The sequence below is a fragment of the Apteryx mantelli genome, chromosome 30 (genome assembly GCF_036417845.1).
Source record: "Apteryx mantelli isolate bAptMan1 chromosome 30, bAptMan1.hap1, whole genome shotgun sequence".
Taxonomy (NCBI): Eukaryota; Metazoa; Chordata; class Aves; order Apterygiformes; family Apterygidae; genus Apteryx; species Apteryx mantelli.
The window spans coordinates 3,851,221-3,995,399 of NC_090007.1; the positions used below are offsets into that span (position 1 = coordinate 3,851,221).

The following is a 144,179-nucleotide window of genomic DNA, read 5'->3' on the forward strand; positions in this document are numbered from 1 at the left end:
TTTTTATAAATACAGAGAAACTGATGGCTGTAACAACTTGTTCCAGTTAGGATTTTCCCTCTTTTTCCAGGTCAATATTACAGACACGCTGAGTGATTTGTTAGCTTCTCATTAATCAGAGTTATTTGAACTTTGGTGGAATTGTTTTCAGTGTCTGGCAGACGCTGAAGACACAGTGCCATGAGGAACAGCATGGACTACATAGCTATGCACTGTCAGAGGATGCATAAATACTTGACCACATCAGGGCTGAAAAACTTAAGAATATGTTGGTGGATACTTGAGAAGGATCAATGGAAGGTCACTTCCAATGGAAGGAAGTCTATCACTCCTTTTCTTTTTCAGAATTTGGATTATTTTGGAGGTGACGCTGAAGGAGGGATCTGGAGACTGACAAACCATAAATAGAAGAGCTGTACTTAGAAAAACATTTACTTGAATACAGGTCCCAGAAGGAAAGCAAGCCACAAAACCATACCTTATGCTGTCCTTCAAGAATGAAGGATTTCAGATCCTTGTACTTTCAATTATCACTATTTTTCTGTTCAAGTAATTTTATTCCGTGTCCTATTGAAGAACAGAACTGGGCCCATGATTACTGGAGGTCACTATGGTTCAAGATGGTGAGCAAAAAATTCTCCCTTTTTTATGCATTATTTCAGATGTTAAATATGCAATCTTTTTCCCTTCTAAAACAAGAAAACAAACAAACAAGTCACAGGTCATTTTACTTTTGGATGAATTGTTTTCAGCAAGAGCTATGGAACTTAAGTGAGCTGTAAGTATGAAACTCAGCTGTCTTTTACTTGCCTGTCTTTTAGTTATAATTGTGGTGCAGCTGGCGATCAAGGCTGCCCTTGTGTGTACGCCCAGTGCACTTAAGTCATTGATTCCCTGGGTGGTCCAGTAACTGCCCACTAGTTGTCTGCCCAGATGAGATAACAGGCTGGTGTGAGACACCGAACAGGCTTGAAACTAGGCGATTGACTGAACTCTTAATCTTCACAAGAAAGTATTTGAGTAATTGGTGCAGGAACTCTCCAGGTGGGAATTTCAGACTGCCCTGAAGCCTCCCTTCAGGCAGCACCTGCTGTGCATAGATAAATGCCTGTGCTTAAACGTGGTGATCAGCATCCCGGGTGGAGAATCTGGCCCTTCCTTCCAGAGACAGCCCTAAGCGGTTCTTGCTGCAAAACTGAGCAAACTGTGCATAGATAAGAGGCTTGTAAATAGTCAGCAGAAATGGTCATGCAGAATGGGCTTTAGTGCATACTTAGGATAATTACGAGATGTTTTTAAATGTAAATAAGATAATCAATAGCGATAGCTCATGCATGTGCTGGAGTGGTGGTAGAACCACGGGCCAGCTGTATTGTAAGAATTCAGAACAGCAGTTCAGGGTCTCACCTGCAATTTAAATATATAAAGATGTTCAATATGCTAATTCTATTTCTATTCTTCTACAGAGATGTATGTCTGAATCTAGACCAACTACTGCTTCAGCTAATGCAGAAAAGCCTTAGGATGAGCTTTGTGGTCAGACTGAATCTTTACTATGACATTTACTTTCCTTTATCTAACACAAAACCGGTCTTTCTGGTTTTGAGCCCTCTTTCTCTTCATTCCCCAGTAACAGCCTGAACAGAAAGGCTTGTCTTGCTGCAACTTTTTTTTTTTTTTTTTAAGCCAGGTAAGACAAGAAATTTCTCAATTTTTGTCTTCTCAGATCTATTTCATACACAAAGGGCAATTGCAGGACATACTGAAAAGCACAGACACAAGAATATGGAGGGGAAAGGTACCTGCTTTCATTCATTCCATTCTCAGCTGCATCCACGACTTGCCTTCTAATTCAGTAGAGATTTATTCTTTTTTAAAGAAGGGCCTGTTGGTAACCACCTTCCTTCCCAAGCAGCAGCAGTACAATACGTGTCGGATCCATCATAAGCGATGGTATTAGCACCATAACCACATCGAGGGTAGAATCAGAAGAGGGATCAGAGATTACTTGCGTGAACTGCCAGGGATATGAAAAAATGTGTCCAGTGTCCAGTCTTGCATATGACTAGAAACTGGAAGCTACCAGCTTAGAGAATTTTGAGTAGAATCCACCTCCAGATGTAAGCATGACAGTAGCTATTTTTTTAAATCTGAAAAGACACTTTATAACATCATACAGCAAAGAATGAACTAGACAAATGGATTTCAAATGTAACAGATTCAAAATAGTAAAATTCAGTTCAAAAATTAAGTATCTTTATTTTACAGTTTTAGAAAATGTTTACATTTATAAATGGAAGGGGGCTAAAGAAAAGTAAAGTGCAAGGTTCTTTAAAAGCAAAACAGAAGAAAAAAACCACTAATTTCAGTTGGACCAGCACACAGTCAAGTCATTTTCAAGTTTGTTATGCCTGAAACAGGCTTAATTACTCCACAGAAAACAAAAAATTCACTCTGCAAAACCACCGGGGTAGTTCTCATCTGTTGTCCTAACATTCCTTTTCCCCACTTATTATTTCGACATTGGGTTTGTCCTGTGTTAGTTACATCATGGAAGGAAGAAACAAAGCTACGTTTGATCCCTGGAAATGCTATGTACTACAACGCATTTACATATATACGAATATATATTCTGATATGATGTGCAATTAGATACAAGGCTGTAATTCAGCCAGAAGGAGCGGCTGATTTCAAAATCACGAAGAGATATATAGACACATGGTAGAAAACACCCCCACCCAGACTGAACTGAAGATCTGAGGCAAGTATTACAGTTAAGACCTACAGTTTTGGAACTATATAACTATTAACCAGAAATGGCTTTTACTAACTGGAAAAGACACTTTTTTACCTTGGTCTTTGCAACGGCTCCATGCTATTGTCAGCATAGAAAGATATTAAGTAACAAAGTGTTTAGTTCTTTATTAGAATTTGCAAACAAACACAACAAATCTTACTTGTATCATAGATACAAGTCACAAAATTAGACTGATTTATCTATCCTTGTAGATACCATGCACCAATTTTGGAATTCATCTAGCAAATACTGCACCTTCTACAGTCCGCACTTGAGCGGGGAGAGAATTACTTTATTCACATAAAGCTGTCTAAAATTCAGCAATTAATTCAGTGAATTAGAACTGTGAAACTAAGATGCACAGCATACGCGATTAGCTGACTAGCTGACAAGGTATATGAGATATGCAAGATAAAATTGTGAAGGAGATTCATTTTATCAGCATACTTAACACCTACAGCAAAATGCAATTATTGATGACTACATCTTTGAGAGAACTGAATTCCTTGGTTCTTTAGGTCTCATCTGCACTTCATTTCCACAGTTTCAGTACATGTGGCAATAGCACTTACTGTGCAGAAAAAATACTTGAACAGAGTTTTTTTAATGCCACAGTCTTCCTATGCTGGCCAACGCTCTTACCTCTTTTTTTTTTTTTTAAACTAAGGGGCCAAACTGCATAGAAGGATTTAAAATAGAGAAGAAAAAAGTACCGCTGCTTTTGGATTATAACAAAACTTCTCAACACAGTATAAAACAAGAGTTTAAAGGTTTTATTTCTCATGAATACATATGCAGAGTTAGATGTATGCATTCCTGAGCACTAAAATTAACCTTTAGAGTTTGCAGTCTTCATAACACTAGCCTATATACTATTATTTGAACATTACTACAAAGTCCTTCCACAAAGACATCAGACATTTAAAACAATTCTACTTATAATGGATTAGGCTACCTCCCAAGAATAAGTCATCTCCCTAAAAGCAGCTACTACCAACATCCAAGACACAAGCGTTAAACAAATATGTATCTTTCTCTCATCTCAAAAATCCTCTTGATATTGCTCTAAATTTTAGCCTACAACCTCCCATCTGATCCACATACAAAGCAGCATTAGTTTACTTTTAGTAAAGTAGCACTAGCAATGTTCAAACAGCACTTGCGCATTGCTAAGATGTTACTAGGTCCCCAGTTCCTCCAGCACTGGGCTGGATGAAGAATCTGAAGGAACACGGTTAAAAATAATGAGCTAATCACCTGTATTTTTCTTTAAAAGTGTTCTTGCTTTCATACATGGCCAGACTGAAAGCAACGGAGCTCACACTTACTCCGTATGACTTCTAGGATCAAAAAGATTCATCCGAAGTGTTAAAATGCCGCCACCCCATGTAAAGAATGCAACGGGATCCAGCCGCCCTCTTCAGCGTCGGTGGACTTGGTAGGCAGCTCTGGGAGCGCACTGTGAAACAGATAGCACTAAAATGCATTATGAAGAAGAGACTTTTGCTCTCCCAAAGCTTGTGCTGGGTCTATGAAAGTCTGAGAATTAAAAGCCTGCCAGAGAGGACAAGTGACAAGGCATGAACTGAAGACTAACAGGAAATAGGTGTTTGCACCAGCACATGCAGACAACCATTAACTGGCAGTTTGGGAGAAGGGAAGGGGGCAGGGAGGGGGGAACTATCTCCCCACACAGGTTTGCTCACTAGTTAGAGTTAGTGGCCATATCTGTGGTTTTTTTTGTTTTTTTTTTTTAAAAAAAGCCTTCCATATCAGCTACAGAGAAGAGAGTGTGACCCAAAACAGAATGATCTGAACCATTATGTTTCTTTCTTCAAACTAAGCCTGAACCACTGTTTTGAAATTTTTGTTGAACATTAACTGGACCAACTTCAGTCGGAGCAGAACCAAAAAACAAACAAACCAACAAACCTACAGGTTTCTTGCTGCAGAAAACACCTGCCAAGGACTGCGTTCCTATCACACATCATCTTCTTAGCGTACAAGCTATTTAAAGCTTGATTTCACAATGGAGAAGTGGCCACTTTATAGCATTTTCTTGACCACAGCTACACCTTTAAGGTGAAAAGAGATATTTTTTAACCTTTACAAATTTCTGATTAAGGAAAGCATTACTGTACGGAGACCTTCTCAGCTATGACTCTTGTGTATTAGCAGCAGTGCTGACGAGCTAGTCTTCCAGAAGCACCACTGAACTGACTACACCGACGTGGCACGGCTGTTCATGACAAACAACCGCTCTTACAGTACTGAAGTCTTTCAGCAGTATTTGACTATTATTTGCTATTTATCTGGCAGTGCAGGGCACTACCAGCTCCAGTCATTAATTATTTAAGAAGCTATGATTACCTCATTTACCTTATCTCTTCATATTTTCATCTAATCAATATTTACATTAAACACCCAAACAAGGTCACAACACAGAGCATGAGTGTGTCAGCAGCAAACAGATATCAATCAAAATTTTTCTACCCTACAAATTATCTCAAAGCTTTCCAAGAGCCTGAAATTAAAAACTGGATGAAGTTTTGCTGCCTGGAGCTAAACTTGGGCAAGATGGGAAATGCTAATATGCAGAAAGATATCACGAGAAGTGTGATAAACCGTAATGCTGTATTCAGCTGGGAAACGTAGCTCCAAAGCATCCCAGCAGCACATGCACTTGGTATTCTTGGGTCCTGGTGGATCAAGAGCTGCGCTATTCCCAAGAGCTGCTGGGAAAACAGAATTGAAAGGGACCTCCTGAGTTACTGCATTACACCAAGCCAAGTCTTCTACTAATTCCTGAAATCATATACAACTCAGTACAAAGTGTACTAGTTCCTGATTCAAGGAAATCAAATTTAAGGGCATTATTTATCATCAAACCCTTCCCTAGACCAATCCACAGCTACATAATTTTTTATAGTGCTCAGAGTGGTAGATCAGTGCTGACTACACCTATGATCATTCCTGCATGCTCTACGGAATATGGTGCTCTCAAGAATTTCACTATGGATATAAATGATTACTATATCATAAACATGAGACCTATTGTTCAGCACTACTAGTATATGGATGGCAGAAACTCACCCTCCCTCCCCTTCATCTGAACATTTGCTTGAAATACTGGAGAAGGAAAATGCAAAGATGAAACATCATCCCAGAATAATGCAAGTTATGAATGCATAAGCTATAGAGGATCAGTGAAGAGACAATTCTCTTGTTCCAGTGCCAAAGGAAGCCTCTGGTAGTTCACAAGGCCATCCAGTTCTGAAAACCGTGCAGGGTGCTAGAAACATCCAATGCAATCAAAGACAAAAAAATTCTTACCACAGTAGAAAGAGCACCAGGTCTAAGTAACATGTGCTTTGATGTGGTTTCTTTCTAGAGGATTTACCATTATCTTTACATTAGCAGAAAAAAGTCTTTGTAATGCAAGATCTGAATTGTTAACCACACTGTTTTGTCCACTGAAAATAGCCCTGCCCCATACAATCTGCATGTCCAGGCACTTTCTGGCATGGTGCTATCTGGCCTGTGCTAGAGTTATTCCGGGAACTATTTTAACAGTTAAACACTATGGATGATCATGGGCCAGTGCCTGAGCCTGTGCTCTTGCCCTGACTTAGTAAACTGGAATAGATAGAACCTCAGATATACCTACAGCCTAAAGTTTTCTCTTTGGACTAGTGGTTTTAGACCTTTCTGGAGCAAGCTCTTCTGCTGTCATTCTTTTTCTACTTGTTCCACCATGTCAGTGTCTCCTCACTCGTCCTCTGAGCCACCTTCACTTTTTTTTTTTTCTTATCCTCTCCCCCTCCATGCTTCTTAGCAGCATTGGCATAGAGCCTAAACAAAAAAAGCCAACAAAGAACTTGCCACCATGACTCTCTGCTTCATTTCATGTTGGCCAGCTGGGAAACTATGCTCTAGATTAAATACCTAAAAGCTTAATCTTTTCTTTCAGCTGATGTTTTCTAGACCGCTGATCGTACTTTCTGTTCTCTGCTAGACTCTAAGAATGTCCCCATTTTTCTGGATGTGTAGCCCTTACACAGATTTTATTTTAAAACATCTGGGATTATATTTGTCATGGAAAAAGGCACTACCTTCGCAGGCTTTGGACTGGATCTGCAGGCATGTCTATATTTGAAACTCTTGTGCCAATGTGATTTGTAAGGTATTAGTACGTCAACAAGCAATAGCTGCATATTACTGCTTAGCCAGCTTATTTACATAGGAATATACTAAAAATAACATTGCAAATGATGCAAGCATAAACAAAATGTTCTACTTTGTTCACTAATAAACAATAAAGCTGTCATTAAAGAGAAATATTATTGGGCTTTACATCCTAAACATTCAGTGTAGTGCAAGAAAAATACATCCACTACTCAACCACAAGGCAAAAGAGAAGACAGACCAACTGAGGGCTACTGTAAGAAGAGAACTTCTGAAGGAAAGTCTTGAATGATCATCTGAGATCAAAGCATCAGCTAAAAAAGAATCCAAGAAATTAGGTATGGTTAATATAAAAGCTGAAAAAAAAAATTAAACCAACAGCAATCTAAAGGAAGATTTCTGTTAGATATATGGACAATTCTTCTGGAAAGGATACTGTGCTGCAGATTTTCTGTATCTTTTGGAATCTAAGTTTAGATGTAACGAAGTATTCTCACAAGTTAATTCTTACATATGTGGATGTGCTCTTTTTTACTGTCATTAATAAAAGCAGGATATTCCCCCCCCCCAAGCATTTCATTCAAAATGCTCTTCATTTGTGACTAGTGAAAAAAGAATCCCACAAAGCAGAAGAGGGTTTAGAGTACTTCTCTCTTACTTGTCACCATTAGTCAAAGTCTTCCAGTTTACGTTCTACCGTCAGCTGTATTTGTGCAACCCTTCAGGAGAACAGTCAGAACCAACAATCTGAGCTCACACACTGACTGCAACTTTGCAATTCCAAAACCAGGAAAGAATCTGACCATCACTATTGTGATAATCCAAAGAAAGCATACATATATATTTTTTTCTTTTGGACTACAACAAGTGCTTTACTTGAACACATACAAGTTTTTAGAAGTAGATTCTTTATTCTTGAATCTTTAGATTGTCAGCTAAAGACTTAGTATATGAAAGATGTAAACAAGAAGCGCATCAACGATCAGTTAAAAGACTTCTTTTAAAGTAAGTTTGGTGTGGAACATACGTTTGCAATCATCAAATAAAATTATAATCAACTGTATCTTCATCTTTTCCTACACAACATTAGGTTTTACATTAAGCTGATCAGGGAGCTTTCTGAAAAAACAAAAAAGCACAGCCTTGTTTTCTGATGGAAGTGATTGAACTGAACAGGATCAGGGTCCAAACAGTCGCAGCCAAACGGGTGCACTAGGGTCACCTGATTTGTACAGTACTGGAATAGTCAAAGTATATAACTCAGTTCACATACTTCAACTGGAGGTATTGCATTAGCGTACTAAGTAGCCATTGCTTTTTCCACATTGATCTTTGTAATTGGTGAAAAAAATCCACACTTAAAAACAGACGGAAAACTCTCAGAAACATAAGGTAAAAGCTTATGCTCCAAGCAGACTGATCTAAAACACATCATGAACAAAGTGACTGTTAAATGCCTGCAAGTTAATCAGCGTTTTGAATTCTTCCACTTTAATTGAGTTATAAACAACTTGAGAAATAACCTGTTTCCTAATATACATTACATCAGATGAGAACAAGTGTTAAAATGCATATTTCAAGAAGATGATAGAACTTAGTACTTCATAATCATCAAAAAGAAACTACTGGCTTTTAAGTATATAAAAAACCTATTCCCAATAGCACTATGACTGAAAGACAGTCAAGACAAAAAAAACCCATAAAACTTTGAGTCAGTCTCCAAATGTTTTCCTGCTATTTGTCAAGTTCACTATTTAAACATAGGTTTATCTTCTTATTTTAAATAAATGTTTAGTATACATACTTATACAGTGGCTTAAATTAAGGCATAATCCAGCTGGCTGAAGTTTTGAATAAAATGTCTCTGTTGCTTTGCATTAGTAATAATTGGTTCATGTTACCCCTGGTAGAAGTAATGCAGTCCATTAAAGAGCAGACTGAAAAACAGATCTCTACTTGCATTCACCATGATCATTTGATTCATTTATCAATTAAATGCACCACAGGCCTTTGGACTCAGGAAGCCTTTCAAGAAACTCACCATTATATCAACTTATCAGAGAGGGCTCAAAGCTTTAAGCAGAAGCTGGTAAAATTCTGAATCCATAGTGCGTTTTTTACAGAAAGCCTTTAACATTCTAGAGAAAGAATACTGTCCACCCAACATGAAACAGGAGAGAAAGTGAAAAGAAGTTATCATCCAAAAAAAATACAGCACAAACTTTTGGAAGGCCTAGCAAAAGACAGTGACATAAGTTTAACATACAGACATTAAAGGAGAACCTTTCAGAATTCAACTCAACATGCCAACTAGAGCTTAATTTAAAATCACTGCTTCAGATCATGCCATTAAAATGATACATTTGTAAATATCACATTTTGGGCCCTCAGAATATGCAGAAAGAGTATTTCTTGCACAGCATTTGGAATCATATTCTAGGATCCTAGAACATTTCTATGACCCCCTCATTTCAGATTTAGTGTGAAAAGCTTTTTTTTTTAAAAAGGGAATGCAATGTAAGCACGGAATACTGACATCTTTTACAAAGCCAAGTGTTCTAACTTCTTAAACGGAATAAGTGATATGCAAATCTCATTATCCCTCTATGTGTAGCAAAGCTGATGCATAAAAAACTCAATCAAGCCATACAAAAAAAAAAAGGTACATTTTCTGGTATGTAAAGTACGACAGCTGCACCTGAAATAGTTTAAAAAGTATATAGATTTAGTCCTTCATAATGTCATGTAGCAAAAGGTACAAAATAACAGGCTAGATCACAGCCTCTTTCCAGAACCTGACAGGCCTCACTGTGGCTACTTTTGGGACAAAGACAAAACATGACTTGAGGCAGCTTATTAGTTACTGAGTGGCAAGTAACTCTAAATCACAACCGACTATAGCACCATACATGCTCCCTGGAGAATGATGACACCAAACTATTTTCTTCAGAATTAGAAATCACACCTATATTCCTTAAAAAAAGAATAAATAGAAGCTCAAAAAAAAAAAAAAAAAAGAAAAACAAAAACAAAAACAACAAAGCAACCCCCAAAACCAAAACCCACAAGTGTTTTTCATTTTACTTAAATGTTTTCCCAGGGAAAATACTGCCTATTAAGCTGAGTATAGTGCTACCACTTGCTTTCTTATCTGTTCTGATTTTTTTTTTTTTAAAACATCAAACATTCATAATAAACTTATTCTACTATGCTGTGTTTTGCAATAAACACTATTTTTTTTTTTTCCAGAGACAGCCCCTAGAGTTCATAGGAGTGCTTACAGCGCTTCCTGTAGGTCCATTCATCCTGCCTTTTAAACTAGACTAGTAGCCAACCCAGGTACCTGGAAGTAAAAACAAAGACAAAAAAACATTAAGAGATGCATTTAATGCACCATGGTAATATAAGTCCTCTCAGAGGCTGGTAATGTAACCAGCTCTCTGCATTGCCTGAATGTCAGTTAATACTAAAGCATTCCCTTGCATCAATGGCTTTGACAAGTAGGGAAAAGTAAAACGCGACAATAGGGAAAGTGCTAAAAATGTATCATGTTTCTCTCAACTTAGCATTGTAGCAGACTCCTTCAATGCTCTTCCCTCCATGTTCACCTACACTATGCTAAAGCAGCACAAGAGCTACACAAGCACAGAGTACTGTTTAAATAAAAACTCTTAATACTACCCCAGTATAATGGAACTGGAACAGTAGAAGGCATCCACTAATAAAATGATCACCAAAATTCATATATCAGAACCCTTGTAGAGCACCATATTTCAGAAAGATGTTTGAAGTGCAGAGCTGTACCGAAGCTTGAGGCAGAACATTCTTGGTTGGATTTGATGATCAGACTCCCAGTGAGGTTTCTCAATGAATGTGAACACTACTAAACCAGTCTAAATACACACTGGTTTTATGTGGATATGTCTGTGAGGGGAGAAGGGGGTTCCTATCGCATCATTTATTCCAGCTGGTTTTGCTCTGGGTTTAGGCTTTTGCTTTCAAGGTCGTCCTTGTTCTGACTCGCTGGTTCCTCACTCCGTGAGACAGAAGTTTCTGACTGTTCTGTCTTTGCGTTGGTATCGGCCAGCTCCTCCGCCGCCAAGGTGGGGTCACGCAGCTCCTCCACGTGGAGGGTAGGATTAGTCATTTGCTCTGTGTCTTGTTGAGGGGCTGGAACATTGGTATCTTTGGGAAGCTCATGGCAGCTGACAGGAGCTATCACCAAGGGAGGCTGAGGTAGGTCTTTCTGTAAATGAAAAATCACCGTTAGAATGATGTGAAGCAGGAACTATTACTGCTACCAAGAGTAGTATAAACAATAACTGCTAAAAGCATGAACTCAGGTTAACAGCAAACTTATTCGACTATGCGTCCAGTTACAGGTGCGATCAGAACTGTCATACAAGATGAAGATAAAAGGCCGGTCATCTCGGCTATCAGTAGAGTCCAGTAGGGGACACAGATGCACACAGTTGCCTTATCTGTGCTTTTTATAGTATAAGAGGATTCCTCTTCTAGGAAGTGATTAATTTATTAAATGATTTAATCACTTTTTAAAACCATGTAAACTTATTCACAACATTTTTTATCACATTTCAGGTGACCTCAAATATATTTTCAACAATTAGTCTTCACAACTTCCCCCGGAGAACTGAGTTTATTGAAAATAATTGAGTAATGAAATAATGTTCACTTGCAGGGGGAACCTCCAGTTTCTCCATTCAAGTAATCACTCAAAATAAAATTAATATGCTTCATAATAAAAATCATTAATGAAATTAATTTGTAACAGATGAAACACCAAACTGATAATTTAGTATCTTGTACTATGCTATGAAAAAAATATGAAGAAAAAGATTAAGAGCTACTTACTGCAATAATAAAAACAATCATAATATTTTCAAAGATCAAACCACTAAAATTACAGCAGAATTAAGATGGATACACAAGAACTAATTTACTTTTCACTAGTCAGTTTAAGTGGCCATAAACATTAAAGAAAAATTAAAATGTTACTGAGGCCAACAAAAAAAACCAAAAAGGAAACATTCAGTCAAGCAAAACAAAATTCTTTGTTGCTGTTGGATAATACTACAATATTTTACTCAACTTTAATTCTAGTTAGGTTTTATAATATTAGTATTTCTTGAAGACACTCATATCAAACTGGTATTCACCGCAAAGCCGCTGCCCGTCCAGAACATTGCAAGCTCCTTTCTCCAAAGAGCCACAGCAAAGCTCGTGATAAGCGTACAGGGCACCAAGTAGAGGAGGGCTGGCTGGCCCATCTGCATCAGTGCCAAGGCGACAAAGGTTACAAGAAGGCCTATGCCATAGGCTGGAAGGAAACAAAACCAGCAAGAAGAGTTACTCAGTTACAGCTGAGCTAAGAACAGTTAAATAATCAGCCAGACAAGCATTTTAACAGCAACGTTTTTCAAGTTAACACGTAAAACACCCCTTTCAGAACTTTTTCAAGCTTCTTCAAACACAAACATTATACATACCATATAAATTTGGAATAGTAATTTGCTTAGCAGTCATACTACAGCCTACTGATAACATGTTGTGAAAGTAATGTGATCTGCCTAGTATAGGCTGTGTGATTAATTCATCACCTCGAGCAATTTTAGAGAGGCAAGTTAAAAGAAACACTTTCTCCTATTGTACTTATGAATTCAACAGATACAGACAAAATTTTGACCACTATAACACCACGTGTTTCGTGCCTGGCTTGGCTTCGGCTGTGCTTCTCATTATGCCGCAACATCACCCAAACCAAAGCCAGCTGCATGTTATAACTTAATATTTCTTTTACTTTAATTATTGCATATGTTTTGCAGAAATAGTACATAGAACAGGAACATTTTATTTAAGTTCTTATATTGTGATTATTTTCAATTGTATTTTCAAAACAATGAATCTAAATCTGATTTCTGAACAAAAATCAGTGGGACCGGAATACTTGCTCATTAATAACTTTAGACAATTCTTCAAATTTTTTTCTCAGGGTACACTGTTATTAGCAAAAATTCCTTATATCTAATTGCAATATTCTTTGTTGCATCTTGGGTCCACTGCCTCTCACCCTATCCCTGCGCAGCTCCAAGGAAAATCTGACTATCTTCTCTACACCCTCCCTCCCATTAGGTGGCTGTGGACAGCAACAGAATCTCTCCTTTCCCTTCTCTTCTCCAGGCTGAAGGGACACAGTTCTTCCAGCCTCTCTTTGCATGTCACACGCAAGACACACCAACAAGTTAAAAACTTTTTAAATCATTAGAACTATTTTACAAAGAAACATCTGAGAAAAGCCTCAGAAATTTCATCTCAATAGTCAAGATGGTATTAATTCTGAAAAAATTACAGCCATCATGATGTGTTTTGTTACATCATAGGTCAATCATAGCTTTTAGAACACACAGAAGTTAAAAACAGATACCCTTGAACCTGAATTTTCACATGTAATACACTCAAGGATTTGTGAATCAGGAAATCAGAATGAGTAGCTAAGCATATATAAAGATACTGTAGATGACGTAGGGTTTCTGGTGATACATAAACCATGAAAACAAGGCTCATTTATATATTGGACAAAACAGCTCAGGGAATCAATGTGTCAGATAACTTGGTGATGGAAGGTCTAGCCTTCAATGTACAACATAGCTTAGAGAAGTAAATAGAGCTATTTCGCTGTCTGATAATGAAAGGAGGAGAAGAATTATAAACCAAACTGTGTATTATGAGATCTAGGGTATGCTTTTAAAGGGACAATTCCTCTAGGCGCTGTGTTCAAGAGTCAGTGTCATACATACCTATTGTGCAGGCTACAAAGTAGACTCTGGAGGACTGCACCTGAATATCAAATCTATGGCAATAGGCCACCAGTAAGCCTACGAAAGTAAGGAACAATTACAACAGTTTTTCAACCCATCCATAGATGAAGATAAACAAAAAAATTAATTTATCTAGGAACCTTTAAGTTTTTTCCAGCACTTTTTTTGTGCGCTCTGGTGTTTAACTACTATGGCAGTATTATTCATGGGACTGCACAACCTACATAACAGTTATATGATAACACAATCCCAGTATAATACAAGCAATCTAAGAGTAATATTAGTATCCGTAAATAAGGAGATCCAAGATAACAAAAGACAATCCAATCCCCAAGAGTTAGAAAAATGATGTTCAAACTAAGGAGGACAGGTTCACCGCTTATACCTCCTAGTAAAGGCAGTAGTAATTTATGGCTTATGACTCTGCCTACTATAGATCAGCTAATACATTTTTATACAGAGCAGCTCAAAATATTACTGATTTATGTTTTATCAATCCATAATTGAACTGATAGGCTCTTCAACGCAATATGAAATCAGTAAGCAAATGAGTCTTAGGAATTTCTCCTAATTAAACACCCGTGTTTATTTTACTCATTTTTGTGAAAATTAGAAAGAAAGAATTATTCTGGGGAACCAAAGCAACAAGGTGACAATTTTACCACAGCAGATTATATGGCTAATAAAAAATAAGGCATTCACAATAAATGAGGGCTACCAGATGAATTGTCCACATGCACAGTGTTGTGTATGTTCAGTTACTACAGCCTGGATAATTTTGTTACTCTCAGATATCTAAGTTCCTTGATATTCCACACGTGCTTATGTAGCATTTGGTTCACTCTCAGGTTTGAACCTTGGAAGAAAGTGATCCTGGGGAAACAGAGGGGTGGAGAGCAAGTGGGAGGTCACAGTATGAATGGGCAGCACATCCTAAAGAACTCTAATGACTGGTAAAAACTTTTATTTTTGGATAAAAATCACAGAATGGCTGAGGTTGAAGAGACCTCTGGGGACCATCTAGTCCAATCCCCCCTGCTCAAGCAGGGTCATCTACAGTCAGTTGCTCAGGACCCTATCCAGATGGCTTTTGAATATCTCCTTATCAGGGCCTATTTTGCATTTGACGATTTATGAATGGGGATGACCACAAGTGGATAACTGGATTATCAGACAGAAAAATCTCAAGTCCCATTTTAAGAATCTAATCCTCTAAACATAAGGACTAAAGCCTTCTTCAGACAGAGGCAGTCTTGGTGCTGGACATATGGAAAAGTAAGGAGAGAAAGGCACAACTGAATGAAGGGCTGTTAAAGATCCATGGATTCTTCAGTCCTGTGATACAACACAACTCCATTTTTAAGTTTTAGTTTTCACACCCTGCAGGCACAGGTTTGAATGAGAAACACTTGTAACATGCATTCAAGTGCCCCTCTGCCAAAACAACAAAAGCTCCTTACACAAAGCTCAGAAGTGTGGCCACTGCAGGTGGCACAGGTCATCAGATGCAACTTTCTGCAAGTCTACTGAGAAATCTCAAGTGAGAGACAGAAAAACTCAGTAAAATGTAAAGAGAGTTCAAATTCCCCAAAATAGAACAACAAAGACGAAAAAGGATTTCTGGAAGAAATTTGAAAGTCAAAGCTGTTTTCAACTGCAATGGTGCTGGGCATATTTCTACATAGTGGCCGATGTAGAATTTGAGAGAAGGTGTGGTAAACAACACTGGACACTCTGTGAATAACAAAATTATAAAATTTTAAGTCATTGTGTGTGTATATATATGTACACACACACGACACAGATCATGTGCAAGGGGACAAGTCATTTGAAAAATATAAGGTCTATCAGCACATAGTATTAAAATATGTAAATATATGTATATAAAACAATTGCTAAATCAACTCTTCAGATTTTCTCTACATTTCTTGATATCTCTGCATTTGAAACTTAACCACATTAATGTGAATTTAAACACAAACAGTGCAGAGAAAAGAATGAACACAGAAGGTTTACTTATAAATATATCAGGTTTATTCAAGCCAAATCAAGTCTCCCAATTGAAGTGGGAGTAGAAGGGGGGAACAGACTAATACCACATGTGCAACAGGAAAAATTCTAAACATACTAACTAAGAAATACCTGGAACTAAAATGTCTCCAAATCCTAGAAGAGAAAAAGGCCTATCACAAAGAGCCAATGGTGAGGAGTTCAGTCTTGGAACCTTCAGGACCATTGGGAGCTTGGAAATGAAAGAGACATACTTTATGGATGTTTTCTCTATATATTACCAACACCTGCTAGAACTTGTTGCATTGGAACTGCAGACTACAAACAGAAGAAACATCTTTTTCACATCACAGTTTCTTATATCTGAAAGCTTTCATTAATATTACCGACAACTAGCAAAATAGATGTAAGCAATGAACGAATGTTTAAAAAAAAAAAAGGCTAAGACAACCCTCAGTATAGCAAACAGATCTCAAAATACTCTAAATTAATTTCAGAGTCCTCACACATGATGGGCTGCAGACATCACTCTGCTTTAACTCTAGAAAATAAACTATTCTGGCAAGCTGACAAGCACATAAGAAATGACCATTTATATTTGGTTCTCCTGGTTGCATTTAAAGTCTCAAAAAGGTGAAGGCTGGTACTTAAGTCAGTCATTTTCCATATTTTTCCCCAAGTGTTTTATAACAGCTGATGTTCCTATGTACTATATAATTTGAAATTCTGAGGAAAGGTGGGGCAAGGCTCAGTACAAGCATTTTTTTTTTTTTAAATACAGTACATTAAAGAAACTTCAGTTTTCTTTTTTGCTTATGCTGTAACCAAAATAGTTGTATCTAGTTATGCTCTACCTACTCTTCTTCGCAATTTCTTTTGTGTATAAAACTGGAACACACAAAAAACTAAAGGAGTACGAAACAACAGTGTAAGGAAACAGTATGGATGATTTACTCTTAGTTCCTTCTGCAAACAACTATTTTCTTTACTGTTAATTCCCATGTGACAGTAGTATAGCCATTGTTCAAAAAAAGAGACCTGGACTTAAATTAAGAAAACCAGGCTTCTCACCAATTCATTTCTTATTTGTTTTACACTTTGTATCTCAGTAACTCCTACACCTTACCTACCTCCCCCTTCCCTTGCCCTGCGCCGAGTCAGACACGTCATGTTCTGCAGCCATTGTCAAGCAGAATACAGAACTGCTAATTCTGGTGTCTGTTTTCTTTCCAATGCCTCCAATTTGGGTTTCTCTCTTCTGCTTAGCCTCAGCTTTTCATAAAGCAATTATCAAAACAAGGGAGGGGCAAGAGACAGACTGATCACATAATTTTAATCTCTTTAGGTAAAAATGGATACCCATCATTAGCAATTAGTTATATTCACAAATGTGTTCATATATTTTTGTGAAACTAAGCTAATGAGCTTCCATGCACTGAAATCCTTATAAATCAAGATAAAGGAAAACCAAAGGTGTTACGATGAGCCACTAAAAGTTTGCGTTGCCCCCCTGCTTTTGCTGTGGATTTCCAAAGAGCTCAGGAGCACTTTTTATTTCCACACAAAATTCTTTTTCAGACTGACATCTCCATTTCGGCTCTTTGAACTTTCGAGTAGCTGAAAACTTAATAGCTGGGAGTTTGTCTCATGTTTTCAGGCTACGTACAGTACCTTTTCATGAGTGGCAGAATCAGACGGGCCTGCAGCCACCTCCACCATTATACTCTCCCCCGTCTAAAGAAAAGAGGGGAAATTGTAAACCAGCACTTCAGCCAGCAGGTCTAGGTTCATTTAGGAACACACAGAGAAACAGGCGGCTCTGGAAGCACTTTACTTACCTTTGTTAGAAAAGGTGTGATAAATACAAAAAACACATCATACACAAAAAGGACCAGGAGGAGCAAGGTACAACCCTGAAGAGAGACAAAATCCTTGGTGGGTATTCACATACTATGCATCAGCAAACAGCAAAGAAGAATTAGCAGCTTGAGAGTATTCAAATCAAAAGTTGGCAAGGACTATACAAGTCACCCATATGTTTTCCTTAATTCCTATAGATCTTAGATGGATGAATCTGGCCTTGTATACAGCATATAAAAGGAAAAAAATCCTCAGGCAGAAAATTACGTGTTAGTTCAAAACTTCTTGTTCTGTAAAAACTGAAAATGGTGCCATTTCAATCTGCTAGCAGTTGTTGAAGAATTCTGCTTCTTCCTCTATTGGACACTAGATATAGTTTGAAACAGTATCTGCATTAGTTTTGGCCAACCTGTTCAGGAAAGCAAATGTATAGTTGAAGACAACTTGGGACAGTTTTAAGAGATGCCTGAGGAACAATGAAGCCACTGGTATTGATTTTTATCTTGAATTATTGAATAAGTTCTGGAAGACTTGAAAAAAGCCAGAATGTTCTGTCAACACTGTGCCAAATTTAAAAAAGTGTGGGGGAGGAGTCTGTGTCTACTCAAATTTAAGTTTGCAGCAGAATGGATATTGAGATGGATTTAAAAAAATGACAACTGACAGATCTCCAAGCAAACAGCAAATCTACATGAAGCAATCGTGTTTAATAACATCTACATGATACAGTTCTTCATGATGTTTTTAATCAAAGACCTAAAATTCATCACTGAATAAAATACAAGGTCATTGATACAAAGTGCTGTATATTATATGCAAACCAACTAGAAGCAAACAGAAGGTTTTAATACAACTGAAGCATCTAAGGTACCACCTGAGAATAAAAACAGTAGCTGTACTAACAGGATGGGGTATTCGATCCTAGAAAAAAAAAAAAGGATGCTGATGAATCAGATAGTTTAAAGAAACGAGCAAGACTAAAGGACTGGAAACACATAGCTGACAATGTTAAGTGATTTGACTACAGTCTATAAATCCTTACTTGGGCAACAGAAATTAGACTGTCATCATACAAGCAAAACTAGGAGCTTTAAGCTCGGCAAATTTAGATCAGAAATACAGGAAATAATTTTAGTGACGAGGTGAAAATCAGTCATTAGAAAAAAAATCTTATTAAGGATTGCAGAAAGTTTTAATCAATATTAAAAAATTTTAAAAGCTGTTTTGCTCAGAGGGGCTTTTTTCAGGAAAGCCTTTTGTCACATTAAACAGAAGCATATACCAGATTAAGTCTTCTTCCTCATTAAGCTCCATAATCAGTGAACTGGACAGCTAAAGGATCACCAAAGCCAGGAGAGTATTATGCTGTTGCTGAAGATACCAGGTCATTTTGTCCTCATTCCTCTACTCCCTGCCTGCATAAGCAGACTGTCTCAAATCTTTGGATTTACAGCACATCAGAAATAATTTCAGTTGAGGTGACTTATTAGTAGCCAACTCTCTACAGAGCTGTATGTTACCTAGCACCATGCAAAACAATTATGCGCCACTTAAGCATGTTGGTCTACATTATATTTGTTTCTTCACTTTTCCAAGCCAAACATGAATGGAAGCACACTTCCAAACTAGTATACGCCATTATAAGCGACTCCACTGTTCACCCATACACAGGCAAACCCTCTCTTTTTACATCTATGTAACTTCCATACCTTAAACGTAGGCAGGCGAATTGTTTTCAACATGTAAAGACAGAAAGCAATTCCTAAAGCATCTTGTAGAATCCAGGCCCACCTAAAGAGAGAAAATAGTTTTCCTTTTTTTTTTTTCCCCCCCTCTTTCATCCTCAGCTAAATTTTGAGACTGAATGGAGAGATGGAAGGCCCCTCTCTCAACTCATGCCCAAAGGAAAAAGTGGCTGATTGACATTAAAAAAGATCCATGTTTAGAGTGTTTCACCTATGAAAAATCTGAGCTGAAAACTACTGTAACTATAAAGTGTTGGTTTATTGTCATTTAAATTAAGTCTTTATGAACTTAAATACTTTAAGTAGTAACAGTCATATGCAAGTTATTACTTGCATCTTTGTAAAAAAAAGAAACTCTAAATTACTATATTATCACTAGTTTAACCAAATTGAGCTGAAATGAGACTTAAAAAAAAAAAAAATCAATCTGCCACAATTCATAAAACAGATTCAAACCTGCATCAGTTCTTAATAGATAGTAACAATATAAACTGTGTTTGTGAAATGATAAAGAACATTTAAACCGTAAAAAAAAATGAATGAAATGTCTGGCAATCATCTAACAATAAATAAATATTTCAGGTGAATAAACTGGATGAGAACCATCCAGTGTAAAATATTGCCACTGAACAATAAGCAGTAGCAGAAAAGGTCTAGCGTATACTTGCAAATTATTGCATGCTTTGCCCTGGAAGCAGGAAAGCGATCTGCACAAAATGAACAATAATTTTTTTTTTTTTTTTAAGCAGCTTAAAGGAATTGTTCCAAACAACCTCTTGGCACTTATGGGCCAGTCCTATAATTCACTGCTCCACAAATTAGAAAATAAAATCCCTTCCAACAAGGACACCACTGCTTCCACCACCCAAATTTAAAAAACAGTAACTGGTGAATCCTTGAGGATAGCACTTTATTCAAAATCTTTGCCTCTAGAGATTTTAAAGTCAAACTCTACCCTAGGAAAGAAGCTACAAAAGATTTTCTGAGATTTTCTTCAACATTTTTAATGTTTCCGGTAAAGAAATTAGGCTTCATAGCCTAATGACACAAAAAAGAGCCCTGCAACCTTTCTTTTGACGGATAAAAAGAAATTCTATGGTCCCCAGAGACAAGAATGAATTGGGAGACAGGATAAGGTGTGAAAATATCTAACAATAATAAGAATGTGTTACAGAATTTTAGCAATACCAGACGCAGAGAATGATTTGCTCATATCAGACAGCTGAGAGGAACTAGAGATGGGACAGTACTAATACCTCTTAATCTCCCAGAACAAATGCACATGCAGACCACCACATGAAGACAAATAAGACAAATTGAGTCCAAACTTCCATAACACTTCTGAAAGGCTGCCTTAACCCACAGTGTTCACAATATGGAGTGGTACTCACAAAAATTCAGGCTTAATAACAGATAATTTTCTGGAACTTAAGCCAACGAGACAGATGAAGAACTACTTCTGGAAGGCACAACTATGTATGTGTCTAAATTTCTAGTCTATTTCCTGCCCCTCCTAAATTCTGGGCAAGTTTAGGTTACCGAGGATGTCATTAATTTATACTACAGGGCAGAGGTATCATACAGCATATTATGATCTTCTAGCACAGAAACAAAAATATACACTTACTGATCTTCGTTTCTGAAGATCCCCCAGACTATGCTGACAGAGATACAAAATACTGCCAAGAGCAACATCCGGACCTGTGGACGCTTGTGAAAATAAGGCAAGTTGTTGTCTGGGATTCTGAAAATGAAACACACCAACCAAACATAAGTAAAGGCACAGTCATCTGTAGATCTTTCATTTTGAAGTGTGAAGCCAGTGAATCTATCACCTACCCAACATCTTAAAGACTTGACAGAGGATGATTTTGCTTAATAAAATGTGGAAATTGCCACGTACCTGCATTTTCCCAATGGGAATCTTCTTACAAAGGGAGACAGGCAACTGTAAAGACCAATTGAGGCAGCCAGGCAGAATATACCTATGATAACATAGACTGAGAAAGAAAAAGAAGTAAGTGCAAGTAGTAAAACATTAGAGATGCTTCTTTTCAAGTCCCAGTTGAACAAAGAACAGAATCAAAGCCTGACATGGGAAATAATGCTTAAAGTCTCATTGTTAAAAGGAGCTCTTAAAATCACTCAGTAACAAAATGGATTAACACAGGTGGGGTACATCTTTCATTTATTTTTAATAACAGGCACAAAAATATGTTCCTCAAAAAAATGAGGATGGGAATTTCAGTGTCTTAAGCTCTCATGTTTTTTTCCCCTCAAATCAATTAGACAAAAGAGTAATGAGTAGAAAACGCTACTTCCCATATTTTAATACCTTAAATTAATTTGTAATACAAACAAGAGTAGAGGTCTGAATAAAACCTTGGGCAAAAATAGAAGTCTAAGACATTAAGTCTACATCTACTTAATAGGTTTTGATGTTTGAAAGAAGCTCTGTGTTCACCTATTCCAACCTCACTAAAACTAGGTATAGAGATCTGGCCAACAGTTTTTTTGTATGGTTTTAAATCATATTGGCACGAAGAATCACAGCAGAAGACAGCCATTCATTATCATTTTCATAGTAGAAAGGCTTTTTAAGTGATGACAGCCTAGTGGTATTGAAGACTTTTCAATAGAAATAACTTCAAGGGTACCTAAGTGGTCATAGAAGAAGTAAAGGAGGACCAGCATCGAGCAGCACATCACTACAAATACACAGATCATTATTGGAGTCACATCAACAGTTTCATCATCATGTTTCTCTGCCCCATCATCACGTTTGTGCTTCATGTATCGCCTAAAAGAGTAACATGGATATAATCAGACCACTCCTGCAACAACACATATAAGGACTCTGAATCTTTAGTGACAACTACATGCAGCTGGAAAATATGACGTGACAGTAGTGGATTGCCACTGCATAGATTCCCACTCTAGTCAGTGAAACTCCACATGTCTACCCAGGTATATGAACTGCAGATTCAACATGATAAATTAATGTAGCAACTATTTTATGCATCAAGAGCACTATTGTTCATTTACTAACAACTCTGAACAGAATGCTGCAAATCACTGCAGAAATAAGTTGCGCCTGTTTTCAGGAGCAATCCTAAGGTCAAACTGTGTATACAGTAAATGTCAGAAATAGGTATGGCACAGATCTCCTTTTCCCCCTTACTTGGGAAAGGAAAGCACAAAATTTCAAGAAAAGACTCCTAATAAACATAGTATGACAACAGTAAAAGATATTCTGCCACCTGTGATATCAACATTTAAAGTGTTTTCTTTGTTTCTTGCTCTTAGCCACCTAATCATCTATATTATGCCATACCAGTAAAAACAGTTTCTATGATTTTTAGAAAGGACTTTAAAGGGGAGTCTTTGCAGAAGCCCAAATCGGAAGCTTATTCCTGTCCAACTTTCCTTTTGAGCTTTTTAAAAATGTCTGATTTGTTGAAAAGGTAAAACACTAGAATAAGCCACATGGAAAATACACTGTAATAATTTTATGCAGTGACAAAGCCAACAGAAGGCCTCTCAAACATGTCACATCAGCATTCTCCCATTCTGGTTATACAGGCCTCCTCATTAGCAGAGCTATCAAGTTTCCCTAGATAACTGCCATGTATTTTTTTCTCCCTGTGAAAAATACAGTAAGAAAATCGATATACTGCAATCTAATTACTCACTTTTTCACATCTCTGCTTCCTGCCCAGTAGCCTCCAATTGCAACAGTCCCCACAGCCATGACAAATATAATCACCATGTTGTAGTCTAACACAGGCTCATTTGGTGCATACAATGCTCCCTTCACCGACCTGCCGAAACTCTGCAGAGACAAGTACAAGTTATGAAGAGCTCTGTGATCAGACTTAAGTAAAACCAAAGTGTTCTTCAGATCTTTCAATTTAGTTTTCGATACTACTTTTCTTAGTATAAATATCACTAAAAACAAAAAATGCAGCTAGACATTGAAGGCAGTGCAAAGAACAGCCTTGCTCTAGTATTCCAAATCTGAATGCAATTAAATGAGACTTGTTCCTCTGATCTAGAAGCACCACAGACATTTACAGTTCTGCTCCTGCACATATGCAGAACTGTCCAGGCACAACTACGTGCTTCTCTGCTGCCTCAAGTCAGGAGAAGATCCAGAGATATGATGATACCAAACCCAGTGAGCAGGCTTAAAGTTTATCTAAGTGTCTACACGCCTGTTTTATTTTGGATCAGTAATGCGCTCGTGAAGTTTATCTCCCGATCACAAATTGCGTTTTGGTTCATGCAGTTCCAGAGTGCACGGGCTGAATTCCTTCCCGGAACCAGAAGGATGCATTCCAGCTGCCAATAGGCATTCCAAGTACATGACCAGATTAGGGCTATTCCAAAACACCACTCCCTGAAACAGGTATAGCATGGACATGTTCACTACAGTGAACTTAGACATAGGAGGAGTAGGAGTTCCTAGGAATGAAGTTCTGGCCAATTTATTTTTAAAACTAGACTCACTAGCATAGGTTATTGATGTCTAAAGGGTAGGCATTATTGAACTTTTAAGATCCAATTCCTCATTAGAATCCGGTCCTTAGCCTCACTGAGAGCGTTCTGGTTATAAAGTTCCAATGATCGCAACAGTCATGGCAGCGATAGCTTCTTCTCTCAGAACTCAAATGGGTTTTTCAAAACTGTTTGGTGATGAATCCCTTACTTTTAACGGAAGTATTTTAAGGGGAGTATTCTAAGCAGTTTTGAAAACATGATCTGTAATGCAACACCCTTATTCTTGCTCTGTCAAAGACAAAAGCAGCACAAAAGCCAACTGGATAACAGGAAGTTATCTTACTGACCATAAAAAAGTTATTAAAAAAATTTATGATTATGACAGTCTTGCCAGACTTGGAAATGCTGCTGAAGAAACTCATACAGGAATACAAGACACAGAACCACCTATAATAAGGGATGCAAATTACTTCTGATACTTTTATGCAATTAGCACGACATTTCCAGAATGGTTCCTTAGTAAAGGTTCAGTTATTTAGTTTTTACTAAGCAACCTCAAAATCAAACTATTACAAATATTTCAGAGCAAGTAGATGCCTCTATTAATCATGTATTTCTGGCAGCAGGGTTCATTTTGATTTTTTTCTGATGATTCAGAAATGAGTTTCCAAGAAATAAGCATTTTGTTCAGGACACTAACTGTTAAACAAATATTATTACAATAATGCAATCTTCATGAGTACAACTCTCCATAGATTTAAAGCTCCTAAGATGCATGTCAAATACACTCTTGTGTAATGACTCATTTGGGATGGTATGAATTAGAACACTTATTATTGAATTTACCTTGCCAATATCTAACATATCAGTGTAGCTGAGCAGAGCCACAGGAATATCAATCTCTTCATATTGACTCCTGTTACCCCCAGGAGGAACCTGCAAGACAATTCAGATTGGGTAAAAATATATTCAGTTCTGAAAAAACATTTATTCCTCTGAAAGAGTTACAGCTGCAAGTTCCATTTTTGTTAACTTAGGAGATATCTAAAAAGGGATAGGACACTATTTATAATCTGGAATTATTATACAACAAAAACTACAGAGGAAATAGTCATATTCAGAATACAAATATATAAACACAAATATATACACACACACACAGCATAATAAAAAAACAGAAAAAGTTACTGCTACTGTAACAACATAAACAGTCATAAAGATGTATGAGAAAGTATCTAACATCAGAGAAGCATCAGTAATGTAGAAAAACATAGAAGTACACTTACCAGTCTCTCTCTACTAACAATCAGCAGGCCACGAGCTCCATTTATCTGAGCAAGCCTCACTTTCTCATAGAAGGTGCAATTCCCTCGCATCACCATGGGGATTTGATTATTAAATCCCCCATCAGGTACATCAGAAGGAGAACACAAAACAGATGCTGTCTGATCCTGCAGTTGCAAGAGGGACTGAAAAGATGAAGAAATTAGTTGAAACAAAACAAACAAAAACCCCTCCCCAAAACTCCAAAGCAAACAAAATATCAGCCTTGAGGGAGACACCTTGGAAAACTTCAACTTGAACAGTTAAAGTGGGGATAACTAAGTATATGCAAACAGGACTTTTTTTAAAAACAGATCCAAGCAATGCTAATCATGGATGTTCTTAACAGCGTTACATCTGAGACAGGAGAACTCTTTTTCAGCATTCAAGTCTCCATGAGAGTACTCCATCTCTCACTCCTTTGCTTGAATGTTCTAAATTACCTTTTAGAAGCTTTGTGTAGTTTCTGCTCTTGGGTTTTGTTTTTTTTTTTGTTTTGCTTTCTCTGTTGTTTTTAGGGTGGGTTTGGTTTCTTTTTTTTTTTTTTTTTTTTTTTTAAAAAGACTAGACATCCATTTTGGCAACCTCCTCAGCACTTGCATACATGAAAACACAAAAACAAACCAGCCAAAAGCAAAGCTAACCAGCCTCCTCTGAGATGGTAGAAACTGGAATGGTAGAAGTTTGCTCAGTTACTGGATTCTAGGCATCTTCTCTGGCTGCTTGTGATTCACATTCAAGTTGCAGGTCTGCCCCAATTCCTTAGTTCTTGGCCCTACTCTGACCCCAAAACATCTACTTTGATATGTTTACACAAATGGCCCAAAGAGACTTCAAGTTTCTAGCAATAGCACCTGCACAAGTGTTTCCTTGCAGGACCTAAATAAGAGCCAGCATCTTTGCCCAGTTCTATTTGCAGATCCTCCCTCCCCAAAAATGCAATTATCAGTCATGTAAGTGACTCATGGTGAGAGCTGTGCTAACTGAAGGAGGTCACAGAAGGAGTGGGAAGCCCCACTCTTGCTAGAAGTTGAGTTGCTAGGCATGAAATGTGTCATTGTTACTCAAGTTTTAACCTGAAAGACTGATACATGTCATACTTTGCGTTAGAAACTCATAGGTACATGATCAACACCAAGTGTCTGTAACTGCCTCTACTGTTTTAGGTAGGAACAGTAAGGGTCAAGCCGTCAGCAGCTCTAAGCTTATTCAGAAAATTGCTGGCTCCAACGTGGCTCCTTGTAGAAACAATAGGAGTCTAGAATGCCGTTTTCATGAGGAGTCTGCCTGGATCCAGTCAAATGGGATCCTAAGGTTCTCAAGCCAGCTTCACGCACCATGTGAATTGTTTGTACACTGTGCTTCCACTTCTGGCATTGAAAAAGGGATACCCAACTTAACTGTACACAGAGTCAGGTCTACATGAGGCAAAGTCAGCCGTAGCATTTGAGGTATCTATGCATCTAGGGCATAATCTGCAGCTGGGATAAAATGTACAGTAGGTAATTAAGACTTGATTATACATTGATAAGGAACATTTTAATTCTGTGCAACATAACAGGTAGATTAAGAAATACAATGAATAAAATGAACAGAGTATCAATCAACCAACCACCTCATATCTTCCCCAATTAGTAGCTCATTCAAAGTCCACTGATTTGATGATTTCATCATTCTGTGATAAGAATTTCATTTGAAGACAGATAACAGAACTGAGATAAAGTCTTCCATTCTTATTTGGAAGGAAGTCTATGCATTCATGACATTTTCTGTGGTCTGTACAGAACTGTAATACAAGTGGATTCCACAGGAGGACATCCGGTGACATCTGGATATTCAACATGTAGGGTTTGAAGCATCTCCAGTGTTGCTGTTTTTACAAGTTTTACCATATGAAGTGTGATGTGTCTGCCTGTGAGGGTCCCCTATCAAGAAAACTCATTCTCATGTGCACTCTGTTTTGAATATATACCATCTTACCTACACAGAAAGATTTTAAGCCTCCTTCCCTTTGATTTGGGATGATACAGAACAAAGGCATTAGCCTTTCTGAACTCAGACATATGATCAATAGTCTAGTAGTATAGGCAATTAGGTAGAGATCTCAAAGAATGCCTTGGTATTTCATAAATTTGAGAATTTGATATTCATGGCTGATGAGACAAACTCAGCTTGACAGGGCCTAATCTGAGGCCTTGTTTACAACAGAAAATTGGACAAGATAATCTCCAGAGGTTCTTTCCTACCTAAATCTTTCTACTAAAGCTGTTTAACCAAGCCTATGAAATATGGCTCAAATATATACTTCTGGAAACTAAAGGTGTATATAATTCCTCTTACAACCAACCTCCTCAGCTTAGCATCCTTGTTAAGCAATCTGGATTTTGATGCACTATCGGTCTTTGCAATATCAAGTCTCCTTCATACTGCATTCTTTGCAGGTTAGTAAGGAATGGAGCAAGCTGGTAACTAGGAGGAAGAATTCCCCCCTGCTGACAAAGACCCTGAAGTGAAGACTTCCTTCCCCCATCCCTTCTTGTACTGTAGCCAACCTGGATGTCTAAATACACATCAACTTTTTTTTTTATTATATATACACATACACACACACATGTGTATATACATAATTTTCATCTATTTACACATAGGTACTCAAAGATTAAGAAGCAAGCCATACACAAAACACAAGAACAGTTCAATTCCACCATGTTTTACTTGGTTAAGTTAGGAAGCTGGGTTTCCTACACTATTAACACAAGCAAGTTCTTTCAGAAAGATTCAGAATGATTCAGAACAGGAGCTTAACTTCAGTATCATTCTTCAAATGAACCTACCTCCCACCACCAGCCAGAAAGAGAAGCCAAAGAAAAACAACCTTCCAAATTATCCATTAACTTGCATCTAGAAGTGAGGCAATATAAATAAACACCTCAGATCTTAGGATGACTTCTAGTTCTGGTAGTTAAAAATCCTTACAGGAAATACATGGATATGGAGCAAAAATGAAGCCTCTAGATATGGTTTTTCTCCCCATTTTCACTTCTCACAAAAATATACAAAAAGGCATTGTGATTCCTACTAGAGAACAGGCACTGGTTCCTCTTCAGTGATCCAGCTTCCGTAGCATCTGACCAGCAAGCACGAAGTAAGTTTAGAGCTTCCCCAGTTTCTTCCTCACATTCTAGTGATTCCTGGCATCTGTGAGGGAGTGAGTTCCTGCTACTTTAGTCCTTCCCCCTTAAGTCTTCTTACGGAAAGAGAGTGGAAACCAACTTAATTGGTAGCTCATAGAGCATTGGATACTGCAATAAAAACCTGATACAGCTCATGAATATTTATTCTTACATTTGGCAGAACCATGAACCACCTAGGAAGAATTAAAGGTCATGTTTCAAGGTATTAGGAAGGCCATATGGTATCATTTCGTATCACATTAACAAAGACAAACTCCTTTGTTGCCACAAGCGCCATTTTCATGTAATTGCTCATATTTGCCAAAAGGAAGACCCAAAATAGTTGTTACCTTCCGCATGCTGCTAGGAAAGCAATACAGCTGTTACAGCACTGGCTAAGGAGATCTTAACAGATAAAAGTATTTTCTAAATAGAGCAAACAAATTAGTCACTTCAAATTCTACTGATCCAAGTTAGAAGTTAAAAGCTTTCCTAGAACAAAAATGTTTTTGAATACATTCTTCTGTTACTGCTTCGGTAGGTACTTACAGCTTTACCCAGATCATGTGGCAAATGGGCCCACTGAGAGTTGAAGAGGATACAGTAGTCTTTTCCTTTGCTGCTTCCCTTCTCTGAAAGGACGTGTACCATCCCATACTCACAGTAAACCTGTAAATATATAAAAAAAAGAGTCACAAAAAGCCTAGTGCACCAACACAAGAAGTTTGAGTCATACAAGACTGCAAAGATGATATACATTACTTGCTGTTTGGTAGCTTGTTTTTTTTACTTTGTAATAACACATCTAAATATATACTTAACCAGAACAACAGAAAGAAGTTGGAATATTGCAGGACAGATGGTAAGGAGCTAGACTAAGAGTCTCAGCCCCACCACCTCCTGAAAGGACAGCCTGCAGTAATGAACAATTCCAGATTTGCATCATTCCAGAGTTCAGCCTTGGACACCTTTGCTGTAGATCTGACAACACCTTGCAGTATCCTCAGCTCTATTTTTGTCCTAGGCAGCACACAGATTTTTCAAGACTACATATCACACATTTTCCATTGCAGTTGTTATCATAGCTAAAACAATTCGTAACTGTCCCCAGAGAAGGGCACGTGTTGAACAGGAGGACCAGCTACCAGTGATGTAAAGAGTGAACACCCAGTGTTACTGATATTAGGGAAATAGGCTGGGGATAGGTTGCCTGAACCATGGTGATCCAGGATCTATTGGGAATATTGCTGTTACTCATTAAGAAGTATCCCCAATCCATGCCCCTCACATCCAAAAGAGTTTATAATAGTAATTATCTTTAGTTGGTTGTTAATTTCCCTCTGAACTATGAAATGCTATAAAGTCCCCTTTTGCGATGGTGTTCTAACATTAAAGTAATAGATGCCTACAGATCTGCATACTAATAGAGTATCCTAGGACAGGTATTTTAGCAAATAACCAGCAACTTCCATTTCAGTGGAAAAAACTGTATATTATTTTCTTCTTAAGTTACTATATCTGTCTAAATGAGTAGTCCAGTCTTCACAGGTACTGAGGATTTCTTTGCTCCCCTTTGTTCTGCATCAGGCTGAGAATATATACAGAAAGCAAGCACCCTCAGGTCTGCACTCTCGGGTTCTCTTGGGAGACTTCAACTGCTCTGATATTTGCTGAGAAAGAAACACAGCAGTGCACAGGCAATATTGGAGATTTCAGGAAGATGTCCTTGACATGTTCTAAATAGTCACTAGTTGCACCAGCTAGGAGTGGTGCTCTTCTGGACCTACTCCTTACAAATTCTGAAGACTCATTTGGAGAAGCGACTGAACAGTAGATTTAGCTGCAGTGACCATGAGACTGTGGAGTTTAAAATACCAAGGAGTATGAGGAAGACAAGTAGCAGAGTATAGACCCTGGACTTCAGAAGAGCAAATATCAACTTCCTCAGGGAACTTTTAGAAGGGGTCCAATAGAAGTCTGCCTTGGAAGGTAGAGGAGCTCAGGAACGTTGGAGGTTTTCAGAAACAGTTTTCCTCAAAGCACAAAAATAGCCCATCCCTCTAAACGGGAAAAGGAGCAGGCACAATAAAAATCAGCCTGGTTAAGTAGCGAGGCACAGAACTCAAATGCAAGAAGGAAGCATAGGAGAGATGAAAAAGGGGAGAGACTCCCAAAGAGGAATATAGAAATATTTTGAGGGCACACAGAGATATAGTTTGGAAGACAAAAGCTCAACTGGAGCTCAAATTGGCAAAAAGTGTCAGGAATAACAAGAAAGGCTTCTATAGGCATGTTAGTAGCAAGCAAAAGCACAAGTAGACCTGCTGCTTAATGGGTTTGGCAAATTAGTTACACGCTACACAGAAGAGGCTGAGTTACTTAATGCTTCCTTTGCCACAGTCTTCAAGGGTAAGCTAAGTCCCCAAGTATATATGCCAAGAAGCAATGACAAAGCAAACAAACCACCAATAATAGAGTTGACTGAGAGACCACCTGAACAAATTAAACATACAAGTCTATGGGATCTGATGGGATGCATCTGAAGGTGCTAAGGCTTGGTTGACATCATTGCAAAGCAACTCTACGAACCTTGAAGAGTCAGAGATAAGGGAAATGCTGGATGGTGGAAAAGGACAAATATTATGTCCACTGGCAAAAAGGGCAAAAAGAAAGATCTGGGAAACTACAGAGCAGTCAGCCTCACTTCAGCCCTTGGAAAAATTACAGAACAGGTCCTCATGGAAACTACCCCAGGCACCTGAAGGATAAGGCAACTGGCAAAGTCAACACAGGTTTACTAAGGGTAAATCACGCTTGACCAACTTGATTGCCTTCTCTGATGAAACAACTCGCTCAGAGCTGTGTTGTCATCTACATTGATATAGCAAGGTGTTTGACATGGTCTCCCACAACATCCTGTTTAACAAGCCAGTAAGTCATGGATTGGACAGATGGACAACAACATGGGTTGAAAACTGGCTAAACTGCTGAGTTCAAATGGTGGTGGTAAATGGCTCACAGTTGAATTGGCAGCCAGTCAGGAACAGAGTTCCTCCGAGGTCAAGACTTGTTCTGATACTATGCCATATCTTTATGCTGCTCTAGCTGACCCTGCTTGAGGTGGGAATAGGACTAGATGATTTCTACAGGTCCCTTCCAACCCCAACTATTCTTTGATTTTGTGATTTTTAAAAGCTTATTTCTACAAATTTGTTTCTCCAGGTACTAACTGAGAAACAAGGAGCCAAAGATGACCAGAGGCAGCAGCAAAGCCATGTCTTTCAAAGCACCATACATAAATATGATCATGTGGCCCCTGGGAGACAATGAGTAAATGGATGGTTTTTGGAGCACTTCAAAGAATTAGCCTTTAAACATAAAGGAATTCCAAACTGCCTGAAGAATAAGTGATACCATTCTACTGCAAGACAACACCAGCAAAGCAATAAAGAAACTTCAACCCAAAATATATAGGCAGTAGAGATATTATATATTTAGATCCTTTTTGTATATAATAAGACTTATTAAAAAAAGTTGTCATTTCTTTTTTTTTCTCCCCTAAAATACTATTAGTATTCATCAAGTGCTCTAAAATCTATTAGATCTGGCCTGAAGTGTGTTGGGCACACTGTTTGCTCAAGTGACCCTAATTTGCACTGAAATACAGTGCATGTTTGCAAGATATTCCCTCCCTCCCTCCGCAAAGTAGCTCTATCGTACATACATGGTAAGGAGAAATACATTTAGCAAAAAGCCTCCAGCTGTTTGGCACAGGAGGGCTTTTTCACTTGTGTCTGAGCTATCCACCCATAGCACCTAAAACCCTTTCACGGAAAGGAAAATTACTGGCCTTACAACTTGACTTTCAACAGGAACAAGCCCCAGAAAAAGGATGTTTCCTGCTTATTGTTGCAAGAGCTGGCTGGGTTCAGAAAGATGCTATGTAGCTCAGTTTTGAATATTATAACTACGGCTATCTCCAAAAGCTTCAGGCAGTTTTGTAGGAGCTAGCCAACTGTAATAGGATTGCTTTATATATTTGAGAAATCATTAGCTTGTACAGCTACAAGATTTACATCTGTAGGAGATGACAAATGACACATATCCTTAAAAATGAGAGAATATGGGGTGTGTTGCTACATTTCCATTTAGATAACCATTACGGGAACTCTGCAGTAATTCCCGAGCGGCAGACTGAGGACAGTAATACACAGTTATGCTTTCTGAGCAACATAATGGCTGTCCTTAAAAAAAATTAAGGGAGTAAAAGTTTCCTAATGTGAAATGCTCAAAACATTTTAGAATCTTTTTTTGTACACAGAGGTAAGTAAAATGGAGGATGAGAGGAATTAAGACGAATATGAGCAGAGCTAGAAGAGGGTGTACAGAGTTTTAGAGAGTGCATGAAGGACACAGAGATGCATGGGCATTAACATACATTCTTACAATGGAATTATCACTTAGAACCAAAGCATAGCTCCGAAGTCTGTTACCAGCTACTACATATGTGTTCTCTTACCTCCCCCACCTAGGGAGAATCATAGGCATTTCTTGTTTCAGTACAGCAGGGCTTTGATGCTTCCAGATTTGATACCTTTATTTTTATCACTAGGAATTAAATAGCAAAGGTAAGTTCAAAGCAATGCAGCTGATAGCCTGGGAAGGTGGTAACATTTGTGATGGTTCTTAGCTCCTAGAGATCGTTCCATATTGTAGAATAACCCACAAGAAAGTGTGGTTTCCTGTGCAGTTCCTATACAGCCTTCCTCCCACTCCCAAAAGCTCTTCTTTTCCAAGTGCTTGGATATCATGTCTAGCCTCTATCACACACAGAAGGAAAAACAACAACTGTTATGATAATAAGATGTCTTATGATACTTGCTTCTTACAGTATATATGATTTAGAAAGCATTATGGCAAGCTTAAAGTGGAACAAACTAGGAATAGCCTCAAACAGCAGAATTAACTTCTCCCCATTAAGCAGGGAATGATTCGTTTCCACTATACGAATGAGGAAGAATATTACTCAGGCAAGTGCTGGGGCTCACAAGTTAAGTGATGGAAGAAGTGCAGAAGGTGGTGAAGAGAAATTCAGCACACCTGCATTTCATGGAACCGCAACATGAAAGGCTGAGCCAACCTCATGGCTCACTCTTGCCATTTGTTCCTCCCTGCCTTAGTCCCCAGACTCACCTAGGCACCTCAAACACGCTTGTCCCACCTGTGGTATTTGTTAGATCACTATGAGATGATTCAGTTCACTGTCAGTTTTTCATGCCAGGCTAGTGCTAGTTGCAATCGCATTAACTGTATCATTTCAGAGAGATTTGACAAGCAAGAGTTGGCACACGGGTAGCAATGGGAGCAAACAGCTGGGAAATGACAACCTCACCGTTCCAGTGGCATTGGCTCAGGGAACTACAGCCTAAGGCTAATGTTTTAAGGCAGAAGACAATGACATTGCTACCAGCAGTGCCGGCCCTTTCCTGCCTACTGTGAAATATTTGTTCTTATGTGATACACCTCTTTGTGCAAAGAGCTGTGCACCTACGCAATGGCTTGAACCACTGAATTGATTCCGTGATTCCACTGAAAAATAACATGGCCAAAATATTTATTTTTCAACATTTGTCAGCTGTATTAACTCTCTGATCCAGCTCACTACAGAACTGCAGTACTGGCTTAGTGTTCAACAAGCTTCAGCTCAAGTGGAACCCTAGAGAACAAGGAAAAAAGCCACCTTCTCCTGCAGTGCAGTGGAATGATTCTACTTACAGGTACCTATAGAAGCCTTTGCACTTCTACAGCAAGAGGAAAGAGGCAAGGCAGGAACAGATAGAGTGTATGCCTTCACCATATAATGTCATGCCTTAGAGGTATAAGAGATCATTAAAAGGAGTAATTTACACTATAAGGAGGTCACATGAATCCGTGTATACACAGAGAAGTTGTATTAGAAATGAGGATTACAAGTCTGCATGGCAGTATCTGGAGGAGAAGACAGTGCTTTATGACCATGATCCTCCAATCCTAACAACTGAGGATACAGTCCTTGTAGATGCTGGTTTCAGCAGCAAAGCTGGCAGAAATAGTTGACTCTCTCCCTGAGTTCATAGTCATCTCAGTTGTGTCAGCATAACAGCCTGGGGAGCTGGTCTTAAATCAAGTCCTTTTAATAAACAAGATTAAGAATTAAAAATAATCCTCAAAAAGAAGTTTAACCATGTCACTCCAATGATGACGTTCCTAGCACAGTCTGGGCAAACAGTGATGCTGGCACAAAAGAATGGTGTATACCATAGCCCAGGAAGAGAGAATTACCTTGGAGACACTGGCTCACAGAAATACACCATAAGCAGCAGCTTTCTCTGCATGAAGATAAATAGAGAATGAAGTGCTGTTTGCGATTCAGGCAGTCCCAACCACCAAGAAAAATCTCATATACTACATGGCAATTATCCACAAGGACTGGGAACTACCCACAGCTCTGACAGCTGAAAAGCACACAGAAAAACCCAGGGAAAACAACACAATTGATTTCCAGGCTGCTATTGATGTTTATTATTTTCATCTTTTTGCAGCTTAGCTATAGAATTAGAAACAAATTACTCTTTCCTTATTAGAATACACTGCCTGTACAGCTTTTGCTTAACTTCTTCAATAGATAAAATTGATCTTACAGTTTTGGGAGACACTGGGAGCTGTATTCCCTGAAGCAAGAAGAAGAAAGAAGTGGAGTTACCAAGAGCTGGGGTGCATTCTTTCCCTGTGAGCTGCATAATCAATTTGGAGACTACCAGCAGCAGACAACAAATTTGCAGAAAAAGACAATACTCCTTTAACAAGCACTGTACAGTGAGAATAGAGTTTGTAATTGATATTATTCATAATGTGACAGTTTCATGAGACTAAGTTGTCAACCATCTCAATCCAGAATGTCAGGAAGTCTCTTGGACCCTCTGGACCTGCATCACAGAGCACTTTGATTTTACAAAAATAGAAACTATGACCTCAATTCAATATTCTACTGAAAGCTAGTATATAATGGCAGCTAGCTAACAGCAGTGAGCTAACATGCTCACTCTAGATTGTGTTACTAAGTTCCACTTTAGTCAAAGGTTCCTATACCTCATTATTGTTATAGGGCAACCGAGAAGTGGCAAAGCTATGAAGGAATTGTGAGAACGACAGGAAATTAAATGAAAAGTGAGGACTCTGATGCCAAAGCAAGATCTTAGGTGTGGATTTCACTTGGATCTCTAAGATCATACCCCTCCTCTGGTACTTCCAGATGAGGATCCATATTTGGGAGAACCATACTTCACTAGTCAAGCTGCTCCTTCTCCCCTACTTAACTGAGTTTAAAAGCAAACCTGGACCAATTTCCAAAAGAGACTACCTCATCTCTCAGTAGGGGAGAAAGAAAGATATACTCCCAATACGCCAAACAGAGAGTACCACTTACATTTGAAGACGTTTTAAATGAGCTAGCTTGAGTAGCAGAAATAAATTAGCAGCACACAGCATTAGCTCTTTGCTGCTGCAGTGTGACTGTTTCAGTATTCCAGCCGACCTGTTCAAAGCTCGCTCAGCCATGCTTACACTACTTTGCTGCACAAATATGCTAAGTGACTTGCTTACCAAAAGGAAGCCTGCTGCAGCGCATGGAACTGAAGCCAAGACCTTCGAGTGTCAGGGCTCGACCACTGGACTATCTTACCTGCCATCCTTCCACACTCTCCTGGGGTCACCCTTTCAAAATTGATGGAACAAACTGACTCCACGCCAGTCCTTGACCCATATCTTATGTCTTCTCTCGTATTAACGTATGGGCCCCAGGCTGGTAGTGCCAGTCCATTAGAACGATTAGAGGCACCAAAAATATGCAGGGCAGGCAGGGGAAGAGGAAAGGGGCAGATGCTGCACAGATAAAGAACTTAGCTGGCAACCAGCCCATTCTGTAAGTAAATACCACTGGCAAGGAATCAGTGGTGGGGAGAAGGGAAGGAGGAGAAGAGAGGAAAATCAGACCATCACACTAAGAAGTCAAATCAATAAGACCCAAGAAGATCTACTGCCCTCCAAATTAACTAATGAATAGTTAAGATCCTTTAATGATACTTGAGTGTTTCCAGAACACTTGAACTTAAAATACCAAAGCTATGTACCATGCCATAATACAGCAGCTGAAGGTCTGCTCTCTCTCCCCCACATCAGGACTACATACCTAGCTAGTCACATGTGCTCCTATAAGACCCTTGGAAATGCAGTTTGTCCCAAAAAAGGTATTAATTCAGATGAGGAACAAGAAAAGAAAAATCAAGACAGCCTATAACTTCAGGTTCAGCAGAAACTTCGCTTTGTTTTACAACAGCCGCTTTCTCAGAGGGAGCTTGTTGGTTGGGATGAACCCAGAGCCAAACCCGAGCCTCCCGTGCTGCAGTGATCCCGCTCCCAACCCCTTCCCAAAGGTTTGCCTGGGGAAGGCTACTGGCAGGACAGGGGAACCGGTGTTGCAAGAACTACGAGAAATGTTTTGTTAACCGCGGGAAAAGGGATTAAGCAACACGCGTAAGTCGGGGAGGTGACACACAACAAACCCGGGCAGGCCCGGGGCAGGAATGACGCTTCCTTCTCGCCTCCAGCGGCAAAATGCCGCAGCTCGGTCATTAACGCCCAGTCAGCGGCACCGGAGCTGCCGCTACTCGCGCGGCCCAGGCTCCGCCCTGCCCCGCCACCGAGCGGGGAAGGCAGCTCCCACGCCCGGGAAGACCTCTCCCCCTCCGGCCCGGCCCGGCTCCCCGCAGCGCCGCCGGCTTCTCGGGACCCGCCCCGAGCCAGAGCCGGGCTCCGCTCCGCACCCGGTATCTGCCCCGCGAGGGCTCCCCGGGCCCCGCCGCCGGAGCGGGCGCAGAGCCCCGGCTACCCCTGGGGCTGGCACCGCCGCTCACCTGCGCCACGAAGAGCAGGAGAAGCTGGGCCGGGAGCCGCGCCGCCGCCATGCCGCGCCCGCCGCCCCGCGCCGCTGCTGCCGCCGCCGCCGCCCGCTTTTGTTTCCGCTGGGGCCGCGCCGGGCCTAGCGCCCTTCCGCACCGGCTGACACGGCGGCCCGCCCCGGAAGTCCCGCCCCCCGCTGGCCGGGGGAGCGAGCCGCGCTTGCGGGCAGCCAATGAGGTTGCTCGCGGCGGTGACGTCGCTCCAGGGCCGCGGCGAATGAAATGGCAAGCGGCGGCGGGGGGTCGGTGGCGGCGCGGGCAAGATGGCGGTAAGGGAAGGGAGGGGAGGGAGGGAGGCGCGGCGGGGCTCGCGGCCGCTTGGGGAGCGGTCGCGCGGGAGGTGGCGCCCGGGCCCGTCGCCGTCCTTCCCTGGCCGCGGCCCGTGAGCGGGGCCGTGTGGCTGCGGCCTGCCGCGGCCGAGGGCGGCGCGGCGGTGCTCCCCGGGCCCGGCCGCCCCGTGCTGCCCGCTCGTCCTTCGCTTTTAGCTCCGTGTTGGGAGGTTTCCCTTAGCGGCGCGGTTCCCCGGGCGGCGCGTGTGGGTATAGGGACGTTTTAACTGAGCTCGTTTTTGCTCATCCTCGCTAGGATAAGGAGAAGAAGAAGAAGGAGAGTATTTTGGACCTCTCCAAATACATTGACAAAACGATCCGAGTGAAATTCCAAGGTGGGAGAGAAGGTGAGCCAACACGCAGCACCTGAGCGCCTGGCTGGTAGCGAGGCATGTGTATTCGCAGCATACTTTGCATCTCGGCTTTTTTCCTCCTGTTCTGTGTCAGCTTTTGTCTCCTGTGCGATCACATTGCTTTCATCCAAGAGATGAGCAATGGATTCTTTTCTTTGTTACTACTTGCTATTGTAGGTGTGAGGCTTCTTATTGTGTTTCTCCTTTAGTCTTTCCGCTAATTCCATGGCTGTTATTTCGTCTGTGTTTCATCTTTTTTGCACCTTTCTCTCATCATCTTCTATTGGTTTTCTTAAAGCATCTTTTTGGCTGTCTTCTTAAAATGCCCCTGAAATTGACTGGTAACAAAACTGTAAAAGTTTTGAAGAACATTTTGAAGAACTGGCTGAAAATCCTGAAAGTTTCCATTGACACAACAGGCTGGTTTCAGCTTGTGCTTTTTGCATTTGCACTGTGATAAAGAGGGCACTGTTTAATATCTCTGGCTTCACTTGTTTGATAGCCTTGTTTGAGGGAGGGTCTGGAACTAGAGAACTGAGTCCTGTAGCTGCTTTTTGGGGGGAGGGTCTCTAATTCTTTTGTGTGTGTGTGGTCTTTAATAGCTAGCGGAGTCTTGAAAGGATTTGACCCTCTTCTGAACCTTGTGCTTGATGGTACCATTGAATATATGAGAGGTAAGTAATATGCTATCTGTGTAAAGAAATCTTTTTTTTCCCAAAAATAATTTGCTTAATAGAAAACATTCTGCTCTTTGTGTTGAATAACCAGACACTGCAGCTTGACATCATCCAAAGGGAGATTTGCTCACAGTTAACTATGCTTAGAGGAAGGAATGAGATAACAGAAGTTAGGTTAAGGGTGGTAGAGAAGGGTGGTCCTGTATAACCCATCTGGTGTTCTTGTCCTCCAGCACTTGAATGAAGTAGCTTCTGTCTTTTTAAATGAGGCTGTTGCCTTTCACTTTGTGTATACTGTTGAAGGGTGGCCAGTTCACTCAAAGCATGAAAAAAATCTCAGCAAAAATTGGTATCTTACTGTCTTAAACTGTTCTGTGTGCACTTTTTGCATTTCCATGGAACTAAAGCCTTCTATAACCTCTTAAGGCTAACACAGCTGTGACTTTTATTTTTATTTTTCCCCTCCAAGCACAAATACTCCCCTTCCCCTTTTTGCTCTCTTAAACAAAAGTGTCTTCTCTCATTATGGGACAGTCTGTTTTCTAAGAGTTTGCAAGGAAGCATCTCAAGATTTATTTTTGTTTTTAGGAGGGAATTTTAAAAGATGAGCTTAGTGCATTTTTACCAAATATTTTGACATCTTAAAGAGCGTAGAATTGGCTCTTGCTATGTTAAGAATGTTCATCTGTCTGTCCCCATCCACAGTCTTGCTTGATTTGGTCTGTGCATGGACAAGCAAGAAATTTATGCTTAGTGCATTCTGTAGTCAGGATCTTTGTCTGATTTGCATTGATCCCCAAATGTTTGTCTGAAGGGTATTTGGAATGGGAGCAGGAGATTCTTTCAGCATTTGTATGTATGTTCTTGGTTATGCAAGTGACAGGGCTGCTGAATTCCTTGTATGCCAAGCAGAATGTGTATCCTTCAAATTGTAGTTCTTTATCTGTGGCGTGTGCTGCTTTGAAAACTGATAAATCCTGAAGACATTGCATATTACTGCTGCTTCATTTTTATAGTCCATGTGTTCAAGCAGTGCAGAGAAGCCTGGAAAAATACTGTTCATCTGTGCTTTTCTGAAGTTGATGAGATTTGGTTTCTTTTCCTTATGCTGCTGTTGTAACCATAGACCTCTGCTTTTCAGATCCAGATGATCAATACAAATTAACAGAAGACACACGCCAACTGGGACTAGTGGTCTGCAGAGGAACTTCTGTGGTTCTCATTTGTCCACAGGATGGAATGGAAGCTATTCCAAACCCTTTCATTCAGCAGCAAGATGGCTAATGCTTTCTTGGGACTGTTTCTTCAAGGGTGCAAATCATTGGAGGAAACTATCAGTGTGTGAAAGCTTTCTGTTTTGGGGGAGGAGTTTGAATGTGTGTTTGTTAGTGTGAAAGAACAATCAACTTTTATTTTGTGGCTTTCTGTAAGTGGTGAGAGGATGCCTCATGGTATGTAAGAAGTAAGTTCTGATTTTGTTGAAATAAATGTGAAACTCTTCATTCTTTAGAGTTGGCAGGAGAGAGTATATTGTCTAGAAATTGTATGAGACCCTCTTGATATTGTGAGTTTTGAAACAACCACATAAGATTAGTAATGAGTGCCCTGAAGATTGGTAATAAGACTTAAATTTTTAAATACATTTTTTAGAACATGGTTTTCTTCCTCTTAGATGTCAGCACTTAGCTGGGAAGCGTTTTGCATTGCGTTTTAGGCTTTCTGCTCTTGAGTTCAGTCTGTTTTGCCTGCTTGTTCCTGTACATGCAGGAAACTTACTTTTGTTGTGTGGTACCTTGTTATCACCTTTACAAACTCCATAGCTAAGAAGATATTTTCTAGAACTTGTTCCAAATCTTGTGGGCTGTGAAATCAGAGTGTTGCCGCATTTCTACAGAAAGACTAGAGTAACTTCTAGGGTAAATACTGTGTCTTGGCTGAGTGACATGAACGTTATGGAAGCATCTGTTAGATGCTTGGAATTTTAGGGGAAGAATATTTAAGATCCTAATGTTCTATTACAGGCAATGCCTGGAAATATTGGATATTTTTGTATCTTAGATATCCATTTGTAGTTTTGCTGGTTATAATTTCATTTGTAAGTAAGCATTTTTTAAATTTCTTTTATACTTCATAAATAGCAAGATTTGAAGAGTTGTGAATGAATAAATACAGTTTAGTCTGTTCTTAAATTCCTGTTGTTTGTTAGTCTGAAAAGTGCTGTACAGCTGACACTGCAATTTTCCACACTTGTAAATCTAAATGAAATTTGTTCAGGTGGTGGGTAAGTGTAGGGAAATCGGAAGAGACCAGATCAAAAGCTGTGCTCCATTTTAAGGATGGAAATCAATGAGAAATGGTGACTGACAGCTTCTGGTCCCTGATCTGAGGAGTCATGTGTTTTTGTTAGGCATTGTAAAGACTGCCCAGGAGAGGATGCCTGCCTTTAGACTGTAGGTAGATAACCGGCTTCTACTACTTGCTTTTCCTGAGGTCCCTTTAGAAGGAGGCTGTGGCTGAGCAAATTTTTCTAATGTCAGCAGTAGTGTTCCTGGAAATCCTCAAGAAAACATGCTAAGGACAGGCTGCATTGGTTGTTTATTTTGGCGTCAACAACCTATTCCCGTTCATAGCCTTTCCTGGGTCAACTCTGAAATGGATGGGCACTTTGAGTAAATCAGTTCGAGTTCAGTGTATCAGACTCTTCCAAGAAGCTATGAAAGTAGGGACCAGTTGCCTTGTGTGGCATATTGTGTCTAACCTTGAGTGGGTCTGGATTTTAGTCTCTTAGGAGCTCATTCTTTGCTGGGTGCTCCCAACAGTAGTCTGCAGAATCATGCTCCCTCCAACACTATGAAACTTGTTCTGTGTGCAGTGACACAACTTCAAAGGAGACTCCTTGTTTAGAGTGGAGCAGAATTTACTCTTCCTCAGCCTGAGTGTACAGTCTTGAGCTGTCCTTGGGAGGGGAGAGAGATTGTTGGTTATTGTTGATAACAGTTACGGACTGCACCATCTCCCATCTCTCGTGTCTTCTGAGATTGGTGTATGTGTGTGAAGAGACCTGCTGAAGCTCTTTCTTGAGTGGATCCCAGGCTCTTGATACAGAGGATATGGAACAATTGCCTGAAGTCATATGTTAAATGTTTAACTCGGAGGGGCATGTTTTCAGGATTTCCTATCGGCAAATCTTAGGGAGTTCCCTGCTCAGTAAATGGGTTGTTGAACCTTTATTGTAAGGTACTTACTGTTCTTATCTGTAGTACAGTTTTCTGGCTTATATTTGGGAGCCAAGTACCTAAAAATAAGAATATAAAAATGAGCATCAATTTTAAATGCATATAGCCTTTTCTGTTCCATTCATTCCTAAAAGTGAACTCATAAGAATGTTGCTACAGCAGTCTTGCAGAAGCCTTTTTCAGAAATGCATTAGGGAAGCTCCAAGAAAAAAAAAAGTGCACTTGATTCAGATAGCACTATTCGGCTTGCTGAAAAATGGGACCGAGTCTTGCTGGGATGGGTTCTTGAGTGTGGCACCCTAGTTCAAGGTCACTATACAAATCCCCCAAACTTCTTAATGGCGTGGTATAAACTATTTGGAAAACAAGGTGTGTGGGAGCACAGTAATCTGTTGCTCGCGCTGTGACTATTTCTTTAGAGCATTGAGGATGGCTGTATATGTGACTTCCTTCTGGGTGCGAGTGGGGGCTCATTGCTTTCCCTCTCATCTCTCACTGAAACATCAAGCTAAGTAGATATGAAATATTGCAATCAGTATGGAATTTGGTATTGAACTCTACTCATGAAAGATGTGGGTTTGGGAAAATCAGTGTTTTTCCCAGGAAGTCTCAAACTTTCTGAAGTTTTTGATTTGAAAAAGGAAAAAAATATTGTAATAAATGCTTTTGTTCTAAGTGGGTTCAGTGTTCATGTACAACTTCCTGAGATGTAGCCAGCTTAGGAAGAGTTTAGTTGTTCTACCTTCCTTCTCCTCCTCCTAGTCCAGACTTTTTTTGGGGGGGGATAACGGCTCCCATAATTCACTACGGTTTTACTTAGCTGAGGTAGAAGCTAATTAAAGTTGCCATTTTTGATTATACAACTTTCCTGCTATTGCTGCTCTGAAAGCAGTGGGACAGAAGAGAAAACCATGAGGGTAGAAAACATACTCTATTTTTAGGACAAGATTGGCTTATCTTGTATTTATCCTAGCCAGAGGGATAACATTTCCAGAGACCTCACATGAGTAAAGACTGCGCAAGGGCTGAGTTAATTTTAACTGCCTGGCGGTTAACAAACATGGAGTCTGCACAAGAAGCAGAGGAGCTGGGACCTCAGACAGAAGTGATTACAGACACCATTCTTGAGGTTGGAGAGAGACTCTTTCAGGTCAGCCGCAAGGCACTTTCACTGCACAGTCGTTATTTTGAAGCCATGTTTTTTGGGGGCACAAGGGAGAGCTCTGAACACCATATAGTGATCAGAGGAATTGATGCAGTGCCTTTCCAGGCACTTCTTGAGTTCACTCGCACGGCCCAAGTGTTTATAGATCGAGAAAATGTCACCAGCTTACTAGAAACAGCTGATTTTTTTCAGTTTGACAATGTGAAACTGTTTTGTGAGAAATTTCTGGAGAGAGAGCTGCATGTTTCCAACTGTCTGGGCCTGATGGCTTACTCGCAGCAATTTGCCTGTGTAGATCTGCACGTGTCTGCTGTGAATGTGGCTCTCACTCACTGGGGGGATGTGATATGTCAGGAAGAATTTAAGGCACTTCCCAAAGAAATGCTGATGCAGTTCCTGCAAAGCGATGACCTTTTTGCTCCTCGAGAAGATGTGGTTTTTGACAGTGTTATGAGATGGATAATGGAGGACCCAGCAACGAGGGAGGAAGACTTCTTGGATTTGGTGGGAGAAGTCAGAGTCACTTTTCTGAGTCTGTCCTTCCTTGATATCTTGGTGAAACGCAGCAGGCGTCCTGGAGAGAAAGATACTTTCTCCAGACTAATAAAGAAGTTAGACAGCTGTCCTCCACCCAGCTGGCAAAATGTGGAACTGTCTCCTTATGCTGGCCGGAGCTATGACACCTTATATGTTCTGGGAGGAAGACATGACAAAGAACAGCAAGAATTATTTCTATTTCAACCTAGATCAGGGACCTGGCAGGCTTGCTCTCCCCTGCAGCGCAGAAACCTCACCCAGTATGCAGTGGCAGCAGTAGGTAATACACAGCTGTAGCTCAAGTGATGCTAGTGAGTGGGACTGAGCAAATGCAAAGAAAAGTTGGGGCTTAGACCCAAATGCAGCGAGTTCAGTTTCCCCTCCTGTAAGAGCACTTTCTTGCTAAAAACCTCACTTATATCTGTGTTCATTTGGGTTCAAAGAATGGTTGGTTTTCCTTAGTGCTGGAAGAATGTTAGGAAAGGCTGAATATTTCTTTTCATATAGCAGAAACAGCAAAGCCATTGAATTGTTCTCACATTAGCTGTATCTGGAATGAGTCTAATGACTTTATTTGAAGAAGCACATGTTTTTTTAGGCCTTGAGACTTCTCTGTCATGGTGGTTTTGACAGATGGTGTCTTCTGATTTTTAGCTGGCTTTAAGTTAAAGTTACCCAAGGATGCTGAAATTTCCGTCCTTGGAGATTTTCAAGACTCTTCACAAAGCCATGGCTACTCTAAATTGGCATTGGTGATAGTCCTGCTTCAAGTGGGAGGTTGGGTTAGAGAACCCCAGAGGTCCTTTCCAACCAGTGTTCTATGATTCTCTGCAGGCTTGGAAGCAATTGCTGCATTCTTTGGGCCCAGTGTGTCTGGACAGATGATAAATCAAATATTGCAAACTAATAAAAAGAGCAGCAATTTTCTCTGCTTGTCTTGCAATGTTCCTGTGACAGATTTGCATTTTAATGCATTTTAATACCAGCGCTGGCCTAGAAATCTCACTGTTACGGTCTTTCTAAGGTAGAAGCTTATGACCCTCCAATCAAAGAACAGTAACAAATGTGGTTCAGCTTGCAAATTAATTCATGTGATTTTTTCCAGTTGAATGTGGAAGAGGGGAACCTCATTCCTCAAGTGAGCTTCTTTACACCTGTGGGGCTTTCTGTAGGGAGAACATGTTCTGTTTATGAGAACAGAGCTAGATGCAGCCTGGGGAGAAATGAGAAGCCCAGTTCTTAGGAGCAGCGTTCAGCTTTCATATAGCTGATATTTTTCTCTGTTGTATTCCCAGGGAATTTTGTTTTTGTGACAGGAGGATACTTCCGGGATGAGTTTGTGTGGTATAGTGTGGATTGGGTGCTGATCTACAATTGCTTGGACAATAGCTGGCTGGAAGGGCCTGCCATGCAGAAGTCTCGCAATAGTCATTGTGCAGTAGGAGCAGGGCTCTACCTGTATGTACTTGGAGGGAGCACAGATGAAGGGATAATTCCAGCAGTGGAGCGCCTGGCTTTGATGGACTCGCAGTGGGAAAGCATGAGTCCTATGGTTCAGCCTGTGGAGAGAGGAGATGCGGTCAGTGTAGGAACCAGCATCTATGTGGTCTGTGGCCTTGATGAAAATGGACATGTTTATGGTGGAGTGCAAAGGCTGAACATGGAAACGGACATCTGGGATGTCATCTCATTCTCCCCACTTCCCAGGTAAGAAATGCTCTGCTGGGCCCCAGCAGACAAAGAAAGGTTCTGCAGATAATTGTATGCTGTCAGGGTGTCTGAGGAGAGGCCTTTGTCCCATAGTAAATGGCAGCTGAGTCCCTAATGTCTTCAGTAGGGCTGGGATTTCAGTTCTAGTGGGTTTGGCATGATCCATTTAATCACACAGTCTTATCTTTTGGTACTGTGTTTTCTCATCCTGCCTGCCCCCCCCCCTTTTTTTTCCCCCTCCTTTATTTCTCTGTAGCATCTCTCTCAGATGCTATAATGGTGCGCAGGTTTCTTTTCGTGGTTGCTTTTAGAATGGATCGCTGCTGGGCTTCTGAGCAAAAGAAAGAATTTATTTCTTTGTTTGTATTATAGTAACACATAGAACCTCTGTACCTTGGGACCTGATCCAGGACCCAATGGCCTGGGGACAGACAGTTTTCTACAGCTTCCATCTATGTTTGGAGTCCAGATAAATAAGCAAAGAGGAGGAGGTGTTGATCACACAGACGTTTCTGCCCAGAAGACCAGAGCAGGCAGTTTTTGTGGGTGCTGCAGTTTTATCTTGTACAACATTAAAAATACAGGTATCAGTATTAGCAGCTCATTTGCCCTCCTTAATTGGAGTCAGAGCAATTGGAAAGCCACATTATACTTAAAATAACATGAAATACAGAATCCCACTGCACTTACCCCAAAAACTTGAAGCTAAGATCCTGCAGTGTTTAGACAGACATCCAACTCCGAATGGTTGACACCAAGTGATGGAGGATTTGCCACGATCTGTCTCTCTGCTCCAGCACTAATTACATTCTTTTTTGAAAGTGAACTTACTATTTCCAAATACACGTTTGCTGACTCCAGCTTCTAGCTAGTGTTGTCAATGATCCTGTTCCAAGGAGAGTTTGGACTGGAGAAATCCACAAGTCCTGTCCCACCAATGCTTCTGTGATTTTCTGTTTAAACGGGACCATCTTGATGTGAGGACCACTGTTGCACTGAATATTTCAGGGAGCAGATCTTCCTATTGATACTGATTAAGATTTTCTTTCCTTCCAGGTATGACCTGCGCATCACAGCACTGAATGGTGCTCTGTACACCATAGGAGGGGGAGCTTTTCGATTTGATGTGAAGACAGATGAATGGACCCAAGTGGATGAGGAATGTTTGACCCAGAAGTTCTTCATGGGTTGCAGCACTGTGAATGGACAAATTTATCTCCTTGGCCAGAGAAAGGGGAACAGTGCCCTCCCCACTGTAGTGGTCTTTGATCCCTACACTGACCTGTGCCAGATCATAGAGAACAAACTCCCTTGCCCCCTTCCTATTCATGGGTGTGTCTCTGTCCGAAGATTTGATACTTGGGCATAAGTGAAGCCAGATCCAGCTTAGCCGTAAAGTCATGTGCTTTACAGCTGGTGGGAGCTAGCTTGTGTCAACTTTGGTTTGGGAAATGTGTTTTGAAAAAAGTTCTGTTTCCTTAACATCTTTGTCTTTTTCTATCTGGCAAATGATCTTGAAGCAAAAGCCAGTAAAGCCTCTGCAGCTACCTGGGGTTTTCAGTTTATTATTAGAAATTGTGGTCAGTGTCGTTAAGGGCACATAAACTCATCAGAGTTGAAGCTAAATAAGGGCTGTTCAGACCCCTAACCTGTATGGTTCTTTGTGCTTTGTATGGCTGGGAGGGACAGGAATGTCACTGCATCAGTTATAAAAGCACTGTAGGAATGAAATAATAAATCAAGCGCGTTTTAAGGGAGTCCTCAGCAGGATGTATGGGCTGTTACTGCTGCAGGAAAGAGCAAAAGAACACACTGCGGCCAAGCTATACCGAGTGTCAGTATCATTTTTAGCCTGAAATAAGTGAGCTTCCCAGGTTCTATAATAATGGCTAAAATCACATTTATTCCAGTCTGAAGAGCACCACAGCAGGGGGGCAGGCTGTTCTGGATTTATGCGTTTGGGTATGTGATGATAACCATTTGCAGACTGGGCACTTAGGAGCCCTGCCCTAGTCTCCTTAATTCCCTTTGGCTTCCTCACTGTATGGACCCAGAGTAAAAATACCATCCCCATCCCACAGCACTGGAAGGAGGCTGCAGAGGAGGAGCAGGGACTTGCACATAGCCATAATTAAAGGCTGTTGATGAGGAAGCGGGATTGGAGGGACAGGACTAAGGATTTACCACAGCAGTAGGGAATACTTGGACAGCTCTCCAAGGGCTCTCAGGACTCCCAGTGATAGAGTTGAGTCTCTCCCAAGCTGCTGAGAATACAGCTGTCATGACTCTGCTTGAATGGATGATAAGGGGAGACTGCAACAGTCACAGGACCCAACACCAGCCCAGGAGGTCACACTACAAGGATGATCGGCTGGCTGCCTTTTAGCATTGCTTCCTGCAGATCCAACTGTCAAAATCCTTCAAAGGAATGCTGGCTTAAGTGCCTTCTGCCTTTCTCTCGCACATCTTTCCTGACTTATTTATATTTTTCCTTGCATAAGTCAGATCTGGGAGAGGGACTGTGGTTCTTCACAGCAAAGTCTTCTACCTACACCATCCCTTATTCTTCACCTCACTTCTCCAAAGTTGTTTCATTTCCCAAACATTTGTGTAAAATGTGTCAGCCCCCTTGAAGGCTTATTCAAAACCTGGGTAGAAAACAATTTTTAAAGACGCTGTTTGCAGGCTTATATATATTGTTTGCACATATACATATATAAAGATTTATCTGTCCTCTATTTTCTGAGCCTTTGGACTGTCAGTGACGTCAGACCTCCAGCAAGTCTCTAAGAAGAATTTTCCTACTGAGTTAAGATCTGATATTGCTGATACTTCAAAAATTGTGTTTGTTTTGCATTGGGCACAACTTATTTTAGGTAAAACAGACTGTTTAGTTTAGGTGCAATTTGTTTTTATATCAACTTTAAATTTTATGTTCTACTATAAATTTTGAAAATAACATCAAATGCAATATGTTACAAGGTGAAAAGTAATCCCAAATAGAATCCCCCAAATATATCATTAAAATGTTAATATTGTAATAATTTTGTTTTCAGGTATTAAAAAATGAAACATCAACAAAATTAACACAACCCTGGGGAAAGTTTTGGTTTAGACTATATTTTCTGGTGGAAAAGCCTTCATCTGGAAGAGTTTCAGTTACTTTGAATTTCAGGAGCACCCAGTTTTTCCCAGTGGTGGCATAGGAAGACCGGTGTTTTATTAGTTTCCCTGGAGATGCTGCAGTGTGGAGCACTGAACAAGATTTCAGAGGAACAGTATTTTTATTATTAAAAAGCATAATAACAAGCATTCAGGCACTGAGGAATTCATTTTTTCAGAGGGGAGGGGAAGGTAGATATTATAGCTGATTGGGGTCTTTTTGGTAAATATAGTTTGAAACTTGAAGCTGAGAAGCACGAATAACCTGATGCTTTGGTCTAGACACTTAGTGACTACTCTTTCCCTTCTGACTCTGTATTATTGAGCTATGCTGGAAGATTTCATGTGAGAGAGCAAATAGTTTGAAGTTAAAAAGTCAGGAAAAATCAGGAAAAGGAATGCTAAGAAGATTTTGGTGCTTTCTGGTTCCTTACAGTTTTCACTTCCCCCGTTTCATGGCTTGCAATGCTTAATAACTAGATTTCATGAAGTTATTTTATATCCAATGACTCATGAGCTGCCAAGAATATTTTTAAATTTTAATTTTGGACCCATATCAGCTTGAAAAGGTGTTTGATGAGTTTTGCACATGACATCGCTGCTCAATATCTCTGCAGTATCTGAGATTTAAACCTGACCTGCGTCTAGGCTAGCAGACCCTTGTGAGGGAACAGAACTCAAAGAGGAAAAGAAGGAAGGATGAAGCTGGTAGCAGCGCATGGTGGCTGTCCCTGGTGCACGCTCTGGTGGTGGGTAGAGACCAGCTGCATGATATGAAATCTCCCTTCACAGCCATACCTGGCAGTGGGCCCTGCTGGGAGTGTGTCCCAGGCTAAGGATGTGACAGGGGACGGCACGCAGACCGTGCTGGAGGTTTCTGGGACCAAAAGCTTCTGCCAGCCCACCTACCTGGCCTCACAGAATTTTTTGATCAGTGTGGGCCGGTCCTGGGCCTGCCGGTGCCGGAACCAGCTCTCCACCTTTTTGGCAGGCAGATCACTTTGGTTGGCCAGTGAAATCAGATCCTCCTAGAAAACAGGGAGCAGGACTTAGCCTTCCCGATGCTCTCTGTCTCGGTGTGTGTGGAACAGCCACGTTCCTGTAGGCTGCCTCTGCCCCCATGGGTCTGTGTTTCCCTGAAGGTCACCTTTTTCTGGAAAAGTTCAGATCAGCTGTATTTGCATTTGTGAGCTCCCTAATCATTTTGGCAGCTCTAAAACTCCAACCCAGACATACCTAAATACAGGTTCAGGAAGTAAGCACAGGCTCTCCTTGGTTAAATTTTGCCAGCTGTACACAATGGGATATGATGTTTTTACAAGTCTAAATACATTTTATTTCCATCTCTGATGTAAGTTTGCTTTGACAGACTGATGATTATAAGTTACAAATAGCAATGTTGAAGCTAAAAGTAGTCTTAGCTTGTGATAATTAAGAAACAAGCACATATCTCACTTGTGAGCATAAGAAAAGACATCCAACCGAATGACTGCACATTCACAGGCTCAAAGGCATCATTTCTATTTTATAATGCTCTATTTTATATGTAGTACATTCGCTATGATTTAAGTAAAAATAGAGATGAGCTCACAAGCATTTTCTAATTAGTCTGACAAAACTTAATGCAAATTTAAGTCAACTATTATTTTTAAAATCTAGGGATACACATCAGTGTGAGTCACTATCTGAAGGACTCAATTCTGTCTAAAATAAGGAGTCTAATCCATAGATCTGAACATGTAAAGAGGATAGATGGCTGTCTCCTTATCAGAGCCAGCAGTTCCCATACTATCTGCTAAACCCGATACGCAGACAGTTGGAAGGTGCTGGGATTGCAACTGCTGAACACATTGGAAGATGCTGAAATATCTGCTTCTTCCCTGGCTTTGGGCAACAATTCTGAGTGTCCCATTCCCCCACCCTACCTGCCCCCCCATTCCTGTGCATATGGGTGATAAAGATTCAAGGGAAAGAGATTCACATTCTGCTGTGGTGCCCAGTGCTCCATCTGATCTGCCGGGTTATTCAGCAGACAGGCGACACTGAGTCTTGCTACAGGTTTTATACAATATATGCTCACAAAGAGCAGCTTCTTTGTGCTGGGGGCTGTGATGCTCCTGAGGTGTTCCTCTAGCATATTTGGGGGGGGGGACGTTTGATACAATAAATTCATAAATACTGCTGCAGCACTCACAGGCTTCCCCACAATGGAGCAGACAGAAAGAGAGAAGGTGCAGCAATGTGGGGAGGAAGCTGGATTACACATACAGCTTCTCTAAGCCATAGGAAGTTGATGGCGAGAAAACATGTTTCACAGTGTGATCTGACCCAATGACTCATCATTGTCACATTTGGAGCCTCAGCTAAAAACAGTACCAGTAGTTTCTAATCAAACTCAACAGCCCTCTTGAATCCTTGATGCATCCTTTCACAATGGACAGATCTTCCTCCTAATGAGCCTGGCAGAAGCTTATCTCCATCCTCAGGGGGACAGCATAGCCCCAAGGATAAAGAACATCAAGGATTGATATACCTCTGCACTGGCTCCACAGTGCATTGTGCAGTCTCTGGGAAGAATTCTGTCCTTCAAGTGAGATGTGTGCGATATTACAACGTGGATCTTTTCTATCTTTTTGAGGTTCTGAAACATCATGAGAAAGCAGATTAGACATTAATTTCCCTTCCCTCATCCTTGCAGTTCCAAAGCATCTTCCCAGTGCTGCGACCTTGGAATTGCCACTGCCCTTGCAGTTCCAAGTAACCTGGACTGCCCCTAGCTCTAGTGTAAGGGTGCCCTGAAGTGCCCCCTGCCAGCCAGGGCCAAATGCAGCTTTACCTAGGAGGAGACAAATCAGGCAGCTGCAGTTCTCTACTGGCATGGCCTAGTGTGGCTGCATGTCCTGAGTATGTAATGTGCACTGCAGGTAGATCAGCCCTGGCAATGGCACCTATATGTGTCTCCCACATCATCTACCCACAAAACATAGAGCTACCCAGGGTACCTGTTGCTAGTTAGAGAAATGGGAAAGAGCCTAGACAATCAAACTGTTCAAAAGTAATTTATAAAGAACTGTTACATTTAGTAGTACAAAATGATATACAACTGTCTCTCCCGAACGCTTGTCACCTGCAGAGGAGTGGCAAGACTGTACACTCAGATTAAAGAAACATAACAGTATACAGAACACTTACTTTGAACTTCAAATTAGCTCAAGGTTTCAGAGACAAACAATCTCTAGCCAAGATGAATTTAAATCATGATGCAGGAACAGATGCTGTGTTCCCACAGAATGTTACTGCCCTGGAATCACCTGTGCTGGAACCACTTTTTCCTCTAAAATCATCCAGTGCATTTTGACTGAAACCTAAGATGAGCACAGACAGACTCAGATCAAAGATCTCTCCCAGTCACAATTCAGGTGAACTCAGTGTACTGCTGAAAACCCACCACATGCCTCTTGTGCTTTTAGACTGTCATTTGCCTCTTAATTTTAAGAATGTGCCCACCTCCTTGAATCAGGTATTTCCTTGGTCCATGTTCCTTTGTTATCATTGGCCCTTACCGGAAGGGAAGGGTCTACATGGCCATGGCAGTCTAAGTCCCTGCTCTCATTACAGTGAACCCATTAATACTTTGGTTTCATAGTTTAATTTCTGTTTAGGACAGAAATTCATGTCATACTAATTTAACTCTTCTAAGGGGTTATAGGATCCAGCCTCCAGGACTACACAGGATATAAGACACACTCACAGGACATTTAAAGGAACTGAATCAGAGCTGCATCATGACATCATGGACTACTGCTTTAATCTTTCTATTCTTGACAAGTTTAGGCAAAGGACCTAGAGTCAGAAGGCTAAGTTAAAGCATTATTCCATAAGGTTCAGCAGGTCTCTTCTGGATCCTTTTTCCTTTGAGGATGGGGTAAAACCATCCCTTTCTTACCACAAGCCGACTCTATAGAGATCTCCCACTGTGCCAATCACAGTAGATGAAAACATGAACACTTCATCAGTGTTGTCTACTAGAATATCTGGTTTCTTGTCCCCTCCCTTCTCCTGACAGTGTTCCCTTCCAAGACAGGTTTAAAGAATTAGCTGACAGTTGAGACACAACTGCCTGGATTTTCCAGCTCTTCCAACTGTGATCTAGGTGGGAACTATCTGCAGTCTGGGCTTTGGAGTTCCTACTTTTGCAGCAATAATGTTGATGAGAGAAGGGAGTGAGATCCGTATCATTTCAAAACTGATCATATGGTACAGAGCAGCATTTCATTTGAGAAGAAAATGTGTTCTCCTACCTCTTTCCAAAGTTTTTATCCCACTCTGCTCAGTTTTAGCTTTATGAGTATGGGTGGGTCACTTGTCTTCACAAAAGAGGTGTCCCTCTATTAAGATTTAGATTCTCACACTTACTTGCTAGCCATAATCATTAGTGGCAATGGGCCAGGCCCTCCAAAGGCTGGTCAAGGCTAAACAAATTCCTTCCAAACAACATTAGGCAGTTAAGACTCGACATTGCCAGAGTTTATCCACTATTCTGAGTATTTTTCAAGATTAACACATTTAAGAACAACTATGGTACTGTCTAATACAAGTCAAACCACTTTGATCCCTTTCTATCTGCTTCAAGGCTACAACCCATGGAAAACTTTTACTGGAGAAAGACCAAAAACATCCTTCAAATATCAGTGTCTATTTACACTTCTGTTTACAGGAAGCAGGAATTCAGCTATGATACTGCAGTTGCATTCCTTTTTATCTACACAATGAGCAAAACTGTTTCTAAAGACAATTGACTGGATTCATTAAAGACCAGATCAGAGAGCAGTTGAACAGTAGCTATCTTTCCTTGGCATGGCCATTGGTGAGATGAGTTCTGTTGTTCTGCTGCTGGGACCCATTCCTCTGGATACAATTGTTGCTTGTGATGTTGCTGAAATGCGTGATCCCGTTCTTCTCCTTTTCTCTAATCTTTTCTCTTTCTTCATCCTTGTCACTTTCTTCTGTGTCACTTCTCATATCCTTTTCCATCTACAGAAGAATTGAAATGAGAAGCAATACATACATGGAAGTCTGCACAAGAAGCAGTGCTAGCTGAACCATACAGCCGGCCCAGGTGCTATTTCAGCCACTGGCCTTTGGCAAACATGTCCACTGTGTCATTTTAGCTTTTACATATGCAGTCATCTCTGGAAACTGATTCTGTCTGTCTCTTTTGTTTCAGTTTCGGTGGGATTCTGTCATCCTGATAAACATTAGGAATTACTATACAGGTTGAGAAGCAGCACTGCATCACAGATGCCCAGGATTGAGGGCAACTGTGTAAGACTGAGGAGACCCACACTGCTGCTCTGGACATCAGCATGCAGAAGAAGGCAGCGAGGGGCAGGAAATCAAGCTCTTTTCCTAGAGGGGCAGGGAGATAACTTCTGACTACACACAGCCTGGGTGGCTGCAGGCTAAGCATACTGCTTTGGACAGCATATGCTTTCAAACAAACCAGTAGCTCAACACGAAGACTCTCAACTCTGATTACATTCAGTTTTATATTCAAGTTTATCCTCTCGTTATTGACTAAGATATCTGTAATCCACTTTTGTAAATATTTAGTTCCTTGCCTTAAAAGGAAGACAAAGAGGAAATGATGTGATAAAATGGCAAGTTTAGAGAAAACAGCCTAGCACTTGATATCCCAGGTTGTTTCTACTATACAATACAAGATGCCAAAACTGGGGACAAACTCAGTGTCCACATTCCTTGTTGGAAAAAATGCCCTGAGGGTTGACTCTAGGGGAAGCAGCAAATCCTTTCTGTGCCCTGAGCTTTAGAATCTCCTCAAGGCCATGCTCAGCTGCAGGATGGACTCTGAAGTCTCCATCTGTTCTATCTGCTCTTCTGGGGATGTCTCTTGGATCATACTGAGCAGACTATTCGGTGTGATGTCCTTTCTAGACACCACTACACACAAAAGCAGATAGGATTTGTAAGAATCTAAACTTGCACTGAATTCAAGCTGCCTGCTTGAATGACCTCATGTCATTCAATTGGCAGCTCAGGAACTACACACCAATAGCCTTGATTTGCAGCATAAGGACAAAGAATAATCAGTATTTCTAAATTCTTTTATTCACTGCCATAGAATGTGGCTGAGGCCTTAAACCTTTCAGGATTCACAAAAGAATCAGATAGTTGCATGGATTACAAAGAGGCATCACAGGCCACCTGTATGAGGAAATTAAACCTCTTATTTTAGGATCTAGGCAGAATTCTAATTACTGAGGATTAGGGGACATCATATGAGAAGGTGGGTCAGATATCCTGTAGCCAGGGAGGAAAATTTTGGAGATCAGAAAAGACCCATGAGAAGAATCCAAACTTCTTACTGGAGTGAGAATTTCATGGCTTGCTCTCTCAAAAGGGGAAACTGTTCTCTATTCTTGCTGATACTGTTTTGGGCTACTAAAATTTATCACCATTGATACAGATTTGTTTAGGACTATTATTCTTTGTTATTCACTGCTCAATATGGAAAGCTCCCAAATATATTCTTGCACCAAATGTAATGGATGATTTTTGGATAAAATGGAAGAATTCTGGATGTCCTTGAGTATTTTTCTTCCTGATGGCTCATTGCTTTCTAATAAGGCTATTTACTACCTCATCTTTGTACATTGTAATCACTGCAATGGTAGTTGAGCACACACTAGAACTAGGAAAACAACAGTAGTGCTGTCAAACCTTATACCTCTGCATTCTCTACCCTGCATGAGGTTTTTTTTAATTTTAAATTTGCAAGTAATTTTCTCTTTGCTGCTTTAATGAAAGGCAAATAAAGAAGTCATGGACAATATGGATGGAACACAAGCCTTTCATGCTAGTTCTCAATTCCTCTAAGACAGAGTGTTGCAGTTGGATGCTAATAAAACAACTCATCCCAGGCTATGAGGTCAACTCCCACAGGCATTGACCTGTTTCTCCTGGACTGTGTCCCTGGCTTGTGGCCAGCCTAGTGCCATTAGGTCATGTCTTTGATTTTGGGAAGAATTTCATGCTGCACAGCAGTTGGGTCTTGCAGCAGATACTACAGGCTGTAGTCAGAAAGAGTGGGATTCATTTCACTTAAGTTTATACAGCTGCATCTCAGAAATTCATCTAGGGTTGCTCTATGACTGACAGAGATGAACTGGCACTAGTTGGGTGCAATCCTGAATGCTTTGGACTTGCCTCTTTACTTCTACTGCTATAAAAAGAGTCCAGATAGCTATCGTAAACAGAAATATCTATTCTGTAGACATCTAAAGTAGCATAAGACGATCTACTCAAAACATATAGGAAAGCTCTTTTGCACTGGCCTCATCACTCATGAAAACTTTTCTTCCCCTGGTTTCTTAGTTCTTCGACAAATGCAATCATATGGGTCCAGATGTTGGGATCTTTACTTGGATGTCACTGGCTTTGCTCAGAGTAATCTTCCCTGGAGTCCAACCCACATTTTTCTTGAATACAACCATCAGAAGTGTGCCCAAGGTTATGCAGATTCATAGAAATTTTACCTTTTTCATCAGTTTTGCCTAACAGTATTAAGACTGTCTCTTTTACCACACTGCTAGGAGTCTACATCTATAATTTCACCGGCAGGGTAAGAAAGAATCCATCCCGGATGAACCCCTGTGCTCTCAACCAAGCAGTCTAGGGGAACCCTCCCTCCACACATGAAGTACAGGAAGACTGCAAACTGATCTGTACCGTGCCCTGGAGGATGAACTTGTAGACCATATGAATAATTAGGCAGGACCAGAAGACATGGAGCAGCTGCAGAGTCATCAGAAGAGCGTTCATGAAGTAGTATCCAAAGAAGGGCTGGAATATCTCCATGGAGTAATAGTAGGTGTTATAGAGCACTCTGCAAGAGAGAGGGAATTGCAGTTTGTTCTTAGCAGTGCCATAGTAAGCCAATCCCAGAAAGCTCTAGTCACAGAGGAAGTTTCAGGTCAGTCACTCTGTTCCTACATATAACCCTTGTGAACCAACCCTCAGTTACCCACCAGAAATTAGGATAGAGCTCTCTTCCCAGAAGAGGCCTTCAGGAGAGCGCCTTCTCTGCAATATACTCTAGGCCTTTACGACTACTCTATGAACTCCAAAGCAGACCATCCCAGTATATCCTAAGGCAGATGCAACAGCTGTGTGGCACTGTAGGCTATGCAGAGGGCAGGGACATGGGCTCAAGAATTGAAAAGAAAGGGTTGCACAAGAGATTCAGCACTCAGCTGAATTATCCTGCCTCCGACGAGGCAGCTTTTCCATTTCCCTTGACTGCAGCACAGACTCACGTGTAGGGGAAAATGGCCAGGCGGCTGATGAGGAAAACAGCTGAGAAGATCATAAATAGGCAGTTACAAGTTTTTTTCCACTTCATGTAATTGAATATCTTAGTTGGCTGGAAAGACAAAGAACAATAAAAGACAGAAGACCAAGACAGTTCATCTGCACATGCTCTGGGAGTCTAATGAGCCAGAGATGATACAATCTGCATGCAGGTAATCATGCCTTCTCCTGGCTCTCTGCAGAAAACCCTAGGATGGGCCAGGAGATCAGTACTGAGTTGTCTGTGAAAGTCCCATAATGCTCGGCCCATAATGTGGTAGATCAACATACATACACCCTTTGGCTGAAGAGCATCACCCCCACCTAGCCTTTGCCTTGCATATAAGCTGTGGAGCTCACCTCTAGGAAGCAATCAGAAGCATCGTGAATCACCATCACCAGTGTCCCAATGCGGATGTAATTGGCACAGTACGAGAAACTGATCAGGAAGATGGTTGCAGCGTGATGGACTATTTGCTCCTTGAAGTCCTGATGAGAAAGGGGACAGAAGAGAGTAAGATACAAAGTGTACCTTTTCCCTGGTTAGAGCATGCCTCCTGCAGCAGCAATAAAATCTCTCTACCCAGTTAAGTAAGAAACCTCCCACTAAAAGGTCTAACCCATATAACTCTTCAACCAGACGCATTCTAGAAATGTAGGCAACCAAGAGACCAAAGAGTAATGAGTTTATGGTGTAAACTGAGAATCTCACAGCAAAGAATGTTCTCTCTCCCTTTATACTGGTAGTGGTCTGGTGACAGCTCAAATCAGAAGATGGAATAATAAGAGCTGATGATTCAAAACAGACAAATTCAGACACATAGAGCTTCTCTTCTGCCATATAGCAATGCCCATATCCATCTCCATTCTTTGCCCACATGCATGCTTACCTGTTTATACATTCATCTCATACCCCCAGCCTCTCTGATGAAGACTCCCAACCACCCTCCCTTTATAAAAGTATATCCCCAGCCTTATGCAGGTCTACGCCCATGCAATCCCACAACTGTTGGGGCACTGGCCCATAGAAACACATGCAGCCTAACTGGCAGAGATTCATCTCTTTCCCTGTCTCTATGATCAGCGCAGCCTGTTAGGCTTGGGTCCTGTTTGGGTCCTGACTCTTCCGTGGGGCTGTCACTCACCTTCCTCTTCACATCAAAGGGCAGGGTGAAGACAAGTGAGCAGTAGAAGGAGAGCTCCAGCAAGTAGTACCAGAACAGAGAGGGTTGGAGAGGCTGCAACATGAAGGGAGAGACAATAATAAATCCACCAGGTAAGGCAGAGCAAGGGCTGGAAGTGAAGACTCCTTCGTAGGCCGAAGAAATATCAAACAACCAAACCAACAAGGGCTGGTTCTTGCAGCTTTAGGGGAAAATACTTCAACTGAACAGTGCAGTCACTTACTAAATGGCATCTGTGCTGAGGTGAAAACAAATAGCAGAGAAAACTCCACTTTGTGCTGCACTATGTGGAAGGGCAAGGGAACCATGCCTACTGCTAGTACCATAGGGCAGATCCTGAATATTTTTAGAATTTCTTCAGTGCTGTGCAGATTCCTGAGAAGACAGTACAGAGCTTTAAAAACTACCTATACTGTGTATCTGTGAAATAGATGAGCAATACCTGAAAAATATCATTCCCTTGTTAGGATTCAAGGAGATGCTTCAGAGATCTTGGACTCCATCATGTTTTTTTTTAGTCTAATCAAACTCGCAGTGGGGGGAAAGTACAAACTCACTGTGAACAGTTATCAGTATTCTTCTGGGTAAGTTTTCTGGGGTCTTACAGCTGAAAAACTAACAGCTTGGACCCACTGAGCAAGACATGTACTATTTAATAAGTAATTTTTCTCTGTTGTGACATTAGATGGCCCCTTTAAAACAGATCCTATTTGATAAAAAAATCCTATGACTGAAGAGGCTTTACAACTAGCATTCCAAAGAATCTTGGAGCATAGTGCTCCCAAATACCAATTTATTTGAGCTTTCTCTATTCAAAGTATTGATTTATGGTCTCCATAGCCTTTAGTTTGCTTTTGGATGTGTTGGTGCTACTGTGTGGTATTAACATCTATCAGGCTGGTGTGTCCTGTTCACACTCTGGGGTTTAACCAAACACCAGTTCTGGATCAGAAGTGTTTTCTTCCAAAGAAAAGATTATTTGGGAGATTTATTTTGCCCTTGTCTGTAGCATAGGGCATGGGCTGTTACTAGGGATTGTATTTAATACATTCCTTGCTCCTACTGGGACACAGGTATGTCCTCGACCTTTCTTTCTCTTTTCCAGTGGGACATTACTAGCTCTGGTTTTGGTCTTCTCTGTTTGTTACAGGTGTTAAATAGTGTTGCGTGGCTTATGATGACTTGGATCTTTCTGGAAAAGACATGTATAGCAAACGTACAGGACAGGATACAAGGACGCGAGCAGTCCTTTTAGTCTTCCATTCCTATTCAAACACCACCTGTTTGAATATTTTGACTTTTACACTGCACTACAGATTTGCCCCTAAAATTTCTGCCTTTGAGTGACAGCAGAAAGATTGTTTGAAGACTCAGCTTGAAAGATACTACCTCATTCTTCACTCATTTATTCCATTCTTGTTCCAGTGGTTCATACTGTTAAAGCTGTGCATTATATTTCCCTTTACAGCTTTGCAGGTGTCAATGTACAGTCAGAGGGTCTTGTTCTAGCTTTGTCTAACAGGCCCAAAAGTTCTGGAGCACAGTCTTTCTTCACTTTGTGTTGGTACTGTGATCCATTTGTCCTTCAGCCTGATCTTCAGTTAATGAAAATTTTGATTTCTTATTCAGGAAATTCTAGTACTTTAAAATCCTGTGCATGGTGTCTCTCTGCAGGATAATTCAGAGGAAACTATTACCCTGCTAGAAACACTTATCAGCCATTTGGATTGGAACAGGTAAATAATGAATTACAGGTTGCCCAGAGAGGTTGTAGAGTCTCCATCCTTGGAGATATTCCAGACTCTACCGGACATGGGCAATGGGCATGGGCAAGCTGCTCTAGCTGACCTCGCTTGAGCAGGGGAGTTGGACCAGATGATCTCTAGAGGTGTCTTCCAATCCCAGCTATTTTGTGATTCTCTGATTCTGTGAAAGCAATCCAAAATTCACTAAGTTGACAGGAACCTTCCCATCAGCTTCACAGGACTTTTAATCATACTGTCAGGGCCCTGAGTGTAGCAACAGGCTCTGCAAACTCTTCCCTCCATTCTGGGGGTTTAGCTGTCTGTGTTTAAGGGTAGTTCTGATATGGTGCAGCTGTGTAACCTTGGATGACACTGTTGTGAAAAGAGCTTTGTGAGAAAGGGCAGTGGAAGTATGAATAGCCAGGGAGGCAGCTGGGCAAAAAAGTACCTGGCTTTTTGTTGCTATCTTTGCTCCTTGTGTTGATGACCAAGGAGCAGATTTTCTGCCTGGCTGGCAATTTTCTTTGAGGTTATTCTGGTCCAGGCTGATAAGAGATGTGTGCTTTCCAGCTCTCTGGATAGCTTTTCACAGTGCTGATGTGAAAAAATAGAGAATATACATTGTAAAACTATAAGAGAACATCCTCTGAACTTAATGGGAATGATGTGCTATTACTACTGGCCATACTGCCAGTTTCACTGGGAAATGAGCTGCCAGGGGAACACTGCGGACAGGATTCTTCAGTACAGCTGAAAGACCTTACCATCCAGAACACACCCCCTGCTCTAAGCACTCTCCACCAAAGTCTTCAATTCTTCTCCTCAGACAATATGTCCTTCTCTGGCCTCAGTCTCCTCTACAAACTAAACAACCTTGGAAGACTCATGTTTTTCAGTTTCTTGGTTTATCTGGTCAGACCTCTCACTTTCCTTTTACTTCTGCAGATTTTCCTTCTGCTCTACTGATTCCTCCTCGATTGTGTTTAGATTACGACAGATACAAAAATGTTCTGGCTAGACAGGAATCTGGTTTTTAATTCTTGGGGCGCACTGGCCTGAATTTAATTCAGTGCCCTCTCTTTTGTCATTAACACAAGGTGATTTTGGAAAGAGATCCAAAAACAATACATGAATTATAACAGCAATTTTTGCTCCTGGATGACTCACCTGTTGTGGATATCCTGTCCAGCACTCTCTGTGGTCCCAAAGCCAAGGTTTCTGGAAAGAAAATGCAAGATCTACATGAGAATGCCAGAGGAATTGTTCTCTTGTTAGCTGCCTAATTCATTTTGCTTGTTACTATTACAGATTTTGCTGTGTTTTGTTATAGGCAGAGCTGGTAGTGCTGTCTGAAATTAAGTTGCCAAGAGACTTCCACTACAGGGATTTGCAGCTGCTTGTGACATTGCCAATTCATGACTATTGAGCTGAAATTTCACTTGCTGTAAACCCACTTCCAAAAAAAAAATGGCCTGGGGACAATTTCTGCCAACTTGTAGCTTTTTTCAAGTTCAAGGGGTAGAAAATATATTTTGAATATATTAAAATATTCTTACAACTATTTCATTAAGAATCTCTATGGTTTGGACCACAAGGTGTCAGGAACATGTTTTTGCTCTGTGAAGATCATGCTGCAGTCTGTTAAGTAACAAACCTCTGGAAAAATCCTGCTTTGTTTACACTTCATAGAAACTTGGTAGTGACTAGAAACTTGGCAGCTTAGAAATTTTCATAGAAATTTGGCAGCTGAAGTCTCCAAAAGTTCTTCCTGCATGGAGCATGCTCTGACCCTTCGCAGTGCCTAGATTTGACCAGAGCAAGCATGTCTGTACAGGGATGATATTCTACGTCACAGCTGTAGAGGTAATTTTCAGTAACAGTTCTGCAGGGCTCCAGATACCAGAGCTTAAAGCAGGAAGACAACATTTCCTGTTCTCTTACTGAGCACCTGCTGGTACACAAGCAATGCAGAAGGGAAGGAGGAGGCAGTGGTAATTAGAAGCAGTCTGCAACAGACAGTCTGCTGCTGGCTGGGAGTGGGAAGGGGAGTAGGATTTAGAGCAAATACAGGTATGGAACCAGGAAAGATGTGTTTGATAATGAAACCTGCCATTCTAGCAGGCATTCACTAGACAGAACAGCAGGTGACACTACTTGTATACTCACATCATATAGGACAGCAAGTCCAGTGAAGAAAGAAATGATGTAAAATGTAAACCTCCAGCTACAAACAAACAAACAAACCAAAGTATGTTAGAATCCCATTAACCACGAAGTTGCAAATCTCTGTATCAATCAGACATTCATTCAAAGAATAACACTATGAAGTCAAAGAAATACATCAAAATGTTCAAGGTTTGTCCGGATGATAACAGGAGTGTTTCTCTGCATGTCTCTAGCACATTCAACAGACTTCACAATGAACAAGTCTTCTGCTTTAGAGAAGGTAGAAAATATGAGACTCTCCTTGACTAAAAGTACCTAGAGAATCACCCCAACCCTTCCCAGCACTAGTAGATGCATGTGTAAAAGTCAAATAATAACAATCACTCTCTTGGGTTTTTGGAGATTAGGCATGCTAAGTTCATTATCATGTAAAACAACTGATTACTGTCATGTTTGGTCTCAATCAGGAGCTGGTAATGAATTGCACATATTAATCCCACATAGAAGTAAACATAAAATATGTCTGTCAATGTACATTAATATAAAATAAAGTTCAGTGGACAGAGGTACTTCATACCAAATATACAGACACACAGTAAGGTATGAGGGGAACTTTGTCCCAACTGAATCGAGGAGTTGTTAATAGACTAAACACAGGAAATGAATCTTCAAAGAAGTAAAACAGTATAAAGCAGTCCTTTACTTGGCAAAAATCTCCATAACAAATCAGAGAGAACTAAATTTTGAGAAAGAGAGATTCCATCTATGAATGAAACCTCTGGGGGCTCCAAGAAAGACATAATCTATACAAATCTACTATGTCACATCAGAAAGACATTCCTTCTGCAGACTGCAAAAGATAAAACAGAGCAGGTGGAAGGACACCATCCTCAGTAAGCTGAGTCAGAAAAGTATTTACTGCAAGTCAGCTGAGTGCAGGGAGAAAGAATTTAGATTTGATCTTGATGGAAGTAGATTAAGCATGGCTTCTTTTCAACTCTTTGCCCACAGCTTTTGTAAACATTTATAACTGCTGCTATCTGGGATATTATAAACAAATAATGTGTTCATCTTTTTCTTTTTCATTTAGGGTTTTTAATTAGGGGTTTTGAATTAGAGGTTGAGTATTAAATGGAGCACAAGAAGATTAGCTCAGGAGTGATGCCTATCCTGTAGATACACATATTTGGTCAGATGAATGCCACTGTAGGTATTTAGTGTTCTTCTTTCATCTCTGTGGCCTTCCTGGAAGAACCTACTCCCTTACAAGTATTGCAGAGCAGCCACTCAAAAGTCTGGCATGTCAGGCAGGCTCAGGAGAATCCTCCTTCTCAGTGGAAAGCTGAGCCAAAACCAACATTTCCAAGAGGGGCTAACTTGAGACCTTTTAGCAAAAGATTCTGGGGATTCTGATGAATGTGCTTCCGCATTCTGGATCCATTTCTATCCCCCGCCCACCCCGTGTATGGGAACCGCGTTAAATGCTGTGTAAAATCAGTCACTGGGTGGTGCTACAGATCCACTATGTGTTGTGCAACAGCATAAACTCTCAGATCTTAAGATTTAAGACAAGCTCAGGGTAATACTGCAGAAGTCTTTGTGGCAGTGTGATGAACAAGTGGGGCCTCCCCGCAGGAGATTAGGATGGGAACTGCTCACTAGGCTCACGAGCCCTTCCATAAGGGCATTTAGTGTAGAACAGTTTTAGAGAACAGAGAGCTTTTCACAGTCTTTGATTTCTTGTTGGAAAATTACCCTGATGATCATCTGGTCTAGCCTTCTGATGGGAGACAAGCCCAGCCCAGAAAGATCACCTAGGAATGAAGACAATAGGTGACAGCCCAGGAGCTCAAAGAGCTATACAGTTCTAGGCCTCAGCTCTGTAACAGTGTCACATGTTGGGTCATCAAGGCCTCAAAACTTGGTGCTAAGTAAGTGTTCTATAAACCTGTTTCCACCTGAAGCCTATCAGAGCTACTGTTGTGTTTCATCTCCAGAAAGCCTAGCAAGGACTAACATTTAAAAAAGTGACTGACATGAGATTTATTTTTTTCTGCTTAAGGTTAAGTACCTAAAAAGTGAGGAACCCAATGATAGTCCTCTTTTGCCAGACCTCCTTATGCCTCCACATAACCAGGAGGATTTCTACACATCCATTTCCAAGAAAAGTTTTGCTCTTTGGAAAATACAAGCTTGTACATAGACCCCTTTTTCTTCAATTGTGCCATTGTAAAATGGTGCTGTTTTTTTGTTTTCAGGAAATTGGGCACAACTGTCAGCAGAAGACAATCTAGCCCAATGCCTGTGACTTTCGAAAGCAATAAGGTGGAGAGGAGTTACAACGAAGATGCAGTAGGGGCAACCAGTTTGCAGTGAAGCAAAGTGGAGTCAGGGGAAGAGAAACAGAGAAGCAACAGCAGTCTGACCATTTTGGAGGCACTGAAGCAGCAGCAAAACAGCAGGAAGGAGTAAAAAGCAAAATAGAAGGGAATTTTTCAGCACATGATCCTGTTTCAAAACAGAATGCCAGTCTTAAAAAGCCAGAAACAGGGCCTCTATATGCAATAAAGGTGAGGCAGGAGTGAAAGGAGCCTTGGGAGTAAAAGCAAGGAGGAACAGCAAGGAGTGATTCAGTAACAGAGAAGCAGCAGCAGAGTAGGGGAAGGATCAGGTGGGGCAGGGAAGACCCTTTCTATGTAGGAGTGGAGGGCAGGATAGGAGGCAGTGAACAGTCAGCAGAGCTCGGCCCCACTGAAAGGCCCCCACAGCTCAAGGCTTGTGCTCCCACCACTCACCAGGCCTCACAGAATTTTTTTGACAGACTTGGTCGGTCTATGTTCCTCCGGCGCCGAAACCACCTCTCCACTTTTCTGACTGGCAGGTCACACTGTTTGGCTAAACTGATCAGTTCACCCTAAAAAACAGGTGAGGAAGCAAGATTCAGATTCAGGTTTGAAGGTCAAATGGGGCAATATGGCAATCGAGTCTGACCCAACACACAGCCCAGTGCAAAGAATCCCAGCTGGTGTTTCCTGGCAAGCCCAAGTCTGTTTAAGCTAAGGCATTTTTTAGAAAGCTGTCCATTTTTGTATAAAAATCCTAAATAATAGAAAATCTTTCACATGCCTGGGAAAACAACTGGTTATTAATGCTAGATGTTCAAACTTTGCATTTTGTTTTTGATGTGAATTTCTCCAGTTTCAACTTTCAAACTCTGTCTCTTCTCCTTACAGGTATTTATTGTCAAATCACTTCTTAACCCTGTCTTAAGGGATTGAGTTCCTTAAATCTGTCACTCCAAGAAAGATTTACTGCAGCTTAAATAATTTTTAAAGTTCTGCAGTGAATCTTGTCATGCCTGTCAGCATCCTGAGGCAATATCAGGCAATAACCTGACTAACATTATGATCAGAGGTAACACTGTTTTCCTACTCGATATTCTCCTGTTGTGGTAAACCTGTTAGGGATAATTTTCCCATATACTACTCACAGAAATACTGCAATTACCTTCCACCTTGTCCTTAGGCTCTTAAGAGTTTGGTGTATGACATGAAAGAAGTTTGTTGTATTTTATTGCAATATTGCTTCTGGAAGTGTCATCATGGATAGTCTTATTTTTCAGATACGGCACTTGCCTTTCACGGAATGCATTCACCTTAACAAGTATCATGCGACAATGAGTTACACAGTCTGATCTTGTAAGTATTTCCATTCACCATTTTCAAATATGCTTCTTTCCACTTTTACTTAGTGACTTCTGCTTTTGTGGTGGAGTCAAATGGAGACTTGATTTACCTGGAGATTGATTTATCTTTAATGCAGCTTCATTTATCTTCTCCAAATCCTCCTTAATGCTGTAAGCCTCCCAAGGAGAGGGCAGCTGGGAACAGCAAAATCTCATCTCGGATTGAACAAGTTAAAGCTGATTCATAAGGAGGAATTTGAGAGCTCATGAGAGAGGAAGGAAGTTAGAAGACTGGATGAGGTGTAACTGGTGAACCGAGAGAGCAAGGCAGGAGTCAGTTGCATAGCTCTTTCCTCCATGTAACACTGACGTCAGAAGTCTCATCATCAGCTCTGATATCACAGATTCTCTGGGACCAAAGTACAGGCTTCTGTTCATTCAGTGCCACATGGGTTTGGGAAAAGCTGTCCTCTGTGTGGACAGCCTACTTACAAAGCTAGGCCTTGCGTTAGATATCCGCAATGGGAGTAGTTTTACCGAGAAATTTGCAGATTTCTCAGAGAACAGTTAGACAGGCAGCAGGAAAGTCAGGGGCCATCTTACTGGCAAGTATTCCTGAGAACATTCTTTCCCACTGCTGGGGAGAAAGGCTTGCTGTGCAAGCCAGATGAATGTCTGTATTTTTATTTTAGCTTCTATTCCTGACCTGTCATATTGCTTTGAATCTGAAACTTCTAGGGCTCCCATTGCAGTAAGAATCATGCCGCAACAGTCTTGTCAATGTGGTAACATGTTTTTGCAGAAGGATTGCCCACTGGGAACAGAACCCTAATCCACCTGCTTATAGGACCTTGGTAATGGTAAATAGCCATTGCTTCAAAGCCAAGAAAGCCTGCAAAAAGCAGCTGGAAGGGAATCTGATTCCCATCCCTACCACAGGAGTCACATCCAGGGACCTCACAGACAAGGTTAAACGTTAATACAGCCTCACGCTTCACAGTCCTGCTAATGCTTTTTCTCTCAGCTGCAGCCATTAGATCCTGGATTCTCCTGCCAAGATCTTCTAGATCAGTCTTTTTATCTCCCATAGGAAAACTACCCACCATTTGTGTTTGCAGTTTTCTGATGCTCCTTACTGTGTATGTGACAATGGCCAATGCTTTAGCTGGCTTCCCTGAAAGGCCAGTCTCAAACTCATGGATTCCATGGCAACAGAATGACCCATCTGAGAACTAGGATTATCAAGCAACCCACATCTGCTAAACTGCAAGGACTGGCAACATGTGAATCTATTTAAGGGATTTCATGTGCCAGTGATACTGTGGTTTGCTAATATAGGAAATGAATCCATGCACCATGCAAACACAAAAGGAACCAGGATTTGTTATCATTATTTACTGAAGGAGAGCAGTTCCCTGTGCCTGAAAGTTTGGGGTTTAGTTTTTTTTAATGCAATCTATGGAAAGCTGCTACTTCTACATGTTCAGAAGCAGAATTGACGGCTGGAGGCATTTGCAGAATGACTCCTGCAGCTGGCTTGTGTCAGGTGGCCAGTGCTATAATGGTTTCTGCTGCTTTGCTGAGCTTCCAAATACGAGTGGCATTACCAAACTTTAGGATTCCGAATGTGATTTTTTTGGCTAAAGATACAAGGGCTAAATCTAGAGAGAAGGAGAAGAAGAAAGGACTCGCCTCTTTTGGGTTCTTGCAGCGCATACTGTAGAATGTTTCCAACATGGGGTTGGACTGAGCTTTTGGTCTCAGCTTGTCCCTCACACCCAGTTTGCCACTGAGGGGCAGGGCTATGGTTCTGTAAGAAAAAAGAAAAAGGTTCAGCCAAGAAAAGAATATACAGAGTAGTGATTTCTCATAACTGTTTTGTAGCACTGTAAAACATGGTGGTGTCATACAGAGCAGCTGCCTCCCACAATTTTAAGTCTAAGCACAAGTATCATGTCAAACAGATGAGGTAGACAGAGAAACTATGAAAAAAAAACTTGCAGCAGAAACAGTGGAAATTATATTCTACTGTCCTGGACACCGTGCTGTGATATACAAATTTGAATAACATTAGCAAATGCTACCATCCTGCTTTGTTAACTTCCAAATCCACTGTGCTTGAGTGTCCAGGATTATGGCATGAAGCCCAGGCTGGCAAAGAAGCAGACCTGCCATTGGTCTCTGGCTTGCTTGCAGCTTATGTGGAGTACAAGACTGATGATAAGGCCTAAATGTTGTTCATTGCTCCATGTAGAACACTGAATATAATGGCACCCACTTGGACTAAGGACTGGGCTCAGGATCAAGGTGGAGGCTCTAATGGACATGTGGGTTTAATGCAGAAGAAACATCCTGTTGAAACAAGAGGTCACTTGGTCTTTACTGGAAGATCTTTCCCCAGTTTTTCCTAATGCAAGTCAAACGCTGGTTGTATTATAAGAACATAGCAAGTGGAAAGCTAATTACAAGGAAGGGGTGGTTATGCTAGCTGTACACCTTCAGTCATTCACACTGGAACAATGAAATAATATCTGCATACAATGAAAAATATCTGCATACACAGAAAAAAATTACCAAGAGGTAACAATATTAGGCATAGAATTTCTGTGCTCAACAATTCAACTTCTCCACTGCAAATATTTTTCTCTCCCTTGGCAGTAGGAAACACCCTCATAAACAGTGTGAAGTGAGGCATTGCACAGGCATTGCACAAACAGGAAATTTAGTAAACCAAAGTTTCAAAAAAGGCCCAAATTAACTCTCTGCTCCCTGTCTTTATGGAGAATTAGTTGTTCTTTATTAACCACTACTTTTTACACACTGCCAGTGGTATGCAATTATCTCACTAGCCAAAAAGAGCAGGGTGCCTGCCTAGAAGCACTTTTCAGCACTGCTGCAACAGCAAAATCTCAAGGAGACTTATCTCTGCATTTTTAAGTAGAAACTTTTTGCTCAAAGTGCTAACAGCTCCCCTGAACAGTTATTGGGGTAGTAATCAGTGCTGAGGACAGTTACAAGCTGATGATCGCCATGCAAAGGTAGCAAATGCAGAGGTCCAAGCCTCCTTGGATCCAGTTACCCCTAAACGATTCAGACACTGAACAATATCTCTTTTTTTCCACTGGAGCAAAAAAGTTGTGGAAGCTACTTCATTAAGAAGGTGTCTTAAGCTATTTTATTTAAAAATAGCATATGATACATTTATGACTGTGATTATATGGTGTGGTTGCTCGTGGTCCTCGTGACAGAGTATGTCCCTTCAAGCCATACAATGTCTTCCATAGGCTCATGTGTTTATGGACTATCCTAGATCAAGCACCCTTCCAGAAGGGTGTTTTGGAAGTTTTCTTTTCAAGAACCTGCTTCTTAATTTAATTTACAGGGATCAAAAGAAATTTTATCAACAGAGCACCTACCTAAGGAATGTTGTAACTGCTATTATATTAAGGCACAAAACATAGAGTGGTTGCATGTTTTGCTCACTCATATAACAGATGATTTCCACCTTTTCGTTGCACAGCCAGCTCCAGGGCCTATATACCAGTTCTGTTTCCTCACTTCTGGGAAATTCCTCTGGCATGACTGGCTACAAGAACATTCAAAGGTATATTAAGAATGATGAGAAAGACATGTTTCTAGCATGAAAGAAGGGTTCAGGTAAGTGTGCTTACTGGCTACTTTCCATGTACTAAAAATCACATAGGTATCCCAAAAGCTAAGTGTAAGCTCTGATTAGTTTCAGTGAAACTCAGCAGTGTCCGGATGTTGCTGCAACCTGCAGACTGCTGTAGGGCAGAGGAATGTAGGCTATCATTGGGGTTTTTGTTTTTTAACTTCGATTGCTCTTGAGAAATATTTCAATTATATTTTATGATTTCTTTAATAACAAAGGGGTTAACAGTGGTATTAGACCAGCTGGTCCTGTGCCAAGAACAACAACAACAGTATTTCAAAGACACCCACAATTATACAGAAATTAAGAAAACATTTGCCTTAAGCTCTAGGTCTTGGTTCTTATGTTGAGTAGTTCCTTGAAGTGGGCCTGATCTTTCTTTTTTTAAAGGTAAGTCATTTAACACAAGCTCCTCTGAAGATGAAGATGTAATCAACTTCTGTTGTTCAAGAAGAGCTTTACCACAGCTTCTTATTCCTCTGCCATGGAAACTGTCTGGCCTGAAATTTGCCAGACACATTAAAGGAGAATATTCCTGCCAGGTGTCAGGACAGCTTTCCAACAAGCTTTTTAGTGGAAAACTATTTAAATTATCCTGACTGATTTCTTAATTTTTGTTTAACGCTTCTTTTCTTTCTCTTTCCTGCTGGTTTGTCATGATCATGGAGTAAAATCTCGCTATAGCAGAAACAAGCCAGTTGCAGTTGATGAAAACAGAGTGTAATTAACCAAAGTTATAATTACTTTGTTTTTGAGGTTTTGAATTTAACTGTAAATTATGGGACCAATCCTACTTTTATGAAAATCATTAGGAGATCAAGTTCTGAAATTCTTCCTCAGGGAGGTCTGTATATGTTGGCCATATGCTCTGACTCACTCTCCAGTTGAATCTATTTCCAAGCACAACCCTAAGAGGACGATGCTTGTACTGATTTCAGCACCACAGATTCACCATTTGAATTGCAAGGATAGTCTTATCACAGCAGCTCATCAGCTCTGCAGAAGATGGGAGAAGAAAGCCCAATCACTAAGTTGTGTAACCTTCCACATCTAGGTAAGGGAAGATACAGTCAGTGAGCTGATTCTCATCCCAAGCCTATTTCTCTTCAGTAAGGAATAGGTGAAGATAGCTTCTCTCACTTAAATGTTTACATGGGAAAGTTCACGCTAAGGCCTTTTTTTCAGTAATCACCAAAGAATGAATTGTCATGTGCAAAATCTGATAAAATTAAAACTAAATGGATTAATTATGAAGTGTCGTAAGTCCATACTCCCCACCTTGCAAGAGTGAGCTACACTCCTTCTGTAGAGGCCTTCAGAGTTGGTATGAGACATTAGAAATAATTTAACTTTTTTTTCTTCCATTCCTCCATTCACTTGTGGAATTTGAACAAAAGTAAATCAATACATTAGGAATTAGATGAAAGCACCACTCAAAAATGGAGAAAAAGGGGACAGCATCAACTGTCCGATTTGTAGGCCTGTGGTGAGGGCATTTCTCCAGCATGTGCAGTTTGGTGCAGTTCTGTCCTATGCCTCAGAAGTTACAAGCCCACAACTGCCAACAGAATATCCTGACCCTGGAGGAAGGTATTTTGGAACATATGCTGTAAATACCTCAGGTTTATACTGTTTCACTTGATGGAAAATACTTAAATATTGATGGAGCCAGAGAAGGGTGGAAATTCTCAAGAAACATCCAACTACTTTACCAAACAAATCCACTGTCATTTCATTAAAATAATTAATTTATAACAGATTTTAGAATAACAACAAAGTAGTATAAAAGCATCTATGGACAGAAAACAAAATTAAACTGTGATTCATTGTTGTGTACTTGTTAAGAACATACTTCATTTGCGAGTATGACCGTGTTTATGATCTCTTCATTTATTCCCTATACTTTAACACTCTTTAAACTAATGTGTTGGTCCTGAGCCTTCAGACAGCAGAATTTGGCCTAAATGGCTAAGAAGCTTGAGCAGCCTGTTCTTAACTTCCAGTATTGCGCAACAGGATAGAGAAAATTTTTTTGCCATATTGTGCACTGGCAGGATGGCTCCCCTTTTTCAAACACAAACTAGATGCCAAATTCTCCTCATCTCCCTTTGAGGCTTTGTTGAAAAGCAGGCATCTTGCAAAGGATGAGGAAGTGAACTATTTCAGCTCTCTCTGCAGCATTACGGCCAAAGCTAATGTCAGGTCACAAATGCAGAGCAATTTATTGTGCCTTCTATGTAGTTCACTTGCTCCAAGAGGCTGCAACTAATATGTTGCTCCTTATGGTTACCAAGGGAAAGAAGCTTAGAAACAAAATCAGCAGATTTATGGATTTTGCCATCAGGAGGAACCATTAGGATAATTTAAGCAAGGAGAATGGTTCTGGCCATTCACATTAACTCTCTGTCCTTAAATTCTCTGCGTGCAGTTTGACTCCTGCATAACCCAGGATCCAGACTCACACAATACTTCCTGCTTTATGCCTGTAACTTCTGAGTGAGCTAAAATGAGTCTTTCAGAAAGATGTCCAAGCTAGAGAATTCCTTGAGGCTGAGTGAGCACCTCCTTCCCATTTGAACATTTTTAGCTCCCCTTTCCATTCCCTGGATTCTGCCACGCTGCTGGACTGAGTTGCACTGCGACTCTCAACTGTAAATCTCTTAAGACTTCAGCTCGAGTCCTGCTAGTGGAGACTACTAGTGACAACCTCAGCAGCAGGCCGTCTCACATTCTAGCTCAGCAGCTGGAGCCCAAGCAGGCGTAGAAAACCTAGGGCAAGCGCTGGAGTGGGAGGGAACAAACGTGTCTCTGAATGAAAAGTGAATCTCACATGCTTTATTCTAACAGCTCTTACTGCAGAAGTTGAGGACATAGCATTTAGTTTCCCATGCTCTGCCCACAGTAACATATGTTATCTGTAGACTACTGTTTTTATGTAGGAGAGACTCCAATTATTTGTCTCCACATATAAAAATATCTCTGAGTGTCAATCCAGGAATCACAGACACTATGGGGACAGAAAATGCAACCCCTACTGCTATCCAAAGAGCCTTTTATTGAATCATTTTCAGAAGGAGAAGCCCAGAGCAGGAGCTTAACTGAAAAAATAATTCCTCTCACCTCCTACATGCTTTTCATCATAAAGGCCCAAAGGCTCTTCACCCACATAAAGTGATACGCAAATATACATATAGGCTGTCTAGGAATACATAATTCAACATTTGCATGACAATCTGGTAGGGCTAAAAATTGAGCTAATTATTTCCATATGAAATGTAAAAGGAACACCATACGTATCTTGTCTGAACAGTTCAGCAAAATGTTGAGTGAGAAGAAGACAAGAGCGAAAGAGACAATGCATCTCTAACAGGAGGTGATCCAAGCAGCTGAGCATCACGTTTGAGGAAGAAACAGAAGTTAAAAAAAAAAAAAACCCACAAAATAAATAGCTCTGGTGTATAAGTGTATACACTGTAAGAAATCTGAGGTGCACTGATCAAAAAAGTTCAGGAATCCATTTTCCATTGGGTTGGGAAACCCCGAGTAAAATCACACAAATTTCTTTTTCAGTCCTATGGAAGCGCTTGTACCTGTGAAAACTTGTCTGCTTTTACCAATCTCTCCTTCCAATCTTGCTTTAGTTCCAGTCACAGAGAAAGGGGCTCATACCCAAGTCTCCCACAAACCACATGATATTTTGGCTGCAAAGTGGATAACAGGAAGAAGGAAAGCTAAGTTTTCATTCGAAGGGTGCAGTGGGAGGCATTGCAGCCAGCAACGAAGATTACAGATTGGGAACCACTTGAAAATTTTTGATAGGTTATAAATAGTGTTTAAATTCTCTTCAATAAAATATCCTCAGCATAGACCCAACTCTACCCCAAAACTGCTAGCTCTCTCATGTTTCCCTGTTTCATTCATTCTAGAAATTGTGCATAACATTATTAGTACCTACTATTCTTCCTTTTAAGAAATACAAGAGTGTGTTTATTTGCTTGTGACGTTTTTTCAAGAGGTACACAGAAACAACCCAAAGGCACAGCAACAGACACACAACAAACATAGCAATTCTCTGCTTTTCTGCTCTAGCGAGACATATGACGATGCTCCTCCAGCACTACATGACACCACAGTCCTTGGACAGATCAAACTGCTACAGCTTAGTAAAGATGTTCTGAAAACAGACTTACTGAAATCTCTGGTGAGCGCTTTCAAAGACATCAGCGCAGTTTATAAAGCTATTTTTAAATTAATACTAATTTGTTACCAAATGCTATATAATCCAGGATTCAATTGATATAAAAATATCAATATATGTAAGTATGTGTGTGTGTATATATATACACACACACGCACATGGATACAAACATACATATATGTATACATACATATAGTATAGATGGTATATCTAAGCTGTTTTTAGCTAACCTGGAACAACTTCTATAGTTTTTAAAACTACAAAAACAAATAATGTTTGAGTTTTCTGATTTTTGCTGGAGACAACTAAGAATTCATGGGTTTCCTCAGCTTTTTGGTCAGGCTGATGCTTTAATTCTCTTTTTGACATTTATTTTAACAGCTGTTATCCTGACTGGAGCTGAAATTTGGCTACAAGGCAATCACCTCCCTCAAAGGAAGCACACCAGCACTGTTCTTGCAGAAACTTTAATTTCATAAGGTGTGAATTCATTAGGTATTTCTCACAGAGTTAGGAAATGAGTCACTGAGACAGCTCTGCAGTGCACCTGTGTGGAGCCAATAAACCCTTGAAACGGAGACCGCGCATCCAAGGCCCTGGCTTTCAAATGTGGCTACAGGAAAGATGCTGAGTGATGTCAGGACACACAGTCCGAGTGTGGGGTACGCGCAGTTAAAACCAGTCTCTAAGCACAGGCTCCCTGTAAGAAACATCATGGAAAGGAAGAACAGGAAAGGACAATATTCTTGGCAAGGGTGTAAGGGACCAGCCTGCTCAGCATCCCCTCCCCTTCCTATTTCTGATATCTTCACCAGTAAACACTTAAGAGTTGTGCTAACAATCAGAAGCACCCAGCAGCAAACGTGGGCCTGTGTAGGAACTTGTACGAAGCAGAGCTTGACCGGCCGTAAATCATCACACAAGTGCTGGGTATAAGGGTGTCACAGTGCACAAGAAATCAGTAAGTGTTAGTAGGAAGGGACCTCCGGATGTCTCTAGTCCACTCTCCTGCTCAAAGTAGGACCATTGCCAACACAAGATCAGGGCAGCTGAGGCTTTGAGATGAAGTCCTGAAAATGTGGTCTAGCTGAGTCTTACAGACACCACCCTCCTGGGGCAGTTTTCCTAATGTCCAACCTGAATCTTCCAAGTTGCAATTTGTGGCCTTCATCCTTTGTTATACAGGGTGTCACAGGCACAGTCTGAAAATATCAGAGGAAGAGGAAAGGCTCCTGACTTCTAGGCCTTCTCTTTTTCAGGACCGAATTACCTACCTCTCTCAGCACCCTGCCTCAATAGTGTGACATAAAAGGACTAGGAGCGCTACAGTGATAATGGGCTTGCTGCTCTTCAGCACTGAAAACACCTTGTTTTTCCACCTTCCTCAGAGCAAACTGGCTCACAGAGAAGTTGCTTCACAGAGGTGTGAGTTGTTTCTTTTCCCCCAGGGCTGCACCTACAACCTCAACTCTCCCAGGCCGCACCCAACTACTACCCAACTTCTTTCAGCTACCACCTAACCCACAGAATCACTAGGTGTTAAAAAAATGCAGCTATCTGTCTCAGTATTTCCAAGCTCAGTGGTGAGAAGCCAGCAGCTGCCAAGGAGAGAAGAAAGATGCTGGAGGAAGCAGGGTCTTTCCCAGGTTTAATGTTCAAAACAGGAAGGTGTTTAAACACTATTAAACAGTGCCAGCACGGCAGCCAATGCATTTGCTGAATCAGGGTTTGCAGAAACTGCTCTGGGCTTCTCCTGCATTGCCTCTTAGTATTTTGTTGGGAGTTCTGACAAGGATAAATGACACTAACACATTAGAACATTTCTGAAATCCTAGAACAGATATCACCAGGAGCACAGAATACATCTGGAGAGAGAGAGAGGAAGAGAAAGAGAGAGAGAGAGCAAGCAAGCAAGCAAGCCAGCCTTGCACCAGATGTACAGCTGGAAGTAACAGGTGAGGGTAGAAGCACTTGCCAGAGACCAAGCTAAAGCCATCAAAACCAAACTAGTGGCCCAGTTACGTTCTCTGAAATCATAATCATTCTGACCCACAGACCAGACGTACAAAGCTATAAAGTCCAGGCCATCTGCAGGGAGAATGATAAATAACATACACATCATCTCAATCTGCAGTTCTCAAAACTTTGTGCAAATGAGTTTAGACATTGTTGTCCCCTGTAAATATAAGATAATGGAGAAACAGAGGACTTGATTCACACCTCCCATTCATAAAGGGAAGCTTTCTTCCTCAGGATGAACAGAATGTGAAACAGTAAGGACTAAGAATGGGAAAATTTCATGCTGGAATAAATGACCGCAGAGAGTTCGGACAAACAAGAAGCCATCTCAAAACACTGGTTTGCAATTTGCATGGGGAAGATAGTGAAATGATTACAGGTTTCCTGGACCTGTAAAATAGGCTTGAGATATCATCTTTTCTTAAGGGTGTGACAAGAAGCTTTTATTTAATGAAGTTTATGAATCAAAATAGCTTTAAAATAAATGAGTAGGACCAGGCCTGTGGAAACAATCCCAGCTGAGGCAATGCTTGGATGGGAAAGAAAAGATTTTTTTTACCTGACCATGGTCATCCTAAAGTACATGGAAAAGATATTTAAGCTGGCTAGAAGCATTGTGGCAGGAGGAATGGAATGAAAAGAGACAGTCCTAGTCAATGCAGAACATCAGGGTTAATCTCTATCTTCATAGTACCAGTGTGCTGAAGACTGTTGGACAGTGCCTGCCTACAGAGGTATTACATCCAGCCATTTTTGCAGATCACTGAGGAAGAAATGTGAGTCACTGTGTTTTAATGATTACCTGCAGCACTTGGTTCCCACATCGGTGGAAATAAGTAGACACTTGTGTCCCCACGAAAAAGTGCAGGATAAAATTCATGAAATTTATGGAATGCACATTAAACTGACTGTTTACAAAGAAGTGATCCATATTCCAAGTTGCATTGTCACAAAATGATTCTTTATGTAGTCATTCAGGCATTTGTTTTTAATAAAAACTCAAATTCTTGCCTGTATTTTTACATAACAACAATCTCGCAGCAGAGCTCAGAATCATTTCAACTTCTAGAAACTTTTCCAAGTTTTCCTTATACCACAGAGACTCTGGAGATGAAAGATGTTTCTAGCCTACAGAGAGGTCTGTTTTCATTTTCTTGTGCAACCACTTTTTATAAAAAGAACAGAATTTTTTAATTGGCATTTTTTCCTCTCTTTTTCTGAGGTTAAAAACTGCTGTAGGTTTTTGCTAAACTATCTCAAAAGAACACCTTGTCAGACAGCAACCAGGAATAGCCAGTTTTCAACCTAGTGAGGACCGTTTTAAAGAATTTTCAAAATCATGAAAAGGGAGTTATTCTGCAGTCTTGGTAATGGCTGATACTATGGTAACTCTCAGTTATCCATGGGCAAACTATGTTGTGTCGCAGATCACATTAACTATAGCTAAATTGCTTCTAGCAACAGCTCCAATTCAGAATCTGTATAGATACCTTTATGAAACTCAGAGCCAATGAACCCTGCAGGATTTCTAGCTATGCCTTTACCATAATCCCCAGATTCGTGTGCTGGAGAGTAATGTGCAAAATCACGGAATCACAGAATGGTTGAGGTTGGAAGGGACCTCTGCAGATTATCTAGTCCAAGCCCCTGACCCCAAGCAGGATCACCTACAGCAGGTTGCCCAGGACCCTATCCAGGTGGCTTTTGAATATCTCCAAGGATGGAGACTCCACAATCTCCCTGGGAAATCTGTTCTTATGCTCTGTTACTCTCCCAGTAAAGAAGTTTTTCCTTATGTTCAGAAAGAACTTCCTGCATTTCAGTTTGTGCCAGTTGCCTCTTGTCCTATCACTGGGCAACACTGAAAAGAGTCTGGCCCCATCCTTTTTACACCTTCTCTTCAGATGTTTAAACACATTGATAAGATCCTCCCTCAGTCCTCTCTTCTCCAGGCTGAACAGTCCCAGCTCTCTCAGCCTTTCCTCACATGAGAGATGATCCAGTCCCTTAATCATCTTAGTGGCCCTTTGCTGGACTCCCTCCAGTAGCTTCATATATCTCTTATACAAGGGAGCCCAGAACTGGACACAGTACTCCAGGTGTGGCCTCACCAGGGCTGACTAGAGGGGAAGAATCACCTCCTTTGACTTGCTGGCAATGCTCTTCCTAATGCAGCCCATAAAATACGTAAATGGCTCTGGCCAGAAAGATCCTAGAGCCAGAGTCATTTCTTGTGCTCAACCTGGAAGAAGAAGTTTCAGAGTCTACAAAGGGAAAAAGCAGCAACAAAAGCAGGCCTGGTGATGGAAGGAGAAGAAGAAAAATTCCCAGAACTGGAAGGGGCTGTAGCAAGCCTCAAACCAGAGGAAACAGTTACAAATGTCTCCACATTGTACTCCCAAGGAAATTATACTCCTAAATCCTGAACAGTGATCAGTGAAATCTATACATTCATGTGGCTCTGTAGTGCTGATTCGGAGGTCAGATGACTCAGCTCAGTCTAACTCAGTTTATTCAGGCTTCTTTGTCTGATATCCCAGATCCCAGATCCCCATTACCCAAGATAAAGGAGACCTGACTGTATTTTGGTTGCCTAAGCATTATTTCCACTGCACTCCAGACCCAGAAACAGCAAGTGATGTGCAATAGAACATAAAATAGCTTGCCTTCCTCCTAACACACAAGCATAAACCTAATCTAGGACTAGCCTGCTCTAAGTGTAAGAAGTCACATTAGACCTTAAGGGGAGGGTTTGTGTTCTATGTTCAACGCACTTTATTAGTAATACATATGACTGGAAAGAAACAGCTGAAAAGTCTACCTCAGCAGACACTGTAACTTGGAGTTTCTGTGGACCTCTTCAATCATACACTGGCACAGACAATAAAGCCAGTTTTTGGACCCAAATTGCCAACATTATCCCTAAAAAACCCCAAACAGTACTAAATAACTTACCTTTCAAAGAAACATCGAATGGCAACCAAGATTAAGGCAAAAGGGATGCTGAGCAGGAGATCATGAGGCTGAGGGTAATGGATATCTTCAGACTCTTTCATGTCCTCCCAGGTGATTCCTGGGGGGAGCCAGTATTCATGCTGCCATAGCCATTCATTCAGTGAGCGTGCCATCCTGGAAGGAAAAGCGACCAGAATAAGCTGAGGATATTCTAGCGCACAGCAAACCTGTCAGCACAAGCCAGTGAAGCAAAGGCAGGATTACACCCTAGCTGATGTTGCATCCAGCTATGAAAGCACAGGAGGTGTGGAATGCCTCAGTGCTGAAGGAACTGATAACCTACTCACAGATTTTTATCAGGTACTCAGTGACTGCTGATTCCTGGCACAAAACCAGAAAAGGCTGAAATGGAGCTAAGTGTCTCAGACCTCAGTAGAACAGGATTTTCATTCTCAGCAAGATGTACCATAAAGTTTTGAGTTTAATACTGCATCTTCTTTTCAGGTTCACAGATTCCTTTCCACAGCACTGACAGCTTGGTTTGGTGAGGATGCGGCAAGTCTGCTGCTGTGCTGGCTACCAGCTCTCCTTTTATATGTACATACCCTTAGTTTTTACTCTCTGATCTTTTGTATTTATTTGTTTCTATTTCCACATTGCAATTCCACCAGGCTGGAAGAGAAGGCGATCACATTGTCTGTTCCTTTATGCTAATCATGAATTAGTCTTAGTCTGCTGTGTAACAGAGTCTGAAGAACAAGAGTTAGCACTTAGTCTTAAACACAGACCGCTGGACCTGTGGTGATACAACGGATCACAGCCACTGCACTACGAACAGCAAAAAGCAGGTCTAGTATTTGTCTCCTCTTGTCATAACAGGCATGAAGTTTCTAGTCTATGAATGTAGTGGCCTGGCTGTGGATATCTGAAGATCTGCACTTCCTGAAGGTATCTGGTTGGTCACCAAGAAAGTCTGGGTCTTGTAGCTGCAGTTGCTGTGTGCCTGCTTTGGGACAACACATCTCATACTCCTACACTACGCTGGGATGGAGCAAAAAGGCTGAGTCATATCCTGGAGATGGAGTGTAGGTTTCACACCATTTAATGGTCTAGTCTGGGAACAGCTTCAGTTTGCTAGCTAAAAAGGACATCAAGAATACCTTAGAGAACTTCCTTCCTGCCTCAGCCCTTCAGAAAAGCATTTCTTAGTACAACAGCATTATTAGACAGTCCAGAGACAGCAGGCGTGCTAGGGAAAGTTCCCACAACAGCAAGCTTTGCAGCTACGCAACCAAGACTTCTGTCTCCAGAACACTCTGGAGGGGCTCTCTGTCCCCTGGATTAAATGTGTTTATGGACAAAGAGGGGGAGTATATAAAATAAGTCTTCCGATTTGCTTAAGGGGGATGTTCTTGGATTCAAAGCACTAAAGAAGTAAACAGCCATTATCCAACCTACTGTGATCTGCAAACTATAGACAGGATTGCCTTCCTGGAGGATTTCTGTATCTCTGCAGAGATCTTAACACATTGCAAAAGTATAGAAAAGTGTACAGTATAAAGCAATATATTTATCTTTTGCAATTTAGACAGGCCAAGTTCTCAAGTTGAGGCAGGAAAGCCGAGGACAACAGTGATGTTTCTAAAACACCCTTTTGTTTCTAAACCGCCCTTTGAGAATCCACAAAAAAGCATAAACTGGCCAACTTCTTTTTCAAAAGTCCTTTATGCCTCACAGAACATCCTGCACTATTAGCAGCAGCTTTGTAGTAATAGATAGCAATAAGCCCCCCAGCTCTGAATACAGGTGTAACAAAAAGACAGCCTATTCCACATAGAAGAGTTCAGCAAGAACAAAGGAAAAAACCCAACCCCCTGCAAAGCACTCCCCCATACCTGACACTGAACAGATTAGCATTAGGATTTCACAGACAGTGAACATTATAGTTTAGGCTGAAAGAACAATACTACACTGGTAGTAGAATATACATGTAAAGATGAAACCAAGAAAAGAAAAGTATCACGGTTATGTCATGGTGACAGGGGAGGGCAAGGCTTGGCCATTTACTCAGTCTACATACTGCGACAGGATAAGGCACTCGATATATAATCCAGCAAAGCTCCTTGAGGTAAACAGTTAGAGAAGGTATCAAAGCAACTGGACTTTGTGCAGTCCAGCAGCCCTGTCCACTGCATTTACATTGTTAAATCTTGCCTTTCTTAGGTTTTTTTTTTTACCTTGATGGTCTCATCTGAATCTTTAGAATGCCAAAGGTCTCTCTTGTCAGGCTGTACTGAACTGCTCCAAGGAAAGCAGAAATTGCTGGGCTGGCCAGAAGGAACGGAATTGCAGTATCTATACGCTGCAGCAGAGAATAGCACTATTGGGCTCCATGAACCCTGAGCCAGAGATAAGTAATACTACTACACTTAAAGCACTTGGGGACATACTTATTTATATATAGTTTCAGTTTCAAAGCAGAATCGTTTGAGAAGCAGCACAGCATCTAGCTAGAAAGATTACTCCTTGTCTCATAGCTAAAATGGATGAGCAGGTTTGCCCAGAAATAACTGTTGCCTACATCTTCAAAGAGTTATTTTGCTGTTTTTCTTACAGAACTATTCCAAGCAAAACATTTATATATATATGCACAAATATAAATTTACATACATGAATATAGGAGATGAGGGTGGGGGAGAGCGAGAGAGAAAAGACCCACAAGTCTTAGGAAAGAATGGGGTAATTACGCTCTCGCTCTGAAGAAGTCTAGGTGTAGGTATCAGGCCTACAGTTTTTAACTACAGCATAAGCCAGACGTTACTGCATTAGGCACTGTTCACTGTTTACACCCTACACAGGAATATAAGACAAACCGCCATAATAAAAAAAAATTACATTGGAGTTTTTAATTTGCATTGATTAATCAATCTTCCCTTCCCGCTCCCCCCTGCCTTAATGTTAGCACAACAAATACTGGTAACTTAGATATTACAGCCATTTTGGTCTTTGATGCAGGAATTATGACCCCAGTAACACAGTACTTCCAACTTCTTTGCAAATTCCAACATACTAATCCACTAACTTGTTTCCTCCTCCTCCCTACATGCACCCACTTAATTTTAAGAACATCCAGGACTGCGCTTAGCCACTTTCAGCTTTTTGCTATCACAGGCAACAGTAATTCCTCAAATAAAGGTACCAAGCTGTATTACAGATGTCTCAATGTTTTTGCACCAATTACTCATACTGGAAAGCTGTTCCTAAACCTTACCCTCTGGTGGATACAAATCAACTACAAGCAAGAATTTTAATGCCATATATTTTTTGTATTAACATGGGGTTTTAGTTTAAACAAGCTCTTCTTACCATTTATAGATCAATATTCTTCTCTCAGCCTTCATTTGTCTAAGCTAAACAGGCCAAATGCTTCTAATCCTCTCTCATACCTAACTAGAACCAGAGAAATGGAAAACCTTTCTTTGCACATTCCTTTGTTTATGACGAGACTGTGAACAGGATTTCAGAGAGGAGTGTCTGGCAGTTACATCCCTGCTTTGTAATATAAATTTCTGTTATTAGTCCCCAAACACACAGCTCTGCACTTTGTACTATTAAATGTCACCTCATTTCTATTACTCTGGCCTTCCAGTTCTTGATCATACCATAGAGGCCACATTGTCTAAAGAAGAATTATGCAAGTTTGTGTATGGACAATGCCACAGGTACAAACATCCCCAAAGTGGCTCTTGGCCAAGCTGTTTAGGTCTGCCAAGTCTTATTAGCTTAAGTGCACCATCATGCTAACTATACTGCTGCCAGAACTAGCACAGGTATTCTTATAGTAGACTCCCTGGTACAGCCAGTTCTCCCAGGACTTTAATTAGCTGCCACCACCACCACATTAGTGCCACAGGGGAAATTACTAGTTAATGCAGAAGCACACCACCATATGGATGCAATTATATTCCTTCTAGATCCAAGTTGCTTTATTGTTTGCATGGGGCTACTGCTGAAATAATTAAAAAAGGCCTCTTAAATCTTGATATGCTGGACAGCAAAACGGAGAGTCTCTTCCTGGCTTTCTGAGAGCCACTTGGGGTCTAGAAACTGAGTCCTACGTGTATTTATACAGGTTCCCTGTTTTTTCAGATTGGAAGAGCTGCTGTATTCCAATCCTCCTCTTGTCCGTGCTTCCTGAATTTGGCTTATCACACATTTTATGCATTGGAACCTTCAATTAATTTAAGAAATCAATCATTCAAGAATTCTATGAGTAAATTCCCTCCTGATAGTTCTTCTAGTCCGTTTCTTACCTGCCTTACACTTCTCATAATCCTGGTGTTTTCCACTTTAACTACTTGTTATAGCACCACAAGGGAAGACACAAGTTCAGACACGAAACTTACCACACCTCTCTTACCCAGAAATAAGTGATTTTATCAAAGAAAGCTCACAGATTAGTATGATATAGGCTATCTTTTGTAAACTCATGTTATATTTAATCTCTTTATATCAGTCTCCAGGTTCCCCTCCCCACCTCAAATTTATTATAGTTGCTGGGATCATTTTTCCTTCTAGCATATATCAAGCATTGTTACCAAAGATTTGGTGATATGTACAGATTAAAAATCTTTGCTCCAAAATGCTTAATTACATGTATCATTTGTTTTGGTATGCTGAGATGGAGATTAGCTATCCAGTCTTCCGCTTGATGGGAATACATTAACCCTTTTCAAATTTCATGTCAGCTTGGATATGTTCATTTCCATTTCCTTACCTCTGTAAACTATCCTGGGGTTGCACCTATTTTCTGACATCCCCTTATCTATAGCAATATTCTCCTTTGCCTGAAACCCTGCTCTCTGCCTATCCCTTTGTCAGTTCTTCCACCATTTTAGTTTAAAGCTTTTCTTGCCCAGCAAGTGGATTTAAGTATAGATGGACAGTGTCCAAGGGGCTCATCTGAAATTTATCATTTAGGAAAAGTGCCTTTCTAAGAATGTCCTCCCATGGCAAAAAAATCCAAATCTTTCCTTATAGTTCCAGTCCTTGAACCATCTGTTGACCTTCACTCTCTTGGCATGCCTTGTCCTCGTTCTCTTAGTCTAAGTAACTTTCTTACAAAAACCACCACCCTCTATACCTTCATTTCTTTTAACTTCTTTTGGAGTTTACTACAAGTCTGCTTGCTCTGGCCACAACTGATACAGAATACACAGTCACGTGGACTGAATCTGGTATGAATTTTTGGTCCTTCTCCTTTTACCTGCAGCTAATTCTGCTTCATTCTTCTTATATCCCCCAGCTTTTTCATCTTTTTCTCTTGATATTTTGAATGCCCATTTCTTTTCCCTAAAAGCTCAACTTCTGGCAGATTCTTCCCTCCATTTTTGTGTGAAATAAGCCTGTCCTTCAATTCAAACTAGTAGGAAAGAAACAAAAAGTCTCCTTCCCTTTGTAGTCCTCAACACTATGTTGTCTCGGGGTCCCACTCCTCATCCAGACCTTGTTCTCCACATTCTCTATTTTAGAAGCTGGCTGAAAATTTGAGATGATTTGTGCTGCCTTGTCTCTTCAGTAGTGATCAGTGAACTTCTTCCTGATGTTCTCCTCCCTCAGATCTTCCAGCTGACATTTCCTATCAAATTAATTCATGTCTGTTGCCCACCTAAGAATAAATTCATATTGCAATTCTTCATCCAGTCTTTTTCAATGAACCTTTCACTATCTGTTCACTTTCACTATTAGTCAAATAGCAGTTTGATTCTTTACTTCTAACTTCAAAGTACAAAGGGGAAATTCCCTTCCACAGCCCCTGTGATGAAGAAAACGCCTCTTCTCAGCTCACTGACAGTGTGTTATGGTCCTTGGTGGCTAAACTTTCCAGCTTTTCACCAACATTAGCCCTGTCTCATACTTCGATCTGGCTGGTCATGTGGGGCTCTGTCAAAGGCAGCAATTTTCATTCATACCCTCCCTCATCTGGGAGACCTCTCTCCCAGAAAAGTATACACCCCCAAATAGCTGCTACAAGCTGAAAATAAAACTGCAGCAAACAAATTTGCTTATCTAGGTCTCCAATGAATAATACTCTCTTCTTCCTTACCCAGCATAAATTACTTATAAACTTCCATACCTTGTGCTCCGCCTGCCAGCGTCTTGGGTTGTTAGGCTCCTGTGACTGCTGAGTGTTTGGCTCTGAAGTAGACTGCCAGGTCTGACTGACAGCATGGGCTTCAGGCTGATGTCAGGCATCCACGTCAGAATGCAAATCACACAGCTCTTCTCACTCCAACATTCCTTGCTGAGGAACCGTTTCTTCTCTCAAATCCTCTTCTCTCCAGCTCCAGGGAAAAAAATCTCTTTCAGCACCTTGACTGGCCTTCTTCCCCATCTCCTAGTCTTCAGAGCAAAAGAAAATGCTGCCACAGAGTGAAATCTAAGTCATGGGGCCACAGCCTCTTTTACATACAGATCTGGGAACAAGTCCCATCTTTGATATCACAGATGCTGACAGGACCATAAATTTCATAGACTCATAGAATATTTTAGGTAGGAAGTGGCCTCTGGGGTCTCTGGTCCAACACCCTCCTCCAAACAGGTCCAATTAGAGCAGGTTGCTCCATGCCACATCCAGTCAAGCTTTGAATATTTTCAAGGACAGAGATTCCACAGTCTCTCTGGGTCCCTCATCCAGGGTTTGACTACTATCAGAGTAAACACTTTTTTCCTTACGCATAGTCAGAATTTTCCATGTTCCAACTTGTGTCAGTTGCATCTCAGCCTATCGCTATGCACCTCTGAGAAGAGTCTGGCTCTACCTTCTCTGTACCATTAGGTAGCTGCAGACAGCAATCAGATCCCTTCCCTTTGCCTTCTCTTCTCCAGGCTGAACAAACCAAGTTCCCTCAGCCTCCTGTGCTCCAGTCTCCAACCGTCTTGATGGCCTCTGCTAGACTCGTTCCAGTATGTCAATGACTTTCTTGAACTGGGAAGCTGCCAGGGCACATTGTTGACTCATGATCAGCTTGCTGTCCATCAAGACACTCAGGTCTTTTTCTGAAAAGCCGCTTTTTATCCAGTTTACACCCAACCTATCCTGTTGCATGGGGTTATTCCATCCTAGGGGGCAGAATTTATCATTTGCCTTTGCTGAACTTCATGGGGTTGCTGTCAGTCCCTTTCTCTAGCTCACTGAAGTTCCTCTGAACAGCAGCCCTGTTCATCAACTGCTCCCTCCAGATTGGTATCATCCATGAACTGAGAGTGCACTCATCCTATCAACCAGATCATTAATGAAGACATAAAACATAATTCATTTCCACAGATTCTGCTATTAGGCCCAGGTTCACTGAGGTCAAACCTTACCAGGAAAAATTAAGGCCAGAAAAAGACACTGAGTACCTTAGTTTTTTCCATATCTCTGGTCATAAGGTCCTCTGCCCTGCTGAGCCATGGGCCCACATTTTCTTTAGTCTTCCTTTTGCTGCCAATGTACTTAGAGAAGCCCTGCTGGTTACCCTTCACATCCCTCACTCCAGTTGAGCTTTGGCTTTCCTATCCCTATCCTTGCATGCTTGGGCAATGCCTCTATATTCCTACTGGCTAGCCCAAACCCACTTCCATCTTCTTGATATTCCGTTCTGTGTCTGAGTTCAGTCAAGAGTTCTGTAAAAACAAGCACTTACAATCCTACTTTCTCTCATGCTTCTAAAGCTGCTGGCCAGTGCTTCAAGCCCTGGCAAGCCTGTTCCTCTGCTGGTAGGACTGAGGTCTAAGGAGATTGGTAGCTCCAGTAGAAAGCCGAGCAACAGGGCTAAGCATGAATTGTTATAGATGCTGTCTGTATGTAATGTGGTGGGGAACCACCCGCTCTAAACACACATTCTTTGCAAAACTGATAGAGGCTTTTTCACAGATTTGGGGAGGAGAATGCGACTAAAAGGAATCACACACTGTGAGAATACACACTGAATATGGTTCAAAACATCAAGCATGAAAAAATAACAACTATGTGAGATCTTCAAGACTCTTCTGAAGGCAAGCTCTGGAGGTTACAACCCAGGCTCTGTGCATGGAGATTCATATGCTGGAGAAATAGGAATGGTCTGCCCAGAACCTTTTGATACAATACATGCCCCAGACATCTTTTCTACCCTCAAATGAAAATTTTCAACTGATTATCACTATCCCTGTTATTCAGAAATCACAAATCAGGCCTGAAAAAGTTTAATGTCAACTTAAAAACGTGAAAAATAAAAAGCAGGTAGTGGGTTCAAGTTTCCAAGTCTTAGGCCATACTCAGATCACATCTTCAAACTTCTTGATGCAGCCATGAATGCTAGTACATTTTTTTATAGTGTAAGCTGAGATTCTAATACAATTTCATAAATCAGGATTTGAAAAGGAGAATTAAAATACTTCATGGCTTTCAATAAAGTCTCTTTCATAAATGCTCACGTGACAGTGTAATGCTTGTCCAGTGTGACACTTGATCTTTTAAAGCATAAATATTTCTGAATAAACACATCGTTCTGGTCTGAAGGCTCTCTATTAACCTGTCCTCTAAGAATCACCCTTGGCAAGCCTTTCTGTTCTCTTACAGGCAAGCTCAACTACATATTTGGTTCTCAGTTCATGGCAGCTCTCAGAAGCTCTTCATCCCTAGCTTCATCTAGAATTCCTATATCCCTGCAGTCCAAAGCTTCACCAATTTTTCTTTTCCTGTTCCTTGTTTATAGAGTCAACCAACCCCTAGGGTGAGTCAAGTTGTCAGTTATCCTTCACTATCCCCCAAATGATCCATTTCCCCAAATATGTGTTTTCTAATCCACCACACCAGCAACCATGATCTGAGAAACTGTCTGTCACTAGCAATGCTGTGACATTCAGCTCAGCTAAGTGAAGCACTGAATGCCTGAACTGCTAACGCTAGGTCAAAATGAGGGAATCAGTTATGACAAATAAGGAAACAGGAGGATAAAGGAACAGATGCATATGACTTCTATACCACAGATACACTAAAGATAAAACATCAGAGTGGAAGTGGATCATCTTGAATGCCAACACAAAATAAAAAGGCACTTATCTGTCATTCCAGACAAACTGAATTTGTCTTCATGAAGTTGAGAGAGACATCCTATACTACAACCTAGCACATCTGAAAGATGCAAAGCATGACTTTTTTGCACAGTCTTTTTTCTCCTCCCTTGCACAGGAATCACACAGGCTTTAATTACCTTGCACCAGCTGGTTTTGATTTTAATATCAACAGTTCCATCAGTTTCCCAGGTTTTTGTTCCCACAAACTCACCAGGCTGTTCCAAAGCTTAGAGAGAAAACTGAAATTTAATTACTGTATAATTAGATTTTTTAATGATACTCATACCTTTAAAACTAGTGTTTTTATTTTCCCTTCCTTTCAAAAAGACAAAATGTAAAACCTTATCTGAGAATATCTACATTCCCAATATTACATAAGTAAAATAAATTAAAAACATTGTCTGAACAAGAAACAGAAACTGATATAAAGATTTCCCTTTCCCTTTCTCCAAAATTAAAAGAAGTGTTTCACTTTTTATAATTATTACTGCTTAATTAGTAATGCAATCTATCATATGAGGATGCTTTAAAAAAAAAAGCTGATTTGAATATGAACTGTTAATTCTTAATTAGCACAGATAACTTAAAAGCACTCTAACATGGATAGTGTGTAAATCAAAAAGTAAAACTCTAAGTTCTTCCAACAGGGACTGCCCTTCTTTGTTCTTTTTTGGAATAGTATCTAATGTCAGGGGATCCTGTCCACAACTGTGCTTTAGGCATTATATAAACAAATCATTATCAGCCAGTATATTATTTGTCATGATACTTATTGCTGAAACCAGACTGCGGTATTTATCTAGCAATTTTGGCATTTGGTTTCTCAGTTTGACTTGGGATGGGACCATTTTAACGAGCAGTCTGGCAGAACGGAGACAGAGCATTTGCTTCTGACTACCTAGCCTGGGTGGTCTTCTCTGTCTTTTATTAACCCAAAGTCCCTCCGTAAGCTGCACGTTCTGCCTCCTGCTCTGCTAATCAGGAGTCCTTGCGTTACGCTGCAGATGTAAGCCATGGGACTGTGGCAGATGATTCAAACACCACATTTATTCCACGCTGGGCCAGTCTCTCCGCATTAAATACATTAATTTATCTTCACTGCAGCCACCTGTTCCGCCCTGCCTGAGCTGAGACAATCATACCTATATCAGTTACAGAAAGTGAATAAGCCAACCTGGAGCGCAAGCCAGAATGTCAGTCACAGCCATTTGGATCTCGCTGTACAAAGTTAACATCTCTGGCTCTCACAGCAGAGCCCTGACACATGCTGGCTGAGCTCAGGGTTTATTTTTAAAACACAGATACTGGGACACTTTCTTCTTACTTCAATTCACTGCAAGCTGTTTTAATTACTAAGGCAAAATAACATTACAAAGAGATCACATCAAATTCAGGAATTCTGCCTTCATGTTTTTACTGTAGCATCATCTCTAAACACAAAAATTCCTCTGATCTTTTCTTTGAAAACATTAAACACAACCTCTGACATAACATCCTCCAATTCCCCCAGAAGAAAGATATCTTTCATATATACATGAAGAAAAGACAGATGGACAATTGAGAAGCAGTTCCCAAAAAAGTTCTGATAGTACCTCAATGGGTAAAAATAATTCTGCTTATTATAGAAAAAATAACCGGAGCAGAGCCCATAATTTCCCTCTTTCAAGACTTTTTTTGCCTTACATATTTTGATTCAGGGCATCAGCACTCGTTATGTTGGAAGGCATATGCCATGCCTGTGTCTGTGGCCATCTGTGTGACAAACCCACAAAGCAAAGTATAAGAAGAATACCCTGATTTTTTGAAACTGACTTTTAAAACAAAGAAACTAGTCATCAAAAACGATTTCCATAAAAGTTGAATCAATCTTGAAGTTAACTGAATTACCACATTTAGACTTCTTGAACATATTTTCTATTTATTCAGATGACAGCTACTCTTGAATTAAGTAAAGGAAGAGCATACTGGAAAAAGGAGTGGAGAATATGCATTGGATTCTCAACATGGCTAAGCTATTAACTGAGTATGTAATTATGGACAAATCATGCTGAGGTGTATTCCTCAGGAAACAGGAATACACCACAACAATTATCCCCAAAAGAAAAAACAGCCGTCAGTACATTTTCAAAACTGGGAAAACAATGACATTTGATTTCTCTTTACTTAGGAAGAACTTGTCATGAAATGCCAGTGGAATTAAAACCTTTGATACAGACACACCAGAGGTTAATACAGGCATCTTATGCACCCACAGTAAAATGAAAGCCTTTGTTGCAAAGAGAAGGGAAGTCAAAGACATGGAACAAGGAGTTGCAATATATTGCAGCAACCTGGGGAAAAGAGCCTACAGTTGTCTGCAGCTGTCTGTATGTACATCTGTGTGAAAGACCAAGACCACCACTGAGTCACATCATGGGTACATATGTTTGAGAGCAGGATCAGGGAGAGTAGTTCTATTTTTTTCCTGTGACAGCAAGGATGTAACTGGTGGAGATCACTGCATTGCACAGCTTAGTCCTTTATGGTAGCTCTACAACAGATACTAGTTTCGGTTAGGCAATGGCTCCTGGAACTGAGCTCCCCTACGTGATAAACAACAAGCCCCTCTGAAGACTATGAAGCGGTGGTACAACTACAGAACCCATACTGTGCATGCCAGGGCTCTACACCCCGCTGGGCAAGGATGCAGGGCCTCAGCTCCTGGTAGAGTTTCCCAGGTGCCTCTATATCAGATATACTCCAGATCTAGAGATTGTATGAGCTGGAGCCTAACACAATCTGTAGTGTGCTGCATTACAATGAAAATATTGTCATAAATTCTAAACCTATGACATATTCCACTGCAGATGTGTCTGCAATATCCAGTTACTCTATTAATATTAACTAAAATCAGGATAATTCAGTTTACTAGTAGGGAATAATTACATGATTTTTGTTTTTTAAAAAGCAGTCTACTTTTAAGTAGGTAAGGTATCAGATTAAGTCTCCTAGCTTTCCCTTCCTATTCAGGTGAAAGTATAGGTTTTCTCCTACAGGGAAGAAATTTGGAATGGACATTAGAGATACAAGCAGGAGACAACATAGAGAGTACAACAACCATGCTGACAGTGGGAATCCCATTACACTTTTGTTCTTATCCACAGGCTCTATCCTCACTGCTAAAGTAGAGTCAGCTCCAAACTGTTTATACTAGGATTTTAGTGTGTACTAGTTATCTAGTTATGTCACATCAATGTTAGAATGCCTCCAAAGAAGCCACATTAAAAAAAAAAAAGGGATCTTCCAGATAATTGCTGTGAGTTATGAACTCAACTTTCAGCATTTCAGAAAACAAGCATACATAACTTAAAACCCACAGAACAGAAAAACAAGATGAACTATTTGTTTTGGCTTATGGATGTTAGCCCTTTGAGCTTTTATAATCTTCATTCTTGTAAGTTTGCTTTCACCTAAACAAAGCCAAAGACTGAAGCAGAGATGAACACAGCAAGGGAGGAAACAGCCGCGTTTCCTTTAAGATTATATCAATGGGTGGAGAGATCTCCCTACTATCCTTAAAACAAAACTGCTGTTCTTTCCAGAGCAAAAATACCCACCTCCTGTCACAGGTTCGTGACAGCTAAAGCCAACGTAAACCAACACTGCTATCAAAGAATAGGTCCAGGTCTCCACTGTTCCTGACCTGTTCATTCCCATCAGTGTCACTACCTTCCTATACTCCACAGAAGTGTATGTGACGCCTCACAGTGAACAAGGCCGAGAAAAAGATCTGGGTTAAAACTAAACCTTTTTTGTACTCGGAGTTGATTTTCCCTCACAACAGTTCCCTAAAGCGAATCTACCTGGCTTCAAAAATGTTTGAGCTGGCTCAAGGAAAGGGATGACACAAAACCAGAACCAGTGGCTTGGGGCAGGGCAAAGGTGTGACTTCTCTCTAAAGGAACGCCAGCTTAAACCGATCAAACTGGCATTGCAGAAAGCATCTCCGTTGTGTTCCAAACGTCGCAACTGCAACACCATACCTGAAAATATCCAGATTCATGTCATGAAGTCCCTATTGACCTCTGCAAAAGGAACCTGAAAAAAAGAAAAAAAACAATTTAAGCCTAAATATTTTATATATAAAGCACAAAACAAATTCTGATTGTATGTATTCAACTAATTGCAGGGATCCTCAGCATAACATCACATAAATCCCCCTATACCTGTATTTCTCTCATATCTCTCTTAGGGTTGAGTAGCAAGCGTGTAAAACTTTCCCTTACCCATCTCCGACCAGGAAAGATTGTGTACGATTACATTCTTGCTATGTTTTACTCTCTCACAGGAAAAGTAGATATCAATTAAGATCTTAAGATTCCCTGAGAGATTTTTGGTTTTAAATCACTTCTGAAGTCTTGACAAAACATTATAACACAGAGACATAGCAACTCAGCTGCTAAAGAATGGATGTTAAATCACTCAATCTGCTGTAAGCATCGGTCACAAAAGAAACTCGTTTGTATTAGCTGTGTGCAGCACTCTCCAGAATGAGAAGTCCCCTGGTTATAACTACCTTGGAAGAAAATGAAGGAAAACTCGGAAGCATGTCTAGATGGCTACAGGCTTACCACTTACAGCTGTACTGGCTAAACAACCAGTTATCACAATCTTTACTCACAAGAAGGAATAACTATTCTGCAGTTTGATTTTTTTGTATCAAGCCCATATACGCTGCTTCCTAGGAGCAGAGAATGCAGAAACGAAAGTTCTACAAAATCTTTCAGTTCCTTTCCTAGCCTGTGGAGTATTGCTCTCTGGTGTACATATTTCAGAAAAGAAGAGGAACTTGTCTAAAGCTATGAGCCGCAAAGCAAATTTGTCCCCAAAATATCTGCAGGGGAGAGTTCAGAATATCTTAAGAGCTGCTGTTACAATACACAATTAAAATTTAGAAAACAATATTAATTTTCCATCCGAAACCAGAAGTTTGACAATACACTGCTGATACCTTGTTTTCACAAAGGCTTTTCAAATCAAGCTTTTACAAACAGGTGTATTCTTGATTGTTTAAAAACTTCTCTGCACTCAGCTTTCCCAAATTTTTGTAAATTCTCAGAAACAAAATGAAACATATGAACAGTTGGCAAAGCAGAGTCAGGTTGGTACATTCTAGCTTGACCATATCCAGGTTCAGGAAGAACTAGAAAAGTGAGAAAATAAGAAATAAGAAAATCTGCTACAGCTCTAAATTGAGGTCTCGAGGTAAATCTTAATTTAATATCTACAGCTGGAAAAAAGATTCAGAGCCAGAGCTGGTATTATCCTTCTGACAGCTGTGTAGTTTCTTCTATTTTTCTCATGCTAAACAGTGATTTCCAAATGAAGACCCAGGTAAAATTTGTCTGAGGACTAATGTACTAACATTTATTAAGGTTTCAGAGTTTTCAGATATTTGGGCTTCACCTGGATACTCCTGTACTGTCAGTTGTCTTTGCTTCTATCTATCTGCCACATAATGCTACTAAAAACATAGAGCCCTGAGAATTTACGGCCTATTCAGAAATCTTCAGATAAGGAATGTCTCTATAACGGACTTATCCTGGCTAAATCAACCAGTAAAATGCCCTTTAATCTTTCTTAAAGGCATCTGTCAATGTACATGGAATGTACTCGTACAACTGAGTTTCCCATGTGTATGGCACTAAGAGCTGTCAACTGTCCTGCTACAGGCAGGAGCTTATTTTCAGGTTTTTCTTGACATATAATGAGTGCTCCCAAGTCTGTGATACCAGGGACCATTAGTAAAAAACAGCTCAAGCTGTAACAGCACTGTATATATCTCAAGGGGCAGAAGGCAGTTAGATTTTCCTGATGCTTTTTTGCTAAGGGTTCTTCTTGGGTTCAAGAACGTAATCAAAGATTGAGCATCAGTTATCCTTCACAAAAGTTCTCAATACAACGAATCACCGATAAAGTGATTTTTGTGTTTACTGGACACCACCAGGTCTATAAAAAATAGGCTATTGTCATTATACTGACTCTTCACACTCTTTCTCTCCTTCAGACCAGTATCATTTAAGTTCTCCATCCAAAAGGATGTCAGAAAACCACAAATAAGCTTTCAAACAACAATAAAAGTGCCTTCCATCAAGCTGGTGACCGCATGAAGAGAAAAAAAAAAGGAATTTCCTCATGTGCAGAAGGGAGGAAGTGGTATTAAAAAGAAACTTACTTTCTCTAGACCTATTTATGCTAGAAAAGTCAACATTAGAAACCTAAAATTTTAAATCTTTGATGATGTCTGCACAAGTCAGCCATGCAGCATTAAGGCTTCAGATTTCAGATGGGTCAGTGTCCTCAAGTGGACTTGGGAGCTAAGAGTAGACAGCTTAATCATCTCCAAGTACTTCCCTTTATCTCTAATTCTTGCTAGATTAGGGCCTTCTGAGCAGCTCTCTAAGAACAAGGGAAACGGGCACCAATCCAGAAGCGACACTTTTATTTTGATTAGAGCTGGAATACAGCATTAGCTCCTCAGGCACTGACGGTGAAGTTTGCAGCAGGAATCTAAACTTTGCCACTTATGAACAGAGAAGCTGAGTCCACCTGAATTAGTTGTGTGACAGACTGTAGAAATAAACTCAGTTTCTGCAGATTTCTTTTATAGTCAGGTGGAATAAAATGGAAGGATAAAGCAATATTTATTTTTCATTGCCTATATTTGCTCTTTTTCCTGCCTGGAAGCAGCTATCAAACTGAGAAACCTCTGCTCTCAGCTTTACCTCCTTAGTATAATTCTAACACATGAGAAGGGAATTACCTTAAGAAAATTCATATTTTATATGAATTTCATCAATCTGTAACAGCTAATAATCCAGAACAGGTATTCCTCAATCAATAGCACTGATTCTAGGCATAGATAACAAAAAAAGAAATTTTGGCTTAATGTCAGACACACTATTCTATTTTGCCAGCTTCTTTGTTGACTGATGCACAAGCACCTCACAGCGTGCTTCCAGCATACAGCCTTGGATTAAAAATATAAAAGCTTTTTCCCTTTTTTTAAACAGAAATGGGGAAAAAGCTCCTCTGTGTTTGTACGTCTCTGTAAGTCTCCTGAATATCTTCCTGAACTTGAGCTTGTTGACAGAAGAATCACCAGCACATTTTCACATCTTACAGCAGTCCCTGGTTGGTCAAAAGAGAGACTGGATCCTTTAGAGGACAGAATTCACCATGTTTGTACTCTCAAACATCTTCCATCTGATTTTTGCAAAACTTATCTAATAAAACTTTACATTAAACTTGCAAAACAACAAAATTTTATCTTTGTATCACAGGTGGAGATAAATAAGGGAACATTTTTGAATCTTGCTAGCAAAAATTTAGATGTCTAAATTTATATTAAGCATCATCTTTTATCCTGGAAATATTCACCTCATGCTCTGGTATCTAACATTAATCTTATTCAACTGTCATGCAAGCACAAAACAAAAGAGTGCTTCTAGCCCATACCATACAACCAGTCCCCAACAGTCCCGCTTCCTCTAAACATATAGTCCAGTCTGGCTTCAAATGATTCCAGAAGTGAAATTCCCAATGCAGCATTTGTTTTGGTTTCTTGCAATTTTGACCTAAGCTGAATTTTTTGGCCTCATGACATTTGAGTTTTGACCATCACACAACTTTTTTTTTTTTTAGCTCAAAATTACAAACATATTCTTTAAGCCTCATGGCCAGCTTTGCCATCCTTTTCTATAGAAACACTTTTCACTGCCAGCAAGAAAGTCTTTTCTGAATTACATCATTCTTCCATGCAAAGGGTTAAGAGTGAAATACTGAAGGACCTCAACTAATAGCTACCAATAGGAAGGCATAATGGTTTCTCAAAAAGTACCACTATGATCGTCTATTCTGACCTTCTTCACCACAAAGACAGTTCAATATAGCCCTTTATTTCTGTATTGATTTCATAAGATCTGGCTGTGCTATATGAGAAGCATAGAAACTCCTCCTTTTATGAGAACTGCGCAAAGGATTTTTCTCTTCCTCCAGATTGGCACAGTCAACAAAAGAGGCCATGTAGCACCTACTCCATCCAGCAAAGTGTACCTAAGTGCGTGAGAGACAGGTCCTCTGAACTCTTTCCATAAATCTTACCTCTGCTGGGATTGGCATGAGGAGTTGGTCAACAAAATCTCTTTTTTACTGTGACTTTTGCAGACTTAGCAAGGATCTGTCCTTCAGCAACGCTCACATTGTTAAGGCAATTTCCCTAGTCACAATGGCCATATATTTACTCTTCAAAACTAAAGCGAAACTTCTGACCTAATCCAAAGATGCTAGCAGCTGCAGTCCTAGACTTGGGCCTAAAATTCCCATGCCCTTCAAAGGCCTATCCTATTGAAATATGCTTATCTACTGAGAAATCCCCTTCAGAGCTTTGAAGAGCGCAGTCCAAGCATTTTGGGCAGGAAAAAGCAAAGACACTTATCTGTTCTCCCTCTGCATCAGTGAGCAGATCACGGGAGGGAAATCCCGTCTGTCACAAAGGGACAGACACTATTTTAACTTGGAAGGCTCTGGGCAACTCTGTGCTGCCAGACCCGGGTCTTCAAGCGGGTTTCTGAGGCCTCAGATGAAATTTGGATTTGGAGAGATGCCAGCTGTAAGAACACAACAGCGCTGAGCAAAATATCACCTATCTCCAAAGGCTACCCATGGTCTCAGGTGCAGCATGCCAGAACCGGGCGGCCTTCAAAACCACTCGGGAACATCTACACGGCGGCGCGGACATGGCGCATTTGGTGAGAGCACCGCGGCCCGTCAGCCCCACCCGTGGAGGAGCCGGCCTGTCCCCAGCACCCGCCGGGCTCCTCCGAGGAGTCTGCGCTTGCCTCCTCGCCCCCCGCCTCGGGGACAGCCGGGTCCTGCCCTCGGTGCCCCCGCCTGCCCCCTCCGGCCTCCCCGCTCCCCAGGCCCCCAGACCCTCGCCCCTGGTCCCCCCCCGCCCCCCAATGCCAGGCACCCTTATTGCCCCCCCCCCAGCACTGCTGCCTCTTCCCCGTTACCTCACCCGACACTGCCCGTCCCTTCCCCATTACTCTCCCCCCCCCCGGCCCTGCCGCCCCCCCCCGCGCCGTGTCCACCTCACCCCGGCACTGCCGGTTCTCCCCCCCCCCCCCCGGCAGTGCCGCTCCCCCTATCGCCCCTCAAACACTGCCCGCTCCCCCGGGCTACCGCCGTTACCTCTCCGGGCACTGCTGCCGCTGCCCCCCCCCAAACTCCCCGGCCCCGGCAGCTCCCCTTGCACCCGCCGGCATTGCCTCCCCCCCCCCCCGGTCACCCTCAGGTGGCCCCGGCGCCCGCCGTTACTTCACGCCGGCGCGTGCCGCCTCCCTCCGCTACCCGCCCCGGCAGCGCCGCGCCGCTCCCGTCCGTCCCGCGGGGCAGCGCCCGCCCCTCACCTCCGGCCTCTCCCGGGCACCGCGGCGGGCCCGCTCCCCGCGGCGGTGCTGACCCGGGCGCCGCGGACACCCGCGCCGCGCCACGCCGCGCCGCGGAGCGGGGTGAGGAGGCGGCGGCCTCGGGGCGGGGCCGGCCCGGGCGCTGCTCCCCGCGCGGCGCCGCTCGCCGCCCTGCCCAGCCCGGCCCGGCCCTGCCCGCCGCCTCCCCGCCCGCGCTCGCCGGCCTCGGGGGGCCCGCGTGGGCCGCGCCGCCGTCGGGGGGCCGCCGCGGGGAGGCCGTGGCGCGGCCGGCGGCAGCGGAGCCGGGGGCCCGCGGGACGCCACGTCGAGGCCCGCCGGGGCAGCGTGGGGCGCTGCGGACCCCGAGCGTGGGAGGCCTCCCGGGAAGAGCCTCCCTCAGGCCAAGGGGCCTTGATGGGCCTCCAAAGCCGCCTCGGCCGTGAGCGGGAGCGCCAGGGCCCGCTCGGGACCGCGCACGGGAGCAGGTTTGGGAGCACCAACAAGGGAGGACAGACACGCGTTCCGTCGGCGCCGGGCCGCTTCACAGGGCCCGGGCCTTGCCGAGAGGGATGCGCCTAGGAGGCGAGACGGGACCGTCACAGGGAGGCCTGTGTGTGATATGACAGTAACGGAAAATGTCGCTTGCTCCCCTTCCCCTGGAGGGTATGAATGTCCCCAGGAAAAGAAGGAATTGTTGTGGCCCGGAAGAGACAATCGTGCCGTGACACTTAGCAGCCCTGGATACAGGTGGAGTCCCAGCAGAACAAGGACGCCAAAGACCTGATTTTCTGCCCTGTGTCACTGTAAGAGAATGCTGTCGTTTGCATAGTGCCATTTATAGCTGTCAAAATGAGAATGAGATGCTAATGAATTAGCTTAGCGGTTAGTTTATAGGTACTTGAAATGAGTGTAAATGAAAACATAAGGTATAATGGGGGTCTTCATCATGATGTCCCTTGATCATGTGTTTGTTAGTTTGATGCAGTAGGCTGCCTTCTGCCATCCTGCCGCTGCCCTGCTGAACCAGCTTCTGTTCCTTACTTCTTTTATATGCTTCCCCTGCTTTTATTTTATCTGTTACCTCTTCTTTTACCTCCGTTACCCTCCTAAACTGCTTTATATCAGATCTGCTAATTTCATCCTCAAACACCTGCTCTACTGCTTATATAAAAATACATTTTTAAAATATACATGTATGAATGCATGCACACACAATTGTATTCTAAAATCTAAGCATCACACACCAAACAGGACATACAGTAGCCTATAAACACTTGTACGGATGATGCTGGAACCCATTCCTGCAGGTCCACATTTCTTCCTTTGCCAACAATGAATGTGTTCAGTTTAACCCTGCGTTTTCTTCACAACTGAAGAAAGAAGGGAAAAGAAAAAAGTCCCTCAGAAATTGCAGGTACTCTTTATATGGAAAAAAAAGTATTTAGAGTACTTCATGCTTTTTCAGCTTTTTTATGGAGCAAGTTGAAACAAGGAGAAAGAGCCAATACTGTGAACCACAGCTTTGGAATCACTGCAATACAGCTGTGTATATTTTAATGCCAGAAAAAAAATCATTAAGATAATCTAGTCTGTCCTCCTGCATTATGTAGGCCTGAAAAAATTCCACCCAATCATTCTTGCTTTCAAGTCTTCAGAGCACAGATCATGTGTACTATTATTGTTTGCCAGTGTGCTATAATGCATTCTTGGAGCACTTAAGACTGTTCTCTCATCTTACTAAAGCACATTCTGTCAGCTCTTTATTTCCAGTCTTTTCTAAAGCTGTAGCCAGCAGGGTTATGATGAACATGGTTATAAATACCTGCACAAATAGAAATAATAACAATTTTAAAACAGATATAGTCACTTTTTATAGTTTCCTCTCTTAAACACTGTAGCCCACATGATCGGTTCCAATCAAGCAATACACAATCAAGCGCTTAGCAGACTGATGGCTTGAAAGCATTTTCTGCTTCAGTGGTCAGGATGCCATGAATGGATCAGCACTTGGGCAAATGTATTGGTGAATATTTGCACGAGGTAGTAGGGCCCTGAGAAAGCCTGGAAAAACGGTAATGTCAGAAATCTCTGGCTGTATCCTATTCCCTTGGGAGCACCCCAGTGCTCTTACATTCAGGTGGTGTTCTTGTAGCTGGTCACTTGGCAACACTGAGAGCAATTTAAAACAGTGCCTGACCTACAGTGTCTGTATTTATAAATCCAGCTTTTCTGGGTCTGATCCAAAGCCCAGTGACGTCAATTAAAAGACTCCTACTGACTTCCAAAGGTTTTGGATTGGGCAAAAATCTGCTCATTTGAATGTGTGCAGAGGGTGAAACAAAAACTTGCAGGACCCCTGGAGCAGAGGGAGGGACTTTATTTAGGATGTTGTTCATTTTACTTTTTTTTGGTTAGCTGTGACTTTCTCAGTTACAGAGGTGTGATGTGAGTCATACCACTCAGGAAGAGCTTTCTCTGGGTAATCACCAGAAAGTCAGCTGCACATAGGCCCGGAGCATCATCAACACACAGCAAAGCAATTCAGGATTCAGGGCTGCCAGAACCTTAGCAAGGAACCCTGACTTGGCGCGCAGGGACATGACCTGTGCGTGCTTTGTTAGTTGGTATAAATCATGGTGAGTTTTGAACTGTGGCTATGACTGTTGAACAGTGCTCCACATTCCCTCTGTACAGAATGCTCCCTTGAAGTCTTAAAAGTTACCAATCTTTTTTTGGGTATACCTTGAGACATCCAAAGGGCTCTGAGACACAAAGATGGACACATGGTCTCTAAATAACAGACTTCTTAACGTTGTTTCATTAAATAATTAGGATTTGAGGTACTTAAAAAGCACCTATCATTTTAGAACATAGGCTGTTGAACCCATGACAATGTATGGGCTTATTAGAACAGTTAAAATCTACTTTTACTATTTATATTACAGTATATTTTTAAGTGAGAAAAACAAGTATTTTGAATGTAATCGTTTATCCACCGCCTGCCCAAGGTGGGCAGGACGATACTGTGTTCAAATATCGAACAGATCCCCAAGTTATAGTCTATGAAAGAGACACTTTCTGAAATCCTGTTCGACAAGTCCCAAATAAGCTCTGACTGGAACTGATAGCCAATTTGGCTTTGATTTCTCTGTAGTGCAGCGCTTGGTCATGATGTTCTCTGCTGTAAAGCCTGAATGTGGATGTGCCAACGTGAACAGCACCGTTGTGTGGAATACCAAAGGCCGTGTACACCTGGTCTGAGCTATCTTGGCATAACCGACCTCCAAACATAAACGACTGTACTGATAAGCCTACAGCTGGATGCCGTGCCAGTGTCAATTGTGGGGATGTGACTGCTCCTGCGGAATGCGACACGTGGCGTTGGACAGAGCTGTTGGGGACTACAGCCTGACTAGCCCTCCCTCCCTCCCTCCGACAAAACTGCTCCGGATTAAGGTAAGGAAAACAGCATATAAATGGAGTGACTATTGCAATGCAGGTGTCAGCAAACTGGCATGTCGTAAAGTGGAGCACTGAACTGATAAAGTTACAGTTATGTAAATAACTGAGTGATGCAATTGGTTTACAGTGGTTTGCGAAGCCACTACTGATGATTCATAAAACACATGGCAAGTTATGTAGATTGAGTTCTTTCTTCCTTCCAGCACAGTTATGAAGGATCAGGTAACAGAAAAGTTTGGGTCAAGGAGAGGAGAAATGGTCAGTTGCTGAGGAGGGAGGCAGAGAGAAGGCAAAAGGCCGATGGGACTAATTTCTTTTGAGTCAGAGAGAAAACATTTCTTATTAAAAAGACAACTAAAATACGTCAATGCTTCCTAATATTAAATGATGAGTAGCTGTTTTGTGGTTACAGGAAAAACAGTGTTATTGCAAGTAGAAAGGGTCTTCAGCCCAGGAGATCTTTTCCAGGCCTACCTGCTGGTTTGCAGAACAGTCTGGATGCCTTACCCATATCCCATATTTCCTGTGACAGCTGGGCTGCTGTGCAGCTGTGAATATAAGATTCATGAACGTGGAAAGAGAACAAGCCAGGAGGATCCTGACTTTTTGGCCTAGTGGTTCGCACACTTGACTACGGACAGACAAGTTTGCGTCTGGTCTCAGTATTTTTAAGTGCATTTATCTAACAGTTCTTCAGCGTAATATGCAGATGTGGTCTTGATAGCAGTAACTGGAACACAGAAGGAAACATCTTACTTTCTACACAGTTCCCTTCTGTCTTCCATCATCTCGTCTCTTTCTGTAAGTCTTACATTCCTGGATGCACAGTGAGTAACCCATAGAGAATCCCCTGATCCAGCCTGTTCTCACAGGCATCTGGTATGAGGGGAGGGTAGGAAGCCCAGTTACACACTGAGAAAGCACTACCATGTATTTAGATATAAATGGGTGCCTCCTCTCCTCATCAGCTTTTTAATTTAAGTGTCCAAGGAAACCCAGCCTTTTGCTGAACCCTGTGTTATTGATGAGAGCTAGATGTGCTCTAAAGACACCTGCTTGCATGGGCTTTTTGGAGGTTAAGGAACAGGAACATCTGGCTGTTGTAGGTGAAATAAAGGTGCAGAGAGTCTCTGCTCAGGTAGCACAGTGGTATGTCTGGGTAGCTGCAGCAGCACAACTTCAGGTGCTTAACTTCCTGGTGCAAATGGGAGTGACTCTGCAGTTGCAAGGTTGTAACTGTGAGGTGAGATTTGGTGAATCATGCTCTTGGATTTTAGGCAGCTGAATCCATGTTACATATCACGATGCTTTTGGGACCTGTCTTGAAATGTTCTGCTATTTTATCAGGCATTTATCTTCCCAAGAGTGAAGCTGCACTTTTGCCAAAAATAAAATGCAACATGGATTCTGTACTTCTTCCTAGTGACTCTGTAGTAAGCTAAGTGCCAGCCTTTTCTTGCTGTCAAAATGCCTCTTTCACTTCGATTTCAAGTGTTCAAAATGAAATCAAATCTGAACTTCCTAACATCACAGCATGCTGAGCAACCTATTCAAACAGGATCCAATTCCACTTTTTAGTGACTCCCCAAAATGCTAATAAAGATGCCATAATGTTCTTCCATAATGATCCAAAATATTGCAGCTTTCCGTGGTCTTATGCTCGTTTGAACCAAAATTGAATCCTTCCCCCTCAATTACTTTTTCTTGTGTTTACCTCACTTTGCACTCCAGCGATCTTTTCAGATCTCAAAGGGAGATTGTGTCAGCAGTTCAAGTGTTGATAATGTTTGTAGTGTTATGGTAATCAGGCAGGGTTACAGTGAGTAAGTGAGCCAAGGTGTGAAATACTATTCATAGACTCACTGGAGGAGAACTTCTTGGAAAGTTTCTATTGTTTCAATCAGTGGAGGGAGCTTTTTTTCTGGTTACAGTTTTAAGGAGGACAAGAGTTTGGGGAGGATGTCCATCACTGGCTTGTGGCATAAATGCAGGCGTATGCCCCACGTGCTTTGAGAAGCGCAGTGAATCCATTGCAGCTACAACCTACACAAAGTGCTTTGCCCTAAGGTAGTTCATGTTTCAGGAAGAAGGACGTAAAAGCATTTGGATGATTTTGTATAACTTTGAAAGTACAACTTTGTGAACTGAGCACGGTCTTGGTGCACCTGGCAAGGATTTAGGTCTAAATCTCAGCTTTGAGTTATCCAATCTGAGATATATTAGACCTGTTCCTTTATTTAAGGGGGTAGAGTTGTATTGCAACAAAGCTAATTAGTAGTTAACTGCTGCCAAAAGAGACTGTCCTGTTCCTTCTGACCCTACTCATTCCCTCTTGCACAGTCCTGCCACTCTCCTTACCTTGTGATGGGCCAGTTTGGGGAGCTAACCCAGCAGAAAATTACATGTTTTGTTTTACAGGGTTAGTTTTCTTGCAGTTCAGCTGCTCAGACTGGCTCACTGTAGAGTCAGCCAGCCACACATATGAGTGCCTGGGGTTGAACAGAGGCAGCAGCCGGCAGTTAGATTGGTTTAGCCTCATCCTGACAGTGCAGTTCCACAGCAGATTAAATTGATCTAGGCTGTAGTAAACTTGCCTCCCCACCTTATTCTTGGCTTTATGGCCCTCCTTCTTTCCTTGCTTAACGGTTATGCAGAGGCATGCTGAGCCTGCTCATGCAGTCCTAATTTAACAAAGACAGTCCCAGCTTTGATGAAGTTGCATAGTGTGTCCAAGATTTCAGCCAGCTAGTGGCTGCAGTGATCACAGGGGAGTACAAATGAAAATGATCAGCAGGAAGATCCAGGATGGGTGCATGTTACCTGACACGCAGAATGAAGATGTGTCATGCTGTAAACAGCTCTGTTGCTAAGGCAGTCCAAGCAGAGATTAAGCCCTGCTGCCTGTCTGTTCGTCATTCTTTTGGCTGACTTTATTATCAGCCGCTTTTGTGGATTTAAACATACTTAGGTCATGTCCACACAGCAGATATTTCATTAATAAGCATGAGAGAAACAAGTGTTGCCGTTCGGTCTGCATTCTTCATTGACACAAAAGCATCTGGTAAAAATGTTCATCACTCAACTCTGGCGTATCAGTGACATTTCTTTTTGAACATGTCTTCTGTTCATGTCTGAGTGTCAGGACATCTTCAGTCCTGTTCCTATATGTTACTGTTCACCAAGACTGCAAAGACAAAAGCATGGATGTTGACGCACATTTTTTTTCTCAGAGGTAAAGCAGTTCTATCTCAATATAATTTAGCTATTGCTGCTAGTGGATACAGCTCAACCAGCAGGTCAGTGAAGATGAAGGAAAATTATTTTAGAAATGAGTAGTTGTACTGGAAGCATGCAAAGACCTCAGTTTTCATCAGAGAATGATACTTTGATTAAATAAGGAATACTTCCACTTTAAATTTGAACTTCTCAAGTATCATGCAGCTGACGGGAAAGTCTGCTCAGCAGCTGTGGCTGGGAAGATTAAGGAAAGGCTTGAGGCCATGTGTTGCTCGAGGAAGGTCTCTGAAGATAAGTCTCAGTTATTTAAAGTAAATCAGCTGTAAGAGCAAATGTGATGAGATATCCTACAATGAAATATTAATACAGCTAAGTAGATGGGAAGAGTGCATTCATGGGCACTCTCCTTGCAGCATTGGCAAAGAATGAACATTGTCCTTGGATATTCAGGAGTTTGAGCTGTGCTACATGAAATCTGTCGTCCTGATGTGAAGCTGAGAGATGATGATGACTTTTGGTTCCACCAAAGGAAAAATTCCCACGAGGTCATGGGCAATAATGCAGAAGATGTGACACCCTGCTTATGTCTTTATCACTACTGCAGTAATACAGCAGGCAATGTTGAGGCTCTGTTATGATACTGCTACCTTTAAGTAGTATTGATAACCTGTTCACATCAATAACCCCCATTCAGCATTTTGCCACAGAGCCCTTTCTCGCAGCTGTTTTGCAGCATTGCCACTGCCTTGGAGGTGAGTGCTGTGCCCATTCTCCTCACAATCACAAGGGTCCTCCACTGGAATCTGCATCCACACTGCCCGCTCCAAGCAGCAGCGTAACATAGCTCTGGCTGTGAAAGGTGCTGGCAGAAGCAGGAGATGAGGTATGAGTCCTTCCCTTTTCCATCCTGACCTCCTTTCAGTTCACTACAAACCCCAGCAAACATAAAGGCCACCTTCTATGTTCAGCTGAACAAACACTATTGCATGGGCTACGGTGGAACAGCATTAGCTGTAAGATGTTTTAAAATTTGGTCCCAAGTACTTTTCAGATGTACAGTTGTCTCCTTAACTGTGTACTGCATGTTTATAATACAGTCAATGATGCATGCAGCATGGTAGGCTCTCTAGGCAGGGTAAAAAATTGGCATCTGTTTTGGATTGTCTGAGCTAAAGAGGGAAGCGGTCTTCATCCTCAGCTGTGGCCAGAGTACAAGTGTAAGGGAGTTTTAAGTCATCTTTGCTCTCCCTTTTTAGTGGACGTATTCTGTGGTGGACAAAGGCAGCTGAAAGAGGAACGTCTCCTCAAATGGCTACAGTGTAGAAAGTGGCAGGAGAAGCTTTAGGCTGGCTCATGACAAGAAAAACTCTTCCATATACCCTCCCAGATACAATGCAGTCAGGGAGCTTTGAGCAGGTCCTAGGATCTCTACTGTCTTAGCTACCCTGAAATCTAGCATATCTAGTGGGATTTACAAAGCAGCTTTATTAGGAAGAGGTGATATGCGTTTGCAAACCTCTGAGGTCCCTTTATTGTCCCCTTCCACCAATGGCTGTTCCTGTAAAAGCAGTGTTTTCTATGAATTTCCTAGCGTAACAGCTCCCTTTTGGGTTCAACATCATCCCAAGAGATTCCTACACTATTTATCACACTATTTCCTCAGAATATAATGTGCACCTCCTTGTTATCATAACTGTACAGATATTTTTGTTACTCTGCTTTCCTTTTTCCCTTTCCCACTTAGATCATCCTTAACCCTTGGTGTCTTTCAGATTCTTTCTTTGTTTCAAGTTTGAAATTGAATTTTTTATTCGGGGACATTGTATCCCTCTCCATTGTCTGTCTCAGAGCTGCTATCTGCCACCTGGACTCTGCCCTAAATCCTTGACATCACGGCCAAGGAAAACTGTTATTGCTGAAGTCTGCAGAATGAGCCTTGCAGGTGACAGATGATGGCACATTGCTACAGCTCCACTCCTTGGACACAAGTTTCCACACTTCCCCCCTGCCATTTGTTTTCTAACTCTAATGTGACACTATGATCCAGGCTCCACAGGGAAGTATGGGACAGAGTTGTATCACTGAGTAACTCTTGCACTTTTAATTAAGTTAGTTAGCTTTGTAATATTTAATCAGTTCTCCAATAAGAAAAAAAGGTAGAGAAGTGATTACTGGTTGCAATTACAAGCAAAAAATTGTAATTCTGTACATCTCCTCTTTTTCCCTCTCAACTTCATACACTGTTCCTACTACACCTCCTCTAGCATATTCCTACTCAGAACTGGACACCCCTCCCTCTTCCAGTACTCCCAGTCCTGTCCCAGGACTCTGCTTGCTAACGCTGTCCTGCCCCAGGCTGAGACTTGAAAATCCCATGCCTGAAGAATCACCCATGGGTAGAGAGAGCAGGCTGAAGCAGGGATAGACACATGTGATAATCTGTTTCATTCATTTAAAATAAATAACCGCTTAAAAGCGTAGTAGTGATTTCAGGCTAGTGACTTTCACCTTGGTAAACTTGACAATGGCAAAATATCTGAAAAGATGTTGTCTTCCTGGATTTCTAACCTAATCATCTGCTCTGTGGCTGTTCAGCTCTCCCATGGTGGTACTGGTTCAAGGGGAATTCATCTGGCATCAGAACATTGCTCTTCGTTTAAACTTGAGATGAAAAGATGAGGATCAGGCACTGAATTTTGTCCATTGTTCTTTCAGAAAGCCAAGAATGATGCAGCTGTTCAGACAAGAACTGAAGACGTTTCAGATCAGATAGGGGAAGTTCAGCTTTCACTAGCTGGTAGAGTATGGGAGAAGTTGCTGAGTAAGTGCTCCCCTTGGCTAATGTAGAAGCCCTGCTCTATTCTAATGATGCCATTGCTTCTGTTCAGCACATGACAAAGCATGTCTCTCCTTTTCTCCCCCCTGCTTGGCAGTCAGAAGGGCCTCAGAAACGCCATGCCGAGAAAGCAGCTGTCTGAGCACTTATTGCATTCCACTTACCTACTTTGCTGCAGGCGTCTGCTTCACTGCTTCATTTGCACGTTTTCCTCACTGTTTATCAGCCCGACTTTCTTGTCCTTGGACCTTACAACCTCAGGCGTCAGGAGAAAGCAGCTTATTGCCTAGTGCCAAAGTTCAGTAGCGTGTGCCAAAGTTACAGCTTTGTGTCCGTAATAGAAAAAAGAGATGCGGACACCGTAAGCACTCTCAGATGCCATGCAGCCTCCTCCCCCCTCCGGTCCCAGGCTTTATGGGGAGGCATGTGGGAGCAGCTTTGTTTCTATTTTAAGGACAGACCAAAGTAGCCAAGAGCCATTTTGTCTGCCCTGTGTAGCCTGACAGGATTTGTGTTACAAAGCACAAGGGACTGCTAGTGAATGTGCTGCTCCAGGGGATTACAGACAGGAAAGCTATCCTGGGATCTCCGTCCTTGAAAATATAAGACCTGTGGCTAATATTAGACTTTGCAACTTCAGCAAGGAATCCAAGGCTCCTCCTGTGCTGCTTGGTTCTTCCTGCTCCTGCCATGATCTCAGCTTGCAGCACCATTTTTTGGGGTGAATGTCACCTCTCCCTCCTTCAGCACCCTCGGAGGCCAAAGGTCCTCTACAAAGCTTTTCACTTCTGGCAATGTAATATTACCTACAGCCAGTCATAATGGATTCACTAAAAGGCCAGTTGGTTGATTTACAGTTGAGAATATGAATAAATCACAGGTAACTTGCCAGATTGGAGCTCTCTGGTGACACAAGGTGGGGCTCTGCTCCTAAGGGTCCCTTTTGAAGGAAACTTCTGAAGAACCTGGTCCTTTACCCACAGCTGCAGAAGGACTGCTGTCCCCATCTTCACATGTTGCCACCTGGGCTTTGAGGAGTTCGAATGAACTTACATGCCAAGTTAGAAAGTGCTAGCATCTCATATTAGCACTTCATTTGAAGGTAACCATGAATTTTTCAAGAGCTTAGAGAGGTGATTCCAGTTTTTAGTGGGGTCAGTTCAGATTCTGTTACTTGAGTACAACATGAGAATTTCTGATAAAGGCTCATAGATATTGCTGGACACTGACTCCATCTGTTGGTTGTTGGTGGAGGAATCAGGGAATACAACAGCAAAAGTTGCAATAGGAGATAAGATGACTGCTGTACTCACGCTAAACACTAGGAAGAAAGTCCATGGAGCTTTAGGATTTGTCTGAATACATGAAATAAATTCCAGAATGAAGATGAGCTCCAGACTACTCAGAGCAGATGAAGCAAGGCAGTGGAGTTTGAAAAGAGAGAGTGTGTTCTCTTTTCAGAAGTTTTCTGTGCCTCTACATTTCTCAGTGTAGATAGCTGAGAACTCCCATCTGGATGATACTTCTGTTGCCACTCCATAATCCCCTGCCCATGGACCAGAAGCTCCATTTAAGCTCAGGCCTGGGCCTTCAGTTCCTGCCTGAGCTATGTTGTAGGTGTACTTGTATTCAGCTCTGTTTCAAGCCCTCCCTCTTGGATGGACTTTGTACCTGTGTTGTAGCCTTATCTACACTTCTGTCTCCCGTCCCTTTTCTTGCTGCTCCTAACTGACTCCTTTGATAGACCCTGGACATGATTCATCTCCTCACCTTGTCTGGGACCACTGATGGACCCTGTTATCACCACTCCTTCTCTGGTCACCCTGCTCAGATCCTGTGGGATTGCAGCTGTTTGGTGAGGGCACAGCCTTACCTGTGCTCTGGTCACCCTCAAGTCCTGCCTTGTCTTCCAGTCCCAGTTTTGCTGCTCACTGATAGACTGAAGGAAGACTACTGCTGTGAGGAGATTCATTTCAGCTCCTTCAGGGTAAGCAAGCTATGGAGGAGAAGTCAAAGGAAAATCTAGTTCACAGTGGAAGAAGTCACGCACATGCATGCTTCACGCTTCAGGGGGCTTTGAACATCATCACATGCACCTAAACTTGCTCACAACAGCTTCTGAGTGCCAGGTGGGCCAACAGTGGGCAGTTACGTAAATACCACTTTCCTCAATCCATCCTGCTAGATGTCTGCTGGTGAAGGAAATCCAGGTCACAGAGGAGGGGACTGCAATAAGATAGTTTTTTTGGAATCTGATGTAGGAGTTTGTTTTTCCACATCAGCTTTGAGAGAACCCTCTTGGTCCAGCTGGGCTAAACTTGCAGAGGACGTCTGGGTGAGTTGTAGGTAGTGCTGATGCCAGATAGGGCCATAGTAAGTCAAGGCCATATGGACTGTGTGTGTTTTTTATGGAAAAAAACCTCTAGGCAGATGTTGGCTGACATGACATAAAAGTAAATGAATAGTAACAGCAAGTGTTTGTCAGGCCTTGCTGGCAGGAAGGACAAGAACTTACTCTGGGTGTGGGAGGGAAAATTGATTCCAACCCAAGCTTCACAGGTTAAGCTGTAAGTTGAATGGGCAGTGCACAAAGCAGAAGCCCACTAGAAACAGAACCACTTCTGTACTGCTTGGCCAGTGCCATGGGCTTCTTTCCATGGCGTCACCCCTGGCACAGCTCCATCCAATGTGCAGAGGGTGGGTATGGAGGAGCTGTCAGCTTGAACAGAGCAAGTGGTGTGTGCGCAGTACATTCCTCACCTTCTCCATTCCCTTTTCATCCCTTTCCATGGGATTGTAAAACAACAATTTAAGCATGCTTGCTTTGGCTTCTTGCCTGCCACAGCCTTAGAGGCACGGAGGAAACATTAGCACACCATGCTCCATACTCCACCTCAAGGGCTGGTTGGTGATCCTACGCTCTGTGTGGGTCAGATGTATGCATGTTTGTGTGCTGGGTGCATGGTGGAGAGAGGAAGGCTTTGGTTATTTGAATCGGATCTCTAGAGCTCAGTTTCTGTTCCTTCACTCACCTTATTAGTTTTCATTCATCTTGAGATGGCACAGTTGAAGGTATCTATCTGACCAGAAGTGTTTCTGTTCTTCAAGAAGACTGTGTTAACACAGCAGTTCCTGGGCATATGGAGAGACTGTGCATGGCTTGTGGTGTCTTTGGAATGTGATTTCTTTCAAGGGTTTTCCATACTGTTGAATTCACAGTGCCTCAGAAATTTTCCAGGGCCTCCAGAGGGTGATAGAAATGCAGAAAGAACATGTACCCTTGTTCCCTTTTTGAAGGCCGCTTAGAAATACTCTGAATATTGAGAAGTGGTAGTGCAGAAAGTGGATTCCTGGTCTAGGAACTGAAAACTGCCATTTAGCTAAGCTGATGCAAATTCTTGCATGAAAATTTTGATTTCAGTTTAAAAGGGAGAGGCTTATATTCAGAACTGATAGTGCTGCCTAGAGCTAAGTTTTCCCAATGCTTCCATTGTAGGACTGTGTTTTCTCTGCTTGTGCTTTTGCCAGACTTTAACCACATAGGCTGAAATATTCCACACTCCCTGTCTGCCTCTGGCTGAATTGTTTGAAGTTTGGACTGAAACAGTTGAGACATTTCTGAAATAAGGCCAAGAAGAAACTATTGTTTTGACACGAAGAAAATAATTTGGCAGCTGTTTCTTTGAGAAGATCTAATGTCCCAAGCTTTGGAACAGGAACTGGGAATTTGGCAACAGTCACCTCTGGTATGGGGGCACAGCACATGTCTCTGTCAAAACTGCTTTCAAAGGTGCTCTACCTATATCTCTTTGTAAAGATATCCAACTAGATCAAGATTTCCTGGATTGTCTGACTGTGAAGGTGAAGGAAAATGGAACTTAATTAGCATTATTAGTCAAGCATTCATACATCAAATGTCACAGTTTCTTCATGACCATATTTCCTCACTGCCTGGTCTGCACAGCCGGTGTGCGAGTGATGCGTGTTTCATGATGTGCAGCTACTCCCTTACCTGGAGCTCTGCCTCACGCTCAGTGTGCTGGCCAGGACTGATTCGGGTGTGAGCCAGAACTCAAAAAATGTGGAGTGGGAAGGCTGGAAGGGAGTAAGGAAGTAAAAGATAATCTTATACCTAAAGCAGCAGGATGCCTTGATGGCAGAACTCCCATCTCTGAGGCGGAGGTCCTGGGCATTTTGCCTGCTGAGGCTGCTCATGAGTGGTCCCAGGGTCCACTGCTAACATGTCCTGAGGTTTGAGTTCCTGCGGCGCTGAGTGTCTGCAGCTGAAATCACTGAACGGGTGTGTTGGAAACATGCAGCCCTTATTTGTTAGTGGGGGCAACCCAGATTCCTGGAAGTGTTTGGTCTTATTTTTGCTGTGTGTGTATTTTCCCCTATCATAAAATGAATATGTAAACACTTCTGCCTTTTTCAAGCGCGCGCGCGCGCGTGTGAAAACGCATGAATCACCACTCTAACACTTTCAAATTATGTAAGAAATCACTTGAGGGAATCAATTCTATGTTCAGAGCAGGACTTGGAATATCTTGTGGAAAATATGTTATTAACAATGGCTGAATCCTGGATTGTGTCAGACATGGTGAAAGAGCTGGGGGGAAACAGAGGGGAGGGTGATTCCAGATTTTTGTGAGGTGTTTGTATAGGAGGGCTGGACTGAGGCTGTAGGATATTGAAGTTGTGAGCACGAAGAGTTAAGAAGAGATTGTTAGCAGCTACAAGAGAAGGAATTTCTGTAGGGATCAGACTGGCCTATCTGGGGTGTAGCTGGAACTGCAGATGATGAACTAGCGATGAATAGGAGAGGGAAGCAGGTTGGGAACTGGGAGGAGTAGAGCCAGCAAAATAACTGAAAGCCAGTCACCCTCCAGAACAGTCCACAAAAGATGAGTGAAACAGGAATAGACAGAGGAACAGTTACCTACAATGCTGGGGATCTCCATCCTTGGAGATTTTCAAGACCTGGCTGGACAAAGCCATAGGTGACCTAATCTAGATTTGGCAAATAGTCCTGTTCTGTGAATGCCCATAGAATCATAGATGTGTTGATTGGAAGGGACCTCTGGAGTCTATGATTCTACAGGCATCATGTAGACTTGCAGTTACAGAAGGAAAAAAACTTTGCTCACTCAGGAGCACCAGTGCACCCAGCATAGTCTCCCTCTGTTACCAGGAATGTTCATGGAGCAGCCCCAATCTCTGTACTTTACCAGCATGACCTATAGTCACCTTCTAGGGGGTCTGGCCAGCAGAATAACTATAAGCAACCACAAGTCAGTGTCTCAAACTGTACCAGTTTTCCTTTGGTCCAACAAGCCAGCCAAAACATTGCAAGAACCACAAGTATTAGAAATATTAAAATTATTATTATGGGATGGAGCATGACTGAGAACATCTGTTTAATTGAGGGTGACCAACTAAGCAAAGTCTCCCACCACTCATGACGGACTTCACTGCCTACCTTAGCAGTGATGCTAGAAATTTGTTCATTGTTGTGGGAAATTTCCAACAATGATGTTTCTACTGCTCTCTTCTTCTGCTTTAACTGATCTAACTCTTGGTGTAAGCTGAGGTGATGGAATAAGGATTTTAGGAAGGTGAGACCTATACCTGATGAAATAGGGGACAAAGGTTGGTAAAGTTGAGGGTACATATTAAATGCTGTACTGTCTGAATGGGGGTATAAAATTGGAAATCCCAGGCATGTATCACTGAGATATTACAAAAACACCTATTGAGATAAGGAACCATTGGCTGAATTTTCCTAAAATTAACAAGAACCTTAGTACAAACAGTTCTGACACACAAACAACCTTTACCGACATAAACTGTAGTGGAGCTATTCTCTGTAACTAAATCAAATGTACAGGAAAAAGAATCAGTGAGGTGTGGTGACAAAGAAGGAATATACATCTGTCATCTCTGATCTTCACAAACAAAACAAAGACTCTCATATTCATGACAACCTTCAACATTCACAGTTTTAAAGCTATTTCCTTCTGGATATGCATAGTGGCTCATCCCTCTAGAAAACAGTACTAAATCCTTTGCTTCCAAACGCAAGTGTATCACAGGATAGACATTCCATATGTCAGCATCTGAAATTAGGATTATGAATAATCGTAGTTGATTTGTATCTGGATAGTAAGTAGCATTTACCACTACGCTCCTTTCAGTTATAGAAATCTCAGTCATGGTTAGTTGGGGTTTGATCATGGTACTACCTCTATAGGATTTTGACCCATTTTAGCTTGTCTAATCATGCCAGTGATGAGAATCTGTAATAGATTTTGAGCTTGCATAGCCATAGATACATTATTTTCCAAAGACTGAATACTTGAAAGCATAGAAAGCATAACTAATTCATCATGCTCTACAGTATTTTCCCATGTTGGAGGAATTTCACTAATATCCTGCTGTCCGGTGCCCAATTGGTTGAAAGAATTGGTTAGGGGTGCATCCAGTTTTCCTACTTCTCTGGTAGCATAAGAAAGCTTATTAGCTATGACTTCAGTATTTGCTGCATGAATAGCAGACGCACCTGCTCCAATAGGACCCATCCAGTCCTTCCAATCTCTTTTAACTCTGGATTTGGGTGTTTCCCCATATTCCAGGTTGGCCCATCTCATCCTTCCCTGTGGGCTTATTTTTAAACAGGGAGCATAGTGGGGTATGGTTTTGGAGATGTTCAAGCCATCTTGTTGTACCTGGACTTCTTTAAGAGAAGTTTTGGGTTTCTTGAGGATTTTAGTAGTGACCTGAGGATCTAATTTAAGTACATAGGGACCAATTGCAGGATATTTTAAGTCATAGAGAGGCATTTGATTAATGATGAAAGGTCAAACATAGGTGCTGGAGATGTAGCAGTAGGAGCTGATCCTTTTCAAAGTCAGCTGTGCCTTGAGACCAAACACTTGGGGAGTGTCTGTGTTTGCAACTTGGACCATTTGCTATCCTCCTTATCTTTTCTCAATGCTATGGCATGGTCAGCTCTCCTAGGCACTGTAGGATGGGGGGAATTGTGGTGTCTTGGAGTTTTCCTTGGTCACACACATCTGTAGGGGTGATGAAATGTGAATACATGAATACACGCCTTCTGTGGCGACAGCATGCTGGGGTTTGTGCAGTCATGGAAAGGCAGTGTGCAATGCAACACACAAGTCTTGCCACTCGGTGGCACCAGCGACCCACACATGATGGCAAAGCCTGAGCAGGGTTCCCATGAAGTGGAGCACCCTAATGCCCATCACAGAGCCCCTTGGAATCATCTTCATTTCACTTGCCTGTTGTGTCCACTCTTTGCCTCCCCATCTGAAGCAGTTGTTCTGATTCTTGGTCTTTCTCCCCCATGCTGCCTGCTCAATTGGCTGCTCCTTGTCTGGACATGGCCAGACCTCCTCTGTGACTGGTTGTAGCTGTGCCAATGGTGGCGTGGGTGGGTGATGCAAAGCAGCCTGATGGAAAGCCTGGATGGAAGTGGGAGGCATGGGCATCTTTGGGAGTGCTTTTTGTGATGCTGCGCTAGATTATGGTGGTGGGATGTAAGGCAGAGCATGAGAGCTGTATGTAGTTCTGGGAAGGACAGGATGCAGGTGTCTGAGGAGCAGCAGAAGATCTGGGTGCCGAAGAAGTAGGGCATTGAGTGGGGTGGTACATGGAGTCACAGGGGGATATGGTGTGTCCTGGTACCTGGGGACATGGGATGACCCAGCAGCTAGTGAGGAGGGGTGCCAGTAGCATTGATGACTGGCATCACACACAGCAATCTCAGAAAGCTTCTGTGACACTTTGGCAATGTGGGCTCTGCTGGTTTAAACCACTCTGACACTGTCCCATTGCACCAGCTAGAATCTAACGTGACTGCTGGCCAAGGAGCTAATGGAGTGTTCTGATGGGTATGTGCGAGCTGAGCTCTGCCTGTCGGCCCCATGGCTGCTAGTACACTCTAGGATCTGCCCTTCTCCTAGGCCCTGTGTGATTGCGGTGGCATGTGCTGGGCTGTGGGTAGAGCTGACCCAGTCTGTTCCCCTACTGGGACTTCACTTTGCTTTAATTTCCCTTCCCATTTCAGGAAGGGAGGTCATCGTCAGAAATGAGGTTGGCTGGTGGGTCACTGGCAGAGGATGTTCCTTTTGGTCCCACTCTCAATGCCAAGTTGGGGCAAATACACAGGGAGAAAGCAGGAAGCCAACGAACTCCCCACTCCCATGCATTTTGTACTGGTGAGGGCTAGCACTCAGGCAGGAGGAATAGTGCTTGCCTCAGCGTGAAGCAGCACCCTGGGGAAATGGTTGACAGAAGTAGTTACCACAACAGGCTCTGGGCTCAGGGACTGAATGGCCAGTTCCCCTTCCCTTCTCCCTCTACCTTGATGGTTTATGCTCCATTAAACAGCAGCATCCTTTTACTGGGGTGAAGTCATCACTGGCATGTGCAGTGAGGGATGAAGCCTGGGCTCATAATTACCTGGAGGACATGAATAGCGAGGAATGCTGGTTCCTGTGCTGTGCTGCACAGCCCAAACGAGTGCTGGTGGAGGCAGCTGTCTGTGTCTGCTCTTTCCACAGATGACCTTTTAATGTGATGAATTTTTTGATGGTTCCTCTGGAAGACTTGAAGACAAAACATTAGGCTACCATGGCAAGAACTGTAAATTGCTCCTAGGGAAAGGAATTTTTGTCTTCTTCAAGATACTCTGATTCATGTCCCTCCCCACCCCATGCAACACTTTTGAATGTGGATGACTGCAGCACTGAGGGGTAAAATTTGGTGTAAATCATTAAAGACAGCACTGAAATCCAAGGCTTCCAATAGCCTACACTGAAAAGGACATGGCACTGGGTGGCATCTTTAGACCCTATTGTTATGAAATAGCTTATAGCTCACCACCAACTATATCCAGGGGCAGTAGCACTACCCACAGCTCTTGGATCTGAGCAGTGTGTTGTGGAAAAACTCTATCTGCTTTGCTGTGTTAATGGGTGCAGGAACAGTTTATTGCAGGATACACTGAATTTTCAGGTGGGAGCTGACTCCTTGCATCCTGTCTCCTTCACCAATGTTCCACTTCCATCCCCTGGAAACAGGATTCACCCAGGGAGAGCCCCAGAGCTGCCCAGGACTGAGGGAGCTCCCAGTTTGCTCAGGAAAGTTGCTTTGGTCATGGCTTGATTATCTCCTTTTATATGTGGAAACCAGGGTGGATTCCACATATTCCTGTGACCCCTTTCATCTGACAGCAGCAGTGGAGAGTTTGGCTGCACAGTCTTTGTCATTCTCTGTCTGCGGCTCGGCACCACTGTCTGGAGGCAGGGGCTGCAGCAGGCCCCAAGTTTGGCAGTCATGTCCTGGTAACTGTCTCGCTGATGGGATGCTGTGCTCTGCAGTGGGGCTTGTGCAGTGGTCTGTGTTGCATACAGATTTGGTGGAGGAGCAGCTGGCTCCAGACGCTGCAAAACATTTGTATGTCATCTTCATATTTTGTCTTCTTTTTCTGATCCCTGCCAAAAGCCTTTTTGCTCAGGAGAAAACTTGTTTTTCTTTCCCTTATGCAGACTGCTCTCTGAACTCTGCACTTACTCCACATGTAAGTGTTGCATCCCAAGGGTATCTGAGCCCTGCTCAGTCAAAGAGATACAGTGGCTTCCTGAGGAGCCTCTACTGGGTCTGACAGGCCCTGGCCTCCAGGCTGCTGGCTGTGTCAGACACATGGTATCAGGAAACATTGCCATGTCAAAATGGGAAGGGTCCTCTTTGTACCAGAGACCTGAGTGCAGTTGGCTGCAATGTAATACTGCTTTCTGATTCTCCATCAGGAATGCAGTCTGGCCAGTCTGGATGAAAGCCAGTGTCCTGCCCAATACAGTGTCTCTGTGGCATCAGATATCTCAGAAAGAAGAGCAGGAACCAAAGCCTTTGGCATATCTGCCATATCCTGATTTCTAAGGCCACACTGCACTGCCAGGTGGCTTGCCCCAATTCCAGTCTGCTATCCCAGTCACTGGTTGTCCACTTGTTAGACCCCCTCTTCCTGCAATCTGACCTCCAAGCTGAGAACTGTTCAGGGACTGGGGGATGACCTTCAGGCCCTGCCTCTTCTCTAGGATCCTGGACATACTGGACTCCCTGGCTCACAGGATCTTCTCAGCAGCTAGGCCCAGGTAGTACTGTACATAAGGGTGCCAGCAACTCCATGCCTGAGCTCTGGAGCACCAGTGACAGATTGTCTTAACTTTCTATCACACACACTTTCTCCTTCCTATCATTTGGGCCACTGGTGAAAACCCTGCATAGAAGTGGACCCAAGAGACTGCTACAAACCCTGCTTCCTACAATTTTCTATATTGACAATTATCCGTTGATATTTACTCTCTCAGTATGGTTTGTGATCATCCCAATAGTGATGTTCTACCACATTCTTATAACCCCTAATGAGAATGTATTTAATACAAAGTCTATAGCCATTTTCAAGTCAAGCTAACAGAGACCAGCTGTTTTTCGTCCATCTGCCAGACCCAGTGCAGATGGAAATTAGATTGGACTGTCAACATTTGTTCTGAAAAAAAAAAATGTTCACAGCTCCTTGTTAGCTTACATAATACTTAAGAAAGGACTGTCTGCAATTTTATTAAGGAATTGTTCTGGATACTGAAGTTAAATGTAAAAACAATGAATCACTGGGTCAAAATATATGGCCACCTAGCCCAGTAAATTTTTACAGCAGCATCTGACAACAGTTGCTTAAGGGAAGACACTTTTTTTCAGGTCTTTTAATCATTTTTTTTGTTCACACAAGGATATTCCATCTTTTACTATAGCAGCTTACTCTCTGAAATGCCTTTTGGAGGTCCAAGGCTATTTCCCTTCTCTCATTGATGATCCTTTCAAGAAGGTCAGTAGCTCCGCTGGGGAATGAGCCCCGTTTACAAACCTGTGCGAATGCCTCCAAGTATATTTATTTAAAGCCCCACTAACTTTATTTTGAGCAATGTCAGGTGTTGCTCCCAGCTCTCTTCTGGAACTCTTTTCAGAAAATGGCATTGCATTTGCCATTGTCCGATCCTCTGATACCAGGAGAGAAATGTGAAGAGTTTATAAAGTTTGCAGCTCAGATGCATTTCTTCTAAAGATCTTTTCATACCTGCTCTTTACTCTCCTTGCTTCCTCTTGCTTTTTCTCAGGTCTTTTCTGACAAATTGTATATATTTGCTCCATCCCCATGCCCTTGCATCCTTCAGTACATAGTCCTCTAGAAATTATTTTATTTTTTTAGATTCTTTTGAAAAAGCTTCCTAATTTATTAAGCTTCCATTCCTGAAATTAAACACAACTTGGTGGGGGGGTGCTGTTTTGGGAATGTGGGTTTTACTCTATCTGTGATAGAGCCCTGACCTTGATCATCCCAACTGAGCAGCAAAACCAGGGGGGAATCACTCGGATGGCGTACCAGTTGCCTTGCCAGAGATGAGTAATTGTTATCCACAGAAGCTAGGGACTACACATTATTGTTTTAACCTCCTCATTGTAGATAAACTGGTTTCTCTTTCCTCCCTTTAATAGCATTTGCCTTTTTCAGAGAACTGATGCACATTTGAACTGATGAAAAAATTAACTCATTCAGCACCAGAAATTTTAATTTAATTTTGGGTTATGGACAGGGACTCCAGCTGTATTTTTATTAGTGATGCCTATAAATTTGAACCCCGGCCCTGTTTTTGCCAGTCAAGCCCAGTCAGAACGTTATAACCATCCTCTCTAGGCTAGAATTTCACCTGAAAGGACCTTTATAAGCCTGGTGAAACATCTCCTTCCCTGAGAGATATTAGGAGGGAGGGTAGATGACTGGACACTTCTGATGGAAAGGCCTGAAAGGTATTTGGGTGTGTTTCTGTGACAAGAAGACTGATAAGAAGACTTGGAAGTCTGAGATTACCCCTCTTGTGGCACAACCTAATCTGGCTTTCCTGCTTTCTTTGGGCCCTGAAAGCGTAGTGTCCAAACAAATGTCTTAGTTCCATCACTTATCTCCCTTCTTAGAAGTTAACTTCTACACTTGATCCTTTCCAAGTCTTCAGTATCTCCCCATACTCCAAATCACTGCTGGTGGCCCTGGGTGCAACTGCCACCTCTGGATTAACCAGGATGGTGTTCCTTAAGCCCAGATAATTTTGGAGATGTAACCTCCTTATGTACACTCTACCCTGCAAGCATTTTCCCTGTTCCTGCTGCTAACAGTGCTTGCAGTTGCCCTTTTAAGCAGAAAGAGATGCAAAAAAAGCATAAAATATGTTGGCCTTCTCCACATCATCTGTCTACAACTTCCTCTCTCCACTGAGGAGCAAAGCAGATGTTCCTTAGTCTACTTCTCACTAACAAAGTACTTACAGAGCATTTCTTCCTGTGATCTGTCCCTTGACAGTTTTCTTTCATTTTGTGCCTTTTTGGTTTTGTCAGCACAAGCTCATGCTGTTCGTTTAGCCTTGTCCTTATTACTCTGACCTAGTTTCCAGTCTCTGTGCAACTTCAAACGCAAGTAAGGAGCAATGAAGAGCTTACGATTTAGCCATACTTCCTCCAGTTCCTGTGCATGGGGATATTTTGCACTTATGCCCTCAGAAATCTCTTTCAGGAACTGCCAGTTCTCCTTTTGCTTTCACACTTCCAATCCAGGAAGGGAACTACCAAGTCTTTGACTTCACTGAAGTCTATTCTGTTTTTCTGTTCTCCTTCTTTCCGGTTTTGGGATTATAAAAATCACTCAGTTAATGGTTGCTCACTCAGATTGCTTTCCATGTTCATGTTCCAAACATCTCATCCTTTTTTGTTAGGAAAAAAAAATAATCTAGAAATCTCTCTTCTATTGGCTTTCTCCATTTTCTTTTTCAAAATTGGTCACCGAAGACCTTTGAAGAATGGAGGGCAGTTCCTCAGCCTTAACTCTGTGAAGAATAGCTGACCTTTCTGATTTTCTTTGGCTATGGAGAAAAGACAGCTGACACTTTTCCTTGAGAACTGATGTTGCTGCAGCCAGTTCAGCTGTATATTGTGGTTGCTGTATAGCTCAGGACTGGCCTGACCACAGGAGCTCTCTACTGAGCTGTTCAGCAAACGTTTCTTCTGCAGAAAATTTTTATTTTTAATTTTAAAAATTATCTTTCTTTTGAAAAAAAAACAAAGCATTCTTCATGTTTTTCAATGAAATACTGAAAATGTGTGTGGTCCATATAGCAGATTTTCTCTTGAAAAAATATTTTCACGGAAAATTATCAGTGAGCCCCAAGTTCAGTAGGAACACAGTGAAGCAGAGCAGCAAATCCAAGAGCTGGTGTTGGCTGAGGGGGCAATGTGGAATAGTCTGTTGAATGATAGCACTTCTAAGAAACAGACTCTTTGTTAACAACTGACCGGAGATGCAAGAACTTGCAGGATCCCCACATAACCCTGCAGCAAAGCTGTTCCTGGTCCTAGCTAACTAAGCCTCTCAAGAAGCAGCTGAACTGATAAAGTGCAGTCTCCCATGGATCAGAATCTCATGTTTGGATACTCTGGTACCTAATAAGGTGTGAGATGCAATCCACTTTCCCTTGCATTTAGGGCAGATGCAACATCTCTTTCCCATGTGCTTTCTGTAATAAGACAAAAGCTCACACCTTTTCCTCCCTGGGGGCACCAGTAGGCTCTCTCTCCTATAATTCAATGAAACATGAAGGTACTTAGCATAATTTATGACTAATTACTATCAATTGAAACTGTGGAAATTTAAGCTTTAATTTAAGCATTATCAGAGTTACTGAAGAGAGGAAACACAGCATGACAGTTAAAATCTTGTTTCCTTCTGAAGCCATTCTGAAGACAAAGCAAAAAGAAAAAGGTAATTTCAATTCCATGTGTTACAGAAGAGAGAGGGGGAAAACAGGCAGAATATCCCTCTGGTCACTTGTAAGCTGTTCACAGACAGTGATGAGAATTCTCCCAAGCACAGTGCAAGGCAAACGCATGGATATTGTGAAATGTTTTCAGCTCAGAATAAGAAGAGATGGTCTTTGCTCTTTGTTAAGAAGGCAAGTCTCTAGGGTGAGTGAAGGGTGAGTTAGTTTTCCTCCATGATTTTCTTCTCTCATCCTGCTTCCTTTCTGGCTGACTAGAACTTCAAGGACCTTTGGAGAGTTCCAGTAGAGGCACCTCTGAATGCTTGAAGATGCTGGGTGTGTGGGCAGGTCCAGCCAGTCTCCTTCCCAAATGCTGGATCCCAAATTTCTTAGTTCACTATCTCTGAGCTTGCTCCCCAAGCTGTGTACGTGATGTCCCTTGGGCAGCAGCTCTCTGACAGCTTACTTTTAGACAACAGCTTTTTCCATGAGGACAGAGGAAGAAAAGGAAAGAAATTTCTCCCCCTTCCTCCCTCTCCCCCCTTGCCTCTTTACAGTCTGGCCTAGAGAGTGTCTAAGAGATGTTGGCAGCCACTAGTCTCAAAGCCTGGCAAGGGCCCAGACCAACAGCCGTTCCCTCCTGCTTCTTCCTCCCCCCAGTCCCAGAGTAGACTGACTGACACTTGATGCAAGGGAAATCCAGGATTCACCTCCACTCACCACACTGTGTGCTTGTGCCATTGTATCACATCTCACATCTCTGGAAGGCTCAGATGAGTTCTTCATCAGCCATGGTAGGATAACCTTTAATGTGCTTTATCAGCTCTTTCCTACCTTGTTAATTCTTCTTCTCAGAGAACAGTGAGACCAACAGCCCATGTTCCTAATACACTTGTGGTCACCAGGGCAAGAGATAGACTGGGAGGAGGGTTTGACTTGTACCTACTTATTGGGGTAGCTGTAAGATGTGCCTCCCAGGCAGGGAGATAAAAGGCAATGAGTGTGCAACAGGCATCCTGACTGCTGCCTTTGATCTATGCCTTGCACGGCAGTTGTTAAACAGACTGTGGTGTTTGGTCTGGCCAGGACACAGCCCTGCTCTGGGGGCCTGGCTGGAATGTGCTTGAAACCATTTGGAGCACTAAGCAATAGTTCATGCCAGTTCAGAAAGCGCTGGGCTGCACTTCATCAAGGAGAAAGCTGGAGATGTTAACTCTTGCATGCCCAGGCTGAGAGAGAGTCCACCAGCTTGCAGGTGGGTGCTTAAGATGGCTACAGAGCTCCTGATCTGACTGGCCGGGGTTTTATTTGCCTGCAGGCAAGCCACCTGGACTAGGGAAGCAGCTGCTGGGTGACAGATCCACTTCTGTTGCAGAAGTAGCTGTTGGTCACATTGCCCACAGGTTACTTCCTTCTAAGTTTGAAAGCTGCGGTATACGTTTTCTGCTCTGCTTTCCAAAGGGATCCTTCAGATCCTTCACCCAGGGGCATGGAGGTTTTCTGCAAACCATCTTTAGGGCCACAAGGATGATTAAGTGGCTAGAGCATCTCACATGAGCAGAGACTGAGGGAGCTGGGACTGTTTAGCCTCAAGAAGAGAAGGCTCAGGGGGATCTTATCAATGTGTGTAAATAGCTGATGGGAGGGTGTAACGAGGATGAGGACAGACTCTTTTCAGTGATGCCCAGTGACAGGACAGGAGGCAATGAGTACGTAATGAAACAAAGGAAATTCCACTTGAAAACAAGAAAACACTACTATGAGGGCAATTAAACGCTGAAACAAGTTTCCCAGAGAGCCTGTGGAGTCTACATCCTTGGAGATATTCAGACCTGACAGGACATGGATCTGGACAGCCTACTCTTTCCCCCCTGTTTTAGAGATTGATGCATGACCTAAGACAGATCCTTTCAAACCTTGAAAAGAGGAAATCAATGCTGTTTGGTGATGTATAGTGCTGCTCAAAGCTTCAGAGAAAGCAAAACCAAATAAAATCTGTGTCCTCCTCTCCAAGCTCTGGAGCCAACAGTGTATAACAGAGAACTTATACCCTGATTACCTTCATGTCTCTTGCTGACAGTTTTTTCAGTACCTACCTCCTAGGTGTTAGCTGTGTTTAGCTGTCTGTCCACGATGGGCTGGAGGTTGAATTTGTTGCAGTAATTAGGAAGCTCTTCCTGTTTGATTTATCTTTCACTGTCTGGATTTTTCTTTATGAGATCAGTCACTCTAAACTTATCTCTATAGTTCTGCAAAATGCCCATGCTCCTAGGTTCACACATCTGCTATTCTCTTTGCTCTTTTCTTGTGAGCAAGGTTATGGGGATGCTTGCTTTGGGGTATTGCAGGTATGTCATTGATGACATTCATATGCATTCATGTCCCAAGTTGTAGTATCTGGTGGTCTGTGCATTCATCACTTGAGAAATGCAAAAAGCATTGCCATCAGTTATATGATGGAAGGGTCCAAATGATCTCCTAATGAAACTAAAATTAATTATTATTATTATTATTATTATTATTATTATTTTAGGGAGGGGAGAGAAAATTTAATCTGAGCAGAAATGTGAAAACAGTTTGGGTATTGAAGGAGGTCTGTAGCCCTGGAATAACATTACCTTCTGCACAGGCAAAGGGAAGGATGCGGAGGCTGAGAACTGGATCACACCTGCATGGCTGTATCCTGAGAGCTTCATATCTGGGAGACATAGAAGGTGAAAATCCTTCTAGAGTGATTCTAATGCCATTAATATGCTGCTTCTTGGTATTTTTTTATCTTTCCATATTGTAATTCTGCATTTAACTTGAGAGAGCTTATTGACTCTGTTGCTCAGCCTTTCTGAGTTTTTGAATCCTTTTTGAGCCTTTTTATTTACTCAGGCATCTAATGTGTGTCTCCAAACAATCTCAGAGCTATTCACATGCATTTTATACTCATAGCTGCTCCTTTTAATTTCATTTTATTTCACTTCATTCAACAGATGTCTCACTTTTTCCATTTAAAAGCTAAATGCTTTGAGGTGCATATTCTTTTTCTTGGAAGAGTATAGGGTTTGAATATGTCATGAACACTTATAGAACAGCTTTTCAGTAGTAACATACTGAGAGGATCTCATTGCACTGCTCAGTATTTCTCAGTGGCTATCTTCTCATGGACACTCAGACTAGTTGCTTTAAGAACCAGTTCATCTGTTGCCCCAAATGGATTTGCAGTTGTAGGGACTCTACTGTGTTTTTCTCTCAGAAAACAGCTGATAACAGCACTTGTATTGGAAGGTGAAGCCCACAACTAGGCTGCTAATCTTGAGGTCTCCAACCTAGAATGTCTCAACTCTTGCAAGACACCTTGGTGCTACCTCAGTCCTGCTTTTGCCTGGCTGCTTTAGAGTCCTTTGGCTTCCTGGAGTAGGGCAGTGGCATACATAACCCTGACAAAGTCAGCTAACAAAGTGTTCAGTGATGGAATTTTTTTTCTTCTTTTGCTGAGCCTTGTTCAGGTCTTCTTTCATTGCTCTAGGGCAGAACTACTTATTAACCAACAACTTCTGATTCAGTGTGGAGTGATTTTTCCAACTTTCACTTCCATGGTAGTAAAGCAACATTCATTCTCTAAGAAAAGAGAGTTTTCAGGCTCTGCTGCACTCCAGCAGGCGGAATGCTATCTACCTGCCCTCTATGGTGACAGAATACTCTGCCTGCACAATCCTACCTGGGAGCTCCTAATATATTAATATAACTGAGGGACAGACTCTTTACTCTTGTTTGTCTTCTCAGTGACATGCCCAATATCAAGGCAGAGAAGAAAAGGTGAATGAATCTTCAGATAAACCAAGAAAATCATACAGCTGCTGGCTCTGAGATCCAAATCCCATCCATATGCATACCCGTTTTCCAGGCAGTGAGTGATCTCTGCACAGGTCAGTCCCTTGTTCTGCAAACTTGGGCAGCTACAGCTGGGCAGGATGCTCTGCTCTGCTGATCTCCACATTAAAGATGGGGAAAAATCTGCTTCCTCAGCAAGGGTCAGAAGCAAAATCACACCAAGGAGACCTTGATGCCAAATTGATAAGGCTGCTGCTTCCAGAGGATGGTGGAAAAAAACCTACTGATGAACTTTCAGGGACAGAAGTGAAAACCAAGAAGCAAGTGTCGATCTCCCATGTGTCCTGAGAGACTGGTGAATCTGCAGGGTGTGTGGCTAGAGCTATGGGAGGAGAGAAATATGGCTCACTGAGAGGTGACTAAGATAATTTCATTCACTAAGTCATGCCGTGCCAGGGTATCTGTTGGCTGCAAATCTCTTTGCTTGTCAAAGTGACTGTGGTACCATCACACTAAATGTAGAGGTCAGTCTGCTAGACAGGGCAGCTAGCTTCACTGCCGAGCACCTCAGCCCTCTGCTGAGCCCAGCACAGGGTGCAGGGCTTGTCTTCCCTGCCTTCCAGCAGTGTGTCATGCTCTCTCAGCTTGCTATCTAGACCTATCCTCTAGCTGATAAAGACAACGGTACCCCGAAGGGCAGTTGTTCCTCTCAATCTTCAGTGTCTTTCTCCATATACCACCTTCTGGAGGTGCCTGTCTCTCCACTAGCCAGAGGAGTAACATAAAGCAGAGATGGCTGCAGTGCACATGGCTAGTGATCTTGGCTGTTTTGCACTGCCTGTGCAGTAGGCACAAACCAAGCAGTCAAACATAGAAATGGAAACCCTAAGGAAAAGGAGCATCTTGCATTCAATTCACATTGTTTGTCTTCGAGCTCCATACCTCTACCAGTCTCAAAGGACAGCATAAAGAGCTCCAGTACAATTCAGCAATTCAATTCAATGTGTGCCTGAGGAGCCATTACTTTCTGGCCTGCCACTATTCTGTGTCACCTAGTCTGTCTGAATGCCAGCAGCCACAGCATGAGCCCCACAGCTGTGCTCTGCACTGATTTAGAAAGAGCTAAAGAGCTGTGATTGCACTCAGTGGCAGCACCACTTCTCCAAATTGTCTGGTGAGGGAAGGTTTGCCCCAGGGTCTCTGGGACCCAGTTGCCTACCTCCAGTTGACATGAGCGAGTGTATGGAAAGGACATTTGTTTGCTTGGTGAGAAGCACATTGTCTCTGGCTTCTGTCCCACTCAGTGTCTGGCACAGAGCTTGACTTGCCTCTGAATAACAGTGCACAAGGTCAGAGACAAAATGAATTTATCATCCTCTGTAAGAAGCCGAGTAAAGAAAGCGGGGGAAGGAAAAACTGCAGGAATATTTGGCAGAAGGCAGATGAGTTTTTGCAGTTGGCTTTGGCTGTGCTCAGAAGAGGCGTTGGACCAACAGAGGCATTGTGGGGAGCAGAACAGTGGGTGGGCTCTGTGGGTTAGAATGGGAAAGGAAAGAAGAGAACACAAAGAAAGGGTGTTTTTTTCTGCCAAGGCCTGTACCTGAGAATGATTGTTGGCACAGGAGGTTTGTCCTGAAGTGAAGTCTCCACCAGCAGCCCAGAACGCGGCAGCAACCGACCAGCAGCATGAGAGAGGTGGAGGGAGACACATGGTGAGGGAGACAAAACATGTTTCTTGGCACCTCACCAAAGCGCCTTAAACAATTGCTGAACATGGAAGAGCTGAGCAAAAGGATCCTGGCAAACATAATTACAGTGGGTCCCTGTTCTGCTCAGCCTTGTCAGTAGATGGGAAGGCCTGAATGCTCCAGCTCTATTGTTATTTGGGAAAACTCAATGGAATTTCATTACTGGCTTGTTCCAAAAAAAGCTACTTGCAATTTTCCTTCCCAGATTATCCCCTACCCTGAAACGAACAAAGAACTCTTTGAGTGTTCAGAGACTCCATGGGAAGGGCCATGCTGAGCCAGGGCTTTTCACTAGGAAGACTCCAGAGCTATGGGGATAGTCCTTTACTGGTATTCCTAGCTTAACATATCAGTCTCTCTTTTCAACTCTTTATTACCTTTGGGAGTTCGTTGCCAAATCTACAGCCATACATCCCTTTTGATTTCATACAGTATTGTAAGAGAAGTGCTGCTGGAACCTCTTCTGACCATACTCCAGATCGCAGAACGTCATCACCATCTTTGGTTTTACTGCTACAGAGTTTGAGTGGCCGGCAGAGGATAATCTTGGGATGCTTTTCCCTGATACAAAACCTTTCTCTGGCTTAGGGTATGTCCCCCCTTACCTTCCTTTGGCCTTACTTTCTGCTCAGCGGGACAGCTTTAGAGGCACACAGTTACATCTCTTCTGATAAGTAAAGCCACTCTTTCCTGGAAACTGGCCACTTCTATTTAAGTCCACGTGCTGGAAAGGCTCCTGATACTGCACGGTAGAGTGATGAAAGGAGACAGAAGCAAACAAGGCAAAAGCTTTATAAACCTGAGGATCTCAACACAGAGACTGGATATCTTCCTAAAAATCTGTTCATTCCTGGCCATAAATTGCTGGGCTAGAAGCAGAGTTCATGAAGTGAAGATTCTGTCCAACACAGGGCTTACACAATGTGACTATGATGGTGACTTCTGATGAGGCAGCGTGGAGAGAGGAGAAGGCCATTTTTCAAAAACCAAACCCAGCTCATTTCATCCAAAAAGTTATCTTGCCTCATGCGGGACTAACTACAGATGAGTAGACTCTGAGATCAGTGAAGGGGGGAACACTGCTAATTCACCTATTATACTTCTGTGCCTTCACATGAACCAGAGCTGGAGAACAGGCTCTGTGGGTTTGAATAGCAAAGTTCTTACTGGTTTCACTTTGTGTGACTTCCCTTTCCCATGTTCAGACTCCAGAGGAACCTTGAGTGAGTAAAATACTTGTGCTGGTATGGTATGTGCTCACTTTTACTCAGTTTGCTTCTTGGAAGGCCATAAGCATCACTCAGAGCAGAGGGCCACCTGAGCACATGCAGGCTGGGAAGCTATGATGCTGGAGGAGCATTTCTCCCCTAAGAGATACATTTGTTGGCTGGTTTCAGTTTTAGCTAAAAGTTTCTAAATATCCACTTTTTCCAGGAGCCCAGAGCAAACCTTGTGTCTGAACCTAACAGTACCTTTTGACAGGAGAGCAAGGGTTTGGGACACACTCAGGCATAAACTTCCCACAGCATGGTAAGGAGCAGGTGTTTCAGACTGCTGCAGATCCTTGGGTGCCAGCATACTGAACATCCTGGCAATGTAGGTTCCTGCTGGCAATCCCCTTTGACTTTTGCCTGATTTTGGAAGTTTGTACTTTTCCATTCAACTTCCTTCTCTGTCAGGTTTTCAGCAATCTCCCTGCTGAGATGGACATGCTATCAACAATGTCCATTACCTTGGGACACCAGCTGGTAGCCATGCACCAGAGACAGGATCGGGTACGATCTCTAATGGAAGGTTTGGGCTGTGCAAAGTCATGCAAAGAGGATCTGCCTATATGTTATGCAGAATGATCTCTGCCGTGGAATGTAACTTTGCACTAGGGACTTTCATTCCTGTGCTGCAGCCTAGCTACTATCTGGACAACATGCCAGCTCCAACTCCAGCCACTTCAGTTCCGGCTTCACACTTCTCTCTCTCTCTCTCTCTCTCTCTCTCTCTCTGTTATAGACAAAAGGCAGCTGGAATGAAGCGGTGAGAGAACTGAATTACGCATCCCTGCTCTGCACTTATGCTTGGCAGTCTGGGTGCCACTTCAGTCCACATATGCACTGCAGTACAAAGGTCTGGTTCTAAGGTGCTCCTAAGCAAAAATACTGTTTCTGAGGTTTTTTGGTCCTATAAGAACATGTGGAATTGGGTAAAAAGTGTTTACTAAAACCCTGTTTATCTTAAATAGTCGCTAATTCCAGAGAGCAGCTGGCTACATTTCCTGCATTAGCACAGAGCCGTTAATCAGCATTTCAGGAATGCTGTTGCCATGAACTCCAAATTGGAAGATCTCAAGCTTTTCAGGAAAAGCAGTTTCTTTGGCAAATACTAATAAGCATCTCTTGCAGATAAAGCTGAATATGCTTTAGAGGGAGAGTTTAAAAGAGTACTTAAAAAATACAGACAGAGCTGGAAATCATGAGAGTGATGTCATGTGCCAAGGGAGGTGTGGGTGGATGGAGAAAGATGACATCACTTCCTGTCTGGTCTCTTAACACTGCTATAAATGAAGGGAGAGATTGATCTGAAACCTGTCCCTAGCTGTTAGGAGTTATGGAAACATAATGTCCCAGACTCCCCTAGAGACAGGGTTTTGCAGTTCATCTGGCCCCCTGACAGACATGAATTACAGCATGGTACTACAGGGGAATGGACATGGTGCATGTTGAGGGAATGAGTTAGAGTTTCACGCCTAGCTGAGAGCTCACTGTGTTGCAAATGGAGCAGAGAAGCTGACAAAGAAGCTCTGTTGCCCTGTGACATTGAGCATGAGCACTCCCCCAGCCTCCAGCTAACATCTGATAACAGAAAGGTGAGGCACAGCTGTCAGGGCATGGTAACATCACACTGCACATTCAGGCTTCACTCTCCTGGTACTATTACATAGAGGGGTTGGGGGTGATACAAAATGCAGTCTAACACAAGCCCCACACTCATCTGAAGCGTCTTTGTGTTCTTTCCAGTCTTTCCCACGCATGGGTATTTTGTTGTCAGGAAGCCCCAATACTGCCCTTCCCCAGGAAAAAGTTGCTCCTTCATTTGGAGGGGTTTGTGAGAATGGATCTGACTGGAATTGCAGCCCGCTCTATTTATGACCACCAGAAGCCAGGAAATCTCTTCTTCCTAAGCTGCTCTAACAGCTATCTTTACCGGGGCTTATGGGGAAGTGGAAAATCATATCCCCCGCGGCATGATTCCCCTGACTGGGGGGAACACATGGTACAGTTTTAAATGCCCAAAGCTTGAGGACAGTTCAGTTTCATCACTTCTACCTCACTCTCTGAGAAACACAGGGCATCGACACCCAGACACCCCCTTCTCTACAGAATCTGTGCTCAAGGACCCTTCCTCTAAGGGAGTCTGTGCCCTCCTGAGATCCCTCTATCTGGTGTGATGGTCTGTGTCCAGGGACCCCTCCACACAGTGTCTGTGTCCTGGGACCTTCAGCTTGGTTCTGTTCCCAGGGGTCTCCCACAGAGACACCTGCCCTTTGAAGGGCACCTTCATTCCCGTTGTTGCATACACAGTGCCCTCAAACAGGGCATCTTAAAGACTTGGTGACCACCCCTGGCAGGGGCTGTCAGACTGTGGTTCTGCTGTACATATGCACTCCACAGTTAATGATGGCAGGACACCAATTAGATTAAATGGGCACAGCCGGAATGAGGACCCTGGCATGGGAAAAGGCTGTTCTGTCAGTATAAATATCCTGCTCCCATGCACACTCGGTCTTGCCCTGGTGTTAGCAGCAATGCAAATGAATAGAGTAGGAACAACTGAGGGGGGGAGGTGTCTGGTAGACTAGAGCAGTGGGAAGTAGCTGTTGCCAATGAGTTGAGAGGGGAGGAAAGGCAGGCAAGGGACAGAGGGACTTTTAGAGGAAGTAGAAGGATCATGTGGTACATAGAGAAGGCAAAGAAAGGGATCTTGGAATTATAATAGCTGGTCCTAGATTAGGGGCAGGGAGAAAAAACAGGCACATGCCTGCGTCTTAATGCAAGAGTAGCAGGAGGCAGCATGAGAGCTTCAGCCGGACTTTGGGAATGAGACTGTTTCCTTGAGATTGCCTGTGAAGATGAGGTCTGGAACGGTCTGCTTGGCCTCCAAAGCCCCCAGCCTCACCATCTGCCTCAGATTTTTTCTCATCTAGATATAGAAACAAAATTCTTGACTTCTGTCTCTGTCGTTGTGGTCAGGAGGTCATAAAACACTTCTCATCCCAGAAAAAATGAGAGATCCCAAAGATACCATGCAGAGGATGTACTTTAAGAGACGGAATAGAATCTGACAGCTTCCTTGGATAATGAAGAAGCCTGTGTAACTCTGTCCTTATTTATTCATGCCCCAGAGATCTGAGAAGAAAGCTGGCTCTCTACCACTCATCTGATGTAGCATTCTGGAATTATACAATAGCTTCTCAATACACATCCAGTATTTTTTGTTAGTTCCTCACTCAGAGAAAGGTCAGAGAATATGTTAGGCCTCTGGTCCGTACATTTAAAAGATTTGAATGAAGTATGAAAAAATGCATGGTTTCCACTGTACTTTCAGTTCTGTAGAAGAGTGGTTGCCAGTCTCTGCACACTTCATACATGTTGTATTTCCTTTCAAAGCCTCCTTTGTGTCATTAATTCACTGCCCTGATTGCATAAACCATGTATCTGTATTTGCTTTTTCAGTATTTGTAAGCTCAGAAGGAGCAAGTAAAAAATTAGTGCTCTGATTATTTGTGCCTTAAGTGGGCTGAGTCTTTCTAAATAGAATGGAGATAAGGTCATTGGCTGTAGGTCCCTGTCACTCCTTGGAAGGCTGTCCACTTTCCTCCATGTAGGATCATAAGATAATTCAGGTCGGAAGGAACTTCAGAAGGTCATCTAGTCCAACCTCCTCCTCAAAGCATGGTCAACTATAAAGTCAGACCAGGTTACTCTGGACTTTATCCAGTCTGGTCTTGAAAACCTCCAAGGATGGAGACTGTATGGCCTCCCTGGGCAACCTTTTCCATTGCTTGACTGTCCTCATGGTGGAAACGTTTTTCCATATAGCCAGTCCGAACCTCTCTTGTTTCAACTTATGTCTATTGTCTCTCGTCCTCTCACCATGCACTACTGTGAAGAGCCTCATTACATCCCTCGTAGGCACTAGGGGGCTGCTGTAAGGTGCCCCCTAAAGCCTTCTCTTCTCCAGGCTGAACAAGACTGTGCATCCTTGTCTGCCCTTTTGCTCTCAGATCCTTTGCTTGACCAGGACATTTGCTTGACCAGACATTCAGCTCTTGTGGATCCAGGCCTTAGCATTCACTTAGTGATGGGCCAACATGAATGAAGTCATCACCACAGCATCTTTGTGAAGGAGATAAGCAGCAGTCATCTTGCTTTGGCATGCAGAACAAATCAAGCAGACAAAACCATGACAAATCCCCTCTGACTATGCTGCAACCTCCAGCTGCTCCCTGCTCTGGTGATGAAGCAGCCCTGAGGGGATCACAGAGTGTCTGGGGAACTTTATCACATCGTGGGGACACTTGCTGGAATGGAAAGGCAGCACTTATCTCTGTTTTATTTTTATTACTGTCTGAGAGGAGATTTAACAGTAGAATGATCATATTACGAGGGGGAATCGGAAATGAATGAGAAGAGTAGGAGCAGGGGGTGATGGGGAGGAACAGAGAGCAGGGAATGGGATGGACAGTGGGATAGCGAAGTATGGGAGACACAAGGGGAAGGAAAGAGACTGGACGGGGTAAGAGCTGGAGGCACATGGGGGAAGGGAGGTAGGGCACATAGGAGGGAAGGAGCAGGAGGGACTGGTGAGCAGAGAGAGGTGAGGGGGAAGGGAATGAGGGTGAAGGAAGGGATGAAGGAGGAAGACAAGGCCAGGATGCAGAAGGGAACGTTAGGAGAGTGGGAGGAAAAGGGCGAAGGAAGCCTGTTGCTGTGGTGGGATGCAGGGAAGCAGCAGGGTGGGAGGGAGCAGAGAGGGGAAGAAGGATTCTGCAATTTTTAATTTGCAGTCTGGGAAATGCGCAGACCAGATGGTTTTAATCTTGACTTGCTAAATATGTAAGCCAAGGCTTTTCCCATTGCTATGCACAGTGTTTGTTATCCTTCCTGCAGAGTGCTCCCCTCTTTAGCTGGTGTATCTATTACACCCTCCTGATAAAAGAAAGGAATGTCCTGCTTTGCCCTAATGCCTCCCTCCCTCCCTCCTGCCTACCCAGCCATGTAAGGTCTGGCACGTTCTGTTCTCTGGACAGGGAGGCGACTTGCTCTCCCACGCTGGCTTTTGGGCTCAGGCGGTTGAAAACAATGGAGTTTAGGGAGTGGTCTGAAGCCTTTGCCTAAAATCTCGTTACGCTTCCTAGGATCAGTTACCTCTGCTGCTTCACTGCTTTGAGGGGCTCAAGAGCTACTCAGTGGTAATAGCCTAAGAGATGATAGAAGGAGTTGTGCATCAGTCCTTGCGGCCCTGTGTCTGTTCCCCTGGACTAAACATCTCCACCACACGTGTAGTTCAAAGCTGTCCAAAGAACGGACCCCTTGTTCTGACTCTTGTGTCCCCATTAGAGGCTGGAGTGCATTTGGGGCAAAGCTTCTGGTTTAGGTCCTTCCTAAGGAATCTAGTTACTGTGCACCCAAATCACTCTGCAAAGCAAGCTGGTGTTGGCAAACCCAGAGGGAGGCAGGGAACTCACTTTAGAATTGCAGTCCTTTTCCAAACCAAAATGCTAGCGTAGATGCAACCTGTCTCCTGCGCTACTGACATACTTGCTCTGGGACTGGTTAGGAACCCTGATCAGGACTGAATTCTGCATCCAAGGTGAGCCTTTTACCAGAATGCATGTCATGGCATTAGACTACTTTGGTGCGTGTGATACTTTCTGATCAGCAAGTTTTGAATCCCTCTGAAGCTTGAAATATCACCTTGTACAGATGCTGTTTGTCACTTTGTCAAAAGCCTCAGTAGAATACCTTTTTCCACCAATCTTTTGATATGGTCAGGGAAGATGTTTTGTTCTCTGTAACACCCCATGCCGATTACTGCTCATAGCTATGTTGTCTTCCAGATTCTGCAGTCTTGATACCATGATTAAGTTTAAGTTCTGTGACTCCTTTTCTCTAATTTCATTGACATTGCTTACAAAATGTGATACTGAACATGCACTTTGATCTCTGCAGGATGAAGACCTTCCTTGCTTTTAAATTCTTGCTCATATTTATTCTATAATATTGATAGGAATAACAGTGAGAGATATTAAACATTTTCATTTTCAGAATATCCTGTAATGAACAGGAAGCTATGGAAATGTGATCAGATGAATGGCCTATATAGTTTTCTATCTTGTTCCTGATATTGGCCAGCTGTTTCACTGGAAGAACAAGAAACTCCACAGTAATAATTCTGGAGTAGTTTGTGTTTCGGCAAAATGTCTGCCTAAGCCTGTAAGTTTGTGGTTGGCTTGTGTCCAGAATTAGATGGATTTACATCCTTTCTCTAAACAAAACAAAGCATTCTTCATGCAGGATTGCTGGGAGTGTCTTGCCAGTCTTCTGCTGAACCTCATTCATAATATCTTGTAGGAGCTCATTACAAGAGGATAGAGTAGTGAACTATATAGAAATGCACTTCTTTTTATTGTAATTGTACTGTGAGAAAAAAGATCATCCCCTTTACAGTCTCTGTCTCTATCAAGTAAACCATTTCCCATCTATACTCTGTGGCTGTCATGTTTTCAGGTTTTCCTCACAGGGAAATGTCAATGCTAAAAAGTTTCATCATGTATCTTGACTGCCTTCTTTCCCTGTAATGTCCTTTTTCAAGGGAGCAAGCTGCATACTTTGAATGCATTAGGGATTGCTCATACGAACAAGAACACTTTATCTGACATTTGGAGCACTATGATGACTTTGAGTTTTCACTGGAATGGTAAAAAAATTCAGGCTCTTCTCTTTAGGGGATGGTCTTAATTTAAAACCTATAACTACATAGGAGCAGTTCAAATTATTGCCTCAAGTCTACATTCCTTTGAATTTGTCGATGATGAATCCATCTGTTACCTACACTGATCAGCACCAATAAAGATCAGGGGCAGCCTTGGCTGCAGTGACCTCGAGATGCTGGAGTTCAGGATCCTGAGAGGAGAGAACAAGGTAGACAGGCAGGATCATGGCCCTGGACTTCAGGAGAATGGACTTCGGCCCATTCAGGAATTTTCTTGGAAGAATCCCATGGGATACAGACATGTAGGAAGTCAAGCAAAGGTGGCAGGAGCTCTTGGCAAAATTCAAACATAAAAGGAAGTGTACAGGAAGTGGAAGCAGGATCAGGTGACTCAGGAGAAATATAGAGACACTGTCCATACATGCAGGGATGGGGTTAGGCATGTCAAGCTAATCTGGAGTTGAACCTGGTGAGGGAGATGAAGGGAGACAAGAAGGGCTTCTACAAGTATATCAGCGGCAAAAGGAAGTCTAGGGAAAATGTGGGCTTGCTGCTGAATGGGACAGGGGACCAGGTGACAAAGGACATGGAAAAAGCCAAGGTATTTCCTGACTTCTTTGGCTAGAGTTCATTTTTCCCTCTGCATAGGCAGTGTTTAATATTTGGAGAAACATTAATTTCAGCACTGTGGAGATCCATCTGGCTGACTCAAAAAGAAAGCAAAATTGTGTCCAGCCCTTCAAACCTGAAGTGTAAGGTATCTTTGGGAATCAGTTTAGGAAATAATTTGGGCTCCCCAACGCACTCCAGAATACCAACCAGAGGAGAAATGATATTTTTCTTCTCCTGTTGAGTTGGTTATTTTCTATCATTTAGTTGAGCTGAAAAGATTTCTGGGCATGGTAACCCTCTCTCAGAACAGGGATCGGGACCCAACATTAGAAACTGTTTAAGATGGATCATTTTTCAGAGATTTGTGTGTGTGTGTGTTTGGGGAGGCTGTGTCTGGAGAGCTGTGCAGTTACAACTCAGGAATTTAACATGACCGCCTCAGACATTGTCTTGCACTATGGGTTCAGGGAGAGCAAAGCAACTTGTGTCATTTTTTATATCTGTGAAAACGGACTTGTAGTATCCCCAGGCTCCTGCAGTGGTTTTGCAGGAGTGAATTGTTAGTGATGACCTAAGACAGAGGCCATTTGTACAAAGACTAGGTATCATATCAAAACAGGAACAAATTCCATCAGCAATGTGTTTGTATTTCATTTTCAATGCTAAATGCAGCTGAAGTTATTTCTCCAGGAGAGTTTCAAGGATTCAGTGAACTAATATTATCTAACAAAGGCAAATAATTGGAGGAACAGGACAGACTCATTATCACTGGATGCAGCTGACCCCAGTCCTCTGCTTATCCTCCTGGCATACAGATAAGCTGGCTCACTACTGTTTATCTAAAGCTTGGTTCAGACTGATACAATGCAGTGCATCACATAACAGGTGGCTCCAGTCCCCAAAAGTGATGTCATGGAGGAAAGCAATGCTTTATCTGACAGCAGAAGAATAAAAAAGGCAGGGCCCTTTTGTGCCAGATTGGCCTTGCTATTGATCTGGCTCTTTCCTAGAGATGTAGCAAGGACATATATAAAAGCAAAAGGAAAAAAGCCTAGGGACTGAAATGCACACGTAACATTTTGATCAAAGCAGCCAGCTATTAGAGAGCTGTGTTGAAGTAAGGTGCAGCCTTGCATATATTTAAAACTTTTAGCCCCTTTGACCTCTCCCTAGAGCCTACTCTGCATTCCAGGCCAGGCCAGCTTTTTGAAATTATATGTTGCATTGCACTATTTTTTCCATATGTTTATGACATCTTGCATCAGTTAGTGCTTATTTCCCTGGAAATTTGGCTGATGTCCAGGATTTCAAGCAGATAACAGTTGAAGGTCTGATTTTGAAAGGCAAAACATTTTCAGATGAGACACTAAAGTGAGAGTTAACATAACCTTTCACCCTGAATTTGCTCATGCAGCATTAATGAAAAGGTGGGGTAGAGTGTCAGGAAATGATAAGATCAAATTTGTGGTGACAAATAAAAACACAACTAGTCATAGGAAGAATGAAAAAGCAAGGTCTTCAGATCATTCCTCACCCTTGGTCAGATGAAAGTAAGAAAATTAAGAAGGGATTTATGAGTCTGACATTAGGATAATTATTGTTTTTGTGGGAGAGGCAGTGATTGAAGCTTTTACCACAAGAGAGGTGCAAAGATTTCCCATAAGTAATAGGCAAGAAAACTGCATCCCCTCTACCACTGTTTGAAATCAGAGACAAAAGAGGGAAAAATAAGTCTCTGTTTCCCAACCACTAGCATGATGATTTCGGAGCCATTTCTCGAGATGTGCTTGTAGAACAAGGTAGGAAAGCATTTTTTCAGGAGAAAAATGAGGCATCTGCCTTGTTGAGGTTCAGAAGGTGTAAGCACAGCGCAGCTCACTGGCTGCCAGCCTCTGAAACAAAGACGATTCTGCTGATGGCGGCAGTACCGGGTTCAGGAAAAGAACAGGGCCACTGGCCTTCCTTTCTTGGAGGGAAGGCAAAATAGCTCTACTATGTGTATGCATTGTCCTAAAATAAATCTTGCAGTCAAAGTCTAAATATTCTGCCCACTGGACACTTGTCTTGCTCCCCGGTGCCTTTGGGTGTGCATGATAAACATCTGCTTTCTTGCAGCTGTGAGCTCTGTAGCTTCACAACTCTGGGACTTCAGTTGTGCTCCTTCAGCTGGACTCCAAACAGCACAGGTCCCCCTGTGGGGCATAGAGTCCTCTTTGGGGGCATGCAACTAGCAGCTGTTTTCCAGTAATCCAAGATGCTTTGTCCAAGACTCATCTACTGACCCAACTTCCAGCCTGGAACAGGCAGAAGAAAGTGGAGGACAGCCCTGAGCTTAGCATGGTCCAAGTATAGGGAAAAGTTGGACTCTGGTCTTGGCGGGAGATGTGGAGACTTGATTCCCACCGAGTTCTGCATTACCTGGAACTCAGGGAAATTACAACAGCCCGTGGCAAGGAGCCACATGCAGTCAGTATCTCTATCCCATGCAAGGTACCACTGCCTGCCTCCAGGACCATTCTTCCAGGAGCAGGGGCCACAGCCTACCACGACATGGACTATCCCCCATTGCATCTCCCAGCACATCTTTTTGCTGTCAGGCATTGGTGGAGTGATGCTACCACAAGACGGCAGTGTGGCAGTGCTACACTGACCTGCTTCAACCTGTGCTTGAGTTACAGTGAGAATGAGACCAAACCAGCATGTTCCTGCTGGCAATGAAAACATTGTCTTTCATTCCTCTGGGTGCTATCACTCAGGATCCCTGAGATCTCAGTTCTTTGCTCTAGGTTTAGCTCTGTTCCTATGTTCTTCGTCCCATGGCTGCCAGGCATGAGAGATTTGTGCCTTCTCACTGACGTGGTGACTCTGAGGTAACTGTTATATGTTGAAAGGTTTTAAAGCATATCTGCTGGATGCCAGAAAAATATGCCAGCTTCTGTGGGATTTCTAATGTGTCTCTTGTCCATGGAAAGAAATGAACTACTTCAATACTAGAAGCACAATGAAGTTAGTAATATGCCCTTGTGGCAATAAGGCCAACCACATATTGGGCTGCATTAATAAGACCATAGCCAGCATTTTCAGGGAACTGATTCTTCTCCTTTGTGTGGCACTCATGAGGACAGATCTGGAGACAGTGGCCAGTGTGTGGCCCCCAATAAGAACTAGAGCGAGACCAGCAGAGACTGCTAAAGTGGTCAGGGGCTGGACCCTGACATGAGGAGTGGTTAAGAGAATGGGGCTTCTTTAGTCTGAAGAAGAGAAGGCTGAAGGGGAATCCACTTGTAGCCTTCCACTAACTAACAGACAGTTACAGAGAAGATGGGACCAGACTTATCTGAGAGTTGTGCAGTGAAATGACAACAGGCAATAGGAACAAGCTACAATGTGGGAAATTCTGTTTGACTGTATGGAATAAATTCTTCCCTGTGAGAGTGGTTCAGTCTTAGGACAGGCATCCAGAGAGGTGGGGAATCTCTGTCCTTGGAGATATTCAGAATTTGACTGGAAAAGGCTTTGTGCATCCTGATCTAGCTTTGGGGTTAGTCCTTCTCTGAGCAGGAGGTTGGACTATAACATCTAGAGGTCTCTTCCAACCTTCATTTTTCTGTGACTCCTTAAGTACAGCAGAATCTTCACCACCACAGCAGGCTGTTATGGTATGAAGACATGCACTCAGTGGTCCCTCACCTCATGCTACTCTACTGCAAGGCCTCTGTCTGTCAGCTTCTGTCTTTCTGGTCTTCTGCCCCTGGAGTATGACTACTGGGAGTGTGGCTGTACCCGGGCACATTCCTAAGTTATACCTAGCATTACGTGCCCTTCCCAACAGAAATGTGGGTGACCCACAATCACGTGACTCAACACACAGAACTTTTAGATCCATTAAGTACTGTTCAGATGGGGTGCCAGCATCTTACTCATATTGGAAGTTAGAGCTCTCGTCTCTTAATATTTTGGTGGGCAAAGATCATGAAACCTGAAACTAAAACTTCTGTCTGAGTGAACAAAGGATGTGCTCTGTGTTTTGCAAAGCCTAAGCTTTGCATGGTGCTCAGGCCTGTTGCAGCTGCAGTCTCCAGTCTGATACACTATGGATGATAATGCCTGGTCTTTATGTCCTGCTTCAAGCTAGGCTTTTATTTACATTGTGTCTGCCCTCTCTTCCTGGGAGATTAGACAGGGATACAATAAAATGTTGTATAAGGTTTTATTTGTTAAAACATCACGTTTTATTGTGTGCTCATGTTTATAACGACCTTGCCTTTCACCCCTGGGGCCCTGACTAAGATAGGGTCCAAAGAGAAAAGCATTTGGTGACCACGGTTTTGAAACGCATAATGTGAAACAGCTTAATGTAATTGGCAGCCTCCATACAGAAGGGGCTCAAGGCTGATGGCCTCTGGAGATAGGATTACCTGGGAGGCTGTGTGTGAGGGCACAGGAGCTGGGGGACTTGCCAGGGCAGGCCTGGGGTCGGAGTTCAGGCAGGGTTAGCATGCCTTGGATTGCAGTCAAATCAGAGTTCACAAGCAGTAACTAATAATGTCGAGACCAAGGCTGGGAGTTCAATGCCCTGACTGGAATGGTACCAGGCACTTGTTCATCTGATTGCCTTAGGAAACACAATCTCAGAGCTGCAGGAACTGAAAGAGAGAAATGTTCTGTGAGACCACTCAAAACACTGAGAGCCCGTGGGGCCAGAATGGTCCCTTAGGCCATTTTAGCTAGGGCACCTACATCCGCAAAGTGCATCAGCCCTGCACTTCAGACCACCTGCATTTTGGAGCCTGTTCCCTAGATGTTTATGCAGAAGCAACCCCTGTGGACCAGGGAGGGACCCTGCTCCTTTGAGGGACTTGGTCTTTTCAACACTGCTGAAGCAATGACTTGTGAATCAAATATAGGAGAGCAGTAGCACTGCTAAGCCAAGTGGCCTCATTTGGACAGTTCCTGCCTCCCACAAGACTGCAATAACTCAAGGTCATAGAATAGTCTTGGAAGGGCACCCACTGTCTTCTGCTGAAGCTGGACCATGGCAGGACTCCTGTATTTCAGACTTGCTTGCTCCAGGCTCCCTGCTCAGCATCGGGGGGTTTGGCCTGTCAGTCAGGGGCATCAGTTTTCTCACAGAAACTGTGCAGGCAGCCTGGGGCTCTGAACCCACCTGTGGGGACCAGCACAGGATGCAGGTGTTGCGGCGCCTATGTTATAGACAGACATTTATCTTAGCTTTCAGACATGTCTCTGTCTTGAGAAGGTTGTTAGATACTGCCTGGAACATCAGTACCTTTGAACATTGGCACAGCACTTCCTTGGTGCTCTTTAGTTTGTTATTGCATGGAGAATCCTGCTGAGGTTAGAGAGGAAGGGGACAGGAGCTGGTCTATGTGGAAGAACCTTCTGGGGGACAGCAGCCCCTTGCAGAAGCCAACACTGCAGAAGAGATTTACACGCTTGATGATTGCTTTCTGCCTCCTGCGGGAGCATCTCCACTTACAGATTTCTTACTTGAATGTTTTGGTTTGCAGAGCATTCACACTTTGCAGGAGATCTTGTCCCCCCCCACTTATGAGTGTGAATTTGAACATGCATAGCATGTTCGAATACTACTCTACCCTTGCAGGATACATTACGGTCATTTGCATGGATGACTACAGACCTCCTGTTATGTGCCAAGGTGGCTCTTATTCTCACAGACAAGACTGAGTGCTGCTGTTTCAGTCCTTTTTTCCAGGGCTGCTCAAGCAATAGTACTTCAGTGCAGTGCCTCTTTCTTGCTGGATTAAGTGGTATCAGTCATTTATGCTAAAGCTGCACCCAGCCTGAGAAATCCAGAAACCAAGAGACAAGCAGGTTGGGGAGCAGGGAGGGTTTGTTGGGGTTGGTAGAAAGCCCATAATAAAGCCATTTTGAATTATTTGCTTAACCACAACTGTCTCCGTTCTGTATTTACCCAGGACTGCTGAGCCCAGCTATTGTTTATCTAGGTCCCCAGCTGGGCTTGAGTCAAACAAGAGGAAACCATACGCCTCTCCAGGGAGTCCCACAGTGTGTGAGCAACAGAGTCTGGCCTCAAATCCTGCACCCTTCACAGTCTCTGCTCTTTTTCTTTCTCTTTCTCTTTCTCTTTCTCTTTCTCTTTCTTTTCTTTTCTTTTCTTTTCTTTTCTTTTCTTTTCTTTTCTTCTCTTCTCTTCTCTTCTCTTCTCTTCTCTTCTCTTTTCCCTTTCCTTTCCTTTCCTTTCCTTTCCTTTCCTTTCCTTTCCTTTCCTTTCCTTTCCTCTATAACCAGAGCTGATGCTGTCTTGAGTGTTCATTTCCCAGTGCTGCCTGGATCATTCCTATGGCCCTTGCCAAAGTTGCTCTCATCTCATTTCAAGGACAAAAATAGTAAAATTTTCCAAGCCAAATCACAAGTGTAAATCTTTTTTCAGAGGAATTGCTAGAATCCTTGTCTCTTCTAATTGCTTCTACCCTGTCATTCCCATACTCCCTAGGGCCTTCCACCTCTGCTTATGGGGAAGAAATCAACATCAGCTATAGCAAAGGAAACCAATAAACAAATAAACCTGCTATAAATGGTGAACACCTCCCAGCTCTTTGAATCCTGCCAACAAAGTTTTTAAAGCCTCATTGCCATTAGCAGAGTCTAGGCCTTAAGGGTTGGCTACACTGGACCTTTTGGCTTGTGTAACTTGCTTTCCCTTGGCATGAGCCAAATTCTGTTCTCAGAGTAAGTCTTCTGAGATCTGTAGAGCTGCACTGGATTGATGCTGGTGTAAATGGACACTGAACTTGCCCTTTTGACTAGGAAAACCAGAGAAACCCTGGAACCTAAGAGTACAGTAAAAAATGGATTTTTCTTGACCTTTAACAGCTTGTTCAGTTGCAGCTTGTTCAAAAGATTACAGTTAGGAATGAAAGGTTGCGTCTCGTACTTAGAGATTTCCATTGCAAAGACTCTCCTGAAGTCTCACTTGATCTGCATGAAAATGGGAAGGGGAATTCCAGTTTCAGGAATTGGTGAAAGTGGCGTATGCAATAGTGGGAATGTATGTGAAAGGGGGATCCCAAAGCATTTTGCAAAAGACTTTGCCCTCCAATGTGCGGTGTTTAAATAAGTGTAAAGCCTATAGTCTGGCAGAAGTCAGACTGAGTCTGACAGAGAAGTTACAAATCAACCGGTTTAGGATAGGTGAGATGCAACATACTCTAGAAAATACTTTGATAAAAGTGGATGTGTTTGTGAGTTCTGAAGGCTGGAGGGACAGAGGCCAAGTATTACTGATAATAAAAAAGGATTCAGACACTGCAGTCAAGATAAAGTCATAGCCAGCTCTGAGTCAGTCACAGGTCCATCTTCATGAAAGGCCCACCAAGGCCAAAACAGCATTTCAGGCCTGTCAAAGCTCTCAAAACTTGTATCGGCCTGTCTGAGTTCAGATGCAGAACTGGAGCTGCCTCTATAACATCTCTATAATGATTTCATGGAGGGAATTTGGACCTATCAGCTACCCACACACCTACAGTGCTGTCTCCTCTAACCCAAATCCTCAGCCTTCACTGCTACCAAACAAACTATCCCAGTGGCTCTGCTTCCAGACCCCAGTCTGCCAGCAGCTGTGAAGCCATTGTACGGCCTAATGTAGAGCAGTGTTATGCACCATTTTCCTGATATTCCTCTCATCTCTCCTTCATGTGCCCTCATGCTCATGTATCATTGGCAGTCTAACCTATTTTTCTCCTGTCCTGGCCTCTGCATTTAATATTTGTAAGCTGTTGTGACATGGTAATGGAGGATAATTTATAAGTTTGACAATGGATATCCTTGGTGGGTTTACATTACAGTTCGTAATGTCTCATCAGTTTATTTTGAAATTATGTTTACTATGTGAAAACCCAGAGCAGTTGGGAAGGAGCCATTTAAAAACTTAAGTAAATAAATATAAGTGAAGCATGTCAAATATATGCTTCTGGTCTTCTAGTCTGTCCCTCTCCAATAAAAGAGTTTTTCATCATCAGGATGATAAAGAAGATCCTTAAAGTGCATTTGGGAGAAGAGCTCATTCAGCTCATGCAGTGAAATCCCATCTTGCGTCAGCTGCTGGCATGCCTGGGAGCTGGTAGAGCAGAGATTTTCCCAGGAAGATAAATGGCATATTGGACAAAGTCCCAGTTCTCCTGCTCGGGTGTTTGATATTGTATAGTGTGGTCTCAGCCTTGCTTCACTGCAGTGTTCCCACCAATAATGAGTTCAGAGGAGAGCCTGTTTCTTATAAAATGAGAAAATAAATACAGGCCAGGCCAAGTCACTAGGTCACAGATGAGACAAGAGTTATCTGCAGGACAAGCAACCAGCAGTTTGAGGTTGTAAAGGACTTTCAACTATTGGAATGGGCTCCCACCAGCAGGAGTTAATGGTATGTCAATCTACAGAAGAGCTTCCTTCCATAACATGTGGGTGTTTGAGGGAATAATCCCCCCAGGATCCTTCTGTGCTTGACTTACAGCTGTTTAACCTTCCAAACACACAGCAAAAGCATGTTTCTCTGGGAAAATGTCAGCTTCCTTTGGCCTCACACTGACAATCAACCATCTCTCCATTCAGAGATCCAAAGTGCACTAAAAGAAAGACTCCAGACTGGCTGATCTGAACACCTGGGCTTTTCTGGTGCAATTGTATAAGCCAAACAGCCTTTGAGTGAAACTGTAGTGTATGGAATGAGTTCAGGGCTCTGGGATGGGAAGCCTGTACAGTTTAGAGCAACTAATGGCTCAGCGTTGTATGTGTGGGTTTGGAATGCACATTTACAGGGTCTGGCAATCAAAAGGATTGTTTACATATATGTGAACAAAAGTCCATCTCCTGATTTCCTTTGCATTTGATGACTCTACTGTTTGAGCAAGAAAAAATGATTTTCAATACTGATTTCAGGGAGGCAGTGTTGCTTAATATTTAAAAGCCAGGACTAATTATTCTTCTTCCTGGCTCTGTCACTTGCATCAGAGTGTGTATGACCTTAGGCAGGTCATCAGCTTTGCTGTGATATTTCCATATCTTAAGGATGAAGCTAATAAATGATACCTCACAAGATGCTGGAGTGGAACTAGCTAATATTCAGATAGTGTTTTAAGCTTTTTGCTGATGCGTATCTTAGTAAAGCCATCACTTGTAACTCCAAGTTTGCATTCTAAAATAGGTTTAAAACAGGGCATAAATTCCACAGTCTTTCTAAAACGTGATGGCAAATTAGTAAGAGGAACCATCCATTTACAGGATGGTTCATGTCATCTGAACATTCTGTGTAGTTTGTGTTTGTTTTCTCTTCTTAATAAAAAATCTTTGAATTTGTACTGTGACTAAAAAATGTCCTTGGCAGGGAAGTTTTTTATTGTTGCCCATCAGTTCTCAAAATTTTCACAGATGTCTCTCCATCATTTACAT

The 144,179-nt window shown here is 42.3% G+C and overlaps 4 protein-coding genes across 5 annotated transcripts; 2 read left to right on the top strand and 2 right to left on the bottom strand.

The window, feature by feature from the left end:
- Positions 1–7,873: 7,873 nt before the first annotated feature.
- SPPL2B (signal peptide peptidase like 2B) lies at positions 7,874–37,452 on the bottom strand. The gene is made up of 15 exons (XM_067312592.1): positions 37,381–37,452; positions 28,979–29,098; positions 25,220–25,402; positions 24,780–24,869; positions 23,126–23,265; positions 22,091–22,233; positions 21,337–21,433; positions 21,061–21,177; positions 19,398–19,479; positions 17,667–17,741; positions 17,500–17,562; positions 15,961–16,060; positions 13,798–13,875; positions 12,160–12,320; positions 7,874–11,228 (listed from the first exon to the last, which is right to left on the bottom strand). The coding sequence occupies exons 1-15, from the start codon at positions 37,429–37,431 to the stop codon at positions 10,941–10,943; spliced, it is 1,788 nt and encodes a 595-aa protein (XP_067168693.1). The 5' UTR covers positions 37,432–37,452; the 3' UTR covers positions 7,874–10,940.
- A 168-nt stretch (positions 37,453–37,620) lies between these two features.
- Positions 37,621–40,302, top strand: LSM7 (LSM7 homolog, U6 small nuclear RNA and mRNA degradation associated). Its single transcript, XM_067312611.1, has 4 exons — positions 37,621–37,694; positions 38,011–38,101; positions 38,710–38,781; positions 39,926–40,302. Exons 1-4 carry the CDS (start codon positions 37,689–37,691, stop codon positions 40,066–40,068), a joined length of 312 nt encoding a protein of 103 aa, XP_067168712.1. The 5' UTR covers positions 37,621–37,688; the 3' UTR covers positions 40,069–40,302.
- Positions 40,303–41,070: 768 nt separating this feature from the next.
- On the top strand, positions 41,071–46,979 carry LOC106497725 (kelch-like protein 24). Its single transcript, XM_013958717.2, has 3 exons — positions 41,071–44,002; positions 45,018–45,429; positions 46,489–46,979. The coding sequence occupies exons 1-3, from the start codon at positions 43,024–43,026 to the stop codon at positions 46,799–46,801; spliced, it is 1,704 nt and encodes a 567-aa protein (XP_013814171.2). The 5' UTR covers positions 41,071–43,023; the 3' UTR covers positions 46,802–46,979.
- A 4,658-nt stretch (positions 46,980–51,637) lies between these two features.
- Positions 51,638–106,858, bottom strand: CERS4 (ceramide synthase 4). 2 transcript variants are annotated; one of them, XM_013958718.2, is made up of 12 exons: positions 106,840–106,858; positions 91,714–91,768; positions 78,590–78,763; positions 67,437–67,554; positions 64,855–64,973; positions 62,060–62,117; positions 61,061–61,111; positions 58,110–58,202; positions 57,325–57,453; positions 56,931–57,037; positions 56,344–56,500; positions 51,638–53,628 (listed from the first exon to the last, which is right to left on the bottom strand). In XM_013958718.2, the coding sequence occupies exons 2-12, from the start codon at positions 91,731–91,733 to the stop codon at positions 53,437–53,439; spliced, it is 1,218 nt and encodes a 405-aa protein (XP_013814172.2). In that variant the 5' UTR covers positions 91,734–91,768; positions 106,840–106,858; the 3' UTR covers positions 51,638–53,436. The 2 variants fall into 2 exon arrangements, with proteins under 2 accessions (XP_013814172.2, XP_067169024.1); XM_067312923.1 differs by lacking the exon at positions 106,840–106,858 and adding an exon at positions 97,141–97,228.
- Positions 106,859–144,179: the final 37,321 nt, after the last annotated feature.

Excerpts from the sequence above, each read along its gene's own strand:
- SPPL2B (XM_067312592.1), bottom strand. The coding sequence starts at position 37,431 with ATGGCGGCGGCGCGGCTCCCGGCCCAGCTTCTCCTGCTCTTCGTGGCG. Across the intron at positions 23,266-24,779 it reads ATATGTTAGATATTGGCAAG|AGTTTCGGCAGGTCGGTGAA; the intron begins GTAAATTCAATA and ends TTGTCTCTGCAG. Across the intron at positions 22,234-23,125 it reads GGAAGCAGAGATGTGAAAAA|GCGATACATGAAGCACAAAC; the intron begins GTGAGTAATTAG and ends TTACTCTTTTAG.
- LSM7 (XM_067312611.1), top strand. Across the intron at positions 38,102-38,709 it reads ATTCCAAGGTGGGAGAGAAG|CTAGCGGAGTCTTGAAAGGA; the intron begins GTGAGCCAACAC and ends GGTCTTTAATAG. Across the intron at positions 38,782-39,925 it reads TACCATTGAATATATGAGAG|ATCCAGATGATCAATACAAA; the intron begins GTAAGTAATATG and ends TCTGCTTTTCAG.
- LOC106497725 (XM_013958717.2), top strand. The coding sequence starts at position 43,024 with ATGAGTAAAGACTGCGCAAGGGCTGAGTTAATTTTAACTGCCTGGCGG. Across the intron at positions 44,003-45,017 it reads GTATGCAGTGGCAGCAGTAG|GGAATTTTGTTTTTGTGACA; the intron begins GTAATACACAGC and ends TTGTATTCCCAG. Across the intron at positions 45,430-46,488 it reads TCATTCTCCCCACTTCCCAG|GTATGACCTGCGCATCACAG; the intron begins GTAAGAAATGCT and ends CTTTCCTTCCAG.
- CERS4 (XM_013958718.2), bottom strand. The coding sequence starts at position 91,733 with ATGAATCTGGATATTTTCAG. Across the intron at positions 67,555-78,589 it reads ATTCGATGTTTCTTTGAAAG|AACCATAGCCCTGCCCCTCA; the intron begins GTAAGTTATTTA and ends TTTTTCTTACAG. Across the intron at positions 57,454-58,109 it reads CCTTTGATGTGAAGAGGAAG|GACTTCAAGGAGCAAATAGT; the intron begins GTGAGTGACAGC and ends CTTTCTCATCAG.